Genomic DNA, 105681 nt, shown 5'->3' on the forward strand with positions numbered 1-105681 from the left:
AAAATAAAATATTTTGTCTGGCCATGGTAGCTCATGCCTGTAATCCCAGCATTTTGGGAGGCTGAGGTGGGCAGATCACTTGAAGCTGGGAGTTTGAGACCAGCCAGGCCAATGTGGTGAAACCCCACCCTCACAAAAAAAATACAAAAGTTAGCTGGGCATGGTGGCACATGCCTGTAGTCCTACCTACATGGGAGGCTGAAGTGGGAGGACTGCTTGACCCCAGGAGGCAGAGGCTGAGATGGTACCATTGCCTTCCAGCCTTCACGATAGAGCAAGACAATGTTTAAAAAAAAAAACAAAAAAAAACTGGGCCTGGCACCGAGGCTCATGCCTGTAATCCCAGCACTTTGGAAGGCCAAGAAAGGCAGATCACCTGAGGTCAGGAGTTGGAGACCATCCCGGCCAACATAGTGAAAGCCTGTCTCTACTAAAAATACAAAAATTAGCTGGGCATGGTGGCGCATGCCTGTAATCCCAGCCATTCAGGAGGCTGAGGCAGGAGAATCTTTTGAACCCAGAGGCAGAGGTTGCCGTGAGCCGAGATCGTGCCACTGCACGGCAGACTGTGCAACAGAGTAGAACCATCTTAAAAATTTTTTTTTCTCTCCACCACCTCTACTTCTCTGCCTACCAAACTCTTCCTTTCTTCTTCAAGCCAACCACGCGTGATCCTGCCTTCATGAGGCCTTTTTCATCCCCAGCCAGAATTAACCACTCTTGTGGTTTTTGTACATTGCCAGTACCTCAAACATGTATTTCATTCTCCTGTGTAGGACAGCTCTTCAGAGCTTTAATAAGCATTTTCACTTTTCATTATTTTATTTACACTTCACAATGATATTGAGAGGTTTTCATTTAATATCATTGTTATTCCTGCTTGACAGATGAGAAAACTAAGTCTCTGGAAGAGGAAGTGACCTATACCCAGACACAGAAACAGCACCTGAAATCTACGCCACATCCTCTGGATCAAACATTATTACTTCTCTCTGCCTCCCTCACTACCTCTTTATCATTAGTTGTTTCCAAGAGTCTTGTTTTAATGTTAAAATTAGACTTGAGTCAAAGTACTATTTGCATATGATATTAATTTCAGTAGTTCAGAAAATCCAGAAGGAAAAGCAAGTCTCCCACCTAATCAATCCGCAGTCACATTTTACAGAGACAATATTCTTTTCATCATTTCTATTTTCAGTTCTTCTGGTGCTTGTCTGTGTAACTCTAGTGAATATGCTTACACCTTTACATATTGATTTTTATCACCCTTAGATATTATCTGCTGACTTCCTCCTGTGAACGGGGAGGATTTAGTTTATTTGCATTGCCCTAATGTGTTAGGTTAGGTTCCCTGGGAAACTGACTCTTAGGCAGAGACTTACATGCAGGAGCACGCGACTCTGGAGCAGTGAAGGCAGCAGAATTGAGCTGCAGGAGGAGTTGACCTACTGAGGAGTTGACCTGCTGTGCAGTTGACAGCAGAACCCTCAGCCCAACCAGCAAGAGCTCAGAGCTCCCTACAGAGTTGTCTACGCTGAGCAATTGTTCCCCACCATCAGTGGGTCATTGGATGCAGTCTGGGGGACGTAAATTTAGAGAGCCAAGTCTCTGGCTGAGGACAATTCTAGAAGAACTCACAGTAAGTTGTAAAGCAGCCGGTACTTCTGGCAGCCAAAGAATGAACTTCATGGTTCTACAGTGGGAATCTGAGCAGAGCACCATGGCATGTGTCCCTGCACACCCTTTATGTCACTGGAATGCACCTGCTTCTACAGGAAGTTCACCCTATTTGAGAACAGCTGCCCTGGATTTCTGGTTTGTTCCTTCATTAGGAGAATCTTGCAAGAATGTCAGGGGGCAAAGTTACAGTATTTCCCTCTGCAGCTGCTCCCAAAGCCACATGAAATGGTCCATTTCCCTCCTCTACTACCAATTCTAGACTACCCTCACCCTCAGATAGCACCTCTACTGCTCTAGGTGGCTTAGCTGGTTGATGACCCCATTCCTCATTCCTGATAATCTTAGCCCCTTGTCACCCAACCCTGTTCAAGGAATGATTATAGGATAATATAGCTTGGCTACACTGTTCATTTACCATCAAATTCAGGCAGGGGAGAAAGAAAAGATGCTCCTGTGGATCACAGGAGTGTCAAACATATTCTTCTCTGTCCCACCATGAAGCAGAAATCCCAGTCTCTCCTGATTATCAGGATTCATTATTACTGCTGAAATGTGGTTCCTGTCCCTATTCTTCCCTCTTTCATAACCCACTGGTAAATGAAAGTGCCTATAACACAGCTCCTATTCCATTTTTCCCAGCACTGAAACTTCAACACCTTCAAAACTGAACTAACATTTTTTCCCCTCTTTAAACCTTTTCTTCCTTCTTAATCCCTCCAGCACCTCTGCTGGAAACCTGGTTCATCTTTGGGTCCTCCAACTCCCTCACCATCCATAGCTACCTTATAGCTCTGTAAAGTCTCCCTCCTAAATGACTTTTAAATCAGCCTCACTCTCCCTCCCCACAGTTGCTGTCCTTGTCTGGGGACCCCACTTTCACACACAGACTATTACTAACACTTCCTTTCTCCAGTCTTGCTCATACCCCTCCCACCAGCACCTCTGCAGTATAACAATAAGGGGAAATAAAGAGACCTGGAATTGGAAATGAGTCTATCTAGAGGGTCCACTTAAAATCAAGAGAGTTGGCTGGGGTGGTGGCTGATGCCTGTAACCCCAGCGCTTTGGGAGGCTGAGGCTGGTGGATTACTTGATGTCAGGAGTTCGAGATTAGCCTGACCAACATGGTGAAACCCCATCTCTACTAAAAATACAAAAATTAGCCGGGAATGGTGGCACACATCTGTGGTCCTAGCTGCTTAGGAGGCTGAGGTAGGAGAATCACTCAAACCTGGGAGGCAGAGGTTGCAGTGAGCCGAGATGGTGCCACTGCACTCCAGCCTGGGTGACAGAGTGAGACTCTGTCTCAAAAAATGAATAAATAAATAAATAAAATCAAGAGAGTGAGATGTGCTCCAAAAGGGACTCAAAGAGAAAAGAAGTAAGGACCTTTGCAGAGGCCATTAAAGAAAAAAAAGAATTCTTTTGTTATATACCTTCATGGATATAAATATGCTTATGCTGCAAAATTTTTTAAACTTTTTTCCACGTTAGAAAGTATATATTGCTTTCCTACTATTTTGGAAAATGAGGATTTAGCTTTCTTCCTGTGTTCCCCACCCCAATATACACATGCTTTCCCCTGTCCTCCAACATAGCTATATTACACATGTACTAAATCAATATTCAGAGATTGCTGCTTTTCATTTGATAAATACTCCTTTGAGCTGCTTTGAAATTTTTAGTTAAGACATGTAATAACCTCCTTTGTCCTTTCAGTCATTCCAGGCAGGCTCTTGTAGGTGTTGCCTTTTGAGAAACATTAGTAGAGTTTCTTCTCTGCCTATTTTAAAAATAGAAAAATCTATTTTAAATCAATCAACAATTACATCAACGCTTATTGTGTCCAAGGTAACATGATGGAAACAAAGCTGTCTAGTGCAGAATCCCTACCCTCAAAATACCAACACGCAGATGGTAGAATCATGCAAGTACACGGAAAACATGAACAAGTCTACGCAGGTGCTGCCTGACAGATCCCAAGAGTCAGAGGAAGAAGTCCCCGTGGATGGAGTAGTCCAGGATAATATTACAGAGGAGGGGAACAGAGATGAGGGATTTGATAAGCTGCAAAGGAAGATGGGGCAAAAGGCAAAGAGAAAGAGTGGTCCAGAGTGGTCCAGGCAGAAGAGAATCCTGGAGTACTCTAGGCAGAATTGGCAAAGGCAGGAAGGGAGGAAACACTGTTTTTAAGGGTGCCAAGAAGCCCAGTTTCACAGCAAAAGAGGTTCATGGAGTAGAACAGCAGGAGAAAAAGGGGAAAGGCAGGGTGAGAGCAGAGTGTGATAGTTCTGAATGTCAAGAAGAGGATCCCCAACATTTTCTCATCATGAGGCTCTATTCAAAGTTATTAGACAGTGAGGAACACATGAGAAAACTTTTTTTTTTTAAACAGAGCATCACTCTGTAACCCAGGCTGGAGTGCAGTGGTGTGATCTTGGCTCACTGTAACCTCTGTCTCCCAGGTTTAAGTGATTCTCTCACTCAGCCTCCTGAGTAACTGGGATTACAGGTGCCCACAACCACACCCTGCTAATTTTTGTATTTTTAGTAGAGATGGGGTTTCACCATATTGGCCAGGCTGGTCTTGAGCTCCTGACCTCAAGTCATCTGCCCACCTCAGCCTCCCAAAGTGCTGGGATTACAGGCATGAACCAACATTGAGGGAATCTGTGGGGATCGCTCCCGCGTGAGGCCCCTGGGAAATGGGCCTCACCATACGGTGAGCTTGAGCCCAGACACAGATCCCTGGTTGGAGGAGTCAAGCTGAGGGAAAGCAGGAACCGAGAGAGGAACTATATGTTACTCAAAATAATTAACAGACATTACTTTATGGATATGAGGACGTGCAAGGCATTGTGACCACTTTCGGCTCCTTATGGTTTATTGCTTGATTGTGTTCATTTTGGACCCTTGTTACCTTCATTGTAAAATATTAAATTAGGTATTTACACTTGGTAACTTACTTACCGTAACTTACTGGGTGTAACTGTAACTTACCATAGCTTACAGGGCGTGACTGTAACTTACTTACCTTGACCTATTGGGTGTAACCTACTTACTGGACTTAACTTACTTACTGGGCGTAACTTAGTGGGCGTAACTTGCTTACTGTAACTTAAGTATGTTGATCTGGTGTAAACAACTTTGACTTCAGAAAAGTAAATAATGAAACGTATTGCAAAAATAAAATTGCTGCTTGGACATAGCCTAAGCCAGCCCTCCAGACTCCGTTTTTCTATTTTCTTTCACTTCCGCGCACTCTCTCCCTCAGGTTGAATGAGACATCTACGTTGGCGGTCTCGGGGACTCCTGCAGGTTGGTAGTCCCCCGGCAGATGTGCCGGACCCCAACACACCATGCCCAGTCAAGCAAACTTTTTAATAGTTAAAAAGCTCTTAACTCAGTGGGGGGAAAAAAATGCTGAATTACTAGGTGACTTGATGGCTATGTTAAAGAAATATTAAGTTGGTGCAAAAGTAATTGTCATTTTGTTTTAAGACCAGGTCTCACTCTGTTGCCCAGGCTGGAGTGCAGTGGCGCAATCACAGCTCACTGCAGCCTTGACTCCCGGGGCTTATGTGATCCTCTCACCTCAGCCTCCTGAGTAGCTGGGACTATAGGCATGTGCCACCATGCTCAGCTACTTTTTGTATTTGTTTTGTAGAGACAAGGTCTCACTATGTTGCGCAGGCTGGTCCCAAACTCCTGGGCTCAAGTGAGTCTCCTGCCTCAGCCTCCCAAAGTGCTGGGATTACAAGAGTGAGCTACTGCATCAGCCATAAAACCCAATTTGTATGTTGGAAAATAGTAATAAACTTAATAAGAAGGAGAAGTATATATCTGAACTTCTGGCCTCAAACCATGTCCTCTCCTGTCTTGACCTCACAAAGTGCCAGGATTACAGGCATGAGCCACTATGCCTAGCCAACATTTTTAATATTAAAAATAAATACATAGTTAATAAATTAACATACTGATTTAACTAGTAATTGTTATGCACTAGTGGTGCCTGGGGAGATCAATGGCACCACTGTAATCCAGCCTGGATGACAAAGTGAAATCCTGTCTCAAAAAAACAGAAAAGAAAAAAGTGAATGAAACCAGCAGGTTAATGCCAAGAAGATTAGAAACATTTAGCATCCAAAAATAACAAGTGTAAACTTTAACTTCTAAAACAGACACATGTCTTGACATGTGTACAAGTGTGTTTCCCTAATGCAAACTTTCCCATGGATTGATATTATAATTTTTAAATGTTTTGTTTTCATTGATGATTTCTGTTCATGTTACATTGGTTCCTTAAACTTTAATTGGACTATTCTTACCTGTACCTTATACACAATAGTGTGTACAAAGCCTGTTTCTGAGGAAGTAACTGTTCATAGACTGTCATTTAATAGCAATGGAATTTACTAGAAAACGTTAACCTATAATTACTTAAAAATAGCTCTACTAGTTGCCTGTAGATCTGGGTGTCCTGTGGCATAATGTTATATAGGTATCTTAGTAAGTTTGGAAAATCCTAGGCTAAACCATTTACCTAGGCTTCCTTTTTGTGGGACTTCCCAGAATTTTAAATGAACAAATAGGCTTTGAATCTGAAGAAGGTAATATAGTATGTAGTGCCTCCAAACACTTGACCACAAAAAATCCTTTTGTTTAAACGGGAACAAGAGATTAGGAAACAATGACTTCATCTCTGAACCTGTAGCAGTCTGCACTTGTTTCAAATGCCTAACAAACGCACGCACGCGCATGCGCGTGCACACACACACACACACACACACACAATTTGTCTTTCCCATTGGAAACTCCCAGGATGCTAGTTCCTGCTCCTTGATGTAACAAGTTGCTCTTTGAAACAAGGGAAACAGACCTGGTTCTCAGTCCAAAGTGATAATAAATGATGCAGCAAAATATAGAAAAGAGAAATATATTAATCTCCTAAATACCTTGTTTTCTTTGGAGAATACTTTATGCTTAACTACCCACTTCCCATATCCACTTGTGAGACCCATGAGCCAAGGCAACAGTCACCCTGGGCTCTCCCTCTCCCACCTGAGGTCCTACCCACAGCTCACTGTCCCCTGCCTGTCCTCCCTCTCTAGGTTTTAGAGGAACAAGGCCTAAACTAATTAACACCTGACCACCACATGTCTGGTGCAGAGGTCTTTATGACTGTTAGCCTTCCAGTTCTGCAGAAAATGTAAAAGTGACTCGGCTGGGCCCTGTGGTGCACACCTATAATCCCAGCACTTTGGGAGGTAGAGGCGGGTGGATCACCTGAGATCAAGAGTTCAAAACCAACCTGACATGGTGAAACCCTGTCTGTACTAAAAATACAAAAATTAGCCAGGCCTGGTGGTGCACGCCTGTAGTCCCAACTACTCCAGAGGCTGGGGCAGGAGAATTGCTTGAATCCGGAAGGTGGAGGGTGCAGTGAGCTGAGACTGTGCCCTGTACTCTAGCTTGGGCAACAGAACAAGACTCTGTCTCAAGAAAATAAAAAGAAAGAGGGACCCAAAGAAATTTCTAGAGTCACCAGAGGTCAGAGACTAACAGTCTTTTAATATATATTTTCCCTCAACATTTTATTTTGAAAAACTTCAAGCTTTCAAAAAAGTTGAAATAATGATACAATTAACACCCATATATTTTTCACTGAAATCAAATATTTGCCTGTCTCCCCCACCTCTCTCCCTCTCCCCCCGCTCTTTCTCATCCTCTCTCATCTCTATCTCTTTTTCCATATACAGTAAGTCCTCACTTAGAGTTGTCAATAAGTCCTTGGAAATTTCAGCTTTCAGAGAAACAACTTATAACAAAACAAATTTTACAAAAGTTTCTTTGGCCTATTTCTTATAACGAAAACACCAAACTTCTAAAGCCCAAAACACTTATAGTATTAAACATTGAGATAAATGTGAGCTATATACATATTTAAGAAAGATGAATTTTAAAAAAAGAAAGAAAGATGAATGAAAACTAGTAAGATGATTTGCCCGCTTATTCCAGTTTAAGTTTATAGGTGGCCAGAGCCCATCCTGGCAGCTCAGGGCTCAAGGTGAGAAGCAGCCACGGCCCCATGTTAGTGTACACTCACACCCCCACAAGCTCACACTCACTCACTCACGCCGTGACCATGTAGACACACCAGGGAACCAAATGTGCACAGCCTTGGGACATGGGAGGAAACTGGAGCACCTGGAGAAAAACCGTGCAGACGTGAAGAGAGCGTGTAACTTCACACAGTGGCCCTGGTCAGGAATCTATTTCTAGGAATGATTTTTTTTCTCGTCAATATTATAACAAACTCACGTCGAACAAAACGACATTGAATGAAGAGACTTATTTGAGGACTTGCTATATTGTTTTTTTGAAAGTAAATTGAAGACATAGAAAATTCCACCCCAAAACATTCCCTATGCCTCACCTAAAAATAATAATATTCACTTGCATTATCACATGGCAATACCATCATCACAGCTAAGAAAAATAGCCTAATTTCAATATTATCCTCTACTATACGGTCCTTATGTAACTTTTCCCAGTGAAGGGTTCCCTGAGCACCAGATCTTTTCTTGCTCAGGCTGGACACAGATGGCAGGAAGAGGGCAGTGCAAGGCAAGATGCTGATGGTGACAAAGCCCTGGGAAGCTGGGCCCCATTTTGCTGACTCTTACAGCATTACTTTCCTAATAAGTAATACTGTTAATTGTTAAGAGTAATCAAACATCTGGCTTCAGTGACCATGAATATGATTTGTGCTTCCAGCAAACCTGTAATATAATAATCAAATCTGAGTTATTTATGAGTAGGAAATAAACTGAGGCTGAGCACGGTGGCTCACCCCTGTATTCCCAGCATTTTGGGAGGCGAAGGCAGGTGGATTACTTGAGGACAGGAGTTCAAGACCAAATTGGCTAACACAGTGAAACCCCATTCCTACTAAAAATACAAAAAATTAGCCAGGTGTGGTGGTATATGCCTGTAGTCCCAGCTATTTGGGAGGCTGAGGCATGAAAATAGCTTGAACCTGGGAGACAGAGGTTGCAGTGAGCAAAGATGGTGCACTGCAAAGAAAAAAAGATAAATACACTGAATAATAAGATTTGCATTTAATCCTCAAGCTGACATTCCCTAAATAGATGCATTCTCCAGGCTTTGAAGAATTCTGACATAAAAACCATTATTCTATTTTTGGAGTAGCAGAACCTGATTTATCAGTCACCTCGGACCTCCACCAAAGCCCATGTAAGGAGCTGAGCCCTTAGAGATGGCAGAAACATTATACTCTGAGGAAAAAATAAGATGAAAATTATTCTTTTAAAAAAATTATTATTGTTTTAGATTTAGGGATATTTGGGACGGTTCTCATCTTTTCAAAATTTAGTCTGGTGTGATTTCTTGTTCTGTTTAAATATTCACTTTTGTACTTAATTTTACATTTGTAATCTTGTATTCTTTTTCTAAAGAGAGCGCTCAAAACTGTACAAGCATCAGGCTACTCCAAACTGAAACCTGGATCTACCCTGGGTCAGGTTTAAAGGCCAATTTTAAGGGATTTGGTCAGTGTTATGTAGAATTTGGTTTGAGTTCTAAAGATGTTTATGCCCCAGGACCTGTAGGGGATGTGAGAGCATATTCTGTCCAGGTTGTGCCTTTGGGGGTGATGGGGGGACAGTAATTATCATTAGGACTCTGGAGCTTTGTGTCAGTTTCCTGACAGCAGGCCAGACTCTGCTAAGGTGTTTGTGTAGAGAGTTGTTTCCATCACATGCGTTTGGTCCTCCAGGGTTCACTATTCTTTCCCATCTCCCTGTTTGCCGCTGACCACTCCAACAATGGCCGTTCACTGTAAACTTAAGACTGATTTCTCTTGAAAGTAGCAATCCATTGGGTTTCGTCCCAGTCGAACATTTTGGGTCAGCTGTGGGAACAAAAGTCTTCACAGTTCACCGATAAAATATCACTAAACGAAGAAGACTGGTGTGCTGCCATCAGAGCTTCAACTAGACTGGGAAATAAAGATAACGTGTCAGCTTCACATGGCTTGCCATTGCTGTGGTCTCCATCTGGGAAGATAGTGTCCGTATTGATTAGCCCTCAAGAGAGACATCATTTGCAAACTGACCCCTGGCTGGTGGCAACAGACTAACATTTGTGCTCGCTTCAATAACAGATTCTGTTGCTGGAAACACACGGGCAGCTGTTGCCATGGCAACACATCATTCAAGTCTCTAGTTTCCTCTGTAATTTTCCTGAGACAATAGTGACCCTTCCTTCCTTCCTTCCTTCCTTCCTTCCTTCCTTCCTTCCTTCCTTCCTTCCTTCCTTCCTTCCTTCCTTCCTTCCTTTTCTCCCTCCCTTCCCTCCTTTCTTCCTCCTCCCTCCCTCCCTCCCTCCTTCCCTCCCTTCCTTTCCTGCCTTTCTTCCTTCCTCCCTTCCTTTTTTTCATGGAGTCTTGCTCTGTGGCACAGGCTGGAGTGCAGTGGCATGATTTTTTGGCTCACTACAACCTCTGCGTCCTGGTTCAAGTGATTCTCCTGCCTCAGCCTCCCAAGTAGCTGGGATTACAGATGCATGCCCTCATACCCAGCTTTTTTTTTTTTTAAGTAGAGATAGGATTTTACCATGTAGGCCAGGATGGTCTCAAACTCCTGACCTCAAATGATCCACCCCCTCAGCCTCCCAAAGTGTTCGGATTACAGTCGCGAGCCACTGCGCCCGGCCATAACTACCTCTCAGTACTACCTAGGAACTTGGGTTTTGCCTACAAGACCATGAATGTCAGCCTATAAACTCAAATACGATAGGTCTGCCAGTACTAGGAAATATATAGATTTAGGTTGCAAACTATACAAAACAAGCTTAAAGACGTGAAACCATGATAATGCAGAAATGGTCTAAAAATTGATAATTGGAGGAAAGTTATCTTATTTTGTTAAGAAAATAATTGTCTTTTAAAAGAACTATAGGCTGGGTGTCATGGCTTACGCCTGTAATCCCAGCACTTTGGGACGCTGAGGCAGGTGGGTCACTTGAGTCCAGCCTGGCCAACATGATGAAACCTTGCCTCTACAAAAAATACAAACATTAGCTGGACATGGTGGTGTGTGCCTTTGTAATCCCAGCTATTCAGGAGGCTGAGCCAGGAAAATCGCTTGAAACCAGGAGGCAGAGGTTGCAGTGAGCCAAGATCGTACCCCTGCATTCCAGCCTGCGCGATAGAGTGAGACTCTTATCTAAAAAAAAAAACAAAAAACAGAAGTAGCCAGGCGCAGTGGCTCACACCCATAATCCCAGCACTTTAGGAGGCCAAGGAGGGTGGATCATGAGGTCAGGAGTTCAAGACCAGCCTGGCCAGCTGGTAGTGAAACCCCATCTCTACTGAGACCAAAAAAAAAAAAAAAAAAAAAACTATATATGTGTACAAGTCATGTTTCCTGACATAAATGAGCAATAAGGAAAACTGATCGGTATTTTAAAATTCAGCTGCATCTTTAGAGATCCTAAATGTCCTATCCCTGCTCCTAATTACTGTGATATATCTGTGGGATCAGGGTTAGGATTCAGGGAGAGCAGCTCCAGGCTGGGGCAGGACAGGGGTTTTATTAATTTCTTGTGGTACCATAGATGAGCAACCTGAGATTTGAAAAATACTTGTGCCTTATGCCTTAGAATATAACTGCCCTTTAAAGAAGCCCACGCAAGCTTCCTGGAAGATGACAGACATGTGGCCTAATTATCAGCTCAGCTGATAGCCAGCCAAACTCTAGTCATGAGGGTGAGGCCATCCCAGATGATCCTGTGGCCAGTCAACCCTCCAGGTGGCCACACATGGGTGAGTGACATCAGCTGAGCTGACTCAGAACAGGAGAACCACCCACCTGACAGATCATCAGGCATGTAAAAGCAAAAGCAGATACCTAATGAAAACAGAAAATCACTCTCTTGTCAGGTATATAGAGTGGTACATCACTTAACATCAGAAATAGGCTTAACGTTGGAAATGTGTCACTAGTCAATTTCATCATTGGGCAGGCAGTACAGCGTGTGCTTATACAAACCTAGATGGTATAGCCTACTACACACCTGGGCTATATGGTATAGCTAATTGCTCTTGGGCTACAAACCTTTACAGCATGTGACTGTACTGAATACTGTAGGCAATTGTAACCCAATGGTATTTGTGTATCTAAATATATCTAAACATAGAGAAGGTACAATAAAAATATAATTTTATGGGTCTACCATTTTATATGCAGGCCATCCTATTAGAGGTCCATTGTGGATGGAAATGTCATATGCCCTGCAGGACTATACTTGATAATACTGCCTTTATTGTTACAAATACACCGTGCTTTTTATCTTTTTTGATGGGGATCCTTTAAGACACAGTTTTCCAGAATTCCAGTACTCATGGAGCACAAACTATTATAAACAGAACTGAGGGAAGCCACATGTAGGCAGACTCCTAAAATACTGATTTCAATGAGGATAGCACAGAATTCATTGTCTGTCACGACAAAAATAATATTGAGGACAACTGGTAACTAAATAGGATGAACTCAAAGTGTATTTGAGGTTACTGTTGCTCAAGAAAATTTGATATGTCCTGAAATGGTATAAATCATATATGAAATATGATACTTTCTCAAATTTGACAACTCTCTACAAAATGCTATAAAACTAAAAGACAGCTTTTTAAGCTTTAGAAACAAAACAGCCAGGCATGGGGGCTAACCCTATAATCCTAGCACTTTGGGAGGCCGAGTTGAGAAGATCACTTTAGCTCAGGAGTTCAAGACCAGCCTGGGCAACATGTGAGACCTTGTCTCTATAAAAAAAAAAAAAAAAAAAAGAGGCCAGGCACGGTGGCTCATGCCTGTAATCCCACTTTGGGAGGCCAAGGTGGGTGGATCATTTGAGGTTAGGAGTTCGAGACCAGCCTGACCAACGTGGTAAAACCCCATTTCAACTAAAAATACAAAATTAGCCAGGTGTGGTGGTGCATGCCTGTAATCCCAGCTACTCAGGAGGATGAGGCAGGAGAATCACTTGAATCCGGGAGGCAGAGGTTGCAGTGAGCCGAGATCATGACACTGCACTCCAGCCTGGGTGACAAAAACAAAACTCCATCTCGAAAAAAGAAAAAGGAAAGAAAGAAAAATAATAAAACAAATTTTGATCAACTACAGAAGAGAAAACCTTGGATTCCTCCCATAATAAGATTACAGCATCTCCGTAATGCTAATACAAAAGCACTATCTTATGAAGAGAACATCAAAAAAACTACATCCCAAAAAGCAGGAGAAAAAACAATGTGTCAGGCAGATAACAAAACAATAAAAATAGTGTTTTTAGGGTCCTTGCTTCCAAGATGACAAAGAAAAGAAGAAACAATGGTGGTGTCAAAAAAGGTCACAGCCTGTGCACCCTACAAATAAGGCTATTAAATTCATCATTGAAAACACAGCAAAGGCTGTAGCTGTTAGGGACATTTTCTGAAGAGTGTCTTTGACTCCTATGTGCTTCCCAAGCTGTATATAAGGCTGCATTACTGTGTGAGTTGTGTCATTCACAGCAAGGTAGTCAGCAATCAATCTGGTAAAGCCCATGAGGACTGAACACTCCCATCTCAATTTAGACCTGCATGTGCTGCCTCATTATTATTATTATTATTATTATTATTTTTGAGACGGAGTTTCACTCTTGTTGCCCAAGCTGGAGTGCAGTGGCATGATCTCGGCTCACCGCAACCTCTGCCTCCTGGGTTCAAGCGATTCTCCTGCCTCAGCCTCCCAAGTAGCTGGGATTCCAGGCTTGTGCCACCATGGGTGGCTAATTTTTGTATTTTTAGTAGAGACAGGGTTTCACCATGTTGACTCGATCTCTTGACCTTGTGATGCACCTGCCTCAGCCTCCCAAAGTGCTGGGATTACAGGTGTGAGCCACCGCGCCGGTGGCGCTGCCTCATTACCTCCACCAAAGCCCAGTAAGGAGCTGAGTCCTTAGATACCAAAGAAACATTATTCCCTGGAAAAAAAGAAATGGAAAGTATACTTTAAGATGTTATTATTGTTTTAGATTTGAAGATATTTAGAATATTTGATATCTTTTCAAAATTTATAGTTTGGTATGATATCCTTTTCTGTTTAAATGTTCACTTCTGTACTTAATTGTGCCTTTGTAATTTTGTATTCTTTATCTTAAAGAGAACTCTCAACATTGGGTAAACATCAAGCTACTCCAAACCTAAACCTGGATCTGCCCCAGGTCAGGTTTTAAGGTAAGTTTTATGGGAATCACTTGATAAGGACTCAGCCATGTTGTCAAGGATTTCCTTTTTTCCATCCCTCTGTTCTGAAATCTATGAGATCAGCATCACCGTAATGCTGACTTTTCGATGGTGACAATGGAGCTGACTTCCTCCATGGAACTGTAGCAGTTCCAAGCTTCCATCTGTATTCTGTGCCATCCAGAGGAGAGGGACAGCTGGTTTCTCACTCTTCTCTCAGAAGAAGGAGAAACCTCAAACAGAAGCTCCCATCACTAATGTGATTCCTAAATCAGTCATAAGCCCCTTCCTGAATGCTGCTTGGCTTAGATTTGATTATCTGAAGAACTTAATAGTGGCAAGGTAGATGGAATTACTAGGATGGGGTTAACCCTCTCCCCAAGTCTCCCGGCTGGTACACAGTCAAGGTGAAAAGCATGCTTGGAAGACAACCACAATGTCCAGTGGAGGGAAGACACGAGCTCACCTTAGATATTCTATGCACTGAATTCTATGTCAAGTATCAGTCATCTGGGAGACAAAGATAAACAAGAACTTGATACCTCCCAACTCCTCCTCACTGGGAGAGTCTTTATTTTAAGAGATTGTTTGAAATATTTGATTCTAATACTACTACAAAATGAATTTAGAAACTATAATATATCTCACTTTTAAGTCTTTACTCATTCAGTAAACAAACAAGGTATGCCTACTGCATAACCTGCATGGAGTAGGATGCAAAATGAAATTTCTGACATCATGAGTTAAAAAGCTTATTGAGAATCACTTGATTCTTACAGGAGCTTACAGGAATCACTTGATATGGACTCAACAATATAATCAAGAATTTCCTTTTCTCCATCCCTCTGCTGTGAAATCTATGATGTCAGCCTTACCCTAATGCTGCCTTTTTGATGGTGACAATAGAGCTGACTTCCTCCACGGAACTGTAGCCGTTTCAAGCTTCCATCAGTGCTCTGTGCCATCCAGAAGGAGAGGGACAGCTGGTTTCTCATTGTTCTTTCAGAAGACTAGTGTGGTGGCTCACGCCTGTAGTTCCAGCACTTTGGGTAGCTCAGGCAGGTAGGTCCCTTGAGGTCAGGAGTTCCAGACCAGCCTGGCCAACATGGTGAAACCTCATCTCTACTAAAAATATAAAAATTAGCTGAGTGTGATGGCACATGCCTGTAATCCTAGCTACTGTGGAGGCTGAGGCAGGAGAATCACTTGAATCCAGGAGACAGAGGTTACAGTGAGCCAAAATTGTGCCACTGCACTCCAGACTGGGTGACAAAACAAGACTCCATCTCAAAAAAAAAAAAAAAAAAAAAAAAAGCTTATTGAGATCTCTTAAGTGGAAAGTTAAAATAATTTTTAAAAAAATTTGTTCAAGATGACAATAGAGGAGATGATGCAAGATGGTATAAGAAGAGCTTGTACAGATAGGAGCTACAGGAGTTGGTTTGCATATACGTATGCTATATATATATATGTGCTATAAATACACACACACACACACACACACACATCTGGAAGCTGTTATTTTGTTGTTGTTTTGTTTTAGGAAGATATCACTTCTTACCGGGACGGTAGACGGCTGTCCTAGCATTGGCCTGAAGTGTATACTTGAACTTATGCTTTCAAGTTTATTATCAGTTACTTCCAATCTGAGTAACAGACAGGAAGCAGACATAAGTATGCACCTTGACTTGCAGTATTACTCTCAGTACTCAGTGCTTTTGTTGTTCAACACACTTCCCTGTGTCAGAGATGAGACAGAAAGTGCAATCATTGGCCAGGCACAGTGGCTCATGCCTGTAATCCCAGCAGTTTGGGAGGCCAAGGCGGGTGGATCATTTGAGGTCAGGAGTTCGAAACCAGCTTGGCAACATGGTGAAACCCCATTTCTACTAAAAATACAGAAATTAGCCAGGTACGTTTACAGGCATCTGTAAACCCAGCTACTCAGGAGGCTGAAGCAAGACAATGATTTGAGCCTGGGAGGCTGAGATTGCAATGAGCAGAGATTGTACCATTGCACTCCAGCCTGGGTGACAGAGTGAGGAAAAAAGAAGGAAGGGAGGAAGGGAGGAAGGGAGGGAGGGAGGGAGGGAGGAAGGGAGGAAAGGGAGGGGAGGGGTGGGACAGGGAGGGGAGGGAAGGAAAAAAAGGAAGGAAAAGAAAGAAAAGAAAAGTACAATCATGACTGCTTCAATAGACTGAGGGGGTTTGCTTAGAACATAGTCCTAGTCTAGCATTTCAAACTCAGTCTTAGTAGCTAAAGAAGGTGAAGTGGTACAAGGGAAAGAGCGCTAGTCCAGGACACAGAAGACTTGGTTCTACTTCCAGCCCTGGGACCAATTTACATAACACCTTAGGAAAGTCACAGCCTTTCTGAGCCTTAGTTTACTGAGAACATAAGCCAAACTCCTGTAGAGATTATCCCCCTATTCTGTATTTTCCAGCCTTTTGAAGGGCTGTTTCCCTTGCAGAACCATTTTGCTGGACACTCTACTGATCAGTCTATCCTCACAAGCCACTTCTCTGCCAGGTTACCACTTCCTCTTCTCAGAAGTCCCCTTTCCTTGTACTGGCTGTCTTGCCCTTGTCGATAATTATCTGCCCACCACCAGCAGCCATGCTGCAATATTCCATGCACTGATAATTTTTTAACCTTCATCACCAGCTCAGTAGTTAGTCTTTGGATTTATTTTTTGTACAAATATTTATGAGTCCCTCTATATGCCAGGCACAGAGTTAGAAATAAAATATTAAACAACAACAAAAAAAGGTTTGCCCTCGGAAAGCCAACAACTGATAGATGTACAAGGAGCTTATAGTGGTAGAGGGGAGTCATAAACAAAGGTCTTTTGCTCCAACTATGAGAACTTAGGCAAGTCCTTTGAATTATTAGGTTAGGTTAGATGAGTCGAGGACTTCCTCCAATTCCAAAAATCTCTAATTCTGCTTCAACTTTTTTCTATTTTGTGAAAATGTATCTTAAATTTCAACAACAAAAACAAAAACAAGATGAGAATCTAAATGCATTAAGTAGTACCTCAAAGTGAGGGTAGGCTTTATTAGCTCTGTATACAAAGGAAAGCACATTATTGAAAACCTGATTTATATGTGTTTGTTTAGTAAAATTAAATACAGTTTTGTTTCCAAGTAACAGTTATTTAGAAAACTCTGAAAACCCAATTCCAGGTCACAGTTAAATAGAAATATTTATAAAAGTAGTTAAGGCTCACAGAGGTGAAATTACTAAAACAACTTTCAGGACTCGGTATAGGCAACTGCTAGGTGTTATCTTTTTCACACACTATGCAAGCTATATCTGATCACTCCTAAGGGGTCCTGGTCTAGCCACCACCTCCACTCCAGGCCAAGCCAAATGGCTCTTTACCTTCTCCTCTCCCTCCCTGATCCATCTCCAGGACTGTGAGTGCTTCAAAATTCCTTCTCCAAAACACTCTGGCTTTTTTTTCTGTTGGTTCTGAAAAATTAGATTCATCTTCTAAATGAGATTCTATATAAAACTCTATTAAATTTCTAGACTAGTTAATATTTTTATATTCAATATTTTTTTAAATGCCTATTTTGATGTTTTCAGCACATCACTGTCTGGGTAGATGACTTAGTTACAGACTGGACCACCAGAGACCTGGCTGCCAGTCTTGCCTCTGCCATTAACTAGCAGTGTGATCTTCCATGAGCTTCTCAATCTCTTTAAGCCACCATTCTGCAAACTGCAAAGTAGGGAAATCAGACCACATATATTATTTTTAAATTGCTAATTACACAAGTAATGCAGGAAATATATTCTCCATATCAATTTTAAGTACAATGCAGATAAGTCCCCTTTGGACTTCCCCAGCATTTTCTCAAACCCAGTGCCTTTTTAGCTCTCTGGTGTTACCAGTTTGGCATATCTTCTTCCAGAATACTTTCCTTACATTTGCATAAGCCCCCCACCAGATTTAATATTTTACATATAAAAAACTAAGCAGTTATTATGTAAAGAAGTAAGAGTTCAACTTGTGTTCAATTGTGTCATTTTCCAGATAGGAACATTTTCATTATCGGCCCTAATGGATGTTTTAAAAACAATGTTAAATCTAAAATCAAAACACTTTTTATAATGCAAAACTCAAAATATCTGCTACAAAGAACTTACAAAATATAAATTTAATGAAAAGGAGAAATGTCAATATAAGTGACATATTTTATAACCTTTAGTTATGTAAAAGGTTTATGAAAAGGGAAACTTCTATACTATATCTTTTTATTATTAGAAATTTTATTTTATTTTATTTGAGATGGAGTTTCACTCTTGTTAGCCAGGCTGGAGTGCAATGGCACAATCTTGGCTCACTGCAACCTCCGCCTCCTGGGTTCAGGCAATTCTCCTGCCTCAGCCTCCTGAGTACCTGGGATTACAGGCATGCGCCACCATGCCCAGCTAATTTTTTGTATTTTTAGTAGAGACGGGGTTTCACCATGTTGGCCAGGATGGTCTCGATCTCTTGACCTCGTGATCCACCCGCCTCGGCCTCCCAAAGTGCTGGGATTACAGGCGTGAGCCACCGCGCCCGGCCTTTATTTTTATTTTGAGACAGAATCTGACTCTGTCACCCAGGCTGGAGTGCAGTGCTGCCATCTCTGCTCACTGCAACCTCCACTTCCCGGGTTCAAGCAATTCTCATGCCTTAGCCTCCCCTCCGAGTAGCTGGGATTACAGGCATGTGCCACCATTCCCAGCTAATGTTTGTATTTTTAGTAGAGATGGGGTTTCATTATGTTGCCCAGGATAATCTCGAACTCTTGAGCCACCGAGTCTGACCTATTAGGAATTATTTTTATCACCTCCATTACTAACTCTATTAATAGCCTAAATAAACTATCAGGCATACACTGTCCGTTGACCTTTTGTTTTTAATAGCTACTATATCTAGAACTGCTTTTTAGCACTTCCTAAAGTTATCCAATGCCACTTCCTAAAGTTATCCAATCACCAGGACCAATGGTGACCATCCTGGATCGAGACCATCCAGGAACAATGAGAAAGTAGAAAAAAATAGACTATTATAAAGATTAATTTTATGTGTCAACTTGGCTGGGCCACAGTGCTCAGATATGTGATAAAGCATCATTCTGGATGTTTCTGTGGAGGTATTTTGGGTAAGATTATGACTTAAATCAGCGGATTTTTTTTTTTTTTTGAGACAGAGTCTCACTCTGTTGCCAGGCGCCAGGTTGCAGTGCAATGGCACGCTCTCGGCTCACTGCAACCTCTGCCTCCCGGGTTCAAGCAATTCTCCTGCCTCAGCCTCCCAAGTAGCTGGGACTACAGGCACATGCCACCATGCCCAGCTAATTTTTATATTTTTAGTAGAGACAGGGTTTCACCATGTTGGCCAGGATAGTCTCGATCTCTTGACCTCGTGATCCACCGGCCTTGGCCTCCCAAAGTGCTGGGATTACAGGCATGAGCCACCGCGCTTGGCCTAAATCAGTGGATTTTAAGTAAAGCAGATTGTCCTCCATAATGTGGGTGGACCTCATCCAATCAGTTGAAGGCCTGACCTCCCCTGAGTAAGAGTAAATTCTGCAGCCTTTAGACTTCAATTGCAACATTGACTCATTACTGCATCTCTAGCCTGCTGGCCCATCCTGCAGATTCTGGGCTTGTCAGTCTCCATAATAGTGTGAGCCAATTTCTTAAAATACACTTCTTTCTATGTATAAATACATCCTGTTGGTTCTGTTTCTCTGGAGAGTCCTGTCTAATACAGTCACACACAGACACACACACACACACACAGACACACACACACACATAAATTCTGTTCTATTTATATATAATTCACATGCCATAAAATTCACCCATTTAAAATGTACAATTCAGTGATTTTTATAATAATCACAGAGTTGTACAACCATCACCATAATCAGTTTGTTTTTTATTTATTTACTTATGTTAAACCAAGTAGAGGTGTTTCATTGTATTGCTCAGACTGATCTCAAACTCCTGGGCTCATGTGATCCTCCCACCTTGGTATTTATTTGTTTTTAGATCCTCCCATTGTTGCCTAGGCTGGACTATAGTGGCCCAGTCATACTCATTGTAACCTTGAACTCCTGAGCTCAAGTGATCCTCCGGCCTCACCCCACCAAGTGTACCTAGGACTATAGGTTCACACCACCAAGCCCAGCTAATTTGGAAAAATATCTTTATAGAAATGGGGGTCTCACGATGTTGCTCAGGCTGATATAAAACTCCTGGCCTTAAGCAATATTCTCACCTCAGCCTCCCAAAATGCTGGGATTACAGGTGTGAGTCACTGCACCCAGCCTTGTTTTCATTTATTTTAGGTGTATACCTAGGAGTTGAATTGCTGAGTCACATGGCAACTCTACGTTAAACCTCTCGAGGAACTGCCAGACTGTTTCCAAAATGTTGCACTATTTTGCATTCCCACTAACATTATACACAAGTTCCAATTTCTCCACATCCATGCCAACACTTGTTATTGTCCATCATTTTTATTTTAGCCATTCTAATAGGTATGAATTGGTATCTCTTTGTAGTTTTGATTATTATTTTTCTAATAATAAATGACATCAGACATCTTTTTAGAATTTTTTTCTGCATCAAATATCTTTTGATGTGCTTATTGACCATTCATAAATCTTTTTTGAAGAAATATTTAAGACCTTTTGTCCATTTTTTAAATCATTGTCTTTATTATTGAGTTGTAATAGTTCTTTACATATTCTAGATACAAGTTCTTTATCAGATATAAGGTTTGCAAAAATTTTCTCCGGTTCTGTGAGTTGTCTTTTCACTTTCTTGATGGTGGTATCCTTTGAAACACAAAAATTTTAAATCTTCGTGAAATCCAACTTATTTACTTTTTTCTTTTATTGCTTGTGCTTTTGGTGTCAAACCCAAGAAACCATTGCTTTTCCAAAGTCCTAAAGAGTTACACTGATGTTTTCTTCCAAGAGTTATGTACTTTTAGCTCTGGTAGTTAGGTCTTTCATCCATTTTGAGTTAATTTTTTTTTTTTAGGCGTGGTCTTCCTGCATTGGGGCCGGACTCAAACTCCTGGGCTCAAGAGATCCTCTCACCTCAGCCTCCCAATAGCTGGGACTACAGGCGTGAACTACCACACCTGTCTCATTTCGGTTTATTCTTACAGATGGTGTGAAGTCAGAGTCCAACTTCATTCATTAGTATGTAGATACCCAGTTGTCCCAGCACCATTTGCTGAAAAGAATATTCTTTCCCCATTGAATTGTCTTAGCATCACTGTCAAAAATCAATTGACCATAAATATAAGAGTTTATTTCTGAACTTTCAATTTTAATCTATTGATCATATGTCTAGCCGTTTGTCAGTACCACACTGTCTTGATTAATGTACCTTTGTAGTAAGTCTTGAAATCAGGAAGTGTGAGTCTTTCTACTTTGTTTTTTCTCAAGTTGTTTGAGTACCTTGCATTTCCATATGAATTTACAATTAGCTTCAATTTTCCACTTTTAAAAAAGGTAGCTGGGTGTTAGGCTGGGCAGCTCACATCTGTAAACCTAGCACTTTGGGAGGCTGAGGTGGGCAGATCATTTGAGGTCAGGAGTTCAAGACCAGCCTGGCCAACATGGTGAAACCCTGCGTCTACTAAAAATACAAAAATTAGCCTGGTGTGGTGGCACATGCCTGTAGTCCCAGCAACTAGGGAGGCTGAGGCATGAGAATCGCTTAAGCCCAGGGGGCAGAGGTTGCAGTGAGCCAAAATCATGCTATTGTACTTCAGCCTGGGTGACACAGTGAGGCTCTACCAGAAAGAAAGAGAGAGAGAAGGAAGGAGAGAAGGAGAGCAAGAGAGAAAGAAAGAAAGAAAGAAAGAAAGAAAGAAAGAAAGAAAGAAAGAAAGAAAGAAAGAAAGAAAGAGGAAGAGAGAGAGAAAGGAAGGAAGGAAGAAAAGAAAAGAAAGAGAGAGAAAGAGAGAATGAAGGAAGGCAGGCAGGCAGGCAAAAGAAAAGAAAAAAAAAGGTAGCTGGATTCTAGAGACTGAGGTGGGAGGATTGCTTGAGCTGAAGTGGTCAAGACTGCAGTGAACTGTAATCATGCCACTGCACTCCAGCCTGAGAACAGAGTGAGACCCTGTCTCAAAAATAAAATAAAATAAGGGAGCTAGGATTTTGACAGGAATTGCATTGCATCTGTGCATCGATTTGGAAAATACTGTTGTCTTAATGTTAAGTCTTCTAATTCATGAACATGGGAGGTCTTTCCATTTATTTAGGTCTTCTTTAATTTCTTTCAACAATATTTGATAGTTTTCAGATTGTAGGTTTGCATTTATGTTAATTTATTCCTAAATATTTTAATTCCTTTTGATCTTTTGCATGTGGAATTGTTTTCTTAACACCATTTCAATTTTATTCATTTATGTATTTTTTTGAGACGGAGTCTCTCTCTGTCGCCCAGGCTGGAGTACAATGACACAATCTTGGTTCACTGCAACCTCCACCTCCTAGGTTCAAGTGCTTCTCCTGCCTCAGCCTCCCAAATAGCTGGGATTACAGGCAAGCGCCACCACACCCATCTAAGTTTTGTGTTTTTAGTAGAGATGGGGTTTCGCCGTGATGGCCAGGCTGGTCTCGAACTCCTGACCTCAGATGATCCACCCCTGTTGCCTCCCAAAGTGCTGGGATTACAGGTGTGAGCCACCATGCCCTGCCTGATATCATTTTTAAATTGTTCACTGGAATATATAGAAATACAATTGATCTTAGACCAGCTGGGCAACATAGTGAAACCCTATCTCCACAAAAAATTAGCTGGGTGTGGTGGTGCACACCTGTTGTCCCAGTTACTTGGAAGGCTGAGGTGGAAGAATCACCCAAGCCTGGGAAGTCAAGGCTGCAGTGAAGTGTGACTGCACCACTGCACTAGCCTGGGCAATAGAGCAAGACCCTGCCTCAAAAAAAAAAAAAAGGAAAATACAATTGATCTTGCATGCTGCAACCTTGCCAGACTTATACATACAAGATTGTGCCGTTTATAAGCAGAGATAGTTTTACTTCTTCCTTTCCAATATGGATGTTTCATTTATTTTCCTTGCACAATTATCTTGGCTAGAATCTGTAATACAATGTTGAATTGAAACGGTGAGAGCAGATATCCTTGTCTTATTCCTATCCTGGGAGGAAAGCTTTCAGCCTTCCACTATTAAGTGTAACTGTGGGTTTTTTTGTAGACGCCTTTCTCTAAGTTAAGAAAGTTCCCTTCTATTCATAATTTATTGCATGTTATTATCATGAAAGGGTGTTGGGCTGGACAAAAAAAGAAAAGGTTTTGAGGCTGCGTGCAGTGGCTTATACTTATAATCTCAGCCCTTTAGGAGGCCAAGGCAGGCAGACTGCTTGAGCTCAGAAGTTTTAGATCAGCCTGGGCAACATGGTGAAACTCCGTCTCTACCAAAACATATATATATAAAATATAGCTGGGTGTGGTAACACACACCTGTGGTCCCAGTTACCAGGGAGGCTGAGGCTGAGGCTAGGGTGGGAGGATCACTTGAGCCCAGGAGTTGGAGGCTGCAGTGAGCCACAATCACACCACTGCACTCCCGCCTGGGTGACAGAGCCAGTGCTGAGACCCTGCCTCAAAGAAAAAAAGAATAGCTTTTGAAAATAACTTGAATTGCCGGGCGCAGTGGCTCAAGCCTGTAATCCCAGCACTTTGGGAGGCCAAGGCGGAGTGGATCACGAGGCCAAGAGATCGAGACCATCCTGGTCAACATGGTGAAACCCCGTCTCTACTAAAAATACAAAAATTAGCTGGGCATGGTGGCGCCTGCCTGTAATCCCAGCTACTCAGGAGGCTGAGGCAGGAGAATTGCCTGAACCCGGGAGGCGGAGGTTGCGATGAGCCGAGATCGCGCCATTGCACTCCAGCCTGGTAACAAGAGAGAAACTCTGTCTCAAAAAAAAAAAAAAAAGAAAAAGAAAAGAAAAAAAGAAAAGAAAATAACTTGCATTATATTATATTATATTTTCATTTAGATATCACTAAAAATTAGAGCACAGCTTGTACAGTAACTAGAATTATCAAGAGAGTTTTCTCTGGAACTCAGAAAGTTTCATTGATGCAGTGTTCACTGATTCTGGAATATATGTTAAATAATTCTGGGGTTAAGTAAGTGGGGAAAGATCTCACCCATTGAATCACAATAAACAATGCAGAGGCACGGCAGATAGTGTGCTCTGGTTAGGTGGAAAATTCATCCTCATGAAACCACTTAACCAGCATTCGACTTCAGTGTAAATCACTGCAATGATTTAACTCAAGTAAGAATTTCAGAATCCTTATTACAAGCCATTCTGTCAATTATGACTGGACACTTGCAGAGCAGATTCCAAATGTATTTTTTCTTAAGAAGTAAAACATTTTGAGATTTAACTTACCCCACAGAAGTATTTTAGGTTAAATATTCCCAGCACAATATCTTCTCTGTTTCATTAAAACCTGCATATTTTAGTGACTAATGTTTTTAAACACATATAACTTGCTAACTATAATTATGTCAATCACATAGCTGAATTCAAAAAGTTACTGGCCAACTAGCATATTCATCAGCTGGTCACTCTCAATGTGTTCAAAATATGGTAGCATCGTGTGAATCTTTCCATTCATTCCATATTTTGCTTTGTTTTAGCAGTGGGAAATGTTTATGCAAGTTCTTGGGAAAGTGGGGAGGTAAATTATCCCCATATATATGACAAAACTGAATCACAGTACATCTTGGTTTGGTTATATAAAAAAAAACTCATCCCTGGCTGCGTGCTGTGGCTGACACCTGTAATCCCAGCACTTTGGGAGGCCTGGGCGGAAAGACCGGTAGTCCCAGCTACTCAGGAGGCTGAGGTGGAAGGATTCGCTTGAGCCTAGGAACTTGATGTTATAGTAAGCTGTGATTGCCCCATTTCACTCCAGCCTGGGTGGCAGAGTGAGACCTTGCCTTAAAAATAAAATAAAATAGGCTGGGTGTGGTGGGTCACACCTGTAATCCCAGCACTTTGGGAGGGAGGCCAAAGCAGGTGGATCACTTGAGGTCAGGAGTTCGAGACCAGCCTGGCCAACATAGTGAAACCCATCTCTATATATAAAAAAATAAAATAAAATAAAATAAATAAAAAATGAAAATAAAATGAGGTAATTAATTTAATAAAAGGATAAAATTTCATTATTCTACCTAAAATGGCTATACCAACAGCCATTGCTTCTCCTTCAAACTCAGGCTGTTTGAGAAGGAGAATGCAACTTCCCTCAAACAGCCTGTGTAAAATTATTTTCTTAATTACAACTAAATAGTGTATTAGTTAAGATGCTTTTGGACACATGTAGCAGAAAACGACTCATGTTACCTTTAGCAAAAACAAAAAAAAAGAGACTTTATTATAAGGACACAGATATTTTATAATATCCAACATCAGAAATTCGAACAGGCTGGAGGGAAGAACTGAAAAACCATCAGAGCCCAAGCAGTTCTCTTTGGACCCAGTATATGCTTCTCTATCTACAGAATACCTATTTCTTCTCAATCCACATGAGTTGAAAGCAATGGCCATTCTGTACACACATATCATGGCCAGATGTATTCTTTTATCCTCTCTCAAATCCTCTGAGAAAATCTCATTGGTCCAGTTTGGATCAGGTGCCTACCTGTGACCAGAGGTGGACATCCTGCTACCTGCAATCCAGCCCTGAGAGCCAGGAGGTACTCAATAGGTCCTTTATAAGGGAGGAAGATACACTAAACAGTGCCTACAATAAATGGATAGGGCTGTACAAACCCAGTTCCTCTCTCTAATTCAACAAAAACATGAGTCATCTCTCCTGGGATGAAACAACTAAAGGCACAGAGAAAATCCCAAGAGCATTAAAGAAATCAATCTCCTTCCACACAGAAATATCAGTTCTAGTGTAAGAATAAGCTAAACTGGCTTATCAGTGACATACTCCGACTGGACAACTGCCACGCCAAAATACACCCGTAAAGTCAAATGCCACATTAAATAACGTGTGTTCATTCTCCTTCCCTCAATGTTTTGCTTAAATCTTACAGGTTATGCAAACAGAGCTAAAAAATATTTTATGCATAAAATAATGAAAGCATTTAGGCTAATAATAAAGCAATTTGTGCTTATAGCCTTTATTTGAGAAAGGCCAGCCATTTAAATGTTAACTTTCGGGAGTCACTGAACAGATAATTATTTATTGTTTTGTTATGTTTTACTTTCCCCGAAGGGTTTGCTAGCCTGTGGATATATAAGTAAGTGTGGGATATCTTGCACAGGAAAAAAGAAAGTTACTTTCAGATATAAATTTAAAGTTGAGATGTTTAAAAAATAATTTTAGGTACAGTTACCACAGACTTTTCCCTTAGTGATGAATAATTCGCTAGACTGAGTTCTAGGAATACCTAAAACACATCTTTTCCCTAGCAGATAACAATTCATGTTAAGTAGGCACGGTCTCTAAATATATTCTCCTAGTCTCATCTTTCAACATTATCTGCTAAATTTAACCACAGATGCTTAAGATACATTTTTTTCCATAAATGGTGTTAAGTAAAGGTATTCTAATGTGGGAAGTACATAGTGCAAGGTAAAAATAATCCTGATTTTATTTCTGATGCTCTCTTTGACATTGGAAAACTTATTTCAACTTCTTATTCTGTAAATTTTATACAATGACAACGCTTTACATCTTTGTGGTAAGAAAAAAAGTGAAGATATGGCAAATATAAAAATTACTATGACAACTGACACTGTTGTTGATGATCTTGCTCCACTTCTAGGAACACAGGTATCATTTGCCTTAGATTTAACTTTCAGAAATTCAACCTTTAGGGCCTCAAGTAAGTTAACAATAATATCTGCATTTGTATGATGCTTTATAGCTTATAAATAATTTCTGTAAATGTTATTCATTTACTCCATGTAAATGTTACATGGCCAAGGTGTAACCGTCAGAGGAGACAGAGGTTCTGAGATGTCAACCAACCTGCCCAAGTTGGCACAACTGGTAGTGAAACTAGAATTCACATCTCAGATTCAAACTCTATCTGTTGACTCTAGGTCCAGCATTTTCCCTTATTTGTAGTGGAGTTAGTCTGATGTTTTTAAAAGCTTCTGATCCTTTTTCTCACCCTAATTTATAATACAGGAGTCAAGTGGAGAAATTCACCAAAGAGTGGTCACCGTGTCTGGATTGGTCAGAGACCCTGATGGCTTCCTTTAGCTATTTAAAAGTTTATATTTTTTAAACTATTTATTTAACTCCTCACCCTACTTATTTGTTATTTGTCTATGCTTTTGTCTCTACTAAATAGAGAAATCTTCAATTTCAAAATAATGGAATACATCCTGGATTGATACCAGTCGAGGGAACACAGAGTAAAGGAAAGAAACAAATGATAAGTAAGATGATTTTGTGGCACAGTGGTTTGGCACAGGCCTGGTAATACATGGCTGGGTTCAAATTCAGATTTCTAAATGTGAACCTCAATTTCCTTACTGGAAAATGAGGTTGGCAATATCTATTTCATGTGGTTGGAGGGTGCATTAGTTTGTTTTCACACTGCTACAAAGAACTATTTAAGACTGGGTAATTGATAAAGGAAAGAGGTTTAATTGACTCACAGTTCTGCTTGTCTGGGGAGGCCTCAGGAAAGTTATAATCATGGCAGAAGGCAAAGGGGAAGTAAGGCATGTCTTACATGGTGGCAGGAGAGAAGACAGGGGGACCCACCGCACACTTCTAAACCATCAGATCTCGTGAGAACTCCCTCACTATCGCAGGAACAGCAAGAAACTCCCGCCATGATCCAATCACTTCCCACTGGGTCCCTCCCTCAACACATAGGGATTACAATTCAAGATGCGATTTGGGTGACAACACAGAGTCAAACCATATCAGAGTGAGAGCTGAATAAATACATGGTATGTGTATAAATATATATTTATTAGTTGTTGGAATAGTAATTGGTACAAAATAAGTGCACAACAAATAAAAACTGCATGACTCTGGTTGGAGAAATTTGTAAATAAGTCATGCTTGAAAGAAGAGGCTCTGAGCACCGGTAAGCAGCACGTGTTAGTTTCACAGTTTCCTGCTGTTCTATCCTGTTGTATAAGTGCTGAGGATAGTGGACTTTAGGCAGTAATTTATTCAGCTAAGAATGCATAAACACAGCCCAGAGGACATTTAAACAATGTCCTTAAACAGAAAGCAAAACGTAGAGTTTTCTCATGAATGGAGATGCTGCCTATCACTTTCCAGCTACAGCCTGTTAAACATTTTATTCACCCATATGTGTAAGGAGCAAAGCCTATGCATGACAGATGGCAGCCCAATTCTGGCTTCTCTAAAATGGCTTTCCACTTACTCACACCAGCCCAGGGATCTGTTGAATCAAGCACTGCAGATGAAGCCTCAGCTCTGAATATTACTTCACAGTGTGACTCAGAGGCCAACTGTGTTTTTCCTCATCAGTGACAGCCAAGCACTGAAACATGCTCTGAATTCAGAGTCTGGATCTAAAGAAAATGAACGTGCAATTGGTCATCCAACTCCAACAAGTTTATGCATGTATTTAAAAGCATAGAGGAACAGAAAAATCATTCTGATCAGCCATTTAATTGACAGCAATCATGATTTAAACAAAGTAGCTGGGCTTCATATAGTCAACATCCAGTTCAAACAGCAAAAATCTAAGGACTAACCTTGATGCTTCTCTTTTCCTTAACCTCCCCCATATCGAAACACATAAATTTCAGATGTTAAATAACTCTTAAATCCAGGCACTTCTCTGTGTTACCACTGCAACTCCTACTCTAAGACAACATCATCTAACCTTTGGTCCCCCTACATTTAACCTAGACCCTCCTTAATGCAGTCTGAAAGAGCTCTTCAAAATACAAGCTTGGTCCTGTCACTGCCTCCACAACATTCTTGCAGCTTAAAGCCTTAAATGTCTTTTCTTTGTACTTATGATTGAGATTAAAACACTTAGCATAGTCTATAAGGTACAGTGTTCTTAGCTACCACAGTGTACGACTAAGTACACTCAGGGCTCTTAGTAACTAAGAGCAGACGTGGACTCTGGCTAATTTAAAAAGCAAAGACATGTATTAAAAAGATATTGCCACTAGGAAGAAATGGACTCTGGCCCATTTAGACAAGAAAGAAATTAATAAAAGGATACAGCCCCCCGGGAAGTCTGGGGGCCAAGCAAAGGAAATGGATGCCACAGTTTGTACTGCCAACACCCTAGAAACCACTGCCAGAGCCACTGACACACCTGCCAAGGCCAGAGGAGAAGCCCTCACTGTTCTGCTTCTGGCTTCTGACCCAGATACTGGCTGGGTTCCACTGACTGGCTGAGACTAGGTCCTGCGCCCACACCTAACCACCTGAGAGCTGAGCTTCTATAATGGGAAGACAGTGGGCCTCCCACCAAGACCCCTGACATGGGGAATTCCCCAAACACAAGAAGAGGTTTCAAAAATTGCTGAGTAGCCAAAAAAGAAAAAAAAAAAGTGGCCTGGTGTGGTGGCTCATGCCTTCCATAGTCCCTGTACTTTGGGAGGCCAAGGCAGGAGGACAACTTGATCCCAAGTTCAAGACCAGCATGGACAATGATAGCAAGACCCCCATCTCAAAAAAGAAAAAGAGAAGGAAAGAAAAGAAAAAGAAAAGCATCTGCTGCATCCTATAACCCATGATTTGGCCCTTACCTCCCCCTTCAACACCATCTCACCCCTCCTTCTCTCCACTCCAGCTACACTGTCCTTCCTTCAAACATTTCCCCTGAAGACCTCTTGCCTCTGCCTAGAATGCTCATTTCACCACCAGCAGCCCCACCCTCTCTGGTCTGGCTGATGTCAGGGTCCTGACAGGAAAAGAATGGCATACTCATGGGTGAGTTCCATGAGAGGACCATTTGCAAAGGTGTGAGCACAGTTAAAGGAAGCCAACTAGCTATAGTGAAACATTCTGAGCTAGCAATAGCAAGAATCCTTTATCACTCCCTCACCTAAAAAATAAGTGGACGGTTGGTTCTCAGAACCCAGAGAGAATAGCTGTGACCTTTAGCAAAGAAAAGAAGTTAATCTATAGCCTGACTGGGAAGAGGAGTAAATCGCCTGATTTCACTCTCCTCCCACCACCCAGTATCCTGCTGTTGGCTCTCCTGGGTCAAACCCAGCCTGAGGCCAGAGGGACAGGTTGCTTGTTGATACAGGCCACAGAGGTTGCCTCCTAGAGAACACATCAGGGTCAAGAACAATGGAGGGTGGATCTAAAAGGGCCAATGGAAAAAAAATCCAGTGTCTTTTGTTTTAGGTTATTTTCCCTAAAAGCACTTAACTCAGCATGTATGATATTATCCTAAGTGATTTAAATATCACACCATATTATCCTAAGTGATTTAAAAATTATTATTATATCTGGGTACAGTGGCTCACACCTGTAATCCCAACACTCTGAAAGGCAGAGGCAGGCAAATCACTTGAGCCCAGGAGTTCAAGACCAGTCTGGGCAACATAGTGAGACCCTGACTCTATTTTTAAAAGAAAATAAATAAAATAAATTATTATTATTATTTTCTATCTTCCCCACTGGACTGTATTTCCTCAAGGTCAGAGATTGAGTCTAACTTTGCTTACCATTGTACCCCAGGAACACCCCAGGAGCTAGTGTGGCACCTGACACACAGATGAACTTCAGTCAATAGTCAAATTAATGAAGGTGTCTGAATATGGGATATTGTGCTTTAAATAGTCGAATTCTTAAGCTTTTAATAACTAGAATAGTGAAGTCATGTCTTTCCACTTCCTTGTCAGCCAGGCTGTTCCCAGTTTTTTCTTCTTTGTTCATCCAGTAAAATGGGCTTCAACTGCAAAATCTCTCTGACCTCGCCTAAATTGAACTAAAATTCTAATAGTTTACTTTTCTTTTGCCCGAAGTTCATCTTGCTAAGTTAACTTTTCTACATAATTTGTTGAGAGCTCGTTCTACGGCATAAATGGAGAAAGCTAACTTAATCAGGCTTCGTGATAACCAGAAAGTCTAAACCACAACCCACAGCAGACATTTCAGTTTAAAACTCTTTGCCTTTGTGCTATATTAAAATATGTCTTGAAACAGGCCTGATGCCATCTGATGAATAACATATGGTACACAACAGTCCCTATTCGTATGGAAAATATGTTAATGATATCCTATATAGGAAGTAAAAGTGGAACCAGATTTATTTTTCTATATAGGTTGATCTGGTCTCAGCATCTAAAAATATTGATTTTCAATGTCACAGTGGAAATGAGATGGAGGCTGAACAGAGATGGCTGGTGTGTGAGGTCACCTACAAAATAATCTGCTGGATAAAGACAGGTGTATGATCGGGGAGGTCAGATTAAAGTAATGCTAAGGGCTAATAAGAGATGTTTAGAGAAGCCCCTGAGCCGTTCAAGCCTAAGTTCTACCCCACGTCCAGAGAACCCATGCCTTCCTGTGAGAAATAGACTCCATATCCCCCAGATCTTACTCCCTCCAGGCTTGTGGATTCTGCTTATTTTTTCTGTCCAGAGCTCTATGAGAGCCAATGCCCCCTTTTAATAACAATAGTTTGTAATATCTCATTTACTCCTCTGAAATGGAATTCAGAGGCAATACAGTTTACATGAAACACTTTAAAGCCAATATAGTGATCTAACTATGTAAGGTATAAATAAAACACATTTATAGGCTGGGTGCAGTTGCTCACATCTATAATCTGTGCCCAGCTAATTTTTAATTTTTTGTAGAGACAGGGTCGTTGCCCACGATAGTCACGAATTCCTGGGCTCAAGCAATCCTCCCACCTTGTCCTCTCAATATGATGGGATTACATCTGTGAGCCATCGTGTCCACACCAGACTTTGATTTTATACTTCTCACATCCAGAATTATAAGAAAATAAATGTGATGTATTACATCACTCTGCTTGTGGCCATTGGTTACAGCAGCTGTAGGAAACTAACACATTGGTAACTGATTACTTTCTAAGCCTGATTCTAAACCCTTATAAATTTCATGAACTGCCCAATAGGCTCCCATTAAAACCCTTTTATGCTAAAGCCAATCAGAGTTGGTTTCTACTATGTCCAACAAAAGACCGAGGCTGATACAATCACAGACCAGCTCTCTAAGGTTCACCAATAAAAAAACAACAGCAGCAGCAACTTTGGTCTTTGTTCAGGAGTCATACTCCCATGGAACTGAAACTAATTTTCCAGATTAGAGCACATGTCCACCTCTGTGGTTAGAGGGCTGATGTCTGGTGGGCAGCCCCACCAGAACCACACAAATTGGGGAAGGGGAAGTTTGCTCAAAGTAATGAAACAAGTGTTTTTACCAAAGGAAGGAGGAACATAACTCCAGCAAGTCAAAACCAACATATTTTTAATAATTCGATAGTTCTAGGACATAAAAGTCATCTTCATATCCATGAGTGGAATTGCCAAAATAAAAAAACCAATAAGGAACTTCTGGCTAAATATGGCGGACTGGCCAGACATGGTGGCTCATGCCTATAAACCCAGCACTTTGGGATGCCAAGACAGGAGGATCACTTGAGCCCACAAGTTCGAGACCAAGCCTGAGTAACATAGGGAGATCATGCCGCTGTGGAAAAAAATTTAATTAATTAGAATATATACGGCAGATAAATTAAATGTGTTTGTCTTCTTTTTTCCTGAAATTTCATCTAAAAATGATATAAATCATATGGGCAGCTAGGAAATGAATATCAGTGGACAAAAAGCAAATATTTGAAAGCTAAGATACAAATGAAAGAATGGTAACTAACATTGCTAAGCAAAAGAAGCTAAAAATCTGTTTTCAAAGCTTTGAATACCAAGAAGCAGCCAAGCAGTTTATCCTGCAGGCATTCAGAAAGGCTGAGGACTCAGAGTATTTGAGAACCCCCTGCGCATAAAAAGCAGCATTTTGTGCCTTATGACTACACATGGGTGGCTAGAGAATCTGATAAAATTCTATCGTACCAACGTAAAATCTATATGAGCAAAAAAAAATTAGTAGATCGTACTTACCTCTGAAGAAAAATAAAATAGGTTATTAAAAATAGAAATAGATAACCAAAGATTATAAGATATTTGAGGAAAGCTTCCAACCTCAACAATAAATCCCAGAAGAAACAAAGACGATATAAGGAACAAAACAAAACTTTACTAAAATTATAATGGAGATCATCAGAAAGATCAAAAAACACATCCATAAAATAAGATGATTATTTTTTGAAAAAGGAATAACCAGAACAATAAGTTTATGGAAATTAAAAATATGGCCATGAAACAAACAAAAAGTCAATAAAAGGATTCAAAGATAAAAAGCAAACAAACCTCCTAGAAGTAAACTCAAAAAATAAAAAAGATAGATAATAAGAGAGAAAAAATAAGATGCTTAAATAATTATTACAGGCTGTGCAATATCTGACTCATAGGATTTTCAGAAAAAGAAAAGAGAAAGAAGAATAAATCACATAAATCCAAGAAGAAAATATCCCAGAGCTGAAATAATACAATTTAGACATACAATTTCAGATTGGAAGGTCCCACTAAGTGCCCAGCCCAGTGAATTAAAATAGACTTACACCAAGTCAGAGTATGGAATTTCAGGAAACTAAGTATAAACTTGGAATTACTAGGGGATTGGAGGTGGGAGGCAAGCACATTAAAAGAATGTAGAATCAGAATGGGCTTCGAACTTGCCCATGGCAACTGAGTTCAGAAGACAGTGAAGTAATGCTTTCCCAGTTCTGAGGGGAAGTTAGTTTCATCCTTGAACTCTACTCCTATCCTTAAGTAACAATCAACTGTGAAGGTAAACATACAGGGCATCCATGCACTCTTGCTCACCCTACTGAATGACGAGTCCTAGCACAATTGTTACCAGTGGAGTGACCAACCCAAAACTAAGAAAAACCGGATGGAAAATGGGAATATCCTGGAATGACAATCCAGACAGCAACTGGTCCAGACAGGAGCAGGAAGACAGAGACAACAAATAGATTATCTGAAATGCTGAATGTAATATTGGTCAGCATCTGAAAATCTGATGAAATATTTGGTTGAATTGATAGAAAAATGATAAGATGCTGGCCAGGCACAGAGGCTCACGCCTGTAATCCCAGCACCTCGGGAAGCCAAGTTGGGTGGATCATCAGAGACCAGGAGTTCAAGACCAGCCTGGCCATCATGGTGAAACCCTGTCTCTAATAAGAAATACAAAAATTAGCCAGGCATGGTGGCAGGCGCCTGTAATCCCAGCTACTCCGGAGGCTAAAGTAGGAGAATCTCTTGAACCTGGGAGGTGGAGGTTGCAGTGAGCCAAGATTGCACCATTGGACTCTCCAGCCTGGCAACAAGAGCAAAATTCTGTCTCAAAGGAAAGAAAAGAAAAGAAAAATGATATGATGGAAAACTAAGCAATTCTTAACTCAAAACAAAATGTTGTGAAAGAGCAGGAACATCGCCATCTTGGACAAGCCCCTCATTCTAAAGTTCACCTTAAAAAAAAAAAAAAAAGCCTAAATCCAAAGAGCATCAGCCTAATGGTTAAGGTCAACATGACCATAAACCACAAATAACATCTCCAACCAGAAACATTCCAAACTCCTCCCTGACCAGAGACATGCTAGCCATGAGATAATTCCCCTCCAGTGGGGAAGATGCCAGCCTTAAGATAACCCCTCTCCAGCTACAAAGATATCTGCCCCAAGATAAACACTCCCCTCCCAGAGACATTCCAACCCCACTATTTGAAAGTTTCCATTTATTCAAATAGGAAAAGAGGAAGTCAGATTATCTATGTTTGCAGATGACATTACTGTATTTTTAGAAAACCCCATCATTGGTCAGGTACAGTGGCTCATCCCTGTAATCCTAGTACTTTGGGAGGCCGAGGTGGGTAGATCACAATGTCAGGAGTTTGAGACCAGCCTGGCCAGCATGGTGAAACCCCATCTCTACTAAAAATACAAAAGTTAGCCAGGCATGGTGGCATGTGCCTGTAATCCCAGCTAGCTACTCAGGAGGCTGAAGCAGGAGAATCGCTTGAACCCAGGAAGCAGAGTTTGCAGTGAGCCGATATCACGCCATTGCACTCCAGCCTGGGTGACACAGTGAGACTCTGGTCAAGATGATGAAACCCTGTCTCTACCAAAAATACAAAAATATTAGCTGGGCATGGTGGCGAGTTCCTGTAATCCCAGCTATCCAGGAGGCTAAGGCAGGAGAATCGCTTGAACCTGGGAGGTGAAGGTTGCAGTGAGCCGAGACCGTACCATTGCATCGTGTCATGTGTTAACACCAAAACACTCCATTTGGTGTGAATTCTCTTCAAAGACCCAATATTTACTAAATTTAGGAAGAGATCAATTATTGCTTCATAAGCCCTACCTCCCTCAGGGATCAATATTTGATTTTTCAAAGAATTATTCACAAAGGGAAAAGCACTTTCTCCTATTTTCTCTGTGTGTGAGTGAATATTCCAAAGCATGAAATATGATTTTAAGATATTTCTTTTCCAAATGTTCATTTATTCTTCACATTTATTACACTACATCTGTTTGGCATTTAATAACCAAATCAAAAGCCTCTCTTGCTCTGCACTGCCTTGGCCTGGTTCTCTATCAGTCCCCTCTCAAATGGTGACCTCATTACATCAGCCAGGGCCTTCTCTGCTTTGACTCCTCATTTGAGTAATTCCCACATTTCACCTTATAAATTGCCAAATATTCAGTCTCCTACAAACAGCAGTATTATATATATTTTTGCTAACAACATATATATACATACATGTATCTATCCATCTATCTATAAAGAGTAAAGAAGTTTCAGAACCTAGGCAGGGCGTAGTGGCTCACGCTTGTAATTCCAGCACTTTGGGAGGCTGAGGCAGGCAGATCACTAGGTCAGGAGTTTGAGACCAGCGTGGCCAACACAGTGAAACCCCATCTCCACTAAAAATACAAAAAAATTAGCCAGGCATGGTGGTGGGCCCTGCAATTCCAGCTACTTGGGAGGCTGAGGCAGGAGAATTGCTTGAACCCAGAAGGTGGAGGTTGCAGTGGGCCAAGATCATGCCACTGTATTCCAGCCTGGGCGACAGAGCGAGACTCCAATTCAAAAAAAAAAATTAGAACCTATGAATCTAGAATAAACAAATTTAGTTTGCATCTAATAAAATGTACTTCTCTGGTGGACAGAACAGTCTGTCAGTGTTTACATGACTGTAAAAAACTATCTTAGAATTGAATCAATCAAATATAGATTCGATATTTGTTTCTTTTACATGGGCACTTTTTCCTCAAAATGTCTCTAACAGCTAAGTTCTGCCATCCTGAGGCTAATTTTACGCATCAGAATGTTCTGATGAACTGTAAAAGGTACCTATTCATTAAAATCAGTATTTATTTTAAAAGTCACTTAAGTAAATTGTTGATTTCAAGAAAGTAGTCGATGAGCAAAAAGTGTTCTCCTTCCATGGTTCTTCACTCACAAGTATGATTTGGCCAAAGACAAACTCTGATAATTGCATAAATTTATAGCTGGAAACCAAATATGTGAGAATGGTAGGAAAAATTTCATCACCAAGAAACCCCAAGGGCAGGCTGCATAATTATGTCATGAAATCAATCAATCTAGACAATCTAATTTGTGGTTCAAGCCAAAATTTATAACCCTTCCGTATAAACCCAAATGCTGAAGCAAAAAATACACTAGAAAGATATTTTGGCTGAATTATTGGGATAATAGCTGTAATTTTCACACAATTTGCAAATGGAATTAATGTTTTGGTATGAGCAAGATACTGATAAATTATTTGTCATATCAGTTAGATATATTAAATACGTAAATGAAAAAATAAAAATTCTTTGTCTTACACAAATAAGTTCCTGTATGTTCTTCTTAAAACTATTTTTTTCTATTTCATATTTGCAGAAAATTTATTACATTATTAGGAGAGGAATCAGCAGGTAATATAGTAGAAAGCTGTTAAACTACAGGTGACAAATGGCAAATAAAATACAGATGACAGGCGCAACATGCAATGTAGTTACTATTTTCCGAATCAGAAGTCTGGACCAAGATAAGACTTTTCATGGGAAAAATAAACAATTTGAAATCAGAACGATCTTAGAAAATCCAGAATGTGTCATTATTAAAAATATACATCCTTATAAGCACAGAGATATAATTTAAATAGAGAATACAAAGAGGATCCATTTTATACTCATTTAACCATCTAGAATTCAACTGCACATTCTCAGCAAAAATATGTTTAAAAGAGAAATGGAAATATGAGTGGTACAGGCCATTGTGCTTCTGTTAAACTCAGTGAGCATGTGCCCTTGCCAATGGATACGATGAAACCTAAATCAGTCAATGGATGTTGATGACCTGTGGAAAGAATGTATGATTTTATTTGAATTGTATCCTTGATGGTGGGCAAAGATGTCAGAAACATTGCCCATGTCACCAGGCCATGAACGGCAACATCCTCTTTGCTGCCTATCAGATTCGTAGATAAACAGCTAAACTTAGGGTGTCCTGCTAGGGTGGCACCCTGATTAGCTCCACCAGTGCCTGGTTCCACTCACTAATCCTCCTCAAGAAGGTAGACGATGACCAGCTCTATTTCTCTGCTCCCTGGAGGACCTTTCCATATGGACATCTCTTTTGAAAACAACTACGTTAATCCAGAAAGAGCAGCATTTTGAAATCACAGGAGCCTGGTACAAATAATTTATTTAACTTCTCTGAGCTTCAGTTTCCATAGAGTGAAAGAAATCATATTTACAATATGTCTATGGGAGTACTATATCTGACAGTAATAGTATACTACAGTATGTCTATGGGGGTAATATATCTGAGGGTACTACACATTATTACACTCTGTGTTTATCACAATACATGTTATAAAATACACAATTTTCGTATGTGTCCAGTCTTTCTCTAACTTCAGAATTAGATTCATAACTGAACACTTAGTAGCTTTGTTCTCTCTGCGAAATTGAACCTCTGGGTGCATGTAACTTGTCGAACAGTAGATAGGCTTAATATGTCTTTGGCTATTATGTAGTATATGGAGGGTGTCATAATGTGTTAATAATGTAAAAAAAGATTCTTTTGCTTCTTTCTCATTCCTGCCAACGATGCATTTCTGTTTCTCTTTTAAAGAAAATTCCCTGGGTCTGAAAAGGAAGTTTGAAGTCCTTGTGAGATTCTGCTGACAGACTGACCTTGTTTTGATTTTCTTGAATGTTTTTCTTCAGTGTTTCTTGAATGATTTTCTTGAATGTTTCTTGAATTTTACACCTCACTGTAAGTAATAATATTCCCAGTATAACTTATCTTATTCCATTGCAGACGAAAGGCTAGCAAACATGTTAAACCCTTACCATCCAGGTTATTATAGGCACTCAGAAGTTGTTCCTTCATTGTATAGGAAAATCCCTATCTTGAAACTGTACATGAGTATCAGCCAGGTTCTGGGGCCTAGGGGCTGAGTTACTGGTTAGAAACGATTTAGAGTTAAGAGTTGGGATTGGCCGGGCGTGGTGGTTCATGCCTGTAATCCCAGCACTTTGGGAGACCAAGATGGGTGGATCAGCTGAGGTCAGGAGTTCCAGACCAGCCTGGCCAACATGGTGACACCCCATCTCTATTTAAAAAAAAAAAAAAAAGAGTTGGGATCAAATTCGACCTCCACCATCACGTCCTAAGTAACTTCTCTGAGCCTCTATTTTCCATACGTAAAATAGTAAATTAACACTTTTTCTATCTACCTCACAAGGATTTTTGTGGGAATGAAATTGGACAATATATGTCAAAATGCTTTGTGAATAATAGAATGCTATATAAATACAAGTTGTTTTTATTATCACAATTATTACTGTAATGGATTATAAATAATATTTAATTTTATTATTCCTGACAGATGATTTAGGAAAAAAGGAAGAAATTATCTCATTCAAGAAAAATCAGGCTGGGCGTGGTGGCTCACGCCTGTAATCCCAACACTGGGAGGTTGAGGCAGGTGGATCACTTGAGGTCAGGTGTTTGAGATCAGTCTGGCCAATATGGTGAAACCCCATCTCTACTAAAAATACAAAAATTAGCTGGGCGTGGTGGCGCATGCCTGTAACCCCAGCTACTTGGGAGGCTGAGGCAGGAGAATCACTTGAACCCAGGAGGCAGAAGTTGCAATGAGCTGAGACGACACCACTGCACCCCAGCCTGGGTGACAGAGAGAGACTCTGTCTAAAAAAGAAAAACCAGTTGCTGTGTAGCCAGCTCTTTCTTCTTTTTTTTTTGAGATTTAGTTTCACTGTATCACCGAGGCTGGAATGCAATGGTGCAATCTCAGCTCACTGCAACCTTCGCTTCCCAGGTTCAAGCAATTCTCCTGCCTCAGCCTCCTGAGTAGCTGGGATTACAGGTGCCCACCACCCCACCCAGATGAGGTTTCACCATGTTGGCCAGGCTGGTCTTGAACTCCTGACCTCAGGTGATCCGCCCACCTCGGCCTCCCAAAGTTCTGGGATTGCAGGCGTGAGCCACCGCAACCGGCCCTGCCAGCTCTTTCTTATATGAGGAAAAAATAAAGTTAGTAAGTTAATATTTATGTGAAGCCAGAGAGTTAAAATAAACTTCTAGTCTGCACACTACTACTGAGAACTTGGACAAATCTCCCTAATTTCTCTAGCCTGATTTTCTTATCTCTAAAGTAATTTCTACCTCATTACATTGCCATGAGGACAAACATGGGAAAACAATGGGAGATGTGTCAAATCCTTTAGAAAGAAGTCTCTTGTATTCAGTTGAGTGATGTGTTCCTTCCTTCTTTAGATATATGATTGTGGACAATCACCTCACCTTGGTAATATATCTTATTTTATGAATAAGACTGCAGATATCATTATCAGAGATTTATAGGTATGGTGGGGTTAACCAAGAAAATCTTTAAGGAACAGTGGAGAACCTCAGCTTCACTCATTACTTAGAGCAAGGTTAATACAGTCTGTTATGTTAAGAAGACTTCAAACCACAGCTGAGTAAAATCCAGAGACAAAAATGACCCATTGTTTGCAGAAGAGGAGAAACAAAACATTCAAAAAAACCAACACAAGATCAGTCTGTCAGCAGAATCTCACAAGGACTTCGAACTTCCTTTTCAGACCCAGGACATTTTCTTTAAAAGAGAAACTGAGAAATGCATTGTTGGCAGGAATGAGAACGAAGCAAAAGAAGAACATTTTTTACATTATTAACACATTATACCTAATCTAGAAACTATCTCGTCTCTTATGCTATTTTTAAGTGCCACCTCAATGAAGATAAGGCGATTTTTACATCTCATTGTAAGTAATAATGTTCCCAGAATAACTTATTCCATTGTAGGCAGAAGTCTAGCAAACATCTTAAACCCTTACCAGCTCTGGGTTATAATAGGCACTCAGAAGCTGTTCCTTCGCGGTACAGGAAAATCCCTATTCATTTTTTTGTTCTTTTTTTTAAGAGACAGGATTTCTCCATGTTGGTGAGGCTGATCTCAAACTCCCAACCTTAGGTGATCCACCCACCTCAGCCTCCCAAAGTGCTGGGATTACAGGTGTGAGCCATCACAGCTGGCCTGAAAATCCCTATCTCAAAACTGTACTTGAATATACACCAGGTTCCCAAGTTTGTTATACTGCCCAAGTAAAAAGAAAAAGAAAAAGAATATATGCCAGGATCTGGGGCCTAGGGCCTGAGTTACTGGTTAGAGGTTTTATACCAATTCCATTCTCTACCCAGAGAGTCTGTGCTAGTATCAACATCAAGTTTCTTAACAGGAAATTGCTCTCTTCTCTTTCTTGAAATGAGATTTAATGAAAGACCAGAACACCTGTTGTTCTCTCCCACCGAGAGTCAACTTTAATTAGTTAGGATCTAATCAAGAGCAAAAACCACACAGTAATTTAAACAGGGATGTTTCATATGAAGAATTATTAGCAAAGAATGAGAGTGACTCTAAGGACAGAATGAAAGCTCTAAATACTGGTGTAGGACTGAGAGAAATTTCCAAAAAAGGACAAACTTGGAGGAAGGGATCAGAGCTCACTGAAGGTGTGGTCACAGCCTACTTGGTGGCAGAGGATTTCCTAAGTTGCACAGCACAGAGATGGCTAAGAGTTGCCAGGAAAGGAGTAACTCTTTGGGGCAGGCAAGTCAGAGCTTGTGAGCAAGCTGGGTGTACAGAGGGGGATGGCTACAGAGAGAGTCAGGGGTCCAGCATAGGTATGAGGCCTACACTGTAGGTATGAGGGCCCAGGCAAGCTAACCTTGATGGGTGGGTGTGTAAAGTGAGTTGGGCTGCCACTGTGGGTGCTGGTGGGACTGAGAACTGGGGAGGCCTCCTGCCACAGCAACTGAGTGCACCCCTGCATATGACTTGAGCCAGAGCAGTTCTGAGCCAGTGGATGAAGGCTGGGCATCCAGTTCACTAGACAGCCAGTCCTATGGGGACCCTGCTATGCCTACACAGAGCAGCAATCTAGGACAGAGTAAAAGCCATGCTGCCTGGGTCTCCTAACCACACTCTGCTGGTCAAGAAAGAGCTGAAGAAGGCATACCTTGTATGTAGGCACTTATACTGAGCCGGCAGTGAACTAAAAAAACATGCTCTTCAGGGGTCTGGCCAAGAAGCCACCAGGACCAGGGAGGAAAACATCTTTTTTCTTCACTGCCTCTCTCCAGCATCCTCTACTTATGAAACATTGTGCCAGCTAGTAAAAGGAAAAACTATTTAAAGGGCCCAGATCTATTTTAATAGATTAGTCAGTGAAGGGAGCTGAGAGGCAATAAATTGGTAACTGGCATATTCTCCCTCTGGGGGAAGCATTCCCTACAATCAGACGTCCCTAGTTAGTTTCTCTCTCTCCTGTTCTCTAGAGGGTATTTTGTCCTCATGGGCCACCTGCTTCCATCAACTTCCCAACGACTGATTTTTCTAACTGAGCTCTTCTAGCTATTTTCAGTTGGAAACCTCAGAAATCTATTGCCTTTCTTGATGGTGGCACAGATGTCAGTTATCCTCTGGTGACAGATAGTGTATTGCACAGCTCTTTATTTTTTAAGGGTAACAATACTCATTTTAAAAATTGTATTTACTTAAAAGCATTCAGAATGTTAACAAAACAGCTATGACTTTTTTTTTTTTTTTTTTTTTGCAATTACAGAGTGGTATTCAGTTAACAGAACAACTGTTTCATAAGCTGCATCAGGGACAACTGAACATGAAAAACTACCATCCCCATATATAACTAATTTGTGCTGTGCACGAAGAAGAACCTGCTTTAAATTTCCATGCCAATTTACTAACCCCATACTGTACCAGGCAAGGTACAGTTTTAGCCACATTTTCAATAGTAGCTATTGGAAATACCACCAGGACAAGGCTATCTAAAGACATGTTCAGTTGTGTGTTAACTACACAAAAAAAGACACTGTATAGTTTAACAACAAATCTTACACAGCCTTACATTTCAGTTTTTTTCTTTAAAAGGAATGAGTTGTGTACAAGGGGGTCAAATGCTTTATAGAAAAGAAAAAAAAGCTGTGCTAAAACCAACTTATTTACATCATCTTCTTCATCTTCATCTTCATCTTCCTCCTCTTCTCTATTTTTATTTATTTATTTATTCTGAGACAGGGTCTTGCTCTGTTGCTCAGGCTGGAGTGTAATGGTGCAATCTTGGCTAACTGACACCACCTCCTGGGTTCAAGTGATTCTCCTACTCAGCTTTCCAAGTAGCTGGCATTACAGGAATGCACAACCATGCCCAGCTAATTTTTGTAATTTTTTAGTAGAGACAGGGTTTTGCCACGTTGGCCAGGCTGGTCTCAAACTCCTGACCTCAGGTGATCCTCCCGCCTTGGCCTCCCGAAGTGTCTGGATTACAGGCATGAGCCAAAGCTAGAACAACATGAACAAGCTTGTTATTCTGCTATGAGGAGATACACTTAAAAAAAAATACTGGTTGAAAGAGTAGAAAGTATTCATAGTTGTTTGGGAGAAGTAAGAAGCAGCAGAGGGGCAAGGACTGGTGTTTTTGTCAAAGGCCTTGGAAAACGATTTGACACTTGTAACCATGCCCATGCTTGCACAGATTTGAAAGGAAAAAAGAAACCCTACATTAAAGAGTAAGCAGACCCAAAAAGACTGTAAAGTTAAAAGGGAAGATTTTGACAAGGGAGGGTTTTATTTGCTTAGTTGGTTTATTTTGTTTTATTAAAATGGGCACATTTACATGTGGCTAGGAAGCCAATAGCGAAAAAAAGGATTAAACCATAGGGAAGAAAAAGACACAATTGATAGGGGCAGGTGTCTGAGGAGGTAAGGCAGTCTTATAATATGGGGGAAGAATTCACAAAAGATCACAGGCGACACTAGTCACTTCGTTATTCCTTTTTTTTTTTTTTGAGACGGAGTCTTACTCTGTCACTTAAGCTAGAGTGCAGTGATGTGATCTCAGCTTACTGCAGTCTCCGCCTCCTGGGTTGAAGCAATTCTCCTGCCTCAGCCTCCTCAGCAGCCAGAATTACAGGCATGCACCACAATGCCTGGCTAATTTTTGTGTTTTTAGTAGAAAATACAAGGTGAGCCCAGAGTTTCACATTTCCCAGGCTGGTCTTGAACTCCTGGCCTCAAGTAATCTGCCCACCTCGCCCTCCCAAAGTGCTGGGATTACAGGTGTAAGCCACTGCATCTGGCCCCAGTTCATTATTTCCTTTTCTTTTCTTTTTGAGATGGAGTCTTGCTCTGTCACCCAGGCTGGAGTGCAGTGGCGCCATCTCCACTCACTGCAACCTCCGCTCCTGGGTGCAAATGATTCTCCTGCCTCAGCCACACTGAGTAGCTGGGATTACACCCACCACCATGCCCAGCTAATATTTGTATTTTTAGTAGAGACAGGGTTTCACCATGTTGGCAAGGCTGGTCTCAAACTCCTGACCTCAAGTGATCCACCTGCCTCAGCCTCCAAAGTGCTGGGATGACAGGCGTGAGCCACCACGTCCAGCCACAGTTCATTATGTTTAACCTGTCCCAGAACAGAGACTGAAACATGGCAAATTCTCAGAAAATCTCTGTCCTTGTCCCTGCTCTTGCTTCCTGCTGAGCCCTGAGGTGCACCTACCCTGGCCTGGTATGAGATACTCTCTCATAAACCCTAGACGTGCACTCCCTGGGAATTTCAGAGCCAAGTCTGTCACTGCCTTTTGTCGGTGTCTAAATTAATTATCTAAAAGATTTGGAAACAATTCTGCATATTTAGGCACTGAAGACCTCTTTGAAAATGCCAGATATGTGAATGCATTTGATGCTATTGAACTGTAGACTTTAAAAATGATTGTAGGCCATGGTGGCATGTGCCTGTAATCCCAGCTACTCTGGAGGCTGAGGTGGGAGGATCCCTTGAGCCCAGCAGTTGAAGGCTGCAGTAAGCTATGATACTGCACTTGAGCAGGGTGACAGAGCAAGACTCTCATCGCTAAAAAAACAAATTAATTGATTTAATTTTTAAAAAGTGGTTGTAATGGTAAATTATGTAGCTGTTAACACAACTTAAAAAAATTTTTTTTGAGATAGAATCTCACTTTGTTGTCCAGGCTGGAGTGCAATGGCACAATCATAGCTCACTGCAACGTCAAACTTTTGGACTCAAACAATCCTCTGGCCTCAGCCTCCTGAGTAGCTGGGACTACAGGCATATGCCATCATGGCTGGTTAATTTTCTTTTTCTTTTTTTTTTGAGACAAAACATACTCTGTCACTCAGGCTGAAATGCAATGACACAATCTCACTCACGGCAGCCCTGACCTCTCATGTTGAAGCAATTCTTCCACCTCAGCATCCTGAGTAACTGGGGCCACAGGCATGTGCCACACTGCAGTTGGCTAATTTTTTTCATTATTATTTTCAGTAGAGACGAGAGCTTCTTTTGTTGCCCAGACTATCTCAAACTCCTGGCCTCAAGGAATCCTCCTGCCTTGGCCTCCCAAAGTGCTGGGATTACAGATATGAGCCACTGTGCTTGGCCTACAAAAACTTGTAAGCAAAATATAAAATTAGAAAAAATCATCTCTAAATTCATAACACTACATTTATCAAATTCTAATGACTTAAATAATAGAGTGAAGCCCAAAGTTACAATGCTTAATGAGACCTGAAAGACCAACTTGATCTTCACGTGCAACCATGGAACCAGCCATGTTTGGGGGAAAGAACTCGCTTCCCAGATCACAGGGTCAATTCTATCTCCCTAGCCAATGACAACGTTTCTTCCAGAACTATGAATCCACTCTTCAGGAGAGCACTTCTTATCATGGTTTGGTAGCGGAGGTCTTTTGTCTAAGTAGAATATTCATGATATATTTCATGTATTAAAACCTTTTTAAAGAATCCATTTCACACTTTAAAAATTTGTCCCCAACTTCAGAAATGATTTTAAAAGAACAAGTACTGACAAAGACTACTTTTAATTACAGTAATAAGCAAGGAACTAATGGGGGTATTCAGTCAAAAAGGAAGAAAATGCTTCCATTTGGCCTCACCTCCACATTTCATTCCTAACTTAGCCCAAACCATATTCTTATACAACACAATCAATTTATTCACAGCAAGGTGGTAATTAGTATGGTAGTCCTAGCAAAATGGGTCTGATGATATTTTTTGATTTGCACCTTCTTTGGTTGGGAATATTGCATTCAATAACTGTATGGCAAATAAAATGATTCCACAGGCCCACGCAGCAGAAGTAAGTATTTTCAATAGCAAGTTGCCTTTATATGGGCATATTTCTACATTCTAAAATAATGTCTCCATTATCTTGGTTAGAGTTCAACTCTTTTAAATTTATAAGAAATATGCTGTGCATGAGTGTGTGGGGATGATTCACAGATTTGAAATAACACCTACTCTCCTGCAGTTCTGGCACAAAATGTGTCAGTGAAGCCTGCAATTAGGAAAATTATCTTGGCCTGTCTTGCCACAAGATGGTGACGTCAGTATATACATCCACAGCAGAAATGTGTCCCAAAAATGGGCTTAAAAAACAGTTATCCAGCCTTGCTTGGTGCCTTTGCAATATCATCTAAATCTTTGTCATTGATGATAACATGAATAATATCTACTGAAAACTGCAATATAGTTTATTTTAGTCTTCACAACAGTCCTATGAGCTAGATTATGCTTCCTATTTTACTGATGAAAAGAGGTTAAATACGTTGCCCAAGATTATACAGGCAGCTAAGGGTAGAACTTGGATTAGAACCCAGGTCTCTCAGACTCAGATGTTCACTCTTTTGACTAGGACTGGGTATATAATTTGTAGGGTCCAGTGCAAAATGAAAGTGTGGTGCCCACTTTTTCAAAACTTATTAATAATTTCAAGATGGCAATGGTGAGGCATTAAACTAATGGGTACAAGCCCTTCTAAGCACAGGGCTCTGTATGACTGCACAGGGCATACACCCCTGAAGCTGGCCCTGATCTTGACTGTATCACTTCCCTCTATCACGGCCTCAACCTAATTTAACAAATATTTTGTCCCGGCCATGCCTCCACTACAAGAGGGCCTATGTTGATCCATGAGAGATACAGATCCAGCCTGGAGACAACATGTATTTCTCAACCAATTCTTTTTCTATTTCTTTTAATTACTTTTATTTTCTTTGTTTTGTTTTGTTGTTTTTTTTTTTTTTTTTTTTTTGAGTCTCTCTCTGTTGCCCAGGTTGGAGTACAATGGTGCAATCTTGGCTCACTGCAACCTCTGCCTCCCAGGTTCAAGTAATTCTTCTGCTTCAGCCTCCAGAGTAGCTGGGATTACAGATGTGCACCACCATGCCCAGCGAATTTTTATATTTTTAGTAGAGATGGGGTTTCACCATGTTGGCCAGGCTGGTCTTGAACTCCTGACTTCAAGTGATCCACCTGCCTTGGCATACCAAATTGCTGGGATTACAGGCATGAGCCACTGCACTTGGCCTTTTGTTTTGAGACAGAGTCTGGCTTTGTCACCCAAGCTACAGTGCCAGTGGAAGCTCTCTGCGACCTCTGCCTGCTGGGCTCAAACAATCCTCCCACCTCAGCCTCCCAAGTAGCCAGGTCTATAGGTATATGCCACTATACCCAGCTAATTTTTGGATTTTTTTAGAGATGGGGTTTTGCAATTTTTCCCAGGCTGGCCTAGAACTCCTGAGCTGAAGCAATCCACCCACCTTGGCCTCTCAAAGTGCTGGGATTACAGGAGTGAGCCACCGCTCCCAGCCTAGCCAATCCTTTTACTTGTCAAGATTTCACATCGTACTCAACAGCAGAAAGTGTTCCACAATTTTATGAGTTTTGAGTATCAAGCCTTCTATTTGGCTGATCCCTAAAATCCCTCTTTTAATTAGCCTGCTTCCCTCTTAAAAACCAAACACAAACCATTACAAGACCAAAGTTTTATAACCCCACTGCACAGTAACATACCAATACACTGAGACAGCAGGGCTTGCAGCAGAGAAGAACTTAATGATTGCAGGGTGCTGAATGAGAAGATGGGAGGAAACCCTCAAATCCACCTCCCCAAGGAATTGTAGGCTATGGTTTTTAAGGGGATCATAGAGGGTGAGGGCATGGAAAATAGGGGTCATTGATCGATTGGAATAAGGGGGATGAAATCATTAGGATATATAAACTGCATTCTTTGGTGAGGCAGTTCCTTGTGGGGTCCTTCAGACTACCTGAGGTCAGTAGTTTCATTGGTATGCAGGACCTGAAGGAACATCTCAAATGGAAAAACTTAACATTTTAGAATGTTCAAGTTGGTTTTTTTTCTTTTTTTTTCCTTTTATTTTTTCAAGTTGTTATCTATAAAGCAGTTAAGGGGAACTATAATCTTATAACAGGATCTATGATATTCTAATACAACAGGCACTAAACAACTATGAGGAAGCATCAAAGAGAGTGAGCTGACCTTATGATTAATGCTGAATACGCTGCCAGCTTGGTTTATTTTTATTTCTATCCCTCCCTTCTTTCCTGATTAATTTTTCAAAGTTTATAGGGATGGTTTCACCACAACAACAACAACAACAACAAATTTTTAGCTATTTTCCACTGCAATTTCTAGCATAAAACATGGAGCAGATGTGACAGGAAGTCACTGCTGAAAAAAAAGAAATGGTGTCATGTGTTATTCCCTCATACTATGATTATTTGCAGCTGCTTCACCCTAATTATGGGACAAGGCCTCATTGTAATTGTAGGGTCCTGATTAACAAACCCTTTGCCCCCCCAACATCTTTTTTTTTTTTTTTTGAGACAGGGTCTTACTCTGTTACCCAGGCTAAAGTGGAGTGGCGCAATCTTGGTCTCACTAGAACCTTCACCTCCCAGGCTCAGGTGATCCTCCCACCTCAGCCTCCCGAGTAACTGGGATTACAGGCACTGTGCCACCACACCTGGCTAATTTTTTTGTTTGTTTGTTTGTTTAGTAGAGACGGGGTTTTGCCATACTGCTGAGACTGGTCTTGAACTCCTGGTCCCAAGTGATCCACCCGCCTTGGCCTCCCAAAGTGCTGGAATTACAAGCATGAGCCACCACACTCAGCCCTAGATCTTCTTTTGAAAACCTTTCCCTTGGCACCTTTATTCAGTGGAATGTCTGGAGCTGAGTGGATGACATATTCTTGTGTAAACACATATCCTGAGAACAAAGAGAGTCTGTTTGTGGTGTGTATGGAGTAACTGTGATGTGCAGTTTACATTTCTAGAGACAATAGGCTCTATGTGTATCCGAGGCAGGGGAGTGTTTGGAGGTGGAGGTCTAGAAGAGAGATTCATCTGTGTCCTTGATGGGGCTTTCCACCTAATTTGATGCCCAGCCCCCAACTCTGCTCTGCTCACCAATTGGAGCTTCTTATTTCCCATCTTCACACACATTTTTACTGCGATTCCCTTTTCCCTAAAAAATGTGGGCAGTTCCCATTTTTAGTTTCCTCCTAATTGGGATAAGGAGGAGGAATCACAGCTAGCCCCCAACAGAGACTCTTCACACTTCAGGATTTAAATGTGGACTGCAAGGGTTGATGCATTGCTACCTCTTACGAGTAAGGTTAGATGTGGTTATAGATAACCTGTAAATTTGCCGTGGACGGATGTCTAGATACATACAAGTATCTAGCATGGTGGTTCTCCATCATATCAGACTCATTATCCCCTTTTTGTAATAAAACATCCCCTTTATGATTTTTTTTTTTTTTTTTTTGAGACGGAGTTTCGCTCTTGTTACCCAGGCTGGAGTGCAATGGCGCGATCTCGGCTCACAGCAACCTCCGCCTCCTGGGTTCAGGCAATTCTCCTGCCTCAGCCTCCTGAGTAGCTGGGATTACAGGCACGCGCCACCATGCCCAGCTAATTTTTTGTATTTTTAGTGGAGATGGGGTTTCACCATGTTGACCAGGATGGTCTCGATCTCTCGTGATCCACCCGCTTCGGCCTCCCAAAGTGCTGGGATTACAGGCTTGAGCCACCCCTTCATGATTTTAAATGAAATTCATATATCATTTAATCTACTTCCACACAGGAAAAAATTTTAATTAGCAAAATGCCCTAAGTGTAAAATAATGAAGAAAGAAAATTGGAGTTAGGGACTATGTTGAAATAATTATAAATAGATTTTTCACCCATATCAATACCCTGCAGGGCATTTGAAAGTCAGGCAGAACAGCTTTTTTGTTCTATGGAACTGTTCCACACATCTGTCAGTCCTGGCCCCAGCCACCAAATGCCAGTGAGCACGCCCTCAATCACTGTGATGACCAAAAACGCACCCACAATTCTCAAACCACATCCAAAGAGTGGTCCTACCCCTGTTGAGAACCACTGGTCTGAGTAGGAGTGTCTGTATATTGGATTCCTTTTGATTGTCCTTTGGTTAAGATTTCCAAGTAATAGAATAAGATATATTATACTTGTCATCCTCCCAAGCTAAGAGTTCTGTGGTTTGGCAATTCTGAACACAACCACTTAACTAGCATGCATTTTCTATTTATACACAACTATTTTTAGGCCACTAGTTTTAAAATTGCACACACACATGCACACACACACACACATGCACACACACATCCCATATTCACCAAGGTCCCTGGCCACATACAGTAACAAGGCTTCGGTCAGGGAGTGGCCATGCTATGCATGGACTGATGGCTATGTAGAGCAAGGTAGACATTTATTTTGTGCTATATTTAAATTTTAGGGAGGTGGAAATGGTGGTTCTGCTGATGTGGTTAGGTCCCAAGAAAGACTGGTTGGTCTTCCACCTAGCTTCTTGGTTCTTTCTAATCTCCAACTTGGATTAGTGAAAGAAGAGTCTGCATTGTAAATATGTTTTCTTTGGCCAAGGACAGATGGTAGCTTTTGCCTCTCTTTCAGCCTCCTAATACAAATTTGGAGCCAAACAGGGACCCAAAGGGAATAAGGGTCCCCTCACCATCGTGCCCCTTGACACACACCCTGAATTAGTAATTAGGACCTACTCAAATATCATTTACCAAACACTAATAAAAATATTGAGTCCTGACCAAAAAGAAAAAGAAAAAAAAGTTGTATGTTTGTGGAAACTTCTGTGAGTCACTCTCCGGCATCTATCCTGGGTCAGTGCATTTTGCTCCCAGAATGAGCTAAAATTTTAATGGAAGAATTCTAAACAATCGAAGGGAAACCTTAAAACAGAATAATCCCTGTACATCATGACCTATGATATAAAATTTGCTTCTCTTAAATTATTCTGACTGAAGAGCAACGTTTACTGGCTTAACACTAAGCTTGTTTCTGGGAGGTACAGGTCTTATATGGACCATTAAGAATAAAGTGAGTTTGAAGCAATGGACAAGAGATAAAAAATGCCTTCCAGAGCTGGGTAAGGTGTCTCAAACCTGTGGTCCCAGCAACTTGGGAGGCTGAAGTGGGAGGACTGCTTGAGCCCAGGAGGTTGAGGCTGCAGTGAGCTGTGATCACAACAGTGTACTCCAACGTGGGTAACAGAGGAAGGCCCCACTCTGAAAAGAAAAATAAATGCATTCTAAGTGGGGAATCGATTTATTCTTTCATGTATGCACTCATCTGATAACTTGCCCAGCTTAAATTCACTTACTTTATGTTGCATGTCCCCTCAGTTCCCCTGCCCCCTCTGACACTGAGATACTCACTTGGCTAAACAATGACCTTTGTTAAAGAAAACATTCCCCATAGTCCAGTCCTACACCTGTGCAGCTAAATGCAACTGGTGACGAACCAAACCATACTAAGGGATCTCACTCTAAACTCATGATCATAAGTTTTGAGTAGGTCCTTAATGCTGCTAACAATCATGCTGTATTTCCTGGTCCTTTCATTCTCCCACTCTCCTGGGTGACTATTTCACACCTTCTCTGTCCTCAAACCTCAAATACCTACTCACCACCTCTCATCATTCTGATGCCCTTGCTTCCTATTTCACTGGGAAAATAAAATGAATCAGAAGAGAGCTCCCACAAACACCCACCAATGCATCATGCCCATATTCTTTCTTGTGACTGTAGAGAAACACTCTGTGCCCCTTGAAAAGGCCACTGCTGGCCGGGTGTGATGGCTCATGCCTGTAATCCCACCACTTTGGGAGGTTGAGGCAGGCAGATCGCATGAGGCCAGAAGTTCAAGACCAGCCTGGGCAACATAGTGAAACCCTGTCTCTACAAAAAATACAAAAAAGAAAAGGCCCCCACTCTCCTTTTGAACAAGACGCCACCTATTCAAGGACATAACTCCAGCAATTTTCCTATCAATCACCTGCATCAGTTCATCCCTTTCCACTGGATCTTTTCCACCAATCTACAAACATTATTTCTCCCATTTTTGAAAAATCCTCTGTTGACTTCACTTCCTCCTTCAGCTACTATCTCCATTTCTTTCTTTCCTAGGGGTTGTCTATATTCCCCAAGTCTGATATATGTCTTAAACCTAATACAGTCAGTTATTTTTCCAATCCACTTCAATTAAATTGCCCTTGTCAAGGTCGCCTCCACTTTCCTGTTGCTATATCCAAGAACCAAGCCTCAATTTTCATCTTATTTGATCAATTAATAGAATGTGATTACTCTTTCCTCCTGAACCACTTTCCATAAGCCTTTTAGAGGACACATACCTAGTCTTTCCCCTATCTCTCTGGCTGCTCATTATCAGTCTTCTGTGTTGGGTCCTCTTTAACTCTCCAACCTCCAAAACTTGGAGCATCCCGAGATTCAGCCCTTGCACCTCTTCTCTTTCCTGTCTTCACTGACGCTTTTGGTAATCTCCTCTAGTCTCAGGCTTTAACTCTTATCTAGGATGTACTAACAGTGTCCAGTCTGTATGTCTCCCCTAAACCCCAGATTCACATATCCAGCTGCCTCCTTAATATTATCACTTGGATAATAGACAGCTCAAGTTTAACAAGTCCTAAACTGAACTCCTGACTGTCCCTTGCCACTGCCCTACCACCAAACCCCCATTCCTTTTCTACTCCTCCCCAGTTGCAGAGTTCAAAGCCTTGAAGACATACTGGACACTTCTTTGCCTCCCACATGTCACATCTGACCTATCGGCAGATCTGTCTGATGAACCTTCAGCATACGTCCAGAATCTGACCACTTCTCACCACTTCCACTACTACCACTGCTGTCTTTCACCTAAATTACTGTGGGAGCCTCCCAACCAGTCTCCCAGCTTCCATCTTTGACATGTTCAGATTCTTCTCAACACAGAAGCCTGGGGCAGGCACTGTGACTCATTACTATAATCTCAGCACTTTGGGAGGCCAAGGCACAAGGATCTCCTAAGCCCAGGGAGTCTGAGACTGCAGTGAGCTATGATTATACACCGTACTCCAGCCTGGGCAATGGAGCGAGACCCTGTCTCAAAAAAAAACCCACAAAAACCCCCAAAAATAGAAAACACAGAAGCCTGAGTGATACTGATAAAAACATAAATTCAAGAGGGTCACTCTTATGCTCAAAACCCCTCCAAACTCTGCGAAGGGCTGGATGTGGTGGCTCACGCCTATAATCCCAGAACTTTGGGATTGCAAAGGTGGGTGGATGGTTTGAGCCCAGGAGTTCGAGACCAGCTTGGGCAACATGATGAAACCCCATCTCTACAAAAAAATGCAAAAATTAGCCAGGCGTGGTGATGCACACCTGTAGTCCCAGCTATGAGGGAGGCTGAGGCAGAAGGATCGCCTGAACCTGGGACACAGAGGTTGCAGTGAGCTGAAATCAAACCACTGCCCTCCAGCCAGGGTCATGGAGTGAGACCCTGTGTCAAGAAAGAAATAAAAGAAAAGAAAAGAAGGAAAGAAATAAAGAAAGGAGAAAAGAAAAACTAAAGCATGATGTAGGCTGATCTAAAAGAAAAAAAAACCTCCAAAGATATTTTTAGTAAAAGTTCAACTCTAAAAATTATTTTAAAGCCTCACATGCTCTGCTCACTGCCCATTCCCTCCCAGCCTTACCCTCTACTTCTTTCCCACTTGCCTGTTCTATTCTAGGAGCACGCTCCCCACCCTTTACTGTTCCTTGAACATTCCAGGCACCTCAGGACCTTTGTACTAGCTGTTCCTGGGATGTTCTTCCCCCAGATATGACTCACTCACTCACTCACTCACTTACTCACTCACCTCCTTCCCTCAAATATCTCCTTCTCAGTGAGCCCTCCTCTGTTAACCCATCTAAAATTGCAACTCCAAGCGCTCCTTTTCCCTGTTCCCAGCTTTTTTTTTTCTGCTGAATTTATTGCTACCTATGGAACAAATATTTATTTTATTTATCTCTTTTTTTTTTTTTTAACCTATGTCTGCCAACCAAAACGTGAGCTCCAGAGGGTGGGGTTTTTTTTCATCTTTTTCATTGCTGTATCTTGGCACTTAGAAGAGTACCTATATATATACATGAAGTATTCAATACAGATATATTGAATGAACGAATGCCTACTATATGCAAAGAGTCACCTTTAGGTTCTGGTGAAACAGAGAGGAATAAAGCTACTAAACACTCTGCACTTCAGGTTCCTCATCTACCAAATGGAGATGATAGTAAAACTCATGGGACTATGACAAAGATTAAATAACTGAATACTTACGTAGTGCTTATGTAGTGCACCTGGCACTTAGTAAGTACTATGTTAAGTAAATAACATACATATATATATTTAAATCCCTGCCCTCAAGAAGCTCACATATATTAGAAAGTAAGGTATATTTGCAAAAAATACAGAGTATGCACTGCTAGCAAAGAAGACGGGAAAAGGGTCAACTTGCCCTCAGGGTGAAAGAAGTCTTCACAGAGAAGCTGATATTTAATGTGAATCTTGGAGAATAAGGAGATATTTCCAGGCCAAAAAGAAGGGCATCCTAGGCCAAGGACAACCGAACGAATGTTTGAATCGGAAGGCTCAGAGGTTAGAATAAATTTGTCCTCCCACCTTCCAGGAAGTGTTGATCCAGAGTTGTCTCAATATATCCAGCTTGTTTTTCCGACTTTATGCTTTAATTTCCTTATTATGTAAGGGAAGGTGTTGGTAACACTGAATATTAAATTGTAGTCATTTCACTGTGTAGGAGAGAAAGCTTCGGAGATTGTTACACCCTGGGGAAATATTTATTTCAATCTGCTTGATGCACATGGTGAAAAGCACCTGCTAGCTGTAAGTCACCTTCACATTCCTGAAAGAATTTTCAAGTTTCTTATCGATATTGATAATGTTGATATTTTCAGTCTTCTGATATGACCATTGATAACCATCTAGCTTAAGAGTCTTACATTTCATTTGTTTCAAAAGCACTCTGATTTCAATTTTACTAGATATTGTATTCACTTTTTAAGTTAATCAAAAGCATGTTTTAGGCTGAGCATTATGGCTCATGCCTTTAATCCCAGCACTTTGAGAGGCTGAGGTGGGAGGATTACTTGAGGCCAGGAGTTCAAAACTAGCCTGGGCAACATTGTGAGACCTCAACACTACAAAAAATTTAAAAAATTAACTGGGCATAATGGTTCACACCTGTAGTCCTAACTACTCAGGAGGCAGAGGTAGTTGGATCGCTTGAGCCTGCAGGAGGTTGAAGCTGCAGTGGGCCATGTTTGTGCCACTGCACCTCAGCCTGGGTCATGGGGCAAGAACCTGTCTCAAAAAAAAACAAATAAACTTGGTGCAGCGGCTCATACCCGTAATCCCAGCATTTTGGGAGGCTGAGGCAGGTGGATTACCTGAGAACAGGAGTTTGAGACTAGCCTGGTCAACATGGTGAAACCCCGTCTCTTCCAAAAATACAAAAAATTAGATAGGTGTGGTGGTGGGAGCCTGTGATCCCAGGTACTTGGGAGGCTGAGGCCAGAGGATCACTTGAGCCTGGGCGGTGGAGATTGTAGTGAGCCAAGATTGTGTCACTGCAGTCCAACCTGGGTGACAGAGGGAGATCCCATCTCAAAAAACAAAACAAAACTCTAATGTCCATTGAAATATTTTCTAAAGGACTTTTTCTCTACATTAAAAAAATGTTAGTTAGGTCTTTTGACCAGAAGCTCAGTGTAAAATTTTATATATATATAAAAATTGGAAAGAACATTACTTCATACAATTTTGACTAAGTCCCCTTAAGTGAGTGATCTAGAAATCAGAGGAGAGGGGCCTGGCGGTGAAGTGGTCAAGGCGTCATCCAGGGAAGACTGCAGGTGCCATGCACGAGGTATCAGAGCACTACAACTGGATGTCCACTTTTCAGGATATGACCTAGAAACAGTCCTGCCAAAGTCCTGGGTGCAGGCCCTGAGAGATGGGAGGTAGACATCCAAATGCTACTTTATTCATTTACAATGAGAAATTAAACTTTCCCATGGACCAGAATTTTCTCACTTGCTAATTAGTGCATTTTCTCCTTGAAGTCAAGGCAAAGAGAAACCAATTCACCATCAGAAGACATTTTACTAACTTAACTTAGATAAATCTCTGTCATGGGGACAGAAACTTCAAGATGTGAATGCTCTGCACATTTTCTCCCTGTAGACAGCCTACATGGGAAGTCAAATCATAATTTGAATCCTGTTCGGTATTAAGAATAAAGATAATCAAATATATGGAAATGGGCTAAAAGACCCTGTCACACACTGAATAAGGCCCCCAAAGATGCCCACAGGACCTGTGAGTGTTATTTTACATAGCAAAAGGGACATTGGGCAGGGCGCAGTGGCTCACACCCATAATCCCAGTACTTTGGGAGGCCAACGTGGGTGGATCACCTGAGTCAAGAGCTCAAGACCAGCCTGGCCAACATGGCGAAACCCCATATGTACTAAAAATACAAAAATTAGCCAGATGTGGTGGCGTGCTCCTGTAATCCCAGCTACTTGGGGGGGGCTGAGGCAGGAGAATCGCTTGAAATCGGGAGGTGGAGGCTGCAGTGAGCCAAGATCATGCCACTGCACTCTAGCCTGGGTGACAGAGAAAGACCCTTCCTCAAATAAAAAAAAAAGAAAAAGAAAAGAAAGACTTTCTTTCCCCTACTCTGAGCTTGGAGAGGTACTGCCAGTTCTGTCTATATGTTTACCTAGGCCAATCAATCCTTTTTTGACTGATATTCTTAGATATATTAATATATATTCAATCCTATTATTGACATTTTACCTGGCCTAAAGGTCAGTCTGTCTCCTTCAGAAAATTTAATATTTTTCTGCTCTGATCTGACAGTTCATTCTCAGAGGGCAATCTTATTTCCTCATTCTCAAGTCCTTAGAAGGTACTTCTTCATCATCCCCCAAAATGTTAACAAATTATAAAAAGAAAACATCTACCATTGGGTTAAAGCCTGGTGCCAACAGATAAGTTCACTCTCTTCTATAACCTCAAAATATAGGCAGCCATTCTAATCTTAGAATTGTCTGAAATTTGTCACAAATGGGTCAAACTGTGATCATGTAGATGGTTGAGTATAAATTCAATACCCATACTCAAAAGATAACAGAACAATTTGCTTTTGAAATTGTCTCTAGCTAGCATCAGGGCTGGTCTAAAAAGCAGATAAAGTGAATACCTATCCTCATGAGATTACAACACAGTATCAACAGTTGAAATCCCCATTTTGATGAAAAAGAAACTGGGGCTAGAGAAATTAAGTGATTTGCCCAAGACTGGAGCTCTTAAATGTCATAATGTGAGAACTCAAACCTCGTAACCAGAGTCTAGGCTCTTAACCATTACACTACTGATATGATTTGAGAAATATGGGAAATATCCCTGTTGTAAACATACTATCATGTGTCACTTAACATTGAGAATATGTTCTGAGAAATGCATTGCTGAGCAATTTCATCATAGTGCAAACATCTTAGACTGCACTTACACAAACTTAATGGTATTTCCTACTACACACCCAGGTATACGGTAGAGCTTATCGCTCCTTGTTTACAAACCAGTACAGCATGTTACTATACTAAATACTGTAGGCAACCAGAACACAGTGGTAAGTATTCATGTATCTAGACATACCAAAATATAGAAAAGGTACAATAAAAATGCAATATTAATAGTCTTTTATTTATTTATTTTTTTGAGATGGAGTCTCACTCTGTTGCCTAAGCTGGAATGCAGTGGCATGATCCTGGCTCCCTGCAACTTTGCCTTCTGGGTTCAAGCAGTTCTCCTGCCTCAGCCTCCTGAGTAGCTGGGATTGCAGGTGTCCACAACCGTGCCTGGCTAATTTTTGTATTTTTAGTAGAGATGGGGTTTCACTATGTTGGCCATGCTTGAACTCCTAACCTCAAGAGTGCCCACCTTGGCCTCCCTAAGTGCTGGAAGTCTTTTATTTTGGTCTTGCCAGCAAAATCTGGAAAGCTTGCCAGACAAATTCTAAAAAAGCTGTAACACTACTAGTATAGTCTTATGGAAACACCGTCATATTTGGTCTATCATTGATCCAAATGTCATTATGCAACACAAAACTGTATGTCCCCATTATCTTTCACTAAGTCTGAAATGCTATCATTCATTTGGTCTTAACAGCATATACTTCTGGGAAAAGCAAAGCTAACTCTTTAGATAATATAGGGAGAAAAAATCATTATGTTCTTTATTTCTATTACTGACGCCTTACTTCAGGCCACCATCATTTCTCACCTGGATTACTGCAACAGCCATCCAGCTGGTCTTCATGGTACCTTGGTTGGCTCCTTACACTCTGTTCTCCACATGACAGCCAGAATGATCTTCCCAAAATGCAGGTCTGACCATTTCACTCCCCTGCTTAAACATTTTCAGGAGCTCCTGCTTGTCTTCAGCATGGTCTACACCAGTGGTTCTCACCCATTAGGCAAAACCTAATATAACATAATTTTCATCATCCCCCCAACCCCTTACTCTCCTAAAAGGAAATTCATATAGAAATGTGTGGCTAGCCCAGGCATATTTATTCACACCTGTAATCTGAACGCACTGGGAGGCTGAGACAGTAAGTTCGCTTGAGCCCAGGAGTTTGAGACAAACCTGGACAACACACTGGGACCTTGTCTCTACAAAAAAAAAAAAAAAAAGTTATCCAGGCATGGAGGCACACACCTGAGGTCCCAAGTACTTGGGAGGGTGAAGCTGAAGGATTACTTGTGCCTGGGAGGTCAAGGCTGCAGTGAGCCTTGATTACATTACTGAGCTCCAGCCTGGGAAACAAAGCAAGACCCTGTCTCCCACACTCACATCTCTAAGAGTTTTTTTTGCAGACCTCACAAAGCTCACTTTTCTTTGTTCACACTCATCAATTAGCCTTGGGCTTCACTCCTCCTAAACTACCTGAATACGCAACACGGTACATAAAATGGTTTCTCTCACTAGTGTTTGTGGAAGCCACTTTCTCTGCCTGGGACTCTTTCTTACCCTCTTTCCAGCTTTATCTGGCTAACTCCTTCTCATTCAGGTCCCAGCTTAGAAGTGCCTTCCTCCAGCAAGCCTTCCCTGACACCAATGAGACATGACCTGCTGAGCTTCCTTTATTATAGCACATGTCACACTGTGTCTGTACCCCTGACTGCTTTGGCCACATCCTAGGGGATGAATTTCTTTTTTTTTTTTTAATTTTTTATTGCATTTTAGGTTTTGGGGTACATGTGCAGAACATGCAAGACAGTTGCATAGGTACACACACGGCAGTGTGTTTTGCTTCCTTTCTCCCCTTCACCCACATTTGGCATTTCTCCCCAGGCTATCCCTCCCCAGCTCCCCCCTCCCCGCTGGCCCTCCCATTTTCCCCCCAATAGACCCCAGTGTTTAGTACTCCCCTCCCTGTGTCCATGTGTTCTCATTTTTCATCACCCACCTATGAGTGAGAATATGCGGTATTATTTTCTGCTCTTGTGTCAGTTTGCTGAGAATGATGTTCTCCAGATTCATCCATGTCCCTACAAACAACATCAACTCATCATTTCTGATTGCTGCATAATATTCCATGGTGTATATGTGCCACATTTTCCCAATCCAGTCTATCATCAGTGGGCATTTTGGTTGATTCCAGGTCTTTGCTATTGTAAACAGTGCTGCAATGAACATTCGTGTGCATGTGTCCTTATAGTAGAAGGATTTATAGTCCTTTGGATATATACCCAGTAATGGGATTGCTGGGTCAAATGGAATTTCTATTTCTAAGGCCTTGAGGAATCGCCACACTGTCTTCCACAATGGTTGAACTAATTTACACTCCCACCAACAGTGTAAAAGTGTTTTCTCCACATCCTCTCCAGCATCTGTTGTCTCCAGATTTTTTAATGATCGCCATTCTAACTGGCGTGAGATGGTATCTCAATGTGGTTTTGATTTGCATCTCTCTAATGACCAGTGATGATGAGCATTTTTTCATATGATTGTTGGCCTCATATATGTCTTCTTTTGTAAAGTGTCTGTTCATATCCTTTGCCCATTTTTGAATGGGCTGGGGATGAGTTTCTTAAGGGCATAGAGTATGTTATGGTCACTGTCACAGCACACAATGATTGGCACAGACTTGACATTCATAATGAAAAGGAAAAGGAAGTTGGAGAGTTTCAATGACTAATTTAGGTGAACTTGTTCATATTTCTACTGAAGGAAACTTTGGGAAAGGAAAACAATGAGGCTGGGAGCACTGAAGTTCAGTTATTTTTTAGAAACATTATTTTGGAATGTATAAAAATGAAAAAAAAAATGGCAGTTCAGCAGTCCTGCGGATCTGTCTCCTGCTCCAACAGTGTTTGGACGGAACAGATCCGGGGCCTCTTTCCTCCAGCCTCCTACCGCCCTCCCATTTCTGCTTCACTTGGAACCTCCAGGACCATCTTCTCAGCCGTCTCTTGCTTCTGGCACCTGCCAACACCGTTTTTGTGGTGAGCTCCTTCTTGCCGACCAACCACGAGCTCCCATATTCGCCAGAATTAGTCCACCGCAGTGGAGGCAGCCATCAACCGCCTGGTCCATGTGTGCCCGCAGGCCTCCTACACCCACCTCTCTGTGGGCTTCTATTTTGACCGCCATGATGTGGCTCTGGAAGGCACAAGCCCCTTCTTTCCTGAATTGGCCGAGGAGAAGCACGAGGGCTATGAGAGTCTCCTGAAGATGCAAAAAACCAGCATGGAGAATGCACTCTCTTCCAGGACATCAAGAAGCCAGCCCAAGATGAGTGGGGTAAAACCCTGGACGACATGGAAGCCGCCATGGCCCCGAAGAAAAATCTGAACCAGGCCCTTTTGCATCTTCATGCCCTGGGTTCTACCTGCACGGACCCCCATCCCTGTGACCTTCTGGAGCATCACTTCCTAGATGAAGAAGTGAAACTCACCAAGAAGATGGGTGAACAACTGACCAACCTCCCAGGCTGGCCGGGCCGCAGGCTGGGCTGGGTGAGTATCTCTTCGAAAGGCTTACTCTCAAGAAGGACTGAGAGTCTATTGAGCCCAGAGACTTCTGAATGGGCCCTTATAAAGTAACAAGGCTTCTGCCTAAGCCTCTCCCTGCAGCCGTTAGGCAACTTTCTAACTACCCTAACAAGCCTTGGACCAAATGGAAATAAAGCTTTTTGAAGCAAAAAACAGAAAAGAAAGAAGAGATAGAGAAAGAAAGAGAGCGAGAGAGAGAGAGAGAAAACGAAAGAAAGAAAAGAAGGAACAAACACATATTTTGAAAGTAATAAAATGGCCTTTTGGGTGGAACTGCCATCTTCCAGTAATTGGCCAAAATAATGAGCACAAATGGAAAGAGGAGAGGCACCCAATAGATGTTCTCTAGGCCTCTTAGAAAACATTAAGTTGTGAAGCAAATGGACTCACCCACAACCGGGAATCTGAGGGAAGAGCGTGGGGACTAGTGATGCTGAGGGAGTGGTGGGAGGAAGCGTCAGCCGCTGTGTGCTGGATGCCAACTTGACAAGATCAAAGCCGCAGGAAAATGGACAGTGAGGTTCAGCGAGATGGAAGGATCTTGGATTTGATTGATGATGCTTGGCGAGAAGACAAGCTGCCTTATGAAGATGTCGCAATACCACTGAGTAAGCTTCCTGAACCTGAACAAGACAATGGTGGCACCACAGAATCTGTCAAAGAACAAGAAATGAAGTGGACAGACTTAGCTTTATAGTACCTCCATGAGAACGTGCCCCCCCATTGGAAACTGACACGGCTCCTTTCTTGCAGACGAATTTTCTAAAAGTACACAGATAAAAAATGTTTTGTTTCAGTCTCCTACTTCAAATCTTTGAGTAATAAATCAGCACTCAAAAATGTACACCCTTTTAGTTTGTGGTAGCAAAGTGCAGTGTGAAAATGTTCACACTGAGAAATAGATTTCTCAGTAATGCTGAATATTTGGCACTTTAAAAACTCTTCATTGAGTGGCTTGTATTCGAACATGATTGGTTAAACATTTGCCTTTATCTCTGATTTTGCTTTGCCGTCAAAGTTTAACACCTTCCAGCTACTTAGGTATGTCCTGTAACACAGGTGATTGGAGATATGAGAGGGAAAACTAAAGAAAAAGAAGCAGACACTAGGAGAATTATTAACTTCTCATACTCTCCCACATTGAGAAGCATTCGGAGTGGATTTAGCCTGTAGATGTTGTGATATGCAGATATTCCATTCTTTGGTTACTGGCATTCCTAAGATTCTTTGGATGAATTTACAGATTAGAAAGATATCTGACAGTTACCTCTGTTCTCCCTACAACTTCCTTTTATGCTGCTGGAAAGGATCTTTGGCTAGGTGGACCACTAGTTTTATTCAGTAATGGCATTTCTTATGTTCTCAAAGCCTGTTCAGATATAACCACACCACTGTGGAATCAGCATTTAGTTACACATTTGTATAAGAACCTGTATTTTGAAAAACACATTCATGTATATTTATTTCCTGGAATTATTTGCCTGGTAAACATTGTCTTTCATGTTCTCTCCCTAGATTTAAACTCTGTGAGAAGCAGCCCTGACTGCTTGTATCTGTATCCCTTGTTGAAACTCTGAAAATACTAAATAACTAAAATCTCTTCTCAAAAAAAAGAAAACATTAAGTTGTTCCTTTAGCTTTGTATATGCAAATATGTGTCATACCAATTGTCCCTGACAGTTGCACAGACAGACCGGCATAGCACTGCAGTGACACAGACTGGATTTCCACAGTGCTGCCGTAACATTGAGCAAATAATTAAACCTAGGGAAATCAATGCCCAGACATCAAAGCTAGAAATGAAACATATTGTCAGCAGGAGACTTGCATGGGAGCAAACTAAAATAATAGAGACAGTCTCACATTCCTAATGCCAGGACCCATCTAGAGTCAACAGAATCTGAGACAAGTCAAGGTAACAGAGGCAGCTGTTTGAAAAGATTCACTGGAGAGTCTAAGGCAGCTCTTCCAACCAAGCTGTAAAGGAGATAAGATAGAAATAATCACTCCAGTATACCACAGTAGAAAGGCCTTGAAGATACTGGGACCTTCACAGCTTAATCGGACCTAGCAAGCGTTTTTTGCCTCTGACTTTCTAGTTGAAACAAAATTAGTTACTGATAGACTTAAGCGAATGCTATACTGCACTTAGGTTCATAACCTCAACCTATATAAGCACTAAGAAAATTATAGGCCAGGTGCAGTGGCTCATGCTTGTAATCCCGGCACTTTGGGAGGCTAAGGCGGGTAGATCACAAGGTCAAGAGAACAAGACCATCCTAGCCAACATGCTGAGACCCCCATCTCTACTAAAAATACAAAAAAATTAGGTGAGCGTGGTGGTAAGCGGAGGCAGGAGAATCGCTTGAACACAGGAGGCGGAGGTTGCAGTGAGCCAAGATCGTGCCACTACACTCCAGCCTGGCAATAGAGCAAGACTCCATCCCTAAAAAAAAAAAAAAAGAAAGAAAGAAAAGAAAAAAGGAAATTGTAGCATTTTGGGTTGGTCTGGTGGAATTATCTCCGGCCTTCTTCCTGTAACTGGTTACAGCAATAAATTCCCTTCCTTCCTAGTCTGTCTGCTTCTTGTTATTGGTGGGCCTTGAGAAAACGCGGTGGGACCCGCCTTGGTTCTGGGAACAAGTCTATAAGAAAGGTGATATTATAGACATCAAGGGAACGGTCACTGTTCAAAAAGGAAGCCCCACAAGTGCTACCGTGGCAAAACTGGAAGAGTCTACAATGTTCCTAGCATTCTGTTGGCATTGCTGTAAACAAACAAGGGCAAGATTCCTGCCAAGAGAATTAATGTAGATATTGAGCCCATTAAATCCTCTACGAGCCAAGACAGCTTCCAGAAACGCAGGAAGGAAAATGATCAAAGAAAGAAGGAAGCCAAAGAGAAAGGTACCTAGATTCAACTAAGGCACCAGCCAGCTTCACCCAGAGAAGACACTGAGTGAGAACCAGTGGGAAGGAGCCTGAGCTGCTGGAACCTCTTCCCTATGAATTCATGCATACATATATAAAAGACCTCTGGACTGAAAAGAAAAGAAAGTAACAAAATGTGGCTGGGCACAGCAGCTCACGCTTGTAATCCCAGCACTTTGAGAGGCTAAGGCAGGTAGATCACCTCCAGTCAGGAGTTAGAGACCAGCCTTGCCAAGATGGTGAAACCCCGTCTCCACTAAAAATGAAAAATTAGCCAGGTGTGGTGGCAGCTGTGTGCCTGTAGTGCTAGCTACTCAGGAGGCTGAAGCTGAAGAATCGCTTGAACCCAGGTGGTGGAGTTTACACTGAGCCAAGATCACGCCATTACTCTCCAGCCTGGTGACAGAGGGAGACTCCATCTCAAAAAAATAAATAAAATAAAATAAAATAAAATGTAAGAAAGCTGGCAAATATGAACCTTACTTAGGTAGGTTGTCAATGTAGACATCAACAGTGAGAAGTCATGCTGGTAGCATGTACCCTTGATATGTGTGATGAAAATGGTACTTCACCTCTGTGGTCTTTGTGGGAGTGAAGGGAAAACTTTCCCTTCACCCTCTGAAGGTTTGCTGAAAAATCAACTGATAAGAGGTAGATTTTTTTTCTATTCTTGAGACAGGGTTTCCCTCTGTCACCTAGGCCAGAGTGCAGTGGTGTGATCATGGCTTACTGCAGCCTCAACTTACCAGGCTCAACCCATGCTCCTACCTCAGCCTCCTGAGTAGCTGGGACCACAGGCAAGCACCACCATACCTGGCTAATTTAAAAAAAAAAATTTTTTTTTTCGCTCGTTACCCAGGCTGGAGTGCAACCTCCGCCTCCTGGGTTCAGGCAATTCTCCTGCCTCAGTCCCCTGAGTAGTTGGAATTACAGGCATGCACCACCATGCCCAGCTAATTTTTTATATTTTTAGTAGAGACGGGGTTTCACCATGTTGACCAGGATGGTCTCGATCTCTTGACCTCGTGATCCACCCGCCTCAGCCTCCTAAAGTGCTGGGATTACAGGCATGAACCACCGCGCCCGGCCCTAAAAAAATATTTTATAGAGATGAAGTCTCACTATCTTTTTTTTTTTTTTATATATACAGACTCCCGCTATCTTGCAAAGGTGGTCTCAAACCGTTGGACTCAAGTGATCCACCAGCCACTGGCTCCCAAAGTGCTGGGATTACAGAAGTAAACCACTGTGCCCAGCCAGATTAACAGGGGAAATGGTGTACAAATTTATTAGCATGTGCAGAGAAAAACCACAGAGTGTCTCCCAACTATGCAATGAATTACAGATGGTTATATGCCCTTCTTTTTAGGGGAATGGAGATGGGGAAGAGTGGATGCTTAGAGGAGAGTAGTAAATGATTTCTAGGGGAATTCAACGGGACTGAAGAACATATAATGGCCTGGGAGAAAGTCTACTGGATCTGCTGAGAAGACAGTTGTTTGTGGCAAAAGTCTGTCCATTCAGCAGCGTTGACAGACTTCGGTCTTTCTTCCTGTGATTTGAGTTCAATTAATAAAAACTCAGAGAAGGGACCAGAAGTAACTGTTATCTTCTTTGGTTACTTTGGTCCAGAGTTTAAGTAGATAAAGGAACTTCAGAGAACATCATCCTGTGCGTATAGAGAGAAAACAAGATTGAACCGGTCATCAGAGAAATGCAAATCAAAACCACAGTGAGATACCATCTCACGCCCTGGCCCCCCCCCCCCCCCCCCCCCCCCCCCCCCGTTAGAACGGCAGTCATTAAAAAGTCAGGAAACAACAGATGCTGGAGAGGATGTAGAGAAATAGGAATGCTCTTACACTGTTGGTGAAAGTGTAAATTAGTTCTATCATTGTGGAAGACAGTGTGGCAATTCCTCAAGGATCTAGAACCAGAAATACCATTTGACCCAGCAATCCCATTACTAGGTATATACCCAAAGGATTATAAATCATTCTAGTAAGAAGACACATGCACACATATGTTTATTGCAGCACTATTCACAATACCACAACCCAAATGCCCATCAATGATAGACTGAATAAAGAAAATGTGGCACATATACCCCATGGAATACTATGCAGTCATAAAAAAGGATGAGTTCATGTTTTTTGCAGGGACATGGATGAAGATAGGAACCATCATTCTCAGCAAACTAATACAGGACCAGAAAACCAAACACTGCATGTTCTCACTCATAAGTGGGAGTTGAACAATGAGACTACTTGGAAACAGGGAGGGAACATCACACACTGGGGCCTGTTGGGGGGTAGGGGGCTAGGGGAGTGATAGCATTAGGAGAAATATCTAATGTAGATGATAGAGTGATGGATGCAGCAAACCACCATGGCACATGTATACCTATGTAACAAACCTGCACATATGTTCTGCACATGTAACCCAGAACTTAAAGTACAATAAAAATATAAACAGGCCAGGCGCTGTGGCTCACGCCTGTAATCCTAGCACTTTGGGAGGCCGAGGTGGGTGGATCACCTGAGGTCAGGAGTTCAAGACCAGCCTGGCCATCATGGTGAAACTCCATCTTATTTAAAAAAAAAAAAAAAAAAAAAATATATATATATATATATATATATATATATGTTTATATATATATATGTTTATATATATATATGTTTATATATATATATATATGTTTATATATATATATAAACAATAACAACAAAGATTGAGAGCCAGAGGGCTGAGGGGAATTAGGGATTGGGGGGAAGGTCAGAGAAATCTTGAGGCTTTTTCTTCCGTTCAGCATGTAAGAATGTCATATTTTGGGGTATTGATTTCTGAGCCCCAACATTCTCTACCCCCTAACCCATAAACCCAGTCTAATAATAAGAAAAACATTAGACAAATTCCAGTTGAAGAACATTCTACAAAATATCTGATGAGAAGTTTTCAAAACTGTCAAGGTCATTAAAAACAAGAAAAGTCTGAAAAACTGCCACAGCCAAGAGTAGCCCAAAGAAACATAATGACTGAGGCCAGGCCCGGTGGCACATGCCTGTAATCCCAGCACTTTGGGAGGTTGAGGTGGGCAAATCATCTGAAGTCAGGAGTTTGAGACTAGCCTGGCCAACACGGTGAAACCCCATCTCTATTAAAATACAAAAATTAGCCTACTGTGATGTTGGGGACCTGTAATCCCAAATACTTGGGAGGCTGAGGCAGGAGACTCACTTGAACCTGGAAGGCGGAAGTTGCAGTGAGCCAAGATCATGCCACACACTCCAGCCTGAACAACAGTGTGAGACTCCATTTCAAAAAAAAGAAAAGAAAAAGAAAAAGAAAGAAAGAAATATGATGACTAAATATAATCTAGTATCCTAGATGGGATTCTGAAACAGAAAAAGAATACTAGGCAAAACATTACAAATCTGAATAAAGTATGGACTTTTATTCATAATAACATATCAATATTGGTTTATTAATTATAACAAATATACCAAGATATAGGGAAAAAAATTTCCTCACCCATTGCAGGGTTTTTAGCTGAGAACTCTATAACGAAAGACAGATTAACAAGAGAAAAGCATAACAAAATTATTTAATAAAAGTTTTACGTGACATGGGAGCTTTCAGAAATGAAAAGACCCAGGAAAAACTGTGTATTTTTATGAATAGTCAGACTTATGATTGGAAGACAAACAGGTATGATGTAATGGTAATAAACTGGGAGGAACTAGGCTTGTTTGTTCAGTTTCTTCTTGGCATCCCTGTGTGGTATTTCTTCCATCTGGGTATAAGGCAGGACACCTGTTACATGAGGGTCTTCGTAGCAGGAAAGGAGGGAAAAGGCCAGAGAATGACCTTCCAGGTTTTTATGGTCTGCTTCAGGGGAGAAAAAGAGTGAAGGAAATTCTAAGTTTTTATGGCCTGCTTTAGGGGAGAAAGGCACAAAAGAAGGTCAAGGAGACCCTCCTGCTTCTGCTGTCTTCTCAGTTTTCAAACTATCCTATTTAAGGACAATGTGTTCTGAGCTCCAACAATGCTAATGCTAATAATAGAGGAAACTGGCTGCAGGATATATGTGCACTCGCTCTACTATCTTGGCAATTTTTCAGTAAACCTAAAACTGTTTTTTGGAGAACAGATGGTGTTTGGTTACATGGATATGTTCATTAGCAGTGATTTCTGAGATTTTGGTGCACCTGTCACCCGAGCAGTGTACACTGTACCCAATGTGTAGTCTTTTATCCCTTGCTCCATTCCCCCCAAGTCCCTAAAGTCCACTGTATCATTATTATGCCTTTGCGTCCTTATAACTTAGCTCCCACTTCTAAGTGAGAACATATGATGTTTGCTTTTCCATTCCTGAGTTACTTCACTTAGAATAATGGTCTCCAATTCACTCTGATTGATGGGCATTTGGGCTGGTTCCATATTTTTGCAATTGCAAACTGTGCTGCTATAAACAAGCATGCACAAGTTTCTTTTTCATATGATGACTTCTTTTCCTCTGGATAGATATCCAGCAGTGGGATTGCTGGATCGAATGGTAGGTCTATTTTAGTTCTTTAATGAATCTCCACACTGTTTTCCATAGTGGTTGTGCTAGTTTACATTCCCACCAGCAGTGTAAAAGTGTTCCCTTTTTACCACATCCATGCCAACATCTATTATTTTTTGATGTTTAAATTATGGTCATTGTTGCAGGTATCATATTATGGTTTTGATGAGCATTTCTCTGATAATTAGTGATGTTGAGCATTTTTTCAAATGTTTGCTGGCCATTTGTATATCTTCTTTTGAGAACTGTCTATTCATATTCTTAGCCTACTTATTGATGGATTTTTTTTTCTTTCTAATTTGAGTTCCTTGTAGATTCTGGACATTAGTGCTTTGTCAGATGCATAGTTTGCAAAGATTTTCTCCCACTCTGTGGGTTGTCTGTTTTTTTGTTTGTTTTGTTTTGAGACTGTCACTTTGTTGCTCAGGCTGACGTGCAGTGGCACAATCTCAGCTCACAGCAACCTCCTCCTCCTGGTGGAGAATCAAGTGATTCTCCTGCCTCAGCCTCCTGAATAGCTGGGACTACAGGCACCTGCCACCATGCCCAGCTAATTTTTCTATTTTTAGTAGAGATGGGGTTTCACCATGTTGCCCAGGTTGGTCTCAAATTCTTGACCTCAGGCGACCTACCCTCCTTGGCCTCCCAAAGTGCTGGGATTACAGGTGTGAGCCACCACTCCCAGCCAGGGTTTTCTGTTTGCTCTGCTGATTATTTCTTTTGCTGTGAAGAAGCTTTTTCATTTCACTAGTCCCACCTATTTATGTTTGTTTTTGTTGCATTTGCTTTTGGGTTCTTAGTCATGAAGCTTTGTCTAAGCCAATGTCTAGAAGGCTTTTTCTGATATTATCTTTCAGAATTTTTATGATCTCAGGTTGTAGATTTAAGTTTTTGATCTATTTTGAGTTGATTTTTGTATAAGGTAGGAGATGAGAATTCAGTTTCTTTTCTTTTTTTCTTTTTTTTTTTAGAGATCGGGTTTCACCCTGTTGGCCAGGCTGGTCTTGAACTCCTGACCTCAGGGGATCCACCCACCTCAGCCTCCGAAAGTGCTGGGATTACAGGCATGAGCCACTATGCCCAGATTGAGACAGTATCTTGTTCTGTTGCCCAGACTAGAGTGCAGTGATGTGATCTTGGCTCACTGCAACCTCTGCCATCCAGGTTCAAGTGATTCTCCTGCCTCAGCCTCCCAAGTAGGTGGGACTACAGGTGCATGTCACAGCACCCAGCTAATTTTTTGTGTGTTTTTGGTAGAGATGGGGTTTTGTAATGTTAGCCAGGCTCCTGACCTCAGGTAATCAACCCACCTCAGCTTTCCAAAGTGCTGGGATTAAAGGCATGAGCCACTGCACCCGGCCTGGATTATCTTTTTGATGTGCTGTTGGATTCAGTTAGCTAGAATGTTGAGGATTTTTGCATCTATGTTCATCAGGAATATTGGTCTGTATTTTCTTTTTTTTTGATATGTTCTTTCCTGGTTTGTGTTTTAGGGTGATACTGGCTTTATAGAATGATTTAGAAAGGATTCCCTCTTTATCTTTTGGAATAGTGTCAACAGACTTGGTACCACTTCTACTTTGAATGCCTGGTAGAATTCAGCTGTGAATCCATCTGGTCCTGGACTTTTTTGTGTTGGCAATTTTTTTATTACCATTTCAATCTTTCTGCTTCTTATTGGTCTGTTCAGAGTTTCTATTTCTTCCTGGTTTAATCTAGGAGGATTGTATGTTTCCAGGAAAAAAAAATCTTTAAGTTTAATTTTAAAATTTGGCAAGCCTTTGAATACATACAATATCCAAAAATGGTGTATAAATCCAGTACGCCCATAAAGATACTCAACCCCTTTAGTCTCAGACAAATGCAAATCAAGTCACAATGCAATACTATTAGCAATACACTAAAATGGTAAAAATGTGAAAGACTGGAAAACTGTAGCTACAAAGCACCTGAAATTCTCAAACACTGACAGGAAAACAAAACAATACAATTGCTCTAAAAATCAGGTTGGCTGTCATCCCAGATACTTAGAAGGCTGAGGCGGGAGGACTGCTTGAGCTTAGGAGCTCAAGATTCGCCTGGACAACATGAGGAGACCCCCTCTCTTAAAAAAAAATTAGTGTGGAAATTCTTATAAACACCTACTTTCCATAACAGCTAGCAATTACACTCCTGGGTAATTGCTCAAGAATAAAATACATGATCATACCACGCACAGATACACACACATACAATGCAAAATGAAATGATCAACAACAAAAAAGCATAATCACCTGGAAATTAATGACAACTCTTTGAAAGGCTATGAGGCTATGCGTGCTGGGTATAGGAAAGAAAAAATATTTTTTCTTCTACCCTTTTTGGTCTGGGCTGAGTCTCAAAAACAAAAGACAGATTAATAAGAGAAAAGAATACAAATTTATTTAATGGAAGTTTTATGTGATATGGGAGCCTTAATAAGGAAAACCAGAGCTGAACAGTTAAACCTGTGTGTTTTAACACTAGGTTTGAAGAAGATTGGAATGTTGTGAAAAATAAGATAGGACAAAATGAGCTAAGGAAAGGAAACTGGGGGAAACAGCAAGGCACGTCCATTCGGATTCCTCTTGGAGGGAGTCTCTTCATCTTCAGAGATAAGGGGAGTGGAGAGGGCACCCCTTGCATGGGAGTCCTACGATCTGCCTCAGTGAATGGTCAGAGTCCTTTCTGCATCTACTACTTCTCAAATTCCTTCAGCTTAAAATATTAAATATGGGCCTGGCACAGCAGCTCATGCCTGTAATCCCAACAATTTGGGAGGGTGAGGTGGGAGGATTGATTAAGCCCAGGAATTCAAGACCACCCTGTGCAACATAGGGAGACCCCATATTTACTAAAAAAAAAAAAAAAAAAAAAAATTAGCCAAGCTTGGTGGCACCGGCCTATACTCCCAAATACTCAGAAGGCTGAGGCAAGAGGACCACTTGAGCCCAGGACTCCAAGACTGCAGTGAACTGTGATCACACCACTGCACTCTAGCATTGTTGACAGAGTGAGACCCTGTCTCAAAACAAAATAAAAGCCCAAAATATTAAATATAACAAGGCATCCTATTTTGGGGTAGTGAATCCTGAACCCTCTCAGGGGTAAGATATCATGATATCTACAACTTCTCAAATCATTTAACAAAAGAGAAAAGGAAGGCAGGAAGGAATAAAAGAAGGGAGGGAGGGAAGGAGAGAGGGAAAGAAGTAAATGTGGTAAGACATTCAAAATTGGTAAATCAAGATGACAAATACATGACCTGTTATTCTTGCAACTTTTCTATAGGTTAGAAAATTTTCAGAATAGGAAGTTGTTGGGTAAAGCAAGCTCACTAATACTACTGGTAAGATGATAGAAATTTCTCTAGAGGTCGTTTTTGTAATTTTTACTTGACTCACTGGCTCAAGGCTGGCCAAAGCATTTATGTTGTCCCAGCACTTAAAATGTGCCTGTCTTCACAGAACAGTCTGTTCTCACTGTTTATTAAGAGTTGCCCAGATGGTTCAACTAAATTTAGGATTATGTGTTTAACACCAGTACAATCCAGTTGTAAAATAAAAAGCTCCCTCATACAACTTTTTTTGTACTCCATGACTCCAAATCATGCTCAATTTATTTGTCCAGTTGTTTCAGATTATGTGGACATTTGTATTCGGGACCAATTTTAAAAGAAAGCAGAGGAGGCAATAAATAAGTTTATGTAACAATGTTACTGTTGCTTAGACATTTCTGGGAACCCCACTTTTGTGCTACAGCATTTTTGTTTGTTTGTTTTGTTGTTTTTAAGACAGAGTTTTGCTCTTATTGCCCAGGCTGGAGTACAGTGGTGCAATCTCAGCTCACCACAACCTCTGCCTCCCGGGTTCAAGCAATCCTCCTGCCTCAGCCTTCCAAGTAGCTGGGATCACAAGTGTGTGCCACCACACCCAGCTAATTTTGTATTTTTAGTAGAGATGGGGTTTCTCCATGTTGGCCAGGCTCGTCTTGAACTCCTGACCTCAGGTTATCTGCCCACCCCCAGCCTCCCAAAGTTCTGTGATTACAGGTGTGAGCTACCACGCCCTGCCGCTTCATAGCCTTTTAAGAACCTCATGATAAAATTAGTGTAGTTATTTTAAACACATCCACATCTCATTTTGGATGAAACAGGATCAGAACGGGTGATCACCCAACTTACATTTCTTTAACACAAGTGACCATTGGCATTTCTGAAAAATCAAGTCTATCTTAACAAATTAAAATTTGCAACATAGGTGCTATTCAAAAAAACTTCCCATGTTTCTAAAATTAAACAAGAAATAAAATAAGAGCTCCAAAACTATTTTAGGCCAAGGATTGGTAAACTTTTTCTGTATAGATTCAAGTAATAAATATTTTAGGCATTGTGGGTCATATGGTTTCTCTCACAACTAAGCAACACTGCTGTTGCAAGAACGCAGCTGTAGACAATATTTAAATGAGTGAGTTTAGATGTGTTCCAATAATTTTATCTAGCGGCGCAGTTTGTGGATATTTGGCCCACAGTCAGTAGTTTGCCCACCTTCTTTTTTAGGTAATGATGGGATAACTGCACTAACTTTATAGCCTTCCAATGTGACAGCAATTACTGAGCTACGTAATATTTGGCTTTTTTTTTAAAGCAAACATTTGACCCACTGTTTTATAGTTACTGGTAGGGCTTTTAAAATCTTGCTTAGGAGCATTATTTTTTAATCGCATTTAAAGAAAGTCTTGTACTAATGCTTTTTTTCCCTACAGGGAAAACAATTACACTTTTACCATTCAATCAGCAGGAGCTGTATTCAGATTAAGAAGCATCATTAAAAAGAAAAGGCCAGGTGTAGCTGTTCAGGCCTGTAATCCCAGAACTTTGAAAGACCGAAGCAGGTGTATCACCTGAGGTACGTAGTTCGAGACCAACCTGGTCAACACGGGACCCACCCCCCCCCCCCATCTCTACTAAAAATACAGAACTTTGCTGGGTGTGTTGGCTCGTACCTGTAATCCCAGCTACTACTTGGGAGGTTGAGGCAGTAGAATCGATTGAACCCGGAAGGCAGAGGCTGCAGTGAGTCACGATCACACCACTGCACCCTAGCCTGGGGGATGGCGTAAGACTCTCTCTAATAATAATAATAATAATAAAAGCACAGGGGCCAAGAACGGTGGCTCATGCCTATAATCTCAGCACTTTGGGAGGCTGAGGCAGATGGATTGCTTGAGCCCAGGAGTTTGAGATTAGTCTGGGCAGTATGGCAAAACTACTAGGGAGGCTAAGGCGGGAAGATCGCTTGAGCCCAGGAGGTCAAGCATGCAGTGAGCTGTGATTGCACCGCTGCACTCCAGCCTGGGTGACAGAGTGAGACTGTGTATCAAGAAAATAAAAATAAAGGCCAAGTTCAGTGGCTCATGCCTGTAATCCCAGCTCTTTTAGTAGCTGAGGCAGGAGGATAATTTGAGGATTGGAGCTCAAGACCAGCCTGGGTGACATAGGGAGATCCCCATTTCTACAAAAAATATTTTTTAAAATTAGCTAAGTGTAGTGGCATGCACCTATAGGCCCAGCTATTAAGGAGGTTGAGATGGGAGGATTGCTTAAACCCAGGAGGTCAAAGCTGCAGTGAGCCATGATTGTGCCACTGCACTCCAACCTCGGTGACAGAGCAAGGCCTTGTCACCAAAAAAAAAAAAAAAAAGATAATAAAATAACATAGGCTGGGCATGGTGGCACACACCTGTAATCTCAGCACTTTGAGAGGCCAAGGTGGGTGGATCGCCTGAGGTCAGCAGTTTGAGACCAGCCTGGCAAACATAGTGAAACCCCACCTCTTTAAAAAATAGAAAAATTAGCCAGATGTGGTGACACACACCTGTAATCCCAGCTACTCAAGAGGCTGAGACAGAAGAATCGCTTTAACCTGGGAAGCAGAGGTTGCAGTGAGCCGAGACTGTGCCACTGTACTCCAGCCTAGGCAAGAGAGTGACAGTCTGTCTCAAAAAATAAATAAACTAATTAAATTAAATTAACAGTATTTACCCAGAGATTGATTTTGCAAATGCTTTATATAAAGAGCAAAAGCCATAAGCAGCTCTATTCTGTATTTTATTTTTACTTATTTATTTTTGTAGAGAAGGGGTCCTGCTATTTTGCTCAGGTTGTTCTCAAACTCAGAACCTCAAGTAATTCTCCCACCTCAACCTCCCAAAGTGCTGAGATTACAAGCATGAGCCACCACACCCAGCTCCCCCACTTTTTTAACTGTGCCTTTTATTGTGTTTATCTTGCAACAATTATTTGAATTATTACAAGTTTCACACTGTCAAAATAAAAAAAAGACATCAAAAAGAGCCTGATTTAAAATTTTGTGTTCATTAGGTTTTTTCGTTTTGTTGTCTTTCTTCTTTTTTTTATCACCCTCTCAACCCAGCTTTTCCCGACTCCGGGAAGAACTGAGAAGAGAAAGCCCATTAGGTTCTTCTTTTCCCTTTTATTTATTTATTTTTTAATAAAGATGGGGTTTCACCATGTTGGTCAGGCTGGTCTTGAACTCCCGACCTCAGGTGATCCACCCACCTAGGCCTCCAAAGTGCTTGGATTACAGGCGTGAGCCACCATGCCCAGCCTTCTTTTCCCTTCTGATAATTTCTTTCCCACCCATACCAGCTGCTCTCAAGTACGGTCCCTGAATCAGCGACATCAGCATGACAAGGGAACCTGACTGAAATACAAATTATTGGGCCCCACCCACTTCATACCTGCTGAATCAGAAACTCTGGGGATGGGGCTCAATGACAACCCTCCAGGTGATACTAATTCTTACATAGGTTTGAGAACCACTGTTCTACATTTAGGCAGATGGCTACCTAGCTATTGCAATACACAAAAAAACATGCTCTGGGTTGCTAGCTTCTAGCACAGGTCTATTATCTCCTCAGTAGATGTTCAGTAGATCTAAAGGAGGGGAGCTCAGATCTAAAGGAGGGGAGAGTGAAGATGGGCTTTCAAATAGGAGCAATGGTCAGGTGCAGTGACTCAGATCTGTAATCTCAGCACTTTGGGAGGCCAAGGAGGGAGGATTACTTGAGGCTAGGAGTTCAAAACCAGCCAAGACAACAAAGTGAGACCCTGTTTTGAAAACAAATTTTAAAGACAAAACAAATAGAAACACATATTCGCTCATAACTGCTACTCCTTCTACTTACCCCTGACTACCAAACCCACATACACTTAATACAGTAGCATGTGAGGTACCTATACTTTCTCACTCAGCAAAAGGTCAAGGACCAACAATGCAAGAGGGGGATAAAGGAATATTATTTTTCATAAGAAGAATTATAGAGCCACTGACTCCTGAACTATGTCTGTCTATAACATTGAATGTGATAATATCAGAAATACATTTTAAAGAAATTGGTATGGGCTGAATGTGTTTCCCAAAATTCGTATGTTGTAACTTAATGGCCTGGCCAGGTGCAATTCAAGCACTTTGGGAGGCTGAGGTGGGTGAATCACTTAAGGTCAGGAGCTCAAGACCAGCCTGGCCAACATGGCGAAACCCCATTTCTACTAAAAATACAGAAATTAGCTGGACATGGTGGTGCATGCCTGTAATCCTAGCTACTCAGGAGGCATGAGAATCGTGTAAACCCAGGTGGCAAAAGCTGCAGTGAACTGAGATGGTGCCACTGCACAAAAAAAAAAAAAAAAAGAAAAAGAAACTTACTGGCCAATATGATAGCATAAAGAGGTGAGGCCCTGAGGAGGTGATTAAGACATGAGAGCGGATCCCTCATGGATGGGATAAGGGCCCTTACAGAAGAGCTTGAGGGAGTGGGTCCATTCGCTTCTGCTCCTCTGCCACTTGAGGACAGTGCTTGTTCCCTTTTGTACTTTTCAGCCCTTCTGCCCTGTGAGAATCAGCAAAAAGGTCCTCAAAAGACACTGAAGGCAAGTGCCTTGACCTTGGACTCCTCAGCCTTCAGGACTGAGAGACATTAATTTCTATTGTTTATAAATTACCCAGTTTGTGGTGTTTTAAATAGCAGCACAAACAGACTAGGACAGAGATTTGTTAGAACCTTCCTTTTTAGAACTTTTACTTATATAAAACTCTTCTTTGCATAATACTGAGTAGTCAAATGTCACTGAAATAACTGCACCCTCATTAGGGTATGATGAAAATCTAAACAAAGACATGTGAGCACAACGCTTCCAGTTTCTTCCTGTTTGGCCTTAACTCCTGCTTGGTCAGAGAAATTAGAAGCCTTAGGAATTAACAAGACTCTTCTGAATTAAAAAACTTTTAATAAATAAAGATGTAACCAATGAATCAAAAAGTAATCTACACACTGTATTGGAGTAGGCATTCACGAGTGGGCAGGACTACGTTGTTCTTTTTTTTTTTGAGACGGAGTTTCGCTCCTGTTACCCAGGCTGGAGTGCAATGGTGCGATCTTGGCTCACCGCAACCTCTGCCTCCTGGGTTCAGGCAATTCTCCTGCCTCAGCCTCCCGAGTAGCTGGGATTACAGGCACACACCACCATGCCCAGCTAATTTTTTTGTATTTTTAGTAGAGACGGGGTTTCACCATGTTGACCAGGATGGTCTTGATCTCTTGACCTCGTGATCCACCCGCCTCGGCCTCCCAAAGTGCTCGGATTACAGGCTTGAGCCACCGCATCAGGCCTTTTTTTTTTTTTTAATGGCACTGGGACAGCTATAGATGTTTAGAGAATGAGACAGCACATGAGCTAAGTTAGGCAGCAGTGGCCTCCAAACAGATGTGGAAACTGAGCACACAGACAAATGCCAAGAGCATAGGTCCCAAAGATGCTTGGCATATTTGGAGTATAATTAAGTCGAGCAATTTAGGTGGAATAGGATGTTAATATAGGAAAGATTGGAGAAGTAGGTAAGGTCCATCTTACTATGGCCTAAATATCAGGCTGGGGCTTATGACTTGTTCTGAGAGCAATGAGAAACATTAAAAATTCTAGTTGACAAGGTGTGGTATCTCCCACCTGTAATCCCAGCACTTTGGGAGGCCGAGAAGGGAAAATCACTTAAGGCCAGGACTTTGGAGACTAGCTGGGCAATAACAAAACCCCATGTCTCCAAAAATGTAAAAATTCAGTGTAATTTACTCTAGATTACATAGTAGATTACATCTGGGTCTTTCAAACTGTCACATGCATCTGAAATCACCTGGGATCTTATTAAAATGCAGTTTCTAATTCAGCATGGGATACAGGCTGAGATTCTGCCGTGTGTGTCTGTGTGTGTGTGTCTGTGTGTGTGTGTGTGTGTGTGTGTGAGAGAGAGAGAGAGAGAGAGAAAGAGAGTGTCTCACTCTGTTGCCCAGGCTGGAGTGCAGTGGCACAATCATAGCTTGCTGAATCCTCGACCTCCCCAGGCTCAGGTTGATCCTCCCATTTCAGCCTCACCGGTAGCTGACACTACAGGTGCACACCACCACACCTGGTTAACTTTCTGTATTTCTCCTTTTTTTTTTTTTAGCAGAGACAGAGTTTTGACATGTTGCCCAAACTTCTGACCACAAGTGATCTGCCTACCTCGGCCTCCCAAAGTGCTGGGATTACAGGCGTGAGCCACCGTGCCCAGCCAAGACTGACTTTCTAACACACTCCCAGTGATAACTGTTATACTGCTGCACCCCAGACCCCACTTTGAGTAGCCAAAGATTAGGGTATTATCCTAAATTCAAGGCATCTACTGCAATATAATAGTGAAATAGAGAAAACACTCCAAAACTTGGGGGCCAGACACAGTGGCTCACATCAGTAATCTCAGCACTTTGGGAAGCTGAGGTAGAAGGATTGCTTGAGGCCAGGAGTTGAAGGTTGCTATAAGTCATGATCACACCACTGCACTCCAGCCCAAGTGACAGAGCAAGACCCTGTCTCAAAAGATAGTTAAATAAATAAATAAAGACAGAAAAGAAAAAAATAATTTTTTACAAATTCATTATTCTAGTTTGCTCATTTATTTGCAAGGAACAAGCATTTCTCACTCAACCACCTAAAGTAAAAAGAGCTTATTTAAAAAAAAAAAAAGACATAGGAGAATCTTGAAGAAACAAATACAGAATGTCTGCTGGGAATTGGAACATTAACAATACTGCTCTCGGCGGCCAGGCGTGGTGGCTCACGCCTGTAATCCAAGCACTTTGGAGACCAAGGCGGGTGGATCACCTGAGGTCGGGAGTTCAAGACTAGCCTGACCAACATGGTGAAACCCCGTCTTCAAAAAAAATAATAATAATACTGCTCTCTCCATCCCTATTTGGCTATAAATTTTCCAGTATCTTTGTGCTTTCTTCTCCTGTTTACTTATCAGTTTGTCCATTAGGACTCTCAGGCCTAACTGTGAATGACTTTCTGTTCAAGCATCTATCACCATCTTATTGTAGTCTGAATCTTAGTTCAGATTTTCAGGAGAAAATCACATTGGACCAATTTTTGGACTGGTTCCCAAGATCAAGAGTCAATCTCTAGGCCAGGCCCAGTTGCTCGCACCTGTAATCCAAACACTTCGCAAGGCTGAGACAGAAGAATCGCTTGAGTCCAGGAGTTTGAGACCAAGCTAGGTAACATAGTGAGACCTCATCTCTATTAAAAGAAAAAAAAGGCTGGGCATGGTGGCTGATGCCTGTAATCCCAGCACTTTGGGAGGCTGAGGCAGGCAGATCATGAAGTCAAAAGATCGAGACCATCCTGGCTAACATGTTGAAACCCTGTCTCTACTAAAAATACAAAAAAAGCTGGGCCTGGTGATGTGCCCCTGTAGTCCCAGCTACTCAGGAGGCTGAGGCAGGAGAATTGCTTGAACCCGGGAGGTGGAGGTGGCAGTGAGCCAAGATCGCACTACTGTACTCCAGCCTGGAGACTCTGTCTGAAAAAAAAAAAAAAAAAAAAAACTTTATAAAAGAGTCCATCTCTAGTTCATCCACTTAGTCTTTCTTTTTTTTTTTTTTTTTTTTTCCCAATGGCTCAGTTTGAAATGGGATGACATGGACAGAGTCTTTCTTATGATATTTAAGGATTGTGAGTAAAATGAAAAGGGAGTGTTAGGCATGGCAGGCAAATTGACCAACAGATCTGCTAAAATGCCTGGTTGGAAAGCTTCTCAAGTGTATGGCAGACACACCTGACAGCAGTAACATAAACACACCCTGAGAATGACCCTATGGTCTAAGAAGAATGTGTGTTCAGAGTTCCAAGCTAAGCAATCCCGGAGTGCCCACTCCAGAGATTCACTCCTTATCTATGAAGGTTATCTGAACCCCTGGCTGATCCCTTGGAACGGAGCCCATACAGGAGTTAAATGGAATTTGGCATATGGAGGTTGCTAGGGTGGAGGATGCTAAGTGAACATTGCTGTATTAACTACATGCTTTATTTATTTATTTATTTTTTTGAGATGGAGTTTCGCTGTTGTTACCCAGACTGGAGTGCAATGGCACGATTTCAGCTCACCGCAACCTCCACCTTCTGGGTTCAAGCAATTCTCCTGCCTCAGCCTCCTGAGAAGCTGGGACTACAGGTGTACACCACCATGCCCAGCTAATTTTTGTATTTTTAGTAGAGACGGGGTTTTACCTCGTTGACCAGGACGGTCTCAATCTCTTGACCTCGTGATCCACCCGCCTCAGCCTCCCAAAGTGCTGGGATTATAGGCGTGACCCACCATGCCCAGCAAACTACATGCTTTTTACCTATGGTAGCAGTTGTCCAGCCCAGCCTGCTGCCATTGCATCATCTCTGTATATAAGTCCTCAATAAACTCTATATCTTGTTCTCTGGCTCCAGGTCTCTTTTTCGGCTTCTCAGACATGGTGCCATCCCTACTGACTCCAATAGATCTGGCATGCTATCTGGTTCAGCTGAGGCCTCTATTAACTACACAATAGATATCAAGTACTTCCCATGTTCTCAAAACATGTTAAAACATTGAGAAATCAGTTCTGCCAGCCATAAGCTATCACTCATCACCAGACAATGTATGAGTTGGTGACAAACTCACTGAGGTTGAAGGTGATGTGCGTTCTATTCCCCCATTAGACTGCAGAGAAGGCTTTTTAGCACTCACCTCAAAGGAGGGAATTTTCAAGTCATTTGGAGAACCTGACTTGTGTCCCCTGGAATTTAGGAACACATAGAGATTTCTATGAAATCTCTTTTATACTTTTCAAAGTCTCACCTTTCCCATTTTTGCACTGATATGGAGATGGGGTGGGACTTGGATAAAGTGGGATCCTGCAGGAGGTGTAACTGCAATGGGTTTATTTTGCCTGCTGCCCTGATAAAGCCAATATATCAAGACAGGGGAATTGCAATAGCGAAAGAGTTTAATTCAGGCTGAGCTGGCTGAACAGGTGACCAGAATTTTATTATTACTCGAATCAGTCTCCCTTAAAATTCAGAGGCTAGGGTTTGTGAAAGAATAGTTTGGCAGGCAAGGGAATGGATGTTGCTGATTGGTTCAGGGTATAATAATAGGGGGGTAGAAAATGATCCCCCTGAGCAGCGAGTCCACTTCTGGGTAGGATCACAGGACTGGTTACTGGGTCTTGGTAATCAGAAAGGCAAAAACCTGAAAAGATATCTCAAAACCCGAGTCATAGGTTCTACAATAGTGATGTTATCTGCAGGAGTAATTGGGGAAGTTGCAAACCTTGTGACCACCAAAATAATGACTGGTAATTGTTTAGGTCTTTCAGGCTCTTTTCATCCTCCTAACTTCATAGGGTTTTTTATTGTTTTTGTTTTTTTGAGACAGAGGTTTAAAAAAGAGAGAGAGAGAAAGAAAGCCTCCATTGCCCAAGCTGAAGTGCAGTGGCACCATCATAGCTCACTGCAGCCTCGACTTCCCAGGCCCAAGTGATCCTCCCACCTCAGGCTCCTGAGTAGCTGGGACCACAGGTGCACACCACCACATCCAGTTAATTTTTTCTGTTTTCTTGTAGAGATGGAGTCTCACTATGTTTCCTAGGCTGATCTCCTGGGCTCCAGCAATCCTTCTGCTTCAGCCTCCCAAAATGCTGGAATTACAGGTGTGAACCACCACTTGCCTGTTCCTGGTAGTCTTTCATTAGCTTTACAAAAGCAGGTTATTTTGGAGGAAGTTCTATTATCATTTAAACTATTCATTACGTTTCTCCCAAAGTTTGCTTGGCCCAAGCCCAGGACTGCCTAAGAACAGTTTGAGGTTAAAAGCAAGATGGGGGAGTTGGTTAGACCAGATTCCTTTCACTGTCATGATTTTCTCACTGTTACAATTTTTGCAAAGGTGGCTTTGTCAAAGGCATTGGAGCCAGAGCAACTCCATCTTGAATAGAGGCTGAGTAAGATTAGGTTGTGACCTGATGGATTGCATTCCCAGGAAGTTAGGCATTCTTAGTCACAGGATGAGACAGGAGGTGGGCACAAGATACAGCTAACAAAGACCCTGCTGATAAAACAGGATATGATAAAGAAGCTGGCCAAACCCACCAAAACTGAGATGATGATGAAAGTGACCTCTAGTCATCCTCACTGCTTATTATGTGCAAATTATAATATGTTAGCATACTAAAAGTCACTCCCACCAGAGCCATGGCAATACCTGGAAGTTACATATATGGTCTAAAAAAAGGAGGAACTTGGCCAGGCGAGGTGGCTCACTCCTATAATCCCAGCACTTTGGGAGGCCAAGGTGAGCAGATCACCTGAGGTCAGGAGTTCGAGACCAACCTGGCCAACATGGTGAAACCCCGTCTCTACTAAAAATACAAAAATTAGCCAGGTGGGGTGGCAGGTGCCTGTAAACCCAGCTGCTTGGGAGGCTGAGGCAGGAGAATTGCTCGAACCCAGGAGGCGGAAGTTGCAGTGAGCTGAGATTGTGCCACTGCACTCCAATCTGGGCAATGAAGAACAAAACTTTATCTTAAAAAAAAAAACAAAAAAACGGAGGAACTTGCAGTTCCAGGAACTCCCCAGCCCTTTCGCTGAAAACTCATGAGTAATCTACCCCTTGTTTCACATATAATCAAGAAAAAACTGTAAGTATACTCAGTCAAGTAAGCCATGCCACTGCTCTACTTATGGAGTAGCCATTCTTTGATTCCTTTACTTTTTTTTTTTTTTTTTTTTTTTTGAGACGGAGTTTCGCTCTTGTTACCCAGGCTGGAGTGCAATGGCGCCATCTCGGCTCACCACAACCTCTGCCTTCTGGGTTCAAGCAATTCTCCTGCCTCAGCCTCCTGAGAAGCTGGGACTACAGGCGTGCACCACCATGTCCAGCTAATTTTTGTATTTTTAGTAGAGACGGGGTTTCACCTTGTTGACCAGGATGGTCTCGATCTCTTGACCTCGTGATCCACCCACCTCGGCCTCCCAAAGTGCTGGGATTATAGGCGTGAGCCACTGTGCTCAGCAGATTCCTTTACTTTCTTAATAAACTTGCTTTCACTCTACTCTGTGGACTTGCCCAGAGTTCTCTCTTGCGTGAGATCCAAGAACCCTCTCTGGGGTCTGTACCCCTTTCTGGTAAGAGTTTCAGAGGAAGCTGGCCTTTCTTAAAAGGGTCTCTGCCCAAGAGGTGTGCTGGAACAGCCATGCCATCTCAAAAATGGACCTCTAATGTGGACTAGCTCTTTACTATCTGAGAATTACCTGAAAGGTATAAGACATGCCCAAAATCCTTTTTTTTTTTTTTTTTGAGATGGAGTCTCCCTCTGCTGCCCAGGCTGGAGTGCAATGGTGTGATCTCCGCTCACTACAACCTCTGCCTCCAGGGTTCAAGCAATTCTCCTGCCTCAGCCTCCCGAGTAGCTGGGACTACAGGTGCCCACCGCCACGTCCAGCTTTTTGTAGTTTTAGTAAAGACGGGATTTCACCATATTGGCCAGGCTGGTCTCAAACTCCTGACCTTGCGATCCACCCACCTTGGCCTCCCAAAGTGCTGGGATTATATGCAAGAGCCACCGCGCCCAACCGACCTGCCCAAAATCTTATCCAAAATGTGGGGAAGAGTGAATCTGAAGAGCTGGCTTGCATGGAGACTGGGTGGAGTGGTGGGCTGGAGGATGTGAAGCGTTCCTTCACTCTACTAAATCGGCTATATATACAAGGGTAAGTCCCTTCAAAGGTGGTTGCGGATTCCAGGGTTGATTAATTGGAGAAGAGACTAGCAGCCTGAAAATAGAACTTGGAGGTCACGGTCTGTTAGTTTTTCAGTTTCTGCATCTTTCCAAAGATAAAAGTGCTTCAGTTGGGATTTAGGACCCAACAGAAAGCTCTCTAGAAGTCCCAGTGATGTAGATCTTTAGAAAAGGGATTCATGGGCCAGGTGTGGTGGCTCACTTCTGTAATCCCAGCATTTTGGGAGGCCAAGGTGGGTGGATCACTTGAGGTCAGGAGTTCGAGACCAGCCTGGCCAACATGATAAATCCCATCTCTACTGAAAGAAAGAAAGAGAGAGAGAGAGAGAAAAAAAAGGACAGAAAGTGAGGGAAAAGGGAAACAAATCTTCCCATTTCTATAAAAATCACAGAATTTCTAGTGAAGGTCGGGTGTGGTGGCTCACACCTATAATCCCAACCCTTTGCAAGGCTAAGGCAGGAGGATACCTTGAGCCTAAGGATTTGATACCAGCCTGGGCAACAAAGCAAGATTCTGTGTCAAAAAAAAAAAACTTTTAAATTAGCTGGGTGTGGTGAGGCTTATCTGTCTGCAGTCCTAGCTACCTGGGAGGCTGAGGTGGGAAGATGGCTTGATCCTAGGAGTTCGAGGTTGCAGTGAGCTGATTCCACTACTGCACTTCAGCCTGGGTGACAGAGCAAGACGCTGCCTCTAAAAAAAGAAAAGAAAATTTACACCAGACTGGAGAATTAAGTCAGCAGAATAGTATTTAATACCTAATGCAACACCTAAGGCCTCAATTTGGCTTAAAGTGAAGATAATCCTTAGCTTTCCAGAGTTCAAAGAAAATGGAAAGGAAAAAATTTAAAAGGCTGTAGCAGTGGCTCACTGTAATCCCAGGACTTTGGGAGGCTGAGGCAGGTGGATCATGAGGTCAGGAAATAGAGACCATCCTGGCTAACACAGTGAAACCCCGTCTCTACTAAGAATACAAAAAATTAACTGGGAGTGGTGACACACACCTGTAGTCCCAGCTACTCGGGAGGCTGAGGCAGGAGAATCACTTGAACCTTGGAGGCAGAGGTTACAGTGAGCCAGGATTGTGCCACTGCACTCCAGCCTGGGCAACAGAGCAAAACTCCCGTCAAGAAAGGAAAGCAAAGGAATAGGAAGGTGAAGGGGAAGGGGAAAGAGAGAGAAAGGAAAGAAAGGAAAAGAGAGAGAAAGAAAGGAAGAAAGGGAAATAAAGTGAAGATAATCCTGACCTTAGTCCCGCCCTCATCTTCACCACAGAAGGCGAAGAGGAAGGACAACCACAGAAACTGAAAGGTTTGCATTCCCCTGCCTGCCCCACCTGCCTTGATTCCACTGACTTGCTTCCCCCCCCCCACCCGACAGTGTTTTTTTCCTCTTGTTGCCCAGGCTGGAGTGCAGGGGCGCAATCTCTGCTCACTGCAACCTCCGCCTCCCGGGTTCAAGCTATTTTCCTGCCTCAGCCTGCCAGGTACCTGGGATTCTAGGTGCCAGCCACCACACCCATCTAATTTTTGTATTTTTAGTAGAGATGGGATTTTACCATGTTGGCCAGGCTGGTCTTGAGCTCCTGACCTCAAGTGATCAGCCCACCTCAGCCTCCCAAAGTGCTGGGATAAGAGGCATGAGCCACTGTGCCCAGCCTCCATGGAGTTTCTTAAACCTTCCATTGTAACCACAAATTGTTATCCAATGTTACCAGTGTGTTACTTCATTTAGTACAATTTCTCATTTCTCATGCTAACTACTAAGTGAATTCACTCACCTCTCTCTTGTTTTTGTTTTCTTATAGCGCCTCTGTGTATCTGGAACTGTTCAATAACTTCCTCATAGAACTTACAGTCAAGGATTTGTATGGCAATGCAGTCAATAAATAATACACCATTTAAAGTATATTAGATGGTGGCCCTGTGCGGTGGCTTACACCTGTAATCCCAGCACTTTGGATCACACCTGTAATCCCAACCCTTTGCAAGGCAGGAGGATGCCTTACGCCTAAGAGTTTGATAGCTTTTGGAAGGACAAGGCGGGTGTATCACCTGAGGTCAGGAGTTTGAGATCAGCCTGGCCAATATGATAAAATCTCGTCTTTACTAAAAATAAAAAAATTAACCAGGCATGGTGGCGTGTGCCTGTAATCCCAGCTACTTGAGGCCGAGGCAGGAGAATTGTTTGAACCCTGGAGGCAGAGGCTGCAGTGAGCTGATATCATGCCACTGCAACCCAGCCTGGGCAACAGAGCAAGACTCTATCTCAAAAAAATATATATATATATATTAGATGGTGGTAAATGTTATATTGACCAAAACATGGTAGGGGAAAGAATCAGAAATTGCTAAGGTTGTGGGGTAGGCGGGGTGAATTTAAAAGGGGCTCAGAGAAAGCCTCCTTGGGAAAGTGACATTTTGAGCAAAACCTTGAAGAGGTGAGGGATGGTGTCATGCAAGCAGATAGATATATCTGCAGAATGTGTTCCTTGCAAAGATAGCGCACACCTTGAGGTAGGAGCATGTTGGCATATTCAAGGAACAGCTAGGAGCTGATGTAGCCAGAGCAGAAGGAGAGGCGGGGGGGAGGTGAGATCAGAGAGGAAGACAGGCCAGAGCACTCAGCGTCGTAGGCTACGTGAACACCTGCTTTCACTCTGAGCAAGACGGGAAGCCACTCCAGCGCCAAGAGTGACATGACCTGGCTTAGCTTTTAATAGAAAAACTCTGGCTGGTAGTTGAGAAAGAGGATACAGGCAGGAGTGCCAACACTGGCCAAGCAACCGGGAGGCCCAGCAAACAACCCAGGCCAGACAGAGCTGATGGAGGAAAGGACTATAGATCAGAGGAGTAACAAAGGAGCTGAGGATGGAGAAGTCACTAGATTCTGGTGACTAATGGCCTCAGCGCTGTAATAAGACGGACAGTGTCATGCTTCTGGTCAGCATAGGGAAAGCAGGAAGACAAATGCAAAGCACTTTAGAGATTGGTTCATTGAGACAGGGTCTTGCTCATGCCTAGACTGGAGTGCAGAGGCACAGTCATGGCTCACTGCAGCCTCAACCTCCTGGGCTCAAATGATCCTCCTGCCTCAGCCTCCTGAGTAGCTGACCTACAAGCATACACCACCATGCCTGGCTAATTTTTATTTATGTATTTATTATTTTTTTAGTACATAGGAGCGAGGTCTTGCTAGGTTGCTCAGACTAGTCTTGAACCCCTAAACTCAAGTGATCCTCCCTCCTCAGCCTCCCAAAGTGCTGGGATTACAGGTGCGAGCCACCATGCCAAGCCCAGGAGTATTTTGTTTGTTTTTTGAGACAGAGTGTCGCTCTGTTGCCCAGGTTGGAGTGTAGTGGCACAGTCCCGGCTCACTGCAACCTCCACTTCCCGGGTTCAAGTGATTCTCCTGCCTCAGCTTCCTGAGTAGCTGGGACTACAGGCACGTGCCACCATGCCTAGCTAATTTTTGTATTTTTAGTAGAGACAGGGTTTCACCATGTTGCCCAGGCTGGTCTTGAACTCCTGACCTCAAGTGATTCACCCACCTCAGCCTCCCAAAGTGCTAGGAATACAAGCATGAGCCACTTCACTTAGCCCTAGGAATATTTTAAATCAGAAAGGTTTACAGGTAAATCTCAAGTTCAAACACTTTCTGAGGTAGACATCTTAAAAGCTAGACAAGACTTGAAACCATTTAAAATCAAATTCTCTGAAAGCATTTATGAATGTGCCAAGATAACTTACTGAGCTACTCAAGAAGAAAATGCCCTAGAATGGAGAAACAAAGATTAGATGTTTTTTAAAAACGACACCAAAAAAGATACGAATATAAAATGACTGAAAATACACTGAGGTGTCCCAATTTGTCAGAATATCTTTTGTTATTTCTAATAGGGAAGCTCATTGCTAAATGACACGGACCATTTTCCAATATGGAAAGGGGAATCAATAGAAACAAGAAGGTTTCCCAAAATGCAACCTACAACATTAAATGTCTGTCACTTTAAAAGAGATTAATAAATGCATATCAGAGTTATCTTCTCTGATTATGAGAACTACAAAAAGATGCTATGTATTCCTGGAGGAAAATGTAACAGAAATCTAAGAATGGAAGCCGGAGACACTTTGGAAATGTCATCAAACAGTGCCAATGAATATTATTTCTGCTAAAGAACAGCAGGAGAGAGAACGTTTTACTCAAAAGTATCTAAGGAAATAAAAATTACATTTAAATGGGATGTGTCAACAACATCAAAAAATTTTAATGAAAAACAGAAAAGGAGCTACTGGGAGTAAAAGCATTCTATTTTTATTCTGGGAATAAAAGTGTTTTATTTCCTGTATATTCTTTTTCTTCCCCTTTCTTTGTTTATTTTCAGACAGAGTCTTGCTCTGTTGTCCAGGCTGGAATACAGTGAAACGATCTCAGCTCACTGCAACCTCCGCCTCCCAGGTTCAAGCAACTCTCCTGCCTCAGCCTCCCAAATAGCTGTGATTACAGGTGCACGCTACCATGCCCAGCTAATTTTTGTATTTTTTTTAGTAGAGATGGGGTTTCACTATGTTGACCAGGCTGGTCTTAAACTCCTGACCTTGTGATCCACCCGTCTCGGTCTCCCAAAGTGCTGGGATTACAGGGGTGAGCCACCGCACCCGGCTATATTCTTATAACTGACTACTTAGAAATTTAACCTTGAGCTTCCTTCTTTATTTTTTTTTAAGCTTGATTCTCAGTGCTAAAATGAAACAAGTCAAGCAAAGATTTAACAATTTATTGAGACTTTTTATTTGACTTTGTTACAACTAACCAAGATTATTAATAATGTGACATGCCTTTTAGGGTTTCTTTGTTCTTCACCTTTCTCTTACATAAATAAAGGAGGCATGTGCATTCCAAAATAGAGGGAGGGGCCGGGCATGGTAGCTCAGGCCTATAATCCCAGCACTTTTCGGAGGCCAACGTGGCCACATCACCTGAGGTCAGGAGTTTGACACCAGCTTGGCCAACATGATGAAACCCCGTCTCTACTAAAAAAAAAAAAAAAAAAAAAAAATACAAAAATTAGCCAGGCATGAAAGCTCAAGCCAGTAATCCCAGCTATTCAGGAGGCTGAGGCAGGAGAATCACTTGAACCGGTGGGTGGAGGTTGCAGTGAGCAAATATTGGATTACATAGTCTCATTTGAAATTTAATACAAATACTGACGCCATTCTCTTCTCTTTTCTACCACATTTGTTCATGGATGACATGACTGTTTATGCAGAAAATCTGAAAGCATAAATTCAAGAAAACTTCTAGAATGAATAAGTGATTCTAGCAAGGTTACAGGGTGCAAAGTTAACCTACGAAAGTCAATGGCTGGCCAGGCAGAGTGGTTTACACCTGTAATCCCAGCACTTTGGGAGGCCAAGGCAGGTGGATCACAAGGTCAGGAGTTGGAGACCAGCCTGGCCAACATGGTGAAACCTCCTCTCTACTGAAAATACAAAAATTAGCTGGGCATGTTGGCACACGCCTATAATCTCAGCTACTCAGGAGGCTGAGGCAGGAGAATTGCTTGAACCAGGAAGGTGGAAATTGCAGTGAGCTGAGACTGTGCCATTGCACTCCAGCCAGGGTGACAGATCAAGACTGTCTCAAAAAACAAAAAAAAAAAGAGAGAGAGAGAAAAGTAAATTGCTTTTCTATATACCAGCAGTGAACAAGTAGAATTTGAAATGAGAATCAATATCATTTATATTGTCATTCCCCAAATTGGAATACTTAAGTATAAATTCAACTATATATATATATAAGATATATGTAAGAAAAACTACAAATTCTAGTGAAATAAATCTAAGAACTGAGCGGGGGGAGGTGGTAGGGAGGATGAAGAGAAGTTGGTTAATGTTTACAAAAATACCGATAGAGGAAATAAGTTCTAGTATTTGATAGTATGGCAGGGAAATTATAGTTAACAATACTTTGGCTGGGTGCAGTGGCTCACACCTGTAATCCCAGAACTTTGGGAGGCCGAGGCAGGCGGATCACGAGGTCAAAAGATCTAGACCATCCTGGCCAACATGGTGAAACCCCGTCTCTACTAAAAGTACAAAAAATTAGCCAGGCGTGGTGGTGCATGCCTGTAGTCCCAGCTACTCGGGAGGCTGAGGCAGGAGAATTGCTTGAAACTGGAAAACGGAAGTTGCCATGAGACGGGATTGCGCCACTGCACATCAGCCTGGTGATAGAGCGAGACTGTGTTTCGATAAAATAAAATTAAAAAAAAAAACTTTATTGTTTGTTTCCAACTAGCAAAAGAGAAAAACTGTTATGTATCCAACACAAAGAAAAGATTAATACTTGAGGTGATTGATATGCCAGTAAGCCTGATTTGATCATTACACATACTGTATACATGTATCAGATAACACATGTGGCCAGGTGCGCTGGCTCATACCTGTAATCCCAGTAATTTGGGAGGCCGAAACAGGAGGACTGCTTGAACCCATGTGTTTGAGACCCGCCTGGACAACATAGTTAGGCTCCCCCAAAATATGTAACTACGTTATATAAATTAAAAACAAAACAAACAAACAAAAAAGCAGCTGGACACTGTGGTTCATACCTGTAATCCCAGCACTTTGGGAGGCCAAGGAGGGAGGACCACCTGAGGTCAGGGGTTCAAGACCAGCCTGACCAATATGGTAAAACCCTGTCTCTACTAAAAATACAAAAATTAGCCAGGCATGGTGGCACGCGCTTGTAGTCCCAGCTACTCAGGAAGCTGAGGCAGGATAATTGCTTCAACCTGGGAGGTGGAGGTTGCAGTGAGCCCAGATGGTGCCACTGCACTCCAGCCTGAGTGACAGAGTAAGACTCTGTCTCAGAGAGAAAAAAAAAAGGCCAGGTGGGAAGATTGCTTGAAGTTCAATTAATCTTGAACTTGGTCAGGAGTTCAAGACCAGCCTGGTCAACATGGTGAAACCCCTTCTCTACTAAAAATACAAAAATTAGCTCGACGTGGTGGCTGGTGCCTGTAATTCCAGCTATTTGGGAGGCTGAGGCAAGAGAATCGCTTGAACCCAGGAGGCAGAGGTTGCACTGAGGTGAGACTATGCCAGTTTCACTCTGGGCGACAGAGTGAAACTCCATCTCAAAAAACAAATAAACAAAAAAAAGATGTATTAATGTGCTAGGTGTGGTGGCTCACGCCTGTAATCCCAGCACTTTGGGAGGCTGAGGTGGGCAGATCATCTGAGGTCCAGAGTTTGAGACCAGCCTGGCCAATATGGTGAAACCTTGTCTCCATTAAAAACACACACAAAAATTTAGGCAGGCATGGTGGCATGTGTCTGTGGTCCTGGTTGCTTGGGATACTGAGGCAGGAGAATCCTTTGAACCAAGGAGGTGGAGGTTGCAGTGAGTGGAGATCGTGCCACTGCACTGCAGCCTGGGTGACACAGCGAGAATCCTTCTCAAAAACAATGAGGCACCACTACACATCTATAGGAGTGGCCAAAACCCAAAACACTCACAACAGCAAATTCTGCTTAGGAGCTAGATCAACAGAAACTCTCATCGTTGCTAGCGGGAATGCAAAATGGTATAGGCACTTTGGAAGACAGTTTGACAGTTTATTATAAAACTATACATACACCTTTTTTTTTTTTTTGAGACGGAGTCTCACTCTGTTACTAGGCTGGAGTGCAGTGGCACAATCTCAGCTCACTGCAACCTCTGCCTCCTGGGTTCAAGTGATTCTCCTGCCTCAGCCTCCTGAGTAGCTGGGACTACAGGTGCATGACACCACACCCAAAATACAAAAATCTACTAAATTTTTATATTTTTAGTAGTGACAGGGTTTCACCATGTTGGCCAGGATGGTCTCAATCTCTTAACCTTGTGATCTGCCTGCCTCAGCCTCCCAAAGTGCTGGGATTACAGATGTAAGCCACTGTGCCAGGGCCCAATCATACATAGTCTTACCAATAATCACATTTGGTATCAGTATTTACCCAAACGAGTTGAAACATGTTCAAACAAAACCCTACACACAGATGTTAATAGCAGCTTTATTCATACTTGCCATAACTGGGGAAAGAAAACAAAATATTCTTCAAAAGGTAAATGAATATATAAACTGTGGTATATCCATACAACTGAACATTATTCAGTGTTTTCTTTTCCTAAAGACGGGGTTTCACCTTGTTGGTCAGGCTGGTCTTAAACTCCCGACCTCAGGTGATCTGCCTGCCTTGGCCTCCAAAATGCTTGGATTACAGGCGTGAGCCACCATGCCTGGCCTATTCAATGTTAAAGAGAAATTAGTTCGGCCGGGTGTAGTGGCTCACACATGTAATCCCAGCACTCTGGGAGGCTGAGACAGGAGCACCACTTGAGGCCAGGAGTTCAAGACCAGCCTGGCCAACATGGCAAGACTGCCCTTATTAAAAATATAAAAATTAGCTAGGCATGATGGCACACACCTGTAATCCCAGCTACTGGGGAGGTTGAGGCAGGAGAATGGCTTGAACCTGGGAGGCAGAGGTTGCAGTGAGCCAAGATGGTGTCATTGCACTCCAGCCTGGCAGCCTGAGCAACAAGAGCAAAAACTATGGCTTAAAAAATAAATAAATAAAACAAAAAACTAACCCTATTTAAGGCTTAAGAATCCCTTTAATTAAGATTGGGTAAAACATAGAGAGGATGAATTCTGAACATTAATTTCTTTGAAGTTTAAATCTCAAGGGCAAGTGGATTTCCCTTCAGACACCAATTCCTTTGGACTTAATTTATATGAGGTTTTAATCTTTGCACTTTAATTTTCCCTGGGAATGTGAAAATTGGAGAAAGGGTCTCTGTGTTGACTGTATTTTATTATTAAAGTATTTTAATGGTGCCAGGTAGTCTCGTTGCAAGCTCTCTGAAATGTGAGATTGGACAATGCTACTGAATATGATTGTTATGGAAAACAGACCAAAGGATGAGTTTTCAGATTTGAAGTTTCTTTAATGTACTCTTTGTGGTGATTATAAAACAGGGACTGTTTTATGTCTTCTCCTAGCAGCGTGTCTCCTATGCAGGGCTTCATCCTGGAAGGGTGGTTAGGTTGGTTTTGAGAATACATTCTAGCACTGACCCAAAAGGTCTAGAACATTCTAGCACTAGCTAATCTTCCCACAATTCCCTTGGGTTCACCTGCAAAATGTAGCCCATGAAGTGCCCCTCTGATTTTTACTGCTATGCTTAGATGGGTCCTCTATGATTTCACACACCAACTGGGGCTCCTTCCTTCCTGGACATGTTTTGGTAACTTGGCTTTTTGCCTTGTTTTATTTGGCTCCCTCTGCCTCTTTCCACCTGTGAATCTTGTTGCTCTTATGACATCTCCTCGTATATATATATTTTGAGGGCTCATAAACTTGCTATTGATGTTGTTTGCAGGTTTTAGGTTTTGCCATCCAAGTTACTCTTTCAGTGTTTGTGACAAGCGATGGGACTATTAAAAAAACCCGTGCCACTGCCAGTCACACAGAATTCCTTTGACTTTTTTTCTTAATTTCTTTATGTAGCAGAGATCATTATGTCCTCACCACATCCTTTTTTGTATTTCCTCTACACTTCCCTATCCTTCCCCAACAATTAAGCACAGCTATGTGACGAGTTCTCGAAAGTAAAACATGCGTGGAAGTAAAAGGTGTCACTTCAGAGCAGTGGCCGTGGGATCCTTCCCCATGACTCTCTAGTCTCTTCCCCTTCAGTCATGAACAGAGTCCACAGATGGAAGCAGCCTGGATTCGTGAATCTCAGCATGCAGGGCAACAGTCTACACTCCAGTTTGCATTAGCAGGGAAATTTTTTCTTTTCTTCCTTTTTTTTTTTTTTTGTTTTTTTTGTGACAGAGTTTTGCTTGTTACCCAGGCTGGAATGCAATGGCGCGATCTCGGCTCACCGCAACCTCCGCCTCCTGGGTTCAGGCAATTCTCCTGCCTCAGCCTCCTGAGTAGCTGGGACTACAGGCATGCGCCACCATTCCCAGCTAATTTTTGTATTTTTAGTAGAGACGGGGTTTTACCTTGTTGACCGGGATGGTCTCGATCTCTCGCCCTCGTGATCCACCTGCCTCGGCCTCCCAAAGTGCTGGGATTATATGCGTGAGCCACCGCGCCTGATCGGAAATTTTTTCTTTTCTTTTTTGTAAACTCCATCCCCAGACTGGAGTGCGGTGGTGCAATCTTGACTCACTGCAACCTCTGCCTTCCAGGCTCAAGCCATCCTCCATCCTCAGCCTCTCAAGTAGCTGGGAATACAGGTGGACGCCACCATGCCTAGCTAATTTTTATACTTTTAGTAGAGATGTGGGGGTCTCCTTTGTTGCCCAGGCTGGTCTCGAACTCCTGGGCTCAAATGATCTGCCCTCCTCAGCCTCCCAAAGTGCTGGGATTACAGGCATGAGCCACTGTACCCAGCTGGAAATAAACTTTTATGTGTTAAGTCACCAATATTAGGGAGCTGTTGCCACAGCGTAAATCCAGACTACCCAGACACCTTCCCACCTAATTCGTTTAGGATTCATCCCCTTTCACTTTTTTTCTTAATATGCTCAAGTAACTCCCACCCAAACAAAACAAAATCCTTCCCCGGATCCTACAGTTCCTTAAGTTATCATATAGATTTATTCTCTTTCACTGATATATTTCTGGGAGGAAAAGTCTATATCGGCCACATCCACATCCTTACCACTCACTCACTCTTTAATTCCTGAGGATATGGGCTCCTGCTTTCCTCATTCTTCAGAATCTATTTGCTTTAAGATTACCAGTGACCCTGTACTTGCCAAATCATGCTCAAGCCTGCTTGACTCTCTTCCTCTAAGGCCCCAAATTCTGGTCAAGTGGTTTAAAACCTTTTATGATCACCGACCCCTTGAAAATCAGGTAAAAGAGACAGATCCTATTCCAAGGGAAAAAATGTACATTCACATGTATACGAGGTTTTTTTAAAATACATTTCAAAGAGGTTTTGATCAGCAAATGCCACCAAAGTCTATTTATAAATAGCCTCAATAGGTCTGTACCTTTGGTAAAGAATTCTGCCCTGGTCTGATTTAGGAAAAAAACAGAAGAGGAAGAGGGTCATTCATTTCCACGAAACAGTCACATGGAGTATTCTTTCATTTCCCAGTGTATTTTCCTCTATCACTCTGACATTTTAACTCACTCTATTTTATTTTTTGCATTTCTGTGGTGGCTTCTTACCATCTATTCCCCATCTATCTCTTTATTCAATCATGGAGTAGTTGCTAAGCTATAAAACCTGTGTTCTTATTACACCAAAGGAAATGACATAGAGCTGAAAAAGAGTTATTGTTCACATTAAAACTTTAGTACTAAAAGAAGAAAAAATATGGCCAGGTGTGGTGGCTCATGCCTGTAATCCCAGCACTTTGGGAGGCTGAAGTGGGTGGATCACCTGAGGTCAGGAGTTTGAGACCGTCCTGACCAACATGGTGAAATCCTGTCTCTACAAAAAATACAAAAATTATCCAGGCGTGGTGGTGCCTGCCTATAGTCCCAGCTACTCAGGAGGTTGAGGGATGAGAATCGCCTGAACTCAGAAGGCAGAGGTTGTAGTGAGCTGAGATCACACCACTGGACTCTAGCTTGGGCAATAGGACAAAACTCCAACTAAATAATAATAATTTTAAAAAGAAGGAAAAATGTGAACAAGGAAAAGACATATTGATCTACCTCTGAGGAAGGGTCAATACTACTTTCCATAGGAGAGGAAATGTAAACTCTTCCTCAAAGACAGGTTTGTTTTTGATAGGTAGATAGAACAGAGAATGGCTTGTCAAATGGGGTAGAAGATGTTATGTGAGCAACAAGAGATCTGTAAATATAAATGCATTTTGGGGAGATAATGAATAGGTTCCACACAGGCTGACCAGACAGGACACAAAATTATATAAAAACAGAATGGTAGGTTGGGGATAGGCTGGGGTAGGTTGCTTGACTGGCTTTTGGTCTCTGAGTTTTAGATGTTCCGTTTTAGAATAATTTGGGAATAAAATTGTTATCCTACAGTAGTTTTGAGCTATCAAGAGCCTTGAGTATCAGGCTAAACAGTCTGGGCTTTATTTTGTAGATGATAGGGAGACACAGTATTTTGAGCAGAAGACTGACAAGATAAAAATGATCTTTTAGAAAGATTAATCTGCTAAAAGTATTTAATAGAGAGATGAGGAAATGGTCAAAAGGGGAAGAATTAGAAGACAGTGCAAGAGTCCATGCTCTGAACTTGGGAAGCATAAATCTAAAATGCATGAGGAGAGCAACATTAGCAAAAGGGACGCAGCTGATACAGCAGGTGTGAAAGTACATTGCTGGGATCTCCTTTTAGCTGAAAGAAAGCACTTAGCTAACCATCAGCTGTAGCACCTTTGGACTCTATCACAGCAGCTTTCTTTTTTTTTTTTTTAATTTCTTATTGCATTTTAGGTTTTGGGGTACATGTGCAGAACATGCAAGACAGTTGCATAGGTACACACATGGCAGTGTGTTTTGCTTCCTTTCTCCCCTTCACCCACATTTGGCATTTCTCCCCAGGCTATCCCTCCCCAGCTCCCCCCCTCACCGCTAGCCCTCCCCTTTTCCCCCCAATAGACCCCAGTTTTTAGTACTCCCCTCCCTGTGTCCATGTGTTCTCATTTTTCATCACCTGCCTATGAGTGAGAATATGCGGTATTTCATTTTCTGTTCTTGTGTCAGTTTGCTGAGAATGATGTTCTCCAGATTCATCCATGTCCCTACAAACGACACGAACTCATTATTTCTGATTGCTGCATAATATTCCATGGTGTATATGTGCCACATTTTCCCAATCCAGTCTATCATCAATGGGCATTTGACCCAGCAATTCCATTACTGGGTATATATCCAAAGGACTATAAATTGTTCTACTATAAGGACACATGCACACGAATGTTCATTGCAGCACTGTTTACAATAGCAAAGACCTGGAATCACAGCAGCTTTCAAGCTGAGGTTATGCTCTTCCCAGGCAGCCCATACCAGTGGCTGATCATGGCAGAATTAACAGGACCAGTTCTACCCAGTGCAAAACTTCTCTGACAGTCTTTGCTCTGCATCTCCTCATGAAGTAGGCTGAGACTTTACTCAATATACATCAAAGCCTGAGGCTCTCCCAGCCCAGTCCTGTTTACTCCCCCCTTCCCTTTCACAGATACCAGATCAACATCCAGATAGGAAGGATGTTTTGATTACTGTACTGATTTCTTTACCCAATCCTCCATCCTCCTTTTTTAACTCACAGGTGTACATTCCCACCCCCATCCCACCCCCTAAACCTCTTGCACTTCCAAGTTTATTTCAGTATCTGCTTGCTGAAGGACCCAAAACTACACAACTCTAAATAGAAAGGTTCGATTCTATCAAGGAATCTTATTCTCCTAGAACCTTTAGAACCTACTATTCCTAGAATAGTTCTTTATACACTGTGGGTCATTTTTTGGGGGGAAGCTGAGCGGGGATGGAGTTATGCTCTAATTGCCCAGGCTGGAGTGTAGTGGCACAATCTAGGCTCACTGTGATCTCCACCTCCCAGGTTCAAGCAATTCTCCTGCCTCCGTCTCCCAAGTAGCTGGGATTACAGGTGCCCACCACCATGCCTGGCTAATTTTTTTGTATTTTTAGTAGAGATGGGGTTTCACCATCTTGGCCAGGTGGGTCTCAAACTCCTGACATCAGGTGATCCACTTGCTTTAGCCTCCCAAAGTGCTGGGATTACATGCATTAGCAACCGTGCTCGGCCCATTGTGAGTCTTTAATAAATGTTAAATATAAAAACACTTTGGAAATATGTGGGAAGTTATACACTACAAAATTTACACAAGTAAAAAATTAATAGCATTGAGGCCAGGTGAGATGGCTCATGCCTGTAATCTTAGCACTTTGAGAGGCTGAGGCAGATGGATCACTTGAGATCAGGGGTTCAAGACCAGCCTGGCCAACACAGTAAAACCTTATCTCTACTAAAAATACAAAAATTAGCTGATAATCGCTTGAACCTGGGAGGCAGAGGTTGTGATGAGTCAAGATGGTGTCACTGCACTCCAGCCTGGGTAACAGAACTAGACCCCCATCTCAAAAATAAATATAAAAATACAAATAATAGAATTGAAATAATTGTGTCTAGAATTAAAGAATATATTTTAAGTTAATTGCACTAGAAAATGAAGAAATGTGATGATTTACGCATTGAGAAAAGCACCAAGGTCACTGAAGATTTGGATATTTTATACATGCTGAAATCTTCTCTGATTTAACTTGAGATTAAAGAAGAGACTAAAGTAGCTATTTGGACATTTCTTTATTTAGAGGAATCAATTTTTTTTTCAAACAGAACATCATCTCACAACTGAAAGTAATAATGGGATAGATGGGCAGGGCAGAGCAGTTCTCTGAGACAAGTGCTGCAGCTGGAGTTTAGCAAATAGGAGAGACAGAATATGCACTAAAGATATGTCCTTCCGATAACAAAGATCATTGAAATTTCTTTTGAATATTCTTTATGCCTTGTTTGTATGAGACAATGATTCAAAAATAGAAAGACACTCTTGTCATGGCAGTGTTGAAAACATATATATAAAGAACTGTCACATAGTATACCAACTTAAATCCAGAATGTAACGGAAATGCTACATGACAGACCATCTAACACTATCAGCTAAACATAACCACTCTTCCTGTTTCGTTTGGTGGGGGAAGTTATAATATAATGCCAGAGGTATGTTTTGTGTGTGTTAGGCTGCAGAAGACTGGTTGAGGGGCTTTTGGTCACTGAGTTTCAGATGTTCAGTTCTAAAATAATTTGGGAATAAAATTATTATCCTACAGTAGTCTTGAGCTATTGAGAACTATTGAACTACAAACGGCTGCTCAAGGAAATAAGAGAGGACATAAACAGATGGAAAAACATTCCATGCTCATGGTTAGGAAGAATCAATATCATGAAAATGGCCATACTGGCCAAAGTAATTTATAGATTCAATGCTATCCCCCTCACACTACAACTGACTTTCTTAACAGAATTGGAAAAAAAAAGAACCACATTAAATTTCATATGGAACCAAAAAAGAGCCTGCATAGCCAAGAAAATCCTAAGCAAAATACAAAAACCAAAGCTGGAGGCATCATGCTACCTGACTTCAAACTATACTACAAGGCTACAGTAATCAAAACAGGATGGTACTGGTACCAAAATAGAGATACAGACCAATGGAACAGAACAGAGGCCTCAGAAATAATACCACATATCTACAACCATCTGATCTTTGACAAATCTGACATAAACAAGAAATGGGGAAAGGATTTCTTATTTAATAAATGGTGTTGGGAAAACTGGCTAGCTATATATAGAAAGCTGAAACTGGATCCCTTCTTTACACCTTATACAAAAATTAACTCCAGATGGATTAAAGATTTAAACATAAGACCTAACACTATAAAAACCCTAGAAGAACACCTAGACAATACCATTCAGGATGTAGGCATGGACAAGGACTTCATGACTAAAACACCAAAAGCAATGGCAACAAAAGCCAAAATAGACAAATGGGATCTAATTAAACTAAAGACCTTCTGCACAGCAAAAGAAACTATCATCAGAGTGAACCAGCAATCAACAGAATGGGAAAAAGTTTTTGCAATCCACCCATCTGACAAAGGGCTAATATCCAGAATCTACAAAGAACTTACACAAATTTACAAGAAAAAAACAAACAACCCCATTAAAAGTGGGCAAAGAATATGAACAGATGCTTCTCAAAAAAAAGACATTTATGCAGTCAACAAACATATGAACAAAAGCTCATTATCACTAGTCATTAGAGAAATGCAAATCAAAATCACATTGAGATACCATCTCACACCAGTTAGAATGGCAATCATTAAAAAAAATCAGGAGACAACAGATGCTGGAGAGGATGTGGAGAAATAGGAACGCTTTTATACTGTTGGTGGGAGTGTAAATTAGTTCAACCATTGTGGAAGACAGTGTGGAGATTCCTCAAGGATCTAGAAATACCATTTGACCTAGCAATCCCATTACTGGGTATATACCCAAAGGATTATAAATCATATTATTATAAAGAAACATGCATACGTATGTTTATTGTGGCAATATTCACAATTAGCAAAGACCTGGAACCAACCCAAATGCCCATCAATGATAGACTGGATAAAGAAAATGTGGCACATATACATAATGGAATACTATGCAGCCATTAAAAAGGATGAGTTCACATCCTTGCAGAGACATGGATGAAGCTGGAAACCGTCATTCTCAGCAAACTGACACAAGAACAGAAAACCATACACCACATGTTCTCACTCATAAGTGGGTGTTGAACAATGAGAACACATGGACACAGGGAGGGGAGCATCACACACCAAGGCCTGTTTAGGGGTGGGGGACTAGGGGAGGGATAGCATTATAGCATTAGGAGAAATACCTAATGTAGATGACAGGGTGATGGATGCGGCAAACCACCATGGCATGTGTATACCTATGTAACAAACCTGCACATTCTGCGCATGTACCCCAGAACTTAAAGTATTAAAAAAAAAAACCTGCTGGATGCAGTGGCTCACACTTGTAATCCCAGCACTTTGGGAGGCTGAGGCAGGTGAATCATGAGGTCAGGAGATCAAGAACATTCTGGCTAACATAATGAAACCCCATCTCTACCAAAAAAAAATTAGCGAGGTGTGGTGACACAGGCCTGTAGTCTCAGCTACTTGGAAGGCTGAAACAGGAGAATTGCTTGAACTAGGAGGTGGAGGTTGCAGTGAGCTGAGATCACACCATTGCACTCCAGCCTGGCAATAAGTGAGACTCAGTCACACACACACACACACAAAAAAAATTAAAAAAAATAAAGAACTATTTGGTTGAAGGTCTGATATCTTATTTCATTCTTAACACAATATTTTCCTTTTGAAGTAGGTCTTGATAGAGGTTGGAGCATTTCAATGATATAATTTCATATTACTGCCTCTTATAAATACAACATTTAGAAAATAATTCCTCACCAAGTCACTCTTCAATCCTTTCTAATCCACCTTCTCTTTATCTCTGTCTCTCAAATTGTGTCTGTCATGGTCACCAATGATCTCTATATTGCCAAATCCACTGGACACTTTGGACCTTATCTTACCTGATTAATCAGCACCATCTGTCTCCCTGGAAACGTTCTCCTCCCTTAGCTCCTGTAATTCTACTATATGCAGAAAAGTGTTAACATAGTAGGTCTAAGACTTCTGTCTTTTCTTTTTTTTTTCTTGAGGCAGAGTCTCACTCTGTTCCCCAGGCTGGAGTGCAGTGGCATGATCTCAGCTCACTGCAACCTCAGCCTCCTGGGTTCAAGCAATTATCCTGCCTCAGCCTGGGACTATGGACGCATATCACCACACCCAGTTAATTTTTGTATTTTTAGTAAAGACAGGTTTCATCATGTTAGCCAGGTTGGTCTCAAACTCCTGACCTTATGTGATCCACCCGCCTCAGTCTCCCAACGAGCTGGGATTACAGGCATGAGCCATCATGCCCAGGCTCCAAAATATTTCTCATATTTGTCTACTTCTTACTGTCAGCACTATTTCCACCCTGATACAAGCCATTGTCATCTCTCATTGAATTGCTAAAAGGGCCTCCTAATTACTGTCACTACTTTCATTCTTATCCCCATATAATCTATTTTCTATTCAGAGTCAGGAGAGATCCTTTGAAAGTTTAAATCAATTTATATCATTTTCCTGATTAAAAACTTGTCTAGGCTGGGCAAGGTGACTCATGCCTGTAATTCTGACACTTTAGGAGACTGGATAAAGAAATTCTGACACTTTAGGAGGCAGGCAGATCAGAGGTCAGGAGTTTGAGACCAGACTGGCCAGCATGGTGAAACCGAATCTCTACTAAAAATACAAAAATTAGGCCAGGCATGGTGGCTGACACCTGTAATCCCAGCAGTTTTGGAGGCCGAGTTGGGGGGATGACCTGAGGTCAGGAGTTCAAGAACAGCCTGACCAACATGGAGAAACCCCATCTCTACTAAAAATACAAAATTAGCCAGGCATGGTAGTGCATTCCTGTAATCCCAGCTACTCAGGAGGCCAAGGCAAGAGAATCACTTGAACCGGAGGTGGAGGCTGCGGTGAACTGAGACATGCCATTGCACTCTAGCCTGGGCAACAAGAGCAAAACTCTGTCTCAAAAAAAAAAAAAAAAAAGCCAGGCATGGTGGAGCATGCCTGTAGTCCCAACCACTTGGGTGGTTGAGGCCAGAGGATCACTTGAAACTGGGAGGCAGAGGTTGCAGTGAGCCAAGATCATGCCACTGCACTCCAGCCTGGGTGACAGAATGAGACTCGGTCTCGAAAACAACCAACCAACCAAATAAACACTTGTCTAGGTTTCCACTGCACTTAGAATAAATTTAAGTGCTTGGTTCACTAAGTAGGTTAAAACCAAAAGTAAGTGCTTACTATGACACTGGGAAAGAGAGAGACAGAGAGACAGAAAGACAGAAGAAAGAAAAGAAAGAAAGAAAGAAGAGAGAGAGAGAGGAAGAAAGAAGGAAGGAAGGAAAGAGAGAGAGAGAAAGAAAGAAAGGAGGAAGGGAGAGAGGGAGGGAGGGAGGGAAGGGTAAGTGTTCTTATAATGTGAAAAAGCTTGATTTGATTAAGAAATTGAAAGAAGGGCAGGCACGGTGGCTGACGCCTGTAATCCCAGCACTTTGGGAGGCTGAGGCTGGTGGATCACGAGGTCAAGAGATTGAGACCATCCTAGTCAACAAGATGAAACCCCGTCTCTACTAAAAATACAAAAATTAGCTGGGCATGGTGGTGCATGCCTGTAGTCCCAGCTACTTGGGAGGCTGAGGCTGGTGGATCACGAGGTCAAGAGATTGAGACCATCCTAGTCAACAAGATGAAACCCCGTCTCTACTAAAAATACAAAAATTAGCTGGGCATGGTGGTGCATGCCTGTAGTCCCAGCTACTTGGGAGGCTGAGGCAGGAGAATTGCTTGAACTCAGGAGGCGGAGGTTGTGGTGAGCCGAGATCACACCATTGCACTCCAGCCTGAGTAACAAGAATGAAACTCTGACTCAAAAAACAAAAAACGAGAAATTGAAAGAAGCTGGGTGTGATGTCACATGCCTGTAGTCACATGCCAAGTCCTACTTGGGAGGCTGAGGCAGGAGCATTGCTTGAGGCCAGGAGTTTGGGTCTGCAGTGCAGTATGAGTGCGCCTGTGACTAACCACTACACTCCATCCTGGACAACATAGTTAGCCCTCATCTCTAAATAAAAAATAAAAAACTTAAAAAAAATTGAGACAAGTTCAGAATACCTGAAGCAGGGTAAATGAGGTAAACTCAATCTATGAGATGAGATAACAAAGGAAGGGATCATCTCTTGCAGAGCCTTGTTTTTGAGAATTTATTATAAGTTTCTGCTAGCGTACAGAAGCAAAATTCAGAATAGCACAAAAATGTTCCCTACTGAACTGACCATTTATAAAATGAGTCTCTAACCAAATATTTTTCTTTTTTTTTTTTTTAAAGACGGGTTTTCACCATGTTGGTCAGGCTGGTCTTGAACTCCCGAAGTCAGTTGATCCTCCCACCTAGGCCTCCTAGAGTGCTGGGATTACAGGCATGAGCCACTGCCCCCAGCCCAAATATTTTTCTATACAAACCACTAGAACTTATTTTCCCCACTGTATGAGCTAGTTCTCAGCTGACATTAGTATTGGCTTGAGTTCTGAGATTGTAATGAGCATTCAAAAATGTCAATGAAATGCAGAAAGAACAAAACTACAGATTTTGCAACAGGAAAAGGATTTCATGAAGTTGATGAAAGTGATATAAGGAACTCTTCAAAACAATGCTATTGGCAAGTCAGGCTCTGCAATTATACCAGTTAACAGTAGAGAAAATAGAAAAGGAATGTGCTTCAAAAAGGAATAATTTGAATTCAAGCAATTAAAACGACCTATTAGGAAAATTAATGAGGCTTTTGATAATTTTTGTTAAAAGGACTCTCTGACTATCAAAGGAATGGGAGTGGGGAAGGGCACAAAGTGGGAGAACATATTTGCAAATCACATGTGTGGTACAGAATTTATCCCCAGAATACATAAGGAACCATTGAAACTCAATAATAAGAAAACAATACGGCCCCCAAAAGGAGACTAAGAATGGGTGCAGTGGCTCACGCCTGTAATCCTAGCACTTTGGGAGGCTGAGGCCGATGGATCACCTGAGTCAGGAGTTGGAGACCAGCTTGACCAACATGGCAAAAACCCATCTCAACTAAAAAATAAATAAATAAAAATACAGCAGGCCTAGTGGCTCATGCCTGTAATCCCAGCATTTGGGGAGGTTGAGGCGGGTGGATCACTTGAGGTCAGTAGTTCAAGACCAGCCTGGGCAACGTGGTAAAACCCTGTCTCTACTAAAAATACAAAAATTAGCCAGGGGTAGTGGCACATGCCTATAGCTTCAGCTACCTCGGAAGCTGAGGAAGGAGAATCACTAGAACCAGGGAGGTGGAGGTTGCAGTGAGCTGAAATTGTGCTAACTGCATTCCAGCCTGGGCAACAGAGACAGACTCTGTCTCAAAAAAAAAAAAAAAGAAAAAGGCAACAAAGGTTTTAATAGACATTTCATCAAGAAAGACATACAGATACAAGCTGGGTGGAATGGAATGCACTTGCAGTCCCACCTACTTGGGAGGCTACGGCAGGAGGATGGCTTGAGCCTAGGAGTTCAAGTCCAGCTTAGATAACATAGTGAGATTCCATTAAAAGAAAAAGATTTGTAGATATTAAGTGTTTTTGTCTGTTCTCACACTGCTATAAAGAAATACCTGCGACTGGGTAATTTATAAAGAAAAGAAGTTGAATTTGCTCACAGTTCTGTAGGGTATACAAGAAGCACAATGGTGGCATCTGCTTGGCTTCTGGGGAGGGCTTAGGAAACCTAGAATCATGGCAGAAGGCAAAGAAGAAGGCTTGCCTTGCATGGCTGGAGCAGGAGGAAGGTGAGGCGGAAGAGCCACATGCTTTTAAACAACCAAATATCACGAGAACTCACTATCAGGAGGACAGCACCAAGAGGGAAATCCGCCCTCATGATACAATCACTTCCCACCAGGCCCCACCTCCAACACTGGGAATTACAATTAGACTTAAGATTTGGGCAGGGACGCAGATCCAAACCATATCACTAAGTAAGCACTCAAAAAGATGCTCATCATTATTAGTCATCAGGCAAATGCAAATTATATACCACAATGAGACAGATATGCTGCACTCACACTAGAGTGTCTGTAGTTTAAAAAGACTGACCATACCTACTTTTACACTGACCAAGTGAAAAAAAAAAGAAGACTGACCATACCAAGTATAGGCAAGGATGTGGGGCAACAAGAATTCTCATACACTGTTGATAAAAGTGTAAAATGGCATAACTAGTTTTTTTAAATTTATTTTCCTGAGACAGAGTCTCACTCTGTTGTCCAGGCTGGAGTGCAGTGGTGCAATCTCGGCTCAGTGCAACCTCCGCCTCTCAGGTTCAAGCAATTCTCCTGCCTCAGCCTCCCAAGTAGATGGAATTACAGGCACCTACCACCATGTCTGGCTAATGTTTGTAACACTTGACCAGCAGCATCACCTAGAAACTTGTTAGAAATGCAAATTCTTAGGTCATCTCCAGACCCACTAAATCAGAAACTCTGGGAGTAGAAGCTCTCTCAACCACTGCTTTAGGCTGATTTGCCCCCGGATTCAACAGATTTTCCTGCCTCAGCCTCCTGAGTAGCTGGAATTA

At 41.9% G+C, this 105681-nt stretch overlaps 1 protein-coding gene, 1 non-coding gene and 1 pseudogene across 2 annotated transcripts; 2 read left to right on the plus strand and 1 right to left on the minus strand.

Annotated features, from left to right (window-relative positions):
- Positions 1 to 3594: 3594 nt before the first annotated feature.
- LOC100404221 (ferritin light chain pseudogene) lies at positions 3595 to 61098 on the plus strand (annotated as a pseudogene).
- LOC118147589 (U7 small nuclear RNA) lies at positions 58008 to 58069 on the minus strand. Its single transcript, XR_004734033.1, has one exon. It is a non-coding gene; the product is annotated as a U7 small nuclear RNA (small nuclear RNA).
- LOC108588135 (anaphase-promoting complex subunit 13) lies at positions 59251 to 61937 on the plus strand. The gene has a single exon (XM_017964041.3). The coding sequence runs from the start codon at positions 61602 to 61604 to the stop codon at positions 61788 to 61790; it is 189 nt and encodes a 62-aa protein (XP_017819530.1). The 5' UTR covers positions 59251 to 61601; the 3' UTR covers positions 61791 to 61937.
- Positions 61938 to 105681: the final 43744 nt, after the last annotated feature.

This window comes from Callithrix jacchus, chromosome 14 (assembly GCF_049354715.1).
Source record: "Callithrix jacchus isolate 240 chromosome 14, calJac240_pri, whole genome shotgun sequence".
NCBI classification, from domain to species: domain Eukaryota; kingdom Metazoa; phylum Chordata; class Mammalia; order Primates; family Cebidae; genus Callithrix; species Callithrix jacchus.

What these genes read in the sequence shown, in the direction of transcription:
- LOC108588135 (XM_017964041.3), top strand. Translation starts at nt 61,602, where the DNA reads ATGGACAGTGAGGTTCAGCGAGATGGAAGGATCTTGGATTTGATTGAT.